At 33.2% G+C, this 144,179-nt stretch overlaps 13 protein-coding genes, 1 long non-coding RNA gene and 1 pseudogene across 24 annotated transcripts; 5 read left to right on the forward strand and 10 right to left on the reverse strand.

Annotated features, from left to right (window-relative positions):
• Positions 1–28,543: 28,543 nt before the first annotated feature.
• Positions 28,544–33,039, reverse strand: LOC108477099 (probable prolyl 4-hydroxylase 12). 2 transcript variants are annotated; one of them, XM_017779552.2, is made up of 7 exons: positions 32,771–33,039; positions 32,145–32,246; positions 31,861–31,918; positions 31,673–31,774; positions 29,575–29,632; positions 29,305–29,477; positions 28,544–29,216 (listed from the first exon to the last, which is right to left on the reverse strand). In XM_017779552.2, the coding sequence occupies exons 1-7, from the start codon at positions 32,836–32,838 to the stop codon at positions 28,863–28,865; spliced, it is 915 nt and encodes a 304-aa protein (XP_017635041.1). In that variant the 5' UTR covers positions 32,839–33,039; the 3' UTR covers positions 28,544–28,862. The 2 variants fall into 2 exon arrangements, with proteins under 2 accessions (XP_017635041.1, XP_017635042.1); XM_017779553.2 differs by having other exon boundaries at positions 32,140–32,246.
• An 8,716-nt stretch (positions 33,040–41,755) lies between these two features.
• On the forward strand, positions 41,756–45,884 carry LOC108479492 (uncharacterized). The gene is made up of 4 exons (XM_017782132.2): positions 41,756–42,459; positions 43,499–43,760; positions 44,337–44,404; positions 45,189–45,884. The coding sequence occupies exons 1-4, from the start codon at positions 42,316–42,318 to the stop codon at positions 45,564–45,566; spliced, it is 852 nt and encodes a 283-aa protein (XP_017637621.1). The 5' UTR covers positions 41,756–42,315; the 3' UTR covers positions 45,567–45,884.
• Positions 45,885–46,290: 406 nt separating this feature from the next.
• Positions 46,291–48,787, reverse strand: LOC108479493 (uncharacterized). 7 transcript variants are annotated; one of them, XM_053019339.1, is made up of 3 exons: positions 48,556–48,787; positions 48,214–48,314; positions 46,291–47,609 (listed from the first exon to the last, which is right to left on the reverse strand). In XM_053019339.1, the coding sequence occupies exon 3, from the start codon at positions 47,181–47,183 to the stop codon at positions 46,542–46,544; it is 642 nt and encodes a 213-aa protein (XP_052875299.1). In that variant the 5' UTR covers positions 47,184–47,609; positions 48,214–48,314; positions 48,556–48,787; the 3' UTR covers positions 46,291–46,541. The 7 variants fall into 7 exon arrangements, with proteins under 7 accessions (XP_052875299.1, XP_052875297.1, XP_052875298.1 ...); XM_053019337.1 differs by having other exon boundaries at positions 46,291–47,612; XM_053019338.1 differs by having other exon boundaries at positions 48,214–48,349.
• A 2,460-nt stretch (positions 48,788–51,247) lies between these two features.
• Positions 51,248–53,418, reverse strand: LOC108476837 (beta-carotene hydroxylase 2, chloroplastic-like). Of its 2 annotated transcripts, XM_017779193.2 has the most exons (7): positions 52,789–53,418; positions 52,656–52,715; positions 52,487–52,558; positions 52,206–52,340; positions 51,976–52,101; positions 51,724–51,780; positions 51,248–51,643 (listed from the first exon to the last, which is right to left on the reverse strand). In XM_017779193.2, the coding sequence occupies exons 1-7, from the start codon at positions 53,161–53,163 to the stop codon at positions 51,566–51,568; spliced, it is 903 nt and encodes a 300-aa protein (XP_017634682.1). In that variant the 5' UTR covers positions 53,164–53,418; the 3' UTR covers positions 51,248–51,565. The 2 variants fall into 2 exon arrangements, with proteins under 2 accessions (XP_017634682.1, XP_052875249.1); XM_053019289.1 differs by lacking the exon at positions 52,656–52,715.
• A 1,273-nt stretch (positions 53,419–54,691) lies between these two features.
• Positions 54,692–56,600, reverse strand: LOC108478365 (40S ribosomal protein S10-1-like). Its single transcript, XM_017780818.2, has 5 exons — positions 56,492–56,600; positions 56,368–56,416; positions 55,803–56,079; positions 55,559–55,676; positions 54,692–55,037 (listed from the first exon to the last, which is right to left on the reverse strand). The coding sequence occupies exons 1-5, from the start codon at positions 56,492–56,494 to the stop codon at positions 54,957–54,959; spliced, it is 528 nt and encodes a 175-aa protein (XP_017636307.1). The 5' UTR covers positions 56,495–56,600; the 3' UTR covers positions 54,692–54,956.
• A 1,582-nt stretch (positions 56,601–58,182) lies between these two features.
• LOC108479807 (uncharacterized) lies at positions 58,183–62,059 on the forward strand. The gene is made up of 9 exons (XM_017782608.2): positions 58,183–58,727; positions 58,947–59,041; positions 59,125–59,204; positions 59,483–59,524; positions 59,618–59,745; positions 59,896–60,076; positions 60,540–60,715; positions 61,265–61,471; positions 61,561–62,059. The coding sequence occupies exons 1-9, from the start codon at positions 58,360–58,362 to the stop codon at positions 61,853–61,855; spliced, it is 1,572 nt and encodes a 523-aa protein (XP_017638097.1). The 5' UTR covers positions 58,183–58,359; the 3' UTR covers positions 61,856–62,059.
• On the reverse strand, positions 61,579–64,828 carry LOC108477992 (UDP-glycosyltransferase 88B1-like; annotated as a pseudogene).
• On the forward strand, positions 64,131–65,574 carry LOC108476677 (late embryogenesis abundant protein At1g64065-like). The gene has a single exon (XM_017778947.2). The coding sequence runs from the start codon at positions 64,644–64,646 to the stop codon at positions 65,367–65,369; it is 726 nt and encodes a 241-aa protein (XP_017634436.2). The 5' UTR covers positions 64,131–64,643; the 3' UTR covers positions 65,370–65,574.
• LOC108476676 (putative pentatricopeptide repeat-containing protein At3g49142) lies at positions 65,513–67,945 on the reverse strand. The gene has a single exon (XM_017778946.2). It carries the CDS (start codon positions 67,928–67,930, stop codon positions 65,903–65,905), a length of 2,028 nt encoding a protein of 675 aa, XP_017634435.1. The 5' UTR covers positions 67,931–67,945; the 3' UTR covers positions 65,513–65,902.
• Positions 67,946–68,069: 124 nt separating this feature from the next.
• Positions 68,070–71,944, reverse strand: LOC108476675 (uncharacterized). Its single transcript, XM_017778945.2, has 3 exons — positions 69,493–71,944; positions 69,135–69,326; positions 68,070–68,917 (listed from the first exon to the last, which is right to left on the reverse strand). The coding sequence occupies exons 1-3, from the start codon at positions 71,709–71,711 to the stop codon at positions 68,344–68,346; spliced, it is 2,985 nt and encodes a 994-aa protein (XP_017634434.1). The 5' UTR covers positions 71,712–71,944; the 3' UTR covers positions 68,070–68,343.
• A 1,212-nt stretch (positions 71,945–73,156) lies between these two features.
• Positions 73,157–75,409, reverse strand: LOC108478334 (uncharacterized). Its single transcript, XM_017780786.2, has 5 exons — positions 75,065–75,409; positions 74,928–74,980; positions 74,679–74,843; positions 74,412–74,513; positions 73,157–73,632 (listed from the first exon to the last, which is right to left on the reverse strand). The coding sequence occupies exons 1-5, from the start codon at positions 75,204–75,206 to the stop codon at positions 73,492–73,494; spliced, it is 603 nt and encodes a 200-aa protein (XP_017636275.1). The 5' UTR covers positions 75,207–75,409; the 3' UTR covers positions 73,157–73,491.
• Positions 75,410–75,932: 523 nt separating this feature from the next.
• LOC108479948 (uncharacterized) lies at positions 75,933–79,270 on the reverse strand. 3 transcript variants are annotated; one of them, XM_017782820.2, is made up of 4 exons: positions 79,100–79,270; positions 78,574–78,614; positions 76,798–78,429; positions 75,933–76,605 (listed from the first exon to the last, which is right to left on the reverse strand). In XM_017782820.2, coding segments are annotated over exons 2-4 (2,037 nt in total). In that variant the 5' UTR covers positions 78,575–78,614; positions 79,100–79,270; the 3' UTR covers positions 75,933–76,201. The 3 variants fall into 3 exon arrangements, with proteins under 3 accessions (XP_017638309.1, XP_017638311.1, XP_017638308.1); XM_017782822.2 differs by lacking the exon at positions 79,100–79,270 and adding an exon at positions 78,893–79,078; XM_017782819.2 differs by lacking the exons at positions 78,574–78,614; positions 79,100–79,270 and having other exon boundaries at positions 76,798–78,475.
• A 5,018-nt stretch (positions 79,271–84,288) lies between these two features.
• LOC108478664 (uncharacterized) lies at positions 84,289–86,329 on the reverse strand. Its single transcript, XM_017781136.2, has 4 exons — positions 85,909–86,329; positions 85,438–85,756; positions 84,691–84,749; positions 84,289–84,616 (listed from the first exon to the last, which is right to left on the reverse strand). The coding sequence occupies exons 1-4, from the start codon at positions 86,096–86,098 to the stop codon at positions 84,582–84,584; spliced, it is 603 nt and encodes a 200-aa protein (XP_017636625.1). The 5' UTR covers positions 86,099–86,329; the 3' UTR covers positions 84,289–84,581.
• Positions 86,330–101,616: 15,287 nt separating this feature from the next.
• On the forward strand, positions 101,617–105,366 carry LOC108480013 (ubiquitin-conjugating enzyme E2 10-like). Its single transcript, XM_017782908.2, has 5 exons — positions 101,617–101,784; positions 101,902–101,979; positions 104,006–104,133; positions 104,351–104,455; positions 104,929–105,366. Exons 2-5 carry the CDS (start codon positions 101,910–101,912, stop codon positions 105,070–105,072), a joined length of 447 nt encoding a protein of 148 aa, XP_017638397.1. The 5' UTR covers positions 101,617–101,784; positions 101,902–101,909; the 3' UTR covers positions 105,073–105,366.
• A 19,446-nt stretch (positions 105,367–124,812) lies between these two features.
• On the forward strand, positions 124,813–125,600 carry LOC128280497 (uncharacterized). Its single transcript, XR_008270586.1, has 2 exons — positions 124,813–125,004; positions 125,294–125,600. It is a non-coding gene; the product is annotated as an uncharacterized LOC128280497 (long non-coding RNA).
• The last annotated feature ends 18,579 nt before the right edge of the window (positions 125,601–144,179 follow it).

Genomic DNA, 144,179 nt, shown 5'->3' on the forward strand with positions numbered 1-144,179 from the left:
TAGTTAATCTTGATGTTTTAGAAGCTTTGAAACAAGATTTTGATGAAATTAAGTTGATAGTTCAAGAGTTCATATGTTTCCAAATATGGTTCATGTTGGACAAATTATGGAATTAGGGATTTAATTGAATGAATTCTAAGTTAAAATTGATTAATGGATTAAATTGTAAACTAGGCTATAAGTTTTACGTTGTAGGGACTAAATTGAAGAAATTTCGAAATTAGGGAAATATGCAGGAAGTTTTATAGTTAAATATAAGTTTAGACAAAATTTGAATAGAAAAAGAGAGTGAATTGGATTAAGAAAATAATTAAGTTTGGTTAGGATTAAATTGGGAATAAGGTAGGAATTGTTTAGAAATTTAATTATTTATTATAATTAATGCTGTAAATAATAATGTAAATTACTATTATTTTCGTAGCCAACAAAGAACCTGAAGCATCAGCATCAAAAGGAAAGGAGAAAGTTATCGAGGACTAAAACGGGAGAATTACGGTGTGTATTACTATAATTCGAATTTTAATTATTATTGATTGCCGAATTTTTAATTGTTATGTATGGTAAGTAAGACTTGAGGTAAGTATGTGAAATTGATATGAATATTGAGTGAAAATGAAAGTGATGCAAATTGAATTAAATTGAATAGAATAAGTGAATTATGGAATATGTGATTATTTGAAAAGTGTATTGATTGAAAAATGAATGGTGATTTGAATTGTGAATTGAAAGTGATAGAATTGAGAAAGTGAATTGAATACCCTATTAACTAGTCGGGCTGAGTCGGATATAGTTGGCATGCCATAGGATTAGAAGTGTTCAGGGATGCTTCGACCTCGAGTCGATGAGACACTGGGTGTCACTAAATTTCTTCGGATAGATTCGATGAGGTACTGGGTACCAACTTTACTTCGGCTAAGCCGATGAGACACTGGGTGTCAACTATTACTTCGAACTATTCGATGAGGCACTGGGTGCCATATTGGTGTGTTTGATTGGATCCGTGTATCCGCCAAAGTCCGAGTTACGTTAATAGGGTGAAAAATTGAAATGTGAATTTAAGGCATTGAAAAAAAAAAGAAATTGAATTATGAATAGAAATTGGAATTGTGATAGAAAGAGAAAAGTATGAGCTAAATGTTCATAAGTGGTTTAAATTCAAGTTTGTGAAAAATACATTAATTGACGAATAATTAAATTGAATTGTTATTATGAAATGATGAAAATAAAATAAAAATAAAGTATGAATTAGTATTTAAGAAATTAATTGTTATGTATTTTAATATTTATATTTTTATTATTGATGATATTTTTGAATTATGGTAATACCACTGAGTATATCCATACTCAGCGTACGGTTGTTTCCGTGCGCAGGTTAGTAGAAGTCAAGTGTCCCGGCTCAGCATCCAGAACTATCCCGACTCCAACACAAATTTGGTGATGTATATTTTTCTTTTGGGTAAAGATCGCATGTACATAGGTGTTGTTTAGTCACTTGAATATGTATATTACTTTGGGTAGTGAAGGATGAATTATAAGATTTAGATGGTTAAATGAATGAAGTTTTTAATCAATTTAGAATGATGCTATGATAGTTATTAAGTTAAAAATTATGTTAATGATATAAATATTAGTTATATGAATGTGAAACATTGGTGTTGGTTGTTTTGGTTTGAATTTGCAGGGGGTTTTAGGTAAAAATAAGCAGAAATGCTGCCGAAATTTTTTTTATAAAAAAAAAATTCTCGGAATACTCGAACAAGTCCCGTTCTACTTTTAATACGTATTTGAACTTCGAGAGTCCAATATAGGGACTTAATTTTTATATTATACTATGAAAGTTATATTAATTGTAAATTAATTCGTAAGTTCTCTAATATGTCCGGTAATGCCTCATAACCTCGTTCCGGCGACGGTTTGGGGTTAGGGGGTGTTACAGGTAAATTATAGTTTATCGGTTTTGTAAATGTCAGATAGTGAAGTCAAAATGTCATTTCAACTTAATGAGTCAGTAGTTCACAGAAATAGCGTGAGCCAATTCAGAGGCTCTACAATTTCTACCTCTTTTCGAGCATCCCGTGGTAACTTTGAGTCTTCAACTGACTAAAATAGTTCGAAGACTCTTGTGTAAATAATTAAATAGTATAGTGATGAAGACTTCAAAAGTAAAACAGATGAAGATTCTATTAACCAACAAATTGGAGAGATTAATTAAAACTGAAATTAACTAAATTAATTAACTAAAGAACACGACAAAGAATGAATTAGGAAAACAAATGATTAACAACCAAGAAAGAAAATAATACCTAGGAAAGAATCCTCCTAGATTTCATCTATCATTATCAATCTGAATTAAACAATTTCTTCACTTTCTATCTTGTTCTGTAGAAATCCCTAAATTATGCTAATATCTCTTTCGAGAGTAAGAGCAACTGACTTTAGGTTGATTAATTGAAATTTCTTTCCAATTAAAACCCATATTATCACATTAACTCGATCTATGGATCCCCCTATTAGATTTAACTCTAATGTGGTAGATTTATGTCATCCTATTTCTAGGATTGCATGCAATTCCACTCAATAATGCTAGATCTACTCTTAAACAGAAACTTTTCCTCCTCTGATTTAGAAATATCAAACCAATAATTAAGCACAAATAATTGAGAACAAGATCTAAGTATTTATTGTGTAGAATAGAAGTCAAACAACATAATTCATCATATGGTTTATTTCCCCTAGGTATTTAGAAAATTAGTTCATAATCGCAAATAAAAGCATCCAGAAGACAGTATAACCACAGGAAATAAGAAAACCCATAATAAACTTCAAAGGAATCAAGAGGAGATCTTCAATATTGATGGAAATTTGCTTTAGAGTCGGCTTCAATGGTGTTTTTTAAGTTGTTTTCTTGAGTATTCTATGATGGCTCACTCCCTTCTTTTTATATTAGGTATAAATAGGTTTTAAAATACCCAAAAAACCTAAAAATTAAGTTTTTTTTTTACATTTCTAGAGTGCATTTTGCAATTTCCACACTGTTTGGCACACGTCCATATGGCTCACACGGCCGTGTGTCCAGTTCGTGTGGAATGGCTCAGCCATTATGGCTCCTGAAACTTGCTCTTATTTTCTGATTTGCTCTCGTTGTTTAGTCATTTTCCTCCCAAATACTCTCCTAAGTATAGAAACATGAATTTAAAGGATTATGAGCATAAAATTCACCATTTTAAATAGAATAATCATCCAAAAACGCATTAAGAATGAGGCAAAAACATGTTACTTTTGGCATTTGTCAAATATCCCCACATTTAAGCATTTGCTTGTCCTCAAGCAAAATCCTCAACCCACATTCAAATTAACTGTTCTCAAGTTGTCATTTTCATCAATAATGTTTCAAGATAATTCGCAAACAATCATGCATTGGAAATTCAACCAAAAGGACACTAAAGATTCAAGCAGTCCAAACCATAACCATAAAGTTATCTCGCCTTATCTAAATAATTATCTTAAGGTTCAAATATTGTGCACTCAATATTCGAAAGAGAAATGCCATTACCATAAAATTGCTTAAAAATCAAATCTCCACCACTATAGAATGAGATGACACACCAATCAAGAGGTCTTTTCAAGGTTGTAATGGGGCTTAGGTTAAGGGTATGGAAAAGGTCAGAAAAGTCGGTTATAATCAAGATCGAGTTGATAAATTATCAAACTAGAAAAACAATCAATTGCTGAATTAAAAGAACTTACATCAAAAAGAATAAGCACAAATAGAAACAAGCTTTTCGACAGAATATGAAACTAATTATTCAAGCTCAATATAAAATTTATGTTTTTTCTTTTTTTTCTTTTCGATTTTTTTGAGAAATAAGAAATAAAATTCAACAATTTCAAAAAAAAAATGAAATATTGTTCTCGAAAAAAAGGGAGTCAATAAAAAGAATACATTTACAACATAAATTTGGGTTAAGGTTTAACATTAATAGGTTAATAAAAAAAATTTAGGATCAATGAGGTTTACTAGGGGTTAACACAACAATTAAGGTGGTTAAATGAGTTAAATCCTAAGTATCTCTATCATCTCAATATATTAAATCAATAATATGGTCTAAACATGTATAATATAAGAAAGTTCTAGAGTAACAAATGAAGTTGACATACTTTCAACCAAAAATAAAATGAGCACGAATAAATATAAGCTCTATAGGCTCAAAGGCTCACAAAAAATTAAGGTTTTGATGTCAAACTTGCAATTTCAGAGTTTCAAGATAATAATTCAATTCAAGAAAGCAACCTAAAATATTTATTTATGAAAAATTAACTTATCATGCTTGACTCTCTCGTGCCTTAAAGTATAAATTACACAATGCATATAAATCCACAAATTAATCCAAAACAACATCAATAAAAATTTCAAATAAAACAATTCACTCTAATAGACAACCTTCTCAGACTTAAGATGTACATTATCCTTAATGTACAAATAGATATAAGCACAGAATAAGACAATATCAAAAAAGAGGGAGAACTAAAACTGGCCTGAATATGGATGAATTTGCCATAATAGTGAAAAGCAGAATCGTAAGCGAGTCTAAATGCAGTGCATGTTTCCAAGTAAACTAATAAGAAAATTAACAAAAATAAATAAGAAGGTAAAGAGATTACAAACTTGAACAAAACAACCATCAAAATAATAAAAATAACAGCATAGTTCAAAATATAAATAAAATAAATTAGTCTCACAAAAAATACAACAATTAAAAATAAAAGTACAATTGAAAATAAAATAAATAAAGCAAAAAAAATGAAAACAAATCAGTGATCATCATCGTGAGAGGCATCAGGATCACGCGAAACATAAACAGAATGGGAGATATGCAGGTGTTGGTGAATCAATGCAAAGCCGCGTCAATGTTGTCGAACCATGCTGACTGTTACTCGACGTGCTTATAATGTAACCGTTCGAGGCGATTTAGCTGATGTGAAATATTGTCAAGTGTGACTGAATGTGCAGGTGCAATAGTAGAAGGGCTCGGAGGATTGGGAATGGGTCGCAATGCTGGGGGGAGATCATCATCAAGGTGCTCATTATCCTCGTGCTATTAAGTTGCTCGTAGCAACACATACTGATCACCGAAAGGCCCAGGCTGATGAGCAATCATCCTCATGTGTTTCATAATATTTAAACCTCGTGGTGTCATGTCCCCAACCAAAGTAAGAGTACCAATCTGCTTGGGAGTCTCGAGGAGACCAAAGTGACAAGTCAAGAGTGTGATATCTGGACAATACAAAGAGGTCCTCTCCGTGACCGCTCACTCTGATTATGAAAACACTGGGCTACAAAGTGGGCTAGATCAATCAGATGTTGTCCGTGCATACTCTATAAGAAATATGCGTCTAAAATGCCCATGACGCTTTTAACGGCCTGTTTTCAGTGGTGTTGAAAATAATGGTCTTGTGACCATAATTCTGACTAGTGAATTATTAATTTGTTATTTATTTAATGTCTATGGGATTATATTAAGGTCTTATTAAATTTTTTTTAAGAAATTTTGATGTTTAAATGGTTAATTAGGTGAAAATGATTAAATCGTGAAAAGTGTAAAAGTTGAGTTCTATTAGTTAAAGTGGTCTAATGGCTATGAAATCATAAACTAAAGGACTTGATTGGTAAATATACCATTTAAGTGTTAGTGGATGTGCATGGACAAGGTTTTAATGAAATTTTGATAGTTTTTAAAGGTTAAAATGGCAATTGAATAATTAACTTTAAAACAAAAGAAACTAAAAATGGTATCATCATCATCCTTGGCTATCTCCACCAAAATTTGAAGAGGAAAACACCATTAGAATAGGGTTGAGCATTCGATCAAGTTTCTACTTGTATGTAAGTGAATTCAAGCTCCTTTTTTTTAATGATTTTTATGTTTTCGAGTTCATTTTAGCTTAATCTAGCTAGCTCGGAGGTTAATTTGCAAAACTGTTAAAGGTTGAAGGACTTTTCATGGATGTTTTTTAATGTGTTTTGACGTTTTTTGATGTATTATTTATCTTTATTGTAAAATAGACATGTTTTGTTAAGTGATTTTTGTTGAATTTTGGAAATATGGATTAAATTATTAAAAGTATAAATTCGTGGGTTTTGTTGTGAAATTTTGGTAATAATGGGTTGTTTCAAGGTCCTTTTGAACATTGGTTAAGTTTTTTTTAGGTTAAAATGGTTAGATTTTAAGTTATGAGCTTGAGGACTAAATTGTAAAAAGTCAAAGTATTAGGGACAACTTTGTTATTTTTTTATAAATATGAATTATGGATTAAATTTAATTCTACTTGATTGAATGAAATTATTTATTTAGATCAAGATAAACCATAATCAGACTTAAATCGTGGAAAAGCTAAAGTTTCGGATTAGTGTTTGATTCTACTTTTACGCCCTAGTTATTAAGGTAAGTTCGCATGAACTATGATCGTTTTAATGTTAGTTAAATTGACTATTTGTTGTGTTGTTTTAATATAAATGAATCTATGTATAAATGTATCTAAGCTATGATGAATTAACGGATAACGAGTCCCATTTGAACCTTAAGAATTCTTAGGATACAAATGACATGTCATTAGGGATTTCATGTTTCGGGTGTTGGTCTTAAATGTCCTACCGATGGTTGAGGTCCTGCATTTGTTGCAAATTCTCCATAGCTCATGTGAGCAATATCATGTAGCTAACATTCCGACCCACAACTCATGTGAGCAGGTGTGAGCATTGATGTAAAGGAAATGTTACTATTATATGGGAAGGCACACTACGTGTGAACATTCCCGAGTAGCTAATGTAATTCTAGATGGTTCAATGGGTAAGAAAAGGAAATGAAATGGTAAGTATGCAAATGGAATGAATCTTGATCTTATAAGGACATTGATGAGTTAAATGATATGTTTATATATGGTAAACTACATATCTTATGGTTGATTTCATTTGTATCATGAACAAGTGTACTAACTTGTTAGTTTGATGATGTTGTATAGGCTTTTACTAAGCTTATGGCATTGGTAATGATTTATGCTTAATCTATGAATTGTATAAATAAAATGGTAAGTTATGTTAAGTTTTTACAATCTTACTAAGCACTCATTGCTTACGTAGTTACTTTCCTTTGTTTTATAGATTATAGGAAGCTCGATCAATTAGAAGTTCGTCGAAGACCTATCACATTATACAACAATCATTTTAGTATTTTTTTTTTGTATATTTTGGCCAAGGTTAATAATGGCATGTATAGGATTTTTGTAATGTAAGTTTTGGTATGTTTAAGCTTTTGCAGTTATGCTGGTTTGGTGCACTTTTGATGTCTTACCAAGTTATGTCATATTAGTTACTTTTAAGTGCTTGTAAATAAGGTTCTTTTGGTATTTTTTGATGGCTTGCAAATGGTCATATGTGGTAGTTAATTAAACTAGGTTATTATGGCTGGGAATATACAATATTGACTTATTTTGGTAAGTGATATTTTGCTATATTTGTGGTGCATTTGAATGGCATATTGGGTTAGATGAATTAGGGTGTTTGAAAAGGCATGTTATTGTGTATTTGAATGAAGTTTAAATTCCTTGAATGTATGCCTAAATGGTCTGAATGGTTAGGTATGAATTGGACTTGAAATGGCTTGATTTTAGGTTAAATTTTGGTTTCACATGGCTTGGGACACAAGCTGTCACATGGTCGTGTGACACACAACCTGGTAACATGGACGTGTGTCATTTGAAATTTCTTAGTGATTCAAGTCAGTGAGTTACACGACCTGACACACAGGCGCGTGTGGCAACTCAGAGAGTTATACGGCTGTGTAACACTTCTCAGTGAGTTACACGGGTAAGGACACGTGCTGGGACACGGTCGTGTTCCCCTTGTTCGAATGTTACATGACCTGGCCATACGACCGTGTGGCCCCTGTTTTCACATTTTTGCATCGTTTTCTTAAAATTTCTATTTTGTTTTGATTTAGTCCTGAATTGCTTCTAAGCTATTTTTAAAGCCTCGAAGGCTAGATTTAGGGACAAAATGCATATGAATGATTGGTTTACAATAAATTTAATTTATTTTATGTTATAATGTTAAATGATTTCTGGTTGAAAGATAATGCTCTGTAACCCTAATCTAGAGACGGAGACGAGTTAAGGGTGTTACAACGCTTGTACTCTTCTTTCGTCTAGTTAAAGTATGAACTAGAATGGCATGAATATATTACAATGTTGGAGGGAGGTACTGAGCCTTAGACTGGCTCGGGTTGCACGAAATGGCAACCTCAGAGATTTTCGACCAACATAGAGAGACCGAATAATGGATGTGTTGTGGGAAGGATGAGAGCTCGGTCACTGCTAAGAAATTATTAGAATATAGGTTGAGAGTGACACCAAAGCCTGCATTACTAAAGTGTTGAGCGATACCCCCAAGACGGAATGATATAGCTCGTGGGTTATCCCCCAACGATAGTACAGTTGGTAGGAAAAATGTGGAGAAAAACTCAAATGTAAGCTCAACATATGTAGACTCAACGATCGTGAAGAATAACTCCCATGGGGTTGCGATTAAAAGAGAACGAATCAGTGCGAATAAGCTCATAATTTGGAGGGTGTCCCAATCTACATGCCGGCCCATGCCCAATGCTCTATCCTTAATATTCTAGTACCTCTCCTCATGGGGTGGATGGTCAAAAGTGAGGTATTTGTAACAAGTGGTTGTGATCGGAAAGGATGAAGATGAGGTCTAAGTGGCTTTTCTTTTCTTAGAATGAGTGTGGACCCTATTTTTTCCTTGTAGTTTTTGCATTTTGTACCTAAAATAAAATATAATAACCAAATATCAGAGAACCAAAAATCAAAACCACAAAAAATGAATCTAGCAAATAGACAAATCGACATATGAAATAAAACACATTGGCAAGCGAACCACCTCACGATGAAAGTCGAATCACAACGAGTCTAACCAAAATCTACTTCGAATACAAAACTAGAGCTAATACTAATACTATTGAGGCAAAAATAAATAAATTAAACTAACCAACTAAAACTAATAATATTAGAATAATAAAATAATAAAATAATGACAAGAATACTAATACTAAACAAAATAAACATATTAATAATAAGAGTAATAATAATTAAAATAATAAGAAAATAAATAAAAACAAAAATAATAAAAAATAAAATAAAATGAAAGAATAGGGTTGAGCCAAACGGTGGTAACGGTGGTTGTTGGCGGCGATGGTGAATGGAGGCGCAAGTGAGGATGTGTGAGAGGACTGATGGTGGTGGTGCGCAGGTGAAAAAGGTTAGAACGGAAGGAAAAAAATAGACGGTGGTGGAAATGGCATGATGGACAGTAGGGGAAGGAAAGGGAAAGGGAAAAGCGCGGGGAAGGAATGGAAACGACACGATCGACGGTAGAGGACATGTGTCCAGCCAATATGGAATGGCCCGGCTTGTGTGGCTCTTAAAGATTCCTCCAATTTTTCGATTTTCGCTCTTTTTTCTTCCAAATGTTCTCCTAAATATAGAAACATGAATTTAAAGGATTAGGGGCATAAAATTCACCATTTTAAATCGAATAATCATCCAAAAATGCTTTAAGAATGAGGCTAAAACATTTACTTTTGGCATTTATCAATAAGAAATGGGTTGGTTTGAAAATAAATGGATTGCTTGTCGTAGAATATTATTCTCGACAGAACTCAAAATATAAAATTTTAAAAATTATATTTAATACAATAAAACATTTATTATATTTATTGTAGTATTTTTTAATGTGGTATGGAACTCTTAGTTGATGAAACTTGTTTAGTGGTAGATTAAATAGACTATTAGATTATTAATTCTGAAGCCATTAGGCATATTTGTGTTTATTGCAGGGGTTCAAGTAAATGAGAAGCCTTCGTTAGAAGGATCTCTCATTGCGAACTAGAGATGCGTGAAGAAATGTAGCGGCAAAAGTTGTGGGAGAAGTACATTTGTATTTTGATAATTTTAGGAAAATCATTTTAAAAAACATATTTTATGTACCTAGTTTTAGGAGAAATTTAATTTCTATTGCATGTTTATTTCAAGACAATTTTTTTGTGACTTTTAATAAAGGGAATGCAATTCATAAAAATTATGTTCTTATATGTAATGGATGGATGCAAAATAATATTTATTTTATTAAACTAAAGAGCTACTCACTGTTTGAAACCAAACTCTTGAATAAGAAACTTAAAACTTCTCACTCTAATACTTATGATATTTACGACTTAGTCACGTTAAACAAGAAAGAATGAATAAACTTTTTAAATATGGGACTTTAAGCTCACTTAAAGAGGTACATCTTCCACAATGTAAATCTTGCCTTGAAAGGTAAAATGACAAAGCAATCTCCTCATGCAAAAGGTACAAGGGCTGTTCAATCATTAAAACTTGTGAATACTGACGTATGTGATCCCATGAACGTTAGTGTGAGATTTGGTTACAATTATTATGTAAACTTTATAAACATTTATTCCAGATACTAGTCTGTGTACCTAATGCACCACAAGAGTGAAACTTTTAAAAAGTTTCAAGAGTTTAGTGTGAAAGTAGAGAAACAATTAGGTTTACCTATTAAGAAACTTCAGTTTGACCAACGCGGGGAATACTTATTGGACGAGTTTATAGGATACCTCAAAGAGAATGAGATACAATTCTAATAAATTGTGCGAGGTACTCCACAATAGAATGGCGTGGCAGAAAGATGGAACAAAACCTTACTTGATATGGTTTATTCAATGTTAAGTTATTCACAACTATCAGTATCATTCTAGGGGTAAGAATTACTAATGACTTGCTACATTCTAAATTACATACAAACTAAGGCAGCACCTAAGAATCCATACGAAATGTGCCACGACATGAAGCCAAGCCGAAATCATTTTAAGAATTAGGGTGCCCAACTTACGTGTTGGCTAAAAATGCAAAAAAGAGTTTGAAGCACAGATAGAATTGTGCATGTTTGTTGGTTGTCCAAAACGAACTAAGGGTGGATTATTTTATAACCCAAAAGACCAAACAGTTAAAGTTTAGACTTATGCTACTTTCCTTCGGGAAATCTATATTAAAAATTTTAAACCTTGAAGTAGATTGTAACTTCATAAAATTTCAAGAAAATGAGCTTATTTTTTGATAACTTGTAAGTCATTTTACGTGAAACAAACGCATCTGAAGGAAAATGAATAAGAGGATAATAATTTTATAAACAATGATCTAAAAATTTTACTCATACCATGATTTTGATTTATTTTATTAGTGATTTTCATTTTCTATTTTACTTTTTTAGCGAACTCTTTAGATAATTGAGACCATTAAAATAAACCATAATAACTAAAATTAAAATTTAATATTCTAAAAAACCCATATATTTTAGTTTAAATTTTAAAATTAAATTGTTCACCGATTAAGCTATTTTCTCCGCTTAGTAGGCACGTTTTAAATTTTTTTACCACAAATTATCTCTCTCAAAAATAGTAAACCTAACAACATCATTTTACCAAATTTACACATTTACACGTTTTGTTCAACACTCTCGGCAATTACCAATCTAACTGTTATAAATTAGGCCAAAGTTCATTGGAAAAAACACATCATCACAAATTACCAGTATTAGCCGCCTAGCTAGCTAACTTTTTATTTTAAAAAAACATGAAGAGGTTTTCCCTTATTGTTTTGTGCGTGGTGACTCTAGTGATGGTATTGTTTTCAGGTGCAGAGGCAGCGCCAATGCCGAAATGTGATAACCCCTTAGAGTATAGCTCATGCTTGAATGCGTACAAGAAGCCACCTCCATCAGCCAGTTGTTGCCAGAAGATGAAGGAACAAGCACCATGCTATTGCAAGTACATGAAGATAGAAGATGTCAAACGTGTTTTTGACAGAGTTGAGATTGCGAAAATGGCTAAATTGTGTGGAGTTTCATATTCTTCCACCTGCTAGAATCCCGTTTGGTTTCATTTGACTATCTCTAGATGGGAAAACCTGACATCTCAATAAATGAAAATTTTATTTGAAAACTATTTTTTTACTCATAATTTCGTTTATAATGTACTCGTGTCCTTTTTTTTTTGGAATAATACTGGTGGTTTGCTATTATTTACCTTTATTGTCTTGATTCATGTTATATATGTGCAAAAAGAACTACACAATGATCTAGATTTTGTTTGAACTATACTGGATTGGTTAGATTAGAAACTGATCTGGATAGTAGTATAATCAGAGGGGTTAGATTGGTTGACCCACGAACTGATAGGCAGTAGTTGAATCGGTTTTCTCTAATAAAATATTTTTATATTTATTTTAATCTTTAAGTAATTTATTTAATCAAACTAGATGAATAGTTCGAAATAAAAAATAGTTATTTAACTGATTTAATCGTCGTCCAGTTCTGAAAACATTGTTATAGTTAAAAAAAACAAGAGAAATGAGTTGTGTAGATCAAATTATTATATTATAAAAATATATGTTATTTGAATATTTATTTAGGTAAAATACACTAGTAGTCACTCAACTTTTAGTAAATTTCTTTATTTCTTATCGAATTATGAAAAGTTACAAAATGATCACCTAACTATTCAATTTTTTCTTTTTTGAGCTTCAGTCAGCTAATGGTGACAACCAGACTTGTTAATTGGTCGAGTTACCTGCCCAAGCCCGATGGTCTGCTTGAAAAATGGAAGGGTTTGGACAAATATATGGTGCCGAAAAATGGGCTAGGGTAAAATTTAAGGCCTATTTTCTATATGATTGGGATCTGTGCAAATTTTTTTTTACCCGAGCACAATCTGATTATATTAATTATATATGTTAAATAATAATTCTATATTTATATATATTGAATTACTAACCCAATAACAACTAAACCCATTATTCAAAACCTAAAAAAAAAACTTAGCCAACTTAATAATTGGCTTCAGCTTTTCCTCAAGCCCGTCAATTAGTTAACCATAGACATATTTTAGTTAATGGCTTACAGTAGATATACCAAGTTATCATTGTAAGCCCCGAGATATTATTTCAATGAGGGATGAACAAAATTCTAGAACTCTTATTCAAAATCATCTTGATTTATCCGCCAATGAGGAATTACCAAAACATTTAACCATTCACACATTACAATATAAATGATTAGTCAATCAAATAATATATGAGAAATAGGTTGGTTTGAAATAAATGGATTGCTTGTAGTAGAATATTATTCTCGTCGAACTAAAAATATAAAATATAAAATTTTTATTTAATACAATAAAACATTTATTATATTTATGGTTGTGTTTTTTAATGAATTTTTAATGTGGTATGAAACTCTCATTGATGAAACTTATTTAGTGGTAGATTCAATAGACTATTGGGTCATTAATTCTGAAGTCATTAATAATATTTGTGTTTATTGTTGGGGTTTAAGTAAATGAGAAGCCTCCGTGATAAGGATCTCTCGTTGCTTGCTAGAGATGGGAGAAATGTAGCAGCAAAAGAAGTGGGAGAAGTACATTTGTATTTTGATAATTTTAGGAAATTTATTTTAAATGATATTTTTTATGTACCTAGTTTTAGGAGAAATTTAATTTCTATTACATGTTTATTTAAAGCAAGTTTTTCTGTGACTTTTAATAAAGGGATTGCAATTCATAAAAATCATGTTCTTATCCGTAATGGATGGGTGCAAAATAATATTTATTTTCTTACACAAAAGAGCTATTCACTGCTTGAAACCAAACTTGTGAATGAGAAACTTAAAACTTCTCACTCTGATTCTTATGATATTTAATACTTAATCACGTTAAACAAGAAAGAATGAATAAACTTTTTAAAGATGAGACTTTAAGTTTACTTAAAGTGATACATCTTCCACATTGTAAATCTTGCTTGAAACGTAAAATAACCAAGCAATCTTCTAATGCAAAAGGTACAAGGGTTGTTCAATCATTCAAACTTGTGCATACCGACGTATGTGGTCCCATGAACGTTAGTGTAAGATTTGATTACAATTATTTTGTAAACTTTTTAGATATCTAGATACTAGCTAGTATGTGTACGTAATGCATCACAAGAGTGAAACTTTAAAAAAAATTCAAGATTTTAGTGTGAAAGTGCAGAAACAATTAGGTTACCTATTAAGGCACTTCAGTTTGACCGACGTGGGGAATACATGTCAGACGAGTTCATAAGATACCTCATAGAGAATGAGATACTATCCCAATTAACTGTGTAGGGTACTCCACAATAGAATGGCATAGCAATGAGGTGGAACAAAACCTAGCTTGATATGATTTATTCAATGCTAAGTTATTCAAAACTTCCAATATCATTCTCGGGGTAAGCATACCGACTTGCGATATTTTAAATTACATAAAAACTAAGGAAGCACTTCAGGATCCATATGAAATATGGCATGACATGAAGCCAAGCCTAAATCATTTTAGGAATTGGGGATGCCCAACTTACGTGTTGGCTAAAGATACAAAAAATTTGGAAGCACGGATAGAATTTTGCATGCTTGTTGGTTGTCCAAAACGGAGTAAGGGTGGATAAATTTATAATCCAAAAGACCAAACAGTTAATGTTTCGACTTTTGCTACTTTCCTTGAGGATATCTAAATTAAAGATTTTAAACCTCAAAGTAGATTGTTACTTCAAAAAATTTTAGGAAAATAAGCTTCTTTTTCGATGACTTGTAAGTCATTTTCCGTGAAATAAACCTAGTTGAAGGAAAATGAATAAGAGGATAATAATTTTATAAACAATGATATAAAATATTTTACTCATACCATCATTTTGATTGATTTTATTAGTGATTTTAATTTTCTATTTTACTTTTTTAGTGACTCTTTAAATAATTGAGACCAATAAAAAACTATAACAACTAAAATTAAAAATTTAATATTCTAAAAATATATTTTAATTTTAATTTAAAATTTAAATTGTTCAAAGATTAAGCTATTTTCTCGGCTTTGTAAGCACGTTTCAATTTTTTTACCACAAATTATCTCCCTTACAAAAATAGTAAACCTAACAATATCCTTTTACAAAATTTACACATTTACACGTATTGTCCAAAACTCTCGGCAACTAATAATCCAACTGCTATAAACTGTGTAAAAGTTCATTGGAAAAAAAACACCAACACAAATTACCATTATTAGTCACCTAACAAGCTAACTTTTTATTTAAAAAAACATGAAGAGGTTTTCCCTTATTGTTTTGTGTGTGGTGACTTTATTGGTGGTGTTGTTTTCGGGTGTAGAGGCAGCGCCAGTGCCGAAATGTGATAACCCTTTGGAGTATAGCTCATGCTTGAATGCGTATAAGAAGCCACCTCCATCAGCCGGTTGTTGCCAGAAGATGAAGGAACAAGCACCATGCTATTGCGAGTACATGAAGATAGAAGATGTCAAACGTGTTTTTGACAGAGTTGAGATTGCGAAAATGGCTAAATTGTGTGGAGTTTCATATTCTTTCACCTGCTAGAATCCCGTTTGGTTTCATTTGACTTTCTCTGGCTAAGATAACTTGGCATCTCAATAAATGACAATTTTATTTGAAAACTATTTTTTTACTCATAATTTCGACTATAATGTACTTGTGTTCCTTTTTTTTTTGGAATGATACTAGTGGTTTGCTATCATTTACCTTTATTGTCTTGATTCATATTACATATGTGCTAAAAGAACTACACAATGATCTAGATCTTGTTTGAATCATATTGGATTGGTTAGATTGGAAATTGATCTAGATACCAATATAATTAGATGGGTTAGATTGATTGACCCACGAACCAATGGAGACTGGTTGAAACGGTTTTCACTATTTCTTTAAAAATATTTTATATTTATTTAAATTATTAAATAATTTATTTAATCAAACTAGACGAACAAGTTGAAATGAAAAATAGTTATTTGACTGATTTGACCATCAGTCCAGTTCTAAAAACATTGTTATAGTTTAAAAAAAAAAAAGAGAAATGGGTAGGGTAAATCAAATTATTATATTATAAAAAAAATGTTATTCGAATATTTATTTGGGTAAATTTCTTTATTTCTCATCGAATTATGATCTCCAATTAGCTAATGGTGGTAGCTAGACTTGTTAATTGGCTGGGTTACCTGCCCAAGTCCAACGGCCCGCTTGAAAAAAGGAAGGGTTTGGACAAATACACGATGCTGAAAAATGGGCTTGGATAAAATTTAAGGCCTATTTTCTATATGAGTCGGGATCTGTGCAAATTTTTTTGACCTGAGCACAATCAAACCTGCATATATTATGTTTTAAAAATAATTATATTAATTATATATGTTAAATAATAATTATATATTTATATATATTGAATTACTAACCCAATAACAACTAAACCCATTACTCAAAACCTTAAAAAAAACTTAGCCAACTAAATAATTGGCTTTAGTTATTCTTAAAGCCCGTCAATTAGTTACCCATAGACATCTTTTAGTTAATGGCTTACAGTAGATATACCAAGTTATCATTGTAATCCCCTGAGATATTATTTCAACGAGGGATAAACAAAATTTTAGAACTCTTATTCAAAATCATCTTGATTCATCCAGCAATGAGGAATTACCAAAACATTTGACCCTTCACACATTACTATATAAAGGATTAGTTAATCAAATAATATATGAGAAATGGGTTGGTTTGAAAATAAATGGATTGCTTGTCGTAGAATATTATTCTCGTCAGAACTAAAAATATAAAATATAAAAAATTTTATTTAATACAATAAAACATTTATTATATTTATGGTAGTGTTTTTTAATGAATTTTTAATGTGGTATGAAACTCTTAGTTGATGAAACTTATTTAGTGGTAGATTTAATAGACTATTGGGTCATTAATTTTGAAGTCACTAATAATATTTGTGTTTATTGCTGAGGTTCAAATAAACGAGAAGCCTTCGTGATAAGGATCTCTCGTTGCGAGCTGGAGATGGGAGAAATGTAGCGGCAAAAGAAGTGGGAGAAGTACATTTGTATTTTGATAATTTTAGGAAATTTATTTTAAATGATATTTTTCATGTACCTAGTTTTAAGAGAAATTTAATTTCTATTGCATTTTTATTAAAAAAGTTTTTCTATGACTTATAATAAAAGGATTGCAATTCATAAAAATCATGTTCTTATCCGTAATGGATGAGTGCAAAATAATATTTATTTTATTACACAAAAGTGCAACTCACTGCTTGAAGCCAAACTCGTGAATAAGAAACTTAAAACACCTCACGCTAATACTTATGATATTTAAGACTTAGTTGCGTTAAACAAGAAAGAATGAATAAACTTTTTAAAGATTTAAGCGCCCTTAAAGAGATACATTTTCCACAATGTGAATCTTGCTGCAAAGGTAAAATGACCAAGCAATCTTCTAATGTAAAAGGTACAATGGTTGTTCAATCATTAAAACTTGTGTATACTAACATATGTGGTCCCATGATCGTTAGTGTGAGATTTGGTTACAATTATTATGTAAACTTTTTAGATATTTATTCCAAATATTGGTATATGTACCTAATGCACCACAAGAGTGAAACTTTTAAAAAAATTCAAGAGTTTAGCGTGAAAGTTGTAACACCCCTTACCCGTGTCCGACACTGAGACAGGGTAAGAGGCGTTATTGGACTTAAACATAACAAATCATACAAAACCGGGCCAAAAAATTTTGCTCAAATTAAAACCATCCATTAACATATATATATCGTCCCTTATAAACATACATTGGGTGTGGTTCGGGACTAAACCGAGAACTTGCGAAACTTTTAGAACACTTAGAAAAATTTTCTTATTTTGGAGAGCCACACGCCCGTGTGGTCACACACGCTTGTGTCCTCATCCCGTGTAACTCTCTGTTTATGATGTTTTCAACATAATTAGGGTCACTCAGCCAAGTCAAACGTCCTTGTGCTTAGGCCGTGTGGTGAATTAAATTCCAAATTCAGGTGCAAACTTCACACAGCCTGGGCACACGCCCATGTCCTAAGGCTGTGTCCTTCACACGGCAGAGACACATGCCCGTGTCTCTGTCCTTGTGTTTACTACTGGCCATTTTGATTTGCATTTATTAGGGTACAGGGGACACACGGTCTAGACACACGCCTATGTGTCTACCCGTGTAGACAACTTTGAGGCTATCTTCCAAGCCTTTTGTCACCCGTAATAACACATACACACTTATACATCTGAATCACAACTTACATAGCATAAATGAGAACTTACGCATTCACAACCATGGCTCATGCACATCAACTTCTTATTAATTGGTACTTGTTAAGACTCCATATTTTATTTAAGCTAAGCTTACCAAATCACATGCAATATACAACATCATATTTACTTCCATTTTACACATTTATGCCTTAGTTGTTATTATGCCATTTACTCACAATTCCATCATCAAACATCCATGATCATATCCATAATTCATCTATGCCAAAATGAATTAAACACATCATGAATGACCTCAGCACAAGCATGCATATATGAATAGGATTACATCCTCATAATTAACATGAGCCATATCTCATGGCCATATACTAAATGAATCATCAAATCATTATAAGCCAACACATTTGGCTAACCCAATATGACATATAACAAAAAGACCAAGTCCCTATACATGCCATACTCAAAATACTTAAATTCATTATACCTAAAAGATTAGTTTGATAGTGTGAATCGAGCTCCGATGTCCTTCGATCCCCGAGCTAGCTTGGCGATACTATAAAAGATGGAAAGGAAGGGGGGTAAGCATTAAGGCTTAGTAAGTTCACATGCAAATAAATAGCAACATAATCATGAATATATATATAAATACCATTGACATAACCTAGTTTACATATATGTCATCATAGATTCATAAGCATAACTTACACATCTTCAATCTTACCAACAGGTCATCACATACTGAGTTCATTCATAAGATTTTTTCGTACATACCTATACCAACTCATAATACATTCTCGTATTTCCTCATCAATGACTTACTTGTTGAATAACTCACTGATTTACCTGTTGAACACTTGAAATACTATCGATACACGGAAAGCTTGCACGTGGTGCTTCAAACGTAGCCACATGCTACCTCATATTACAATTACACATTACTCGCTCTCTAGCTAATCACGGGTCTGTTCACACAAACTGACAGTCAGGACATAACTACTCGGGCTGCTCATACAAGCTGACAAGTACCCGCAACACTTGCCGGGCTACCCAGCCACTGGTAAAACATACAAGACTAGCATCCGGATTCACATAAACACATATCGCATATCTTATGAGCTCAACACATATAGTTCCTATTTACATGTCACATCGTATCCTAAATTATTCCTATGGTTCAAACGGGATTTTCTCGATATCACATATTCGTCGAACTCGTTCACAATGTCGTACTCATAGACAATAGCGTCATTCATACACTCGTCATAATAATTAAACGAGGAGACTCATTCATAAATAAAATATTAAAACATGATATATCCTTGCATTATTTACACATGAACTTACCTTGGTACAAAATATGGACAATTAATTTGATTTAGTCTAAAATCTTGTTCTTTCCCCGGTCTAGGTCCGGACTCCGTTTTTCTTGATCTATAATAGCAAATTCAGCCTATTAATTCATTACATTATTCAAATCAGTCCAAAAAACTATATTTTGGAAAAATTATGATTTTTCCCCTAAACTTTCACATATTTTCAAATTAGTCCCTAGGCTCGTAAAATGAAATGTGTTCATTTTCTTTGTTACCCAAGCCTAGCCGAACTTATAACATGCTCATAGAAGCCCACATTTCTCATTAAATCATACATCTTACTACCCATTTTACAAACTTTACAAATAAGTCCTTTTTAACCATTTTCAATAGAAATCACTTGGTAAAAGATGTTTATCACACATCAAATATTCATATTCCTCCATTAAACATCAAAACACATGCGATTCATACATGGGTCAAATTTCAAATATGAATCCTACTTAAAATATGGCTAGAAATAGGTAAATCGGGTTACGAGGGTTTTAAAAATGTAAAGAGCATTAAAAACGGGGCTAAGATGTTCTTACTATTGAGCTTGAGTGGGAGAAGATGGACACAATTTTTGACTTATTTTCCTTTTTTATTCTTTTATTAACCAAATGACAAAAACGCCCTTAAGGCTTTTCTTTCAAATTTTTCCTATCCATGCCCATTTTTGTCCACAGAAATAGAAAATGGGAAATTTTCTATTTAAAGACATCTAATTAACAATCCATTGCAATTTCATGCTCAAAGCTTCTAGAACTCACATTTTGCAAGTTTTGCAATTTAGTCCTAAGTGTCAAATTGGACATTTTATCAATAAAATTTTTTCATGAAATTTTCACACAAGCATGCAATCATATCATAGGCCTCATAATAATCATAAAATAATTATTTATATTTTGAATTTGTGGTTTTGAAACCACTGTTTCGACTAGACCCTAATTCAAGATGTTACAAAAGTGGAGAAACAATTAGATTTACCCATTAAGACACTTCGGTTTGACCGACGTGAGGAATACTTATCGGACAAGTTCATAGGATACCTCATAGAGAATGAGATATTATCCCAATTAACTGCGTAGGGTACTCCACAACAGAATAGCGTGGCACAGAGATGGAATAAAACCTTGCTTGATATGATTTATTCAACGTTAAGTTATTCAAAACTGTCGATATCATTTTGGGGGTAAGCATTACTAATGACTTCCTATATTCTAAGTTACATACAAACTAAGGTAGCACCTTAGGATCCATATGAAATGTGGCACAACATGAAGCCAAACTTAAATCATTTTAGGAATTGGGGATGTCCAACCTATGTGTTGGCTAAAGATACAAAAAAGTTGGAAGCACGAATAGAATTGTGCATGTTTGTTGGCTGTCCAAAACGGAGTAAGGGTGGATAATTTTATAACCTAAAATACCTAATAGTTAAGGTTTCAACTTATGCTAATTTTCTTGAGAAAATCTACATTAACAATTTTAAACTTCGAAGTAGATTGTTACTTCAGAAAATTTCAGGAAAATGAGCTTATTTTTCGATGACTAGTAAGTCATTTTTTGTGAGACAAATGCACCCGAAGGAAAATGAATAAGAGGATAATAATTTATAAACAGTGATCTAAAACATTTTACTCATACCATCATTTTAATTGATTTTATTGGTGGATTTAATTTTCTATTTTACTTTTTTTAGTGACTCTTTAAATAATTGAGACCATTAAAAATAAACCATAACAACTAAAATTTAAATTTTAATATTCTAGAAAAACCATATATTTTAATTTCAATTTTAAATTTAAATTGTTCAAAGATTAAGCTATTTTCTTGGCTTTGTAATCTCGTTTCAGTTTTTTTTACCACAAATTATCTTTCTCTCAAAAATGGTAAACCTAACAACATCCTTTTACCAAATTTACACATGTACACGTATTGTCCAAAACTCTTGGCAACTAATAATCCAACTGCTATAAATTGTGCCAAAGTTCATTGGAAAAAACACACCAACACAAATTACCATTATTAGTCGCCCAGCTAGCTAACTTTTTTATTTAAAAAAACATGAAGAGATTTTCTCTTATTGTTTTGTGCGCGGTGACTCTAGTGGTGGTGTTGTTTTCGGGTGCAGAGGCAGCAGCGCCAGCGCCAAAATGTGATAACCCCTTAGAGTATAGCTCATGCTTGAACGCGTATAAGAAGCCACCTCCATCAGCCGGTTGTTGCCAAAAGATGAAGGAACAAGCACCATGCTATTGCGAGTACATGAAGATAGAAGATATCAAACGTGTTTTTGACAGAGTTGAGATTGCGAAAATGGCTAAATTGTGTGGAGTTTCATATTCTTTCACCTGCTAGAATCCCGTTTGGTTTCATTTGACTATCTCTGGTTGGGATAACCTGGCATCTCAATAAAAGAAAATTTTATTAGAAAACTATTTTTTTACTCATAATTTCGACTAAAATGTACTTGTGTCCTTTTTTTTTTTGGAATGATACTGGTCATTTGCTATTATTTACCTTTATTGTCTTGATCATGTTACATATGTGCTAAAAGAGCTACACAATGATCTAGATTTTGTTTGAACCGTATTGGATTGGTTGGATTTGGAAATTGATCTAGATACCAATATAATTTGAGGGGTTAGATTGGTTGACCCACGAACCAATGGAGACTAGTTGAAATGGTTTTCTCTATTTCTTAAAAAATATTTTTATATTTATTTAAATTATTAAATAATTTATTTAATCAAACTAGACGAACAGGTCAGAAATGAAAAATAGTTATTTGACTGATTCGACCATTGGTCCAATTTTGAAAACATTGTTATAGTTAAAAAAACAAGAGAAAGGGATAGGGTAGATCAAATTATTATATTATAAAAATAAATGTTATTCGAATATTTATTTGGGTAAAGTACACTAGTAGTCACTCAACTTTTAGTAAATTTCTTTTTTTCTCATCGAATTATGAAAAATTACAAAATAATCACCCAACTATTCAATTTTTTTTTTTTAAGCTCCAGTTAGCTAATGGTGGTAGTTAGACTTGTTAATTGGTCGGGTTACCTGCCCAAGTCCAGCGGCCTGCTTGAAAAATGGAAGAGTTTGGACAAATACACGATGCCGAAAAATAGGCTTGGGTAAAAGTTAAGGCCTATTTTCTATATGGGTCGGGATTTGTGCAAATTATTTTGACCCGTTCCCAGTCCGACCCGAATATATTATGTTATAAAAATAATTATATTAATTATATATGTTAAATAATTATTATATATTTTTTATATTTATATTAAATTATTAACCCAATAACAACTAAACCCATTACCCAAACCTTAAAAAAATCCTTACCCAACTAAATAATTGGCTTCGACTATTCTTAAAGCCTGTCAATTAGTTAACCATAGACATATTTTAGTTAATGGCGTACAATAGATATACCAAGTCATCATTGCAATCTTCGAGATATTATTTTAGCGACGGATGAGCAAAATTCTAGAACTCTGATTCAAAATTATTTTGATTCATCCACCAATGAGGAGTTACCAAAACATTTGACCCTTCACACATTACTATATAAAGGATTAGTCAATCAGATAATAGATAGGAAATGGGTTGGTTTGAAAATAAATGGATTGATTGCCTTAGAATATTATTCTCATCAAAACTCAACATATTTTTAAAAATTTTATTTAATAATGTGGTATGAAACTCTTAGTTGATGTAACTTATTTAGTGCTAGATTCAATGTACTATTAGGTCATTAATTCTAAAGCCATTAATCATATTTATTTTTATTGTAGGGGTTCAAGTAGAACAGAAGCCTTCGTGATAAGGATCTCTTGTTGCGAACTAGAGATGAGAGAAATGTAGCGGCAAAAGTAGTGGGAGAAATACATTTGTATTTTGATAATTTTAAAAAAATTATTTTAAATGACATTTTTATGTACCTAGTTTTTATGTGACTTCTAATAAAGGAACTACAATTCATAAAAATCATGTTCTTATCCGTAATGGATGGATGCAAAATAATATTTATTTTATTAAACAAAAGAGCTACTCACTACTTGAAACTGAACTTGTGAATAAGAAACTTAAAACTTCTCACTCTAATACTTATTATATTTAAGACTTAGTCGTGTTAAACAAGAAAGAATGAATAAACTTTTTAAAGATGAGACTTTAAGCTCACTTAAAAAGACATATCTTCTACAATGTGAATCTCGCTTGAAAGGTAAAATGATCAAGAAATCTTCTAATGCAAAAGGTACAAGAGTTATTCAATCATTAAAAATTGTGCACACTGACTTATGTGATCCCATGAACATTAGTGTGAGATTGGTTACAATTATTATGTAAACTTTTTAAATATTTATTCTAGATATTTTATGTGTATCTAATGCACCACAAGAGTGAAATTTTTAAAAATTTTCAAGAGTTTAATGTGAAAGTGGAAAAACAATTAGGTTTAACTATTAAGACACTTCGATTTGACTGACGTGGGGAATCCTTATGGGACGAGTTAATAGGATACCTCATAGAGAATGAGATACTATCCCAACTAACTATGCAGGGTAATCCACAACAGAATAGCGCAGTAGAGAGATGGAACAAAACCTTACTTGATATGGTTTATTCAATGTTAAGTTATTCACAACTGTCGATATCATTCTGGGGTTAAGCATTACTAACGACTTGCTACATTCTAAATTATATTCAAACTAAGGCAATGCCTCAGGATCCATACGAAATGTGGCACGACATGAAGCCAGGCTTAAATCATTTTAGGAATTGGGAATGTCAAACCTACGTGTTGGCTAAAGATGCAAAAAAGTTGGAAGCACGGATAGAATTGTGCATGTTTTTTGGCTGTCCAAAACGGAGTAACGGTGGATAATATTATAACCCAAAAGACCAAACGGTTAAGGTTTTGACTTATGCTACTTTCCTTGAGGAAATATACATTAACAATTTTAAACTTCGAAGTAGATTGTTACTTCAAAAAATTTCAGGAAAATGAACTTATTTTTGATGACTTGTAAGTCATTTTCGTGAAACAAATGCACTGGAGGAAAATGAAGAAGAGGATAATAATTTTATAAATAGTGATCTAAAAAATTTACTCATACCATAATTTTAATTTATTTTATTAGTGATTTTCATTTTCTATTTTACTTTTTTAGTGACTCTTTAAATAATTGAGACCATAAAAATAAACCATAACAACTAAAATTAAAAATTTAATATTCTAAAAACCCATATATTTTAATTTCAATTTTAAATTTAAATTGTTCAAAGATTAAGCTATTTTTCTTGGCTTTGTAGGCACATTTCAAATTTTTTTTACCACAATTTATCTCTCTCAAAAATAGTAAATCTAACAACATCCTTTTACCAAATTTATACATTTACACGTATTGTCCAAAACTCTCGGCAACTAATAATCCAACTGCTATAAATTGTGCCAATTTTATTGGAAAAAACACGCCAACACAAATTACCATTATTAGTCGCCTAGCTAGCAAACTTTTTATTTAAAGAAACATGAAGAGGTTTTCCCTTATTGTTTTGTGCGTGGTGACTCTAGTGGTGGTGTTGTTTTCGGATGCAGAGGCAGCGCCAGCGCCGAAATGTGATAACCCCTTGGAGTATAGCTCATGCTTGAACGCGTATAAGAAGCCACCTCCATCAGCTGGTTGTTGCCAGAAGATGAAGGAACAAGCACCATGCTATTGCGAGTACATGAAGATAGAAGATGTCAAACGTGTTTTTGACAGAGTTGAGATTGCGAAAATGGCTAAATTGTGTGGAGTTTCATATTCTTCCACCTGCTAGAATCCCGTTTGGTTTCATTTGACTATCTTTGGCTGGGATAACTTGGCATCTCAATAAATGAATTTTTATTTGAAAACTATTTTTTTTACTCATAATTTTGACTATAATGTACTTGTGTTCTTTTTTTTTTTTTTGGAATGATACTAGTCATTTGCTATTATTTACCTTTATCGTCTTGATTCTTGTTACATACGTGCTAAAAGAACTACACAATGATCTAGATTTTGTTTGAACCGTACTAGATTGGTTGGATTGAAAATTGATCTGGATACCGATATAATTAGAGGGGTTAGATTGGTTGACCCACGAATCAATGGAGACTAGTTGAAACAATTTTCTCTATTTCTAAAAAAAATATTTTTTTATATTTATTTAAATTTTGAAATAATCTATTTAATCAAACTAGACGAATAGGTCGAAATGAAAAATAGTTATTTGGCTGATTCGACTATCGATCCAGTTTTAAAAATATTTTTATAGTTAAAAAAACAAGAGAAATGGGTAGTGTAGATCAAATTATTATATTATAAAAAAATATATGTTTTTCGAATATTTATTTGAGTAAAGCACACTAGTAGTCACTCAACTATTAATAAATTTCTTTTTTGCTCATCGAATTATGAAAAATTATAAAATGCTCACTTGATGGCCCCCTGGAAGAATAGAAGGGTTTGGACAAATATACGATGCCGAAAAATGGGCTTGGGTAAAATTTAAGGCCTATTTTCTATATGGGTTGGGATTTGTGCAAAAAATTTTGACTCAAGTCTAATCCGACCCAAATATATTATTTTATAAAAAATAATATATTAATTATATATGTCAAATAATAATTATATATTTTTTTTATATTTATGTTAAATTATTAACTCAATAACAACTAAACACATTATTCAAAACCTTAAAAAAAAAAAAAAACCTTAGTCGACTAAATAATCGGCTTCAACTTTTCCTAAAGCTTGTCAATTAGTTAACCATAGACATATTTTAATTAATGGGTGTATGGTAGATATACCAAGTTATCGCTGCAAACAGCGAGATATTATTTTAACGAGGGATAAATAAAATTTTAGAACTTTGATTCAAAATTATCTTGATTCATCCACCAATGAAGAATTACCAAAACATTTGAAAATAATTGGATTGCTTGTCGTAGAATATTATTCTCGTCAAAACTTAAAATATAAAATTTTAAAAATTATATTTAATACAATAAAACATTTGTTATATTTATGTGTTTCTAATATAATAAAACATTTATTATATTTATGGTAGTGTTTTTTTTATCATAAATATTTTTAATTTATTTTTAATGTGTTAGAAAACTTTTGTTGGTCTAGATACCTTGAATGAACTCGACCGGACCTAGCTCATGAGCACCTCTAGTGGTAGCTTTTAAAATTGGCATAATAGCAATTTTAACCCTCAATATTTATATATTGTATAAATTTAGTATTGATTCTAAAAATCTAACCCTCAATTGTTACAGATTGTATAATTTGGTCTCTTTTTTTTATAGTTTTGCTTTCTTCTCCTTTTTTATGACATAAAAACTGAAAAAAAAACATCTAAATTTGATGGAAATATACAAAATATGAAACACTCCAAAATTCAAGATAATAATTTTCATCTTTTCTCATTCTTGTAAAATTAGCCCTCAATGTCACCAAAAAAAAAACTACAAAAAAAGGATTAAATTACCCACTTTGTAATTGTTGAGGGTTAATTTTTTCTAGAATCAAGACTAAATTGACATAATTTATAAATGTTTAGGATTAAAGTTGATATTATGCAAGTTTTAAACGTTGTCACAGTTAGCAACCTGATACCAAAAAATAAAGTCAAAATTGAATAATTGGGCAACTATTTTATAACTTTTCGTAGTTGAGTGATCAAAAAAGAAATTTACTAATAGTTGGTTGATTACTAGTGTAATTTATCCTGTTTATTTTAAAACTTTTTTATTTATATCTACATATCTACTTTTATATGTTTAAAATATTTCTTTAGAACATGAAAAAAAGTAAAAATATATTTAATCATGTTGAATACATATCTGTATATAATAGTGCATATCTCCTCTAAATCCTAATAACATAGAGGTAAAACCCACATTTTCATTAATACTATTAAATTAAGAAAATGGAATACTAATTTACGGTTTGTAATTATTATGTCATTTTAATAAATTTAAAATCAATTCATTAGTTATATTTTAATCAATGTTTTTTTCAAGGGCTAAGCCGAAAATTTTTTAGGGCGGATGAAATTTTAATTTTTATAGTTTATATTTTTATAATTTGTAAAGGATTAAATTGAATTTTTATAATTTTAGGGGCAAAAGTACAATTTTACCTTTACTAATTTAAAATTTTAAAAATTTCAAGGGCCTAAAATGAAATTTTCCATTTTAGGGCAGGGCCCATGCTAACAGCTCACTACGCCCTGATTTTTTCTTTATTTTATGAGTTGATATGATTTTAAAAACTTATTAAACGTGTTATAGCAGGTCCAAATAAAATGTTTTAAATACAAAGACATGGTTTTATTTGAAAATAACCTTTTAATATCTACATCTATACTAATATATTTGAATTTGTATTTGTATAAAATATTTTATCCAGTTTATGTCATGACTCAATTTAATACTAACTCAATTAAAAATTATTTAAAATAAAGAATTAGATATTAATATAATCTTTTCATATTTTACTATTTTTATTTGAAATGTTTAAAATAAGTAACCATAAACACTTCACTATTTCACCTCTAACTCAATTATTAATTATTTTTATAAATATAATTTTAATATTATGTTTTGCTTCCACTCACGTCGTGAGTGTGACAATGTCTAATTATATATAATGTGTCTAATGTCATGACTCACAAGTCAATTCGACAAAATAATGAATATTATTAAGATGGTGTTCTGATCTTTTACTATTTTTATACAAAATTTTTAAATAAAATATCTAAGGATTAAACCTAAATTTAGCATTATACCAAAATAAAATTAAAAAAATGATTTTTTTGTCAAATTCTATAAATAGTCATTATACTTTTATTTTTTTAATAAGAGAGAATTGAATCAAACATTGTTTGGATGACACTTCCAAGCTTTGCAGCAAATAATAGCAAATTAGGCTTCCCATTCCATATTACGTAACTCTAAGCTTGAGAGAAAAGACATCCCCTTGCCACACCTTTCAACATGTGTTACCGAGATGTCCCTTACTGCAATACATTTTCTAAATTATACAAATAAAAGAAAGGATGAACACCCTTTTTTCGATGTTAAATAAGTTCCTTAAAATTGATCAACTATCTGTTCTGAAACAATCGAAAATGCCCTGGAAACAGAGTACATGAAATTACAAAGAAGAAACTACTTTATACTGGGTATTACTAGAACAATGGAAACAAACCATATGGGAGTGTTATTCCTTGTTCAGCAAGCATTACAACTCTTCCTACATGTACCATAGTAATCAGGAGAACCAACCATAAAAACAGGGTTCCTCTGGCATTCCCCAACAGCAGCCCATTCAGGACAACTGGGATCTTCATCTGAACATTCATTTCTGCTGGAGTCAAACGATATCGTTTCTCCCGTCACAGCCCTTAGGTAGAAGAATTTCGTAGCGCACCACATTTCTCCTTCAAGAACAGGGCATCTTGCGTGCGAGCTACTACTGTCAGGAGATCCATTGAGGTGAGTCGTGAAGAACAAAACCGCATTTCCCTTTACAGGTTTTTGGATATTGCTGGTCTTTGTACAATCTGACCATGACTCACTCTTTGACTGCAGCAGTAGGGATCCATTTATTGAGTAGGGGTAAATTTTTTATCTCCAAATGGTTAATGAAGGTTTGAGGTAGATTCATTCTCACCTCTGAGTCAGGGAAAAGAATCTCACCACCTTTGGTAACGTTTGAAAGGTACAAAATCACAGTTGCCATCAAAGGCTCACTTAAAGCCCATGTGGATTTATTGCCAAAATAATCCAAGTTTTGTTCAGTCTCCTCAAGTCCATAGTGTTGAACATATAGAGGTTTACTATTCTCTAAAGCATAATGAACATCAAGTTATAGTGAAATGAAAATGTCTCTCATGAGAAAAGACAGTGATAGTAGGAAGATGAAAAAGATGGTTAACAATACCTTTAGGAAGGAAAGTCCAAGCTGAAATTCTTTCCTCAATCATTGCAAGAACTTTATCCTAGAAGGCACAAACATATTTCAAAGTTATAGAATCATTCATGAATCATGCTGCCGGATGTTAATGCACATTATTGATTATTTCTCTTTTAGTGACATTCATCAAGTGTATAGAGGCTTCAAGAAACAGAAGGTTTCCACTATTATAAAGCTAGTTTATAAAAGATTTTTAAAGTTCACTGATATTTATAATTTAAACACAACAGCAATGGGGCAATATGCATGGGAAAGGAATACAAGGAAGAAAGTTATCAATCTGCCCGCCATTACATATGCAAATCAAGATGAAAATGGATTTATTAGTGTTATGTTAAAGGGATTTAATAATGTTAAGTTATCCCGTATATCAGTTATTGGTACTACTGTATGTTTTAACATAAATACATAGGAGACTACCACATTGGTAGACTCTAAGTTTTTTCCCTCAATAATATGGTTATATTACTCAGACTTGGGAATGAATATAATATACGAGTACGTATCTAACATGGCTATCTTCAAATTTTTCTTAAGTTCTTTTCCATGTATTTGGAGGTTGGAGGATCAACCCACATACTCGTGTCCAAATGCTTGTTGAACACATGTTGGACACAAGTATTTCAAGAAAAATAAAGAGTCTAAGCGACATAGTAATATTGTATCAGAGCCACACATTCTTGATAAAAAAATTCTGATTTTCAAACCAACCCCTTGGTATTGATAAAACAAACTGAAGATTGGGTACAAGTACAAGCTCAGATATTATCTTTTTCTTAAATTCAATGTAACCCAAATATTTGCAAATTGCAGCCACCTTTGATAGACAAAAAGATGTATGGTAATATTTTAAGTTGCTTTATACTAGTCATCTAACCCATATTTACATCTCTCCCCAGAGTTTCTTGGGTTGAAAGAATCATAGATCAATGACAGAATATCTTGCTCACTTGAAGATATGAGGAGCTAAATACTCTCGAACTTTATTTTTGCTGGTCTTTGGGAAATGCATAAACAACAATAGCAAATGCTTGTTCAATATTTTGTCTACTTTACTTCTAATGTTTGAGTCACCAAAATAAAATATTCTAGGAAAGCTGATCTTTCCACTCTTTGCCCAAGCTCATTTTCGGGTTTTTCAATGTTCCTTATCCAAGGAAGGGCTTACTAGTGATACCAAATCTGGTGCTGAAAAATCTGCTTTTATTTCAAGTAGTTTAGGTATTGAACAGCTTGCAACAGCTACATAGCCTAACCATGAAGGTATAGGGGGTACATTTAATGGCGGTAGCTCTGCTGGTCATCGAGGAGCTCAGGGTGGCCAAAGGGATCATAATGAAGGTACAGGTACCCGTAAATGCACACATTCATTCTTACAAGGTGAGGAGTAGACAAATTTGTCTTTTAGCAACAAAAATAGAAGGTAACTTTTTATTGATTGTCTATGTGGATGATATTGTTATTAGCGGTGACGATAGTGAAGGGATACAAGCATTGGAAACATATATACGATCTAAATTTTAGGCGACTGATTTAGGGGATCTGTTATATTTCTTAGGTGTAGATGTTGCAAGATCTTTTGAAAGGATTTCACTATCCCAAAGGATGTACTTGACTTCTGAAACTTGATTGTTAGGATAGCAGACCTATTGATGTTCCTATGGGAACTAAAATAATTGGTAGAGGTTTTATGTCGAGTTTTCTTTCTTTCTGGTAGCAATATATTATGTAGTATATATGGCAACAGAACGGTAGTAGTAAAGGAGGATATCAGTTGTAACATTCGCAACACACAAAAAGTCAGACTGAGGACAGATTTCCTGGCAAAAGCCAAAGCAAGGAAGAGATCCTAAGATTGGCTCGAGAACGGCTTAAAATTATCAAAGAGATATTTACTAGCAAACCACTTTAAATTTGCCCAAGTGTCAACTTCAGAAGCAAGAAAACAAAAATAGAGTATGAAATCAAGTTCTTGAGTGTATCAAACAGTTGCATCAATAGGTTGTGAGTAAGCAAAGCAACAGAGCATGCAGAAATTGTTGGCTTGGAAGACAACAGAACTCACATTTGTATTCAGCAAAGTTTCTGAACTTGCAAGCTGCCTGCGTGTCTCAAGAATAGCTCGATCATCATTGATCCCCAAAATTCCTTCTTTTGCTCCATGGCCCTAAGTCCATAACAATTTAATAACTACTTTAAACCAGTTTAGGCTTATTGAATTGAAGTAGTCAAATCAGTGGGGCAGAACTATACCAAAGAAATAAGGAGGTCGCACTCCTCGTCCATTAGAAAGCCACTATATTGAAAGACCCTATTGCAAGCAAAATAATGCCAGATTTTTAGAAGATAAATGCGCCAATGAAAGTACAAAGATCAACATATTTGCAAAAGCTAAAGGAGCAACTGAGAATTTCATAAAAGCTCATACAAAACTATAATGCAATACCATTCAAGAAACTGCCTATTTGACTCGCAAAAAGATAATCTGTGAAAAAAACACAGCAATAAGGCAAACAATAAGTCCATCACTACCTGACCTTGGCCGCCATGAAAGTTGCATCACTCGTGAAGGGTCAATTACATTGGATTGAACCAAATGTCTCAAATGAATATCCTCCTTGTCCTTCAACTCCTTCCGGCTACTCGTGCAAAACAACACCAGATGGAAAAAAGGTTATAAAAAGGACCTCCATTGGGTGAAGAAACTGAACATTTTCTTAGAAACATAACTAAAGAACATGAAGAATAATTCATCATCCAAAGAAAGCAGAATCCATGGAAGGAACCAGAAATTCTTTATATTAGATATAAATAAAATGCTCAATGAAATCTCATCCACGCAAATTTGACTTTTTCCTAAGGATAATCAATCAACGAAAGGTACTAACAACTAAAATAGTGATATCCACAAAAAAAAAAATTTAATTAATTAAAATTAATCCGGGTTAAATGTCCACCATGTATAATTGTTATGCATGAAAATACGAGATTTTAACAAAAACCCAGATGACGAATAAAGGGTAATTCATTAATCCTGTGTACGAAATGGATTGATTGCCTGATTCATTCAAAATCAAGACAAGCAACTTTAATATGGATAATTTCCACTGCCCATTTCCAAAATAAATGAATAAAAAAAAGTGAGATCGGGTTTTTCCTTTACCTTTCGGCTGAGAAATTGGAGAACGAACAGGTAAAAAGCAGAACAAAAATTGAAACAAGAGAAGCCATGAAAGGACGCTGTAGCGATAGTTAGAGTTCAACGGGTAATTGAAAGCTCAATTGAAGTCCAAATGGATTTCCCAGGAAAAAAAACAGAAAGCTAAACCTCCCATGCGATTTTGGAGCTCTGTTTTAGCTTCGGATTTACACGTTGATGTGAAAAGGTACTACGAGGCGAAGACAGGACAAGAAAGATTTTAGTATTTATTTATGTATCCTATGTGGTAAATTCACTCTTTATTATTATAATCTTTTGGTTAAACTGCTAAAATAGTCACTTTTTTACCTCATGTTACATTTTAGTCACTTATGTTTGAAATGTTACGTTTTAGCCACTTACATTATCACGTTATAACATTTTAGTCACTAAGTCGTTAATTGTCATTAATATTGTAATGATAAGCTAATGTGACATGTTAAATCATCATTTTAAACAAAAATTTTAGGTTAATTTATACAATCGATCTCCATATTTTTTTTGTTTTAATCAATTTAATTTATTTCTTTTATGTTCTTTTAACTTTCCATTTTTTTCTTTATTTTTCATTCTCTTCTGTTTCTCTCTCTGTTTTCCTCCCTTCTCCATTTCTTTTAACATAGTTTGTCTATGTTTGTCCTTTGTTAAAACTAGTCCCCATACTTTTATGTTTCTGAACAATTTAATTTTTTTCAAGTGAGGTAAGCTTGTGGACTAGTTTTAACAAATGGAAAACATAGAAAAATTAGGTTAAAAGAAATGGAGAAGGGAGGAAAACAAAGGGAGAAGCAGAAGAGAACGAAAAATAAAGTTAAAAGAACATAAAAGAAAAAAATAAATTGCTTAAAATGAAAAAAATATAAGGACCAATTGTAGAATTTAACCTAAATTTTTTGTTTGAAATGATGATTTAATGTGTCACGTCAGCTCACCGTTACACCGTTAACTGTAATTAATGGCTCAATGATTAAAATGTTACAACACGAAAACGTAAGTGACTAAAACTTAACATATCAAACATAAGTGGCTAAAATATAATCTAAGACAAATAAAATTGACTATTTTAATAGTTTATCCTCATCTTTTATAATTAAGAGTAATATATGAATTTATAAATAAATTCTTTTATCACGTCATATATATTTATACTATTATTTAAACAATAACTAAATTGGTGTCATAGCTTAAACAGTAACAACTAAATTAAAAAACATTAATATACCATTTCTATTAAATTATTACTATTTTTATTTTGGATAAAATAAAAATGGTCATTAAAATTTTGCATGCATTTAGTTTTGGTCACCAAACTCTTAATTTTTTTTCTTTTGGTTACTAAACTATTTAAAATCAATTTTTTATCACGTTAACAACCGTTTAAAATTTGATGGAAATATTCTATCCCTTTTGTAATGGCCTAAATTCAAGGTTATCGGAACAGTGGTTTCGTAACCGCAAATCCAATTTAAAGAGAAATTTATTTTAATATTTTTGCATGAATATTGATATGATAGGAAAATCATATGAAAATATTGATAGAAAAATTTTACTGATGTAGTGGTTAGTTAAAAAAAGAAATTATTGAATAAATTGAGTAAAAACAAGGTATCGAGACCTCGACCTCGTAAAACCGAGACTGAAATATTTTTATAAATATTTATGAAATATTAGTAATATGGTATTAAAATTTTGTTAGAAATTTTTTACATTTGGGTAGTTAATTAAGTGAAAAGGACTAAATTGAAAAGGTTGAAAAAATTACTAGAAGGATTAAATAGCTCAATTGTTAAATGAGGAGGGACATAAATTGAAAATAATCCCAAAATAAGATACTTTGGGCGGCATAAGCTGAGAAAAATCAAGAGAATTGGCTAAATAAGGGCAAAATGAGAAAATAACAAAATTTACTAAAATAAAAATGAGACCAAATTGAAATATCTAGAATTCTCTTCATATTTCTTCATTATTATCAGCCAAAAATGTCCTAAGGGTTTATTCAAGCTGGTATTTCATAATTTTTGCACCAAGTGAGTTAATCCTTGCCTTTTTCTTATAATTTTTGTGTTTTTAAGACTTTTACAAGTAGGTCCTACTATTAAATTCATTAGTTTTTGATTTCATGGATGAAATTGAAAGGCATCATGGTTGAGTGCTGTAATTTTATGATTAAATATCATGAAATCGAAGCTTTAATTTTTTTATGAGATGATTTTATTAGGTAATTTCAATAGAAATTGATTTTTAGGACCTAATTGTGAAAATGTTTGGAATTAAAGTCTAGTGCTCAAATTCTAATTCCCAAAGGTTATAAAGTAGCTTAAAGTGATAGAATTAAGTGTTAATTGAGAAAAAATAATCTCAATTGAGAGGCTAATTGAGTAGGGATGAAATTATCATTTATTAAAAGCTTAGGGGGAAAATGGTAATAAACATCTTGCACTAAACAGTTTTGGACAACAGCAGTATTCTAACTTTGAAAAATCACCATAAATTGTGAAAATCGAATTAGAAGATGAACAAAATATGAAATTAAAGCTTATTGAGTCTAGTTTCTCATAGAAGAAACAATGTAAGTAATGGAATTATGAATCATGAGATATAATAATTTTTGTGAGATAAGGTCAGAATGAATTCGGGTTCTCCTGTTCTGAATTTAGAAAATTATCAAAAATTGGAGAAAAATAATTAGGGGTTAAAATTTACATGCTTGAATTATTAATGAGCCTATTTTCAATAGAAATAAATGGAAACATCATCCAAATTTTGTACTAAGAGATAATTAATTTTTAGCAAAGAAATCTAGAAGTTGTTAGAGAGTAGAACAAGGGTAAGTTTGAAGATTTTACTTTACTTATTGGCTGAACCAAAAATTCTGAAAATTTTATGGTAGAAAAGTATTTGAGTCTAGTTTCAGAAACATCAAGCAGTTTTTAATTTGGAATTCTGTAGCTTGAGATATAAATAATTTAGTGACTACGACTCAAGTAGATAGCTTTGAATGAACAATAAATAATAGTGGAATTATAGAGAATGTTACATATGAACATGAAATGTATTAAATTGATGATTAAATTTATTTATTTAGATCCAGAAAATTCAAATACGAAGCTAGATCGAGGAAAGAAAAAATTTCGGGATTAGTAAATTTTTGTATACGAACAAGTATCGAGGTAAGTTCGTGTAACTTGAATTATATTCTTAAATGCTTGAAATGTATGTTATTGATGTGAATATGATTTGAATGTTCATTGTATGAAAATTTGTAACGCCCCAATTTTCGGGAATTCTGTGAATGTTGACAAAATTTCATGCTTTGATTTTGTCATTTGTGAGTGAAATTATGAAATAGGACCTATGTGAAAATATTTGAAAATGCTATAGGCTAAATTGAAGTGACCAAATAAATAGGAGTGCAAAATAGGAGGATTTGCATGATAAACCTCCCATTTTACATGAAGTGGCCAGCCATCATGTTGTTGTAGACAAAATGTACACTTGATATCCATAATTTATGGTACAAATTGATACAAATTGATAATGAGTTAGGTAAATGTTTCATGACAATGGATTAGGTAAATATTCCATGATAATGGGTTAGGTAAATGTTTCATGATAATGGGTTAGGTAAATGTTTCATGATAATGGGTTAGGTAAATGTTTCATGATAAGAATTTCATGTCTTTTGTATTAAAGAATTAAATGGATGAAATATGAAGTTTTATTAAAAGAAAAAGGGGTGAAAAGAACAAAGTTTTGTCCATCTTTGTTCATCATAGCTGAAAGTTAGAGAAGAGAAAGGAGAGGAGAAAGCTCTTGAGTATTCGGTCATTAGGAGGAGGAAAATTGAAGGTAAGTTCTTGGTACCTTGCTTCTATTTTGAGGTTCATGAGTTCTTCTTGATTCTACTTTAACTCTTGAAGTATATTTTGATTTTTAGTTGTGTTGTGACCATTTAGTCATGAATTAAAATGAAGGAAATGGTTGTTGTTTCATGTTCTTTTGATGAAAAATGGAAGATAGGTGAAGTTGAGCCAAACAAATGAGCATGCATGTGCCTTAGATGTTAAAGGGAAAAATCAGCTAACATGTTGTGCTTTAAAATGATGAAATGGAGATTATACTTAAGTAAAATCATAGATATGTGATGATTGATTGGTGATATACATGTTTAAATAACAAGCATGCAAGTTAGGTGTGAAAGAGTGATTTGGTAATAAATCTGCTTGGGACAGCAGCAGTAACGTGACTTTGGAAAATCACCATAAATTGTGGGAGATGAGTTAGAAGCTACATAAATTATGTAATTAAAGATTAATGAGTCTAGTTTCAAATGGAATAAACGAGAACATATTTTAAATTCTGTACAATGAGAAATTTGATTCGTAATGAAGAGTGGTCAGATTAGTCAAACAGTGAAACATGGGAAACTTTAAGAAAAATCTGGTATTGATTGGCCATACCAAAAATTCTGAAAACTTTATGGATAAAAGATATATGAGTCTATTTTCAGGGAAAATTAACGGCACTTGATTTGGAGTTTCGTAGCTCCAGTTATAAATAATTTAGTGACTGTTGCTCAGGAAGACAGCTTGCAGTGAAATTATGATTATGTGGTAAACATTGACAAAAATTTGTTAATGAGTTGCTTATTGATTTCTTATAAGCTTACTATGATCTGTAGGTGTGGTTGACTGAATATTGTAAGGGGTTAATCGTAGTTCGTATTTGAATAGTTAGATTAACGTGTTAGTAATCCAATTGTAGGCGTTCGTGTGTGGATCTCACAAGATATCGTCGCAAAAGTGTGTAACTAACACCCTCTTTCTTAGTCTAGATCGGTAAAAGCCGAAAAGCCGAAATGCCAAAAATCGGTATTTTGTAGATTTGCGAGTGTGCGAATGCTCGTGAGGTAAATCGATTAATGTTTTTGGTAAGCTGCAATGTTTGGACAGCAAAGTGCATGATTTTTGTGCCCTCGATATTTTTTGGGCTTAATGGGCCAAAATTGGAATGATGGGCCAACGGGCCCAATTCGGTAAGAACCCTCGATGCGTGATTCATTAGTACGTGAAAGGTAGGAATATGCATGAAAACCCTAAAATAGATAAATTACTGAAATACCTTTAAAAGTGGAAAATTTACGCTTTACCCTAGTAGATAAATTACCAAATACCCCTAGGTTAAATTAACCTAAATGCATGTTTGATCGTTGTTATTTACTGCATGCCATGTTGTTATTATCTGATGCATGGACCGGGATATTGACGGAGGAAGTACTGAAAGTGGCTTGTCCACGATCTTGGAGGCTTTGCCTCAATTTATCGATAATCGAAGCAAGAATGTCAAGAATCGTGGAGTGTTGGGTTGGGTGGATTGAGCTATCCCCACATGGAGTGTATGGCTGGTACGGTGGAGTGTAGTGGTTGGTGGGTTGAGTAGTCTCCCAAATGGGTTTGCATATGTTATTGATGTTGCATGTATTTTGAAATGGGCCTATGGGCCATACCGTTATCTGAATAAGGGACTAAGGCCCAGCTTTATTGTAATCAAAAGGGCTCGCCCAAGACCATCTATTACCCAAATGGGCTTGCATATGTTATTGATGTTATGTATTTTGAAATGGGCCTATGGGCCATACATTATCTGAATAAGGGCTAAGGCCCGCTTTATTGTAATCAAAAGGGCTCGCCCAAGACCATCATCACACTGAATGGGCTTAGGCCCAATGGGCTTGAGTGACTTGGACTTTGAATGGGTTTTCCTTACACATCGAGTTTCCCAAACTCACCCTTTTATTTTCATCCACTCAGAAATCCCCAACCATAGTGGGCTTGGAGCTATAAGGGAATTGGAGTGGCCACCCGCTCAAAGTTTGATTTTCTTCCGTGAACTGGACATCCTTTTATTTATATTTGAAGTTTTTGGGCTTTTAAATGTAATAAGGCCGCTTAATTATTTTTATGATTTTAATATGTATTACTAAGATAGGTAATACTTATATTTAACTGTTGAAACTGGATAGCTTTAGGGCGCGTTTTCAAAAACAACAGTTGATTTCAAAATAACACGACAACAAGCAAAGCTTCCGCAATGAAAGTATTTTTCCAAAATTAATCACTTTTCCTAAAAATGACTTAATCAAATCGGTTTTCTAGAAATATCCATGACGTTAAGGTGTGGCAATGGCGGTATGCATGTCTAGGATTGGATCCGAAGGGAGCTTGGTACTTAAGCAGTCCGATGGACTCACCACCTCTTTTCCGGTTTCCTACCTGGTGCATAGCTTCCATTCACTTTAACCCTTAATGAATTAATCTTTTGAACATCAAGTACGATTTTCTGGACTTAGAAAGGAAATTTTTTTTTTTACGTTTTTTATGTGGCATGCCGGATCCGGCCATAACTTCTGGGCCGGGTTTGGGGTGCTACAAAATTGATGAAACATTGATATATTTAATAAAAAAGGGAAAAAAATCCCGGTTGAATGAAAGGAAAATTTGATAAATCTCTGAAAAGAAATTAACGGTAAAAAGGATCTAACCCGGACGGGTGATCCAATCCTGATATAGCCCTCCCGAAGAATATGTGTAAAATGGATTTAGCCTGGACAGGTAATCCGAATTAGAGTATGAATTTAGCCTGGACTGGTAATTTAGATCCAAGCTCATTAGAGTAATTGTCATTGCAAGGGATTTAGTCTGGACTGGTAACCCCGCTGTAAGAATGAGGTTTACAGGAGTGTGCTCTCTAAAATGGAAATGTGTGCACATGAATATGAATTGACGAAACCGGAATTATACACTAAAAGTGTACCTCTGAAAATCCATCAAAATTCTGAGAAATTCAATGGAATAAATATGAAAAAATAACAAGGGAATGGAAGTCATGGTATTGATGAGCTCATCAATCATGGTATATATTATTGATACATAGAAATTATTTGACTAACTTGAATGTTGAGTTTGTGCATGTTAGGGTAATAATGCATTGAATGGATGTATGAATATTTATTGCATTGTATTGAAAATATTAGGTAAGTATAATTCTTGTTACATGAGCTTACTAAGTACAAAGTGCTTACCCTATTTCCTTTTCCCCTATTTTGTGGTGTTAAGAGCTCCGAGGTCGGATTCGGTCGGAGACACATCACACTATCAACCTCAAGATTTCGGTATATAAAGAAACTTTATTTTGGAAATCAATGGCATGTATAAGTAATATAGTAAATGTTAATGTGAAATGAATGGAAGGTTAGCCATTGATATGGCTAACAAATCTTGGTTTTGGCATGTGATGAGGTTATCTTATGGATATGCTTGAATCTATCTTGAAAATATGTTGAAATGGATTGGTTGATTTGGATTGGTCTAGATTTAAAATTGCAGGGAAAGTTAGATATTTATAAAGGGGTTATATTGAGTTCATGAAAAAAAAACTTTGGGATTTTACGAAAAATTTCTTATGGTTTCGATTTAATCCCAGTTTGGTCCCGATATATGTTTTAGGCTTCGGAGGCCCATCTAAGGGATGTCATGACATGTTTCGATAAACGGATAGTATTTAGCTCGTAATAACAGAAAATTAATTTGATAAATCCGGTAATACCTCGTACCCTATTTCGACGATAAATACGGGTAGGGAGTATTACACCTTTAACACAACTTCATCATATGTAGTGCTTGCTTATGGATGATTATTAACCTAGACTAGACAAGAGTGATGATACTAACCGATCATATCAAATTTGTTTTTTGGGTAGGATAAATTGTATCTTTTTATCTTTAATTTTTGCAGGAGCCTACAACTAAATTGACTGAGAGATTTAATCGTAAGCAACTGTATGTGTCATGATTCGTCCGTGAGCAATCGTAGAATTAAATTGCTCAAAATTTAACCTAAAAGAAAGGAAGGTTAAAATAATATAAAATGAAAAAAAAATTACTTAAAATGAAAAAAAATATAGGGATTAATTGTAGAATTTAACCTTTTTTTTAAATGATGATTTAACGTACTACGTCAGCTTACCATTACACCATTGACGACAATTAGCGGCTCAATGACTAAAATATTACAACACGATAACGTAAGTGACTAAAACATAGCATTTCAAATATAAGTAACTAAAATGTAACTTGAGACAAACAAAAGTGACTATTTTGATAGTTTACCCTAAATTTTATAAGTACCGGTAAATATGAGTACCAAATATAATTATATTTTTTGATAAAAGTATATATTGATTTTTATATTTTTACAATTTTAATTTTAATAATATAATATTTAATATTATTTTAGATAATTTTGAATGAAAGATATATGATAATTTGAATATATATTTTAAAAAGATAATTTTTTAATTTTTTTAATAAAACAAAACAGACTTAATGTTTTCTACATTAAATGTCAAATAACTATCTACTTAGTTATCATATTTAACATTCTTTTACTAAAAATTTAGATATTAAATAAAAATTTCATTTAGAATATTGACACAATTAATTATAAGCATTTAACAATTCATCCTGTACTTTAACAATCTCATCGTGTATAAATTGTGAGTGGATTCTTTTTATTTATTTTGATTAATTATCATCCAAAACCCTATTTTAAATTTAACTGCAAAATTATTTATCATATTTTATTTATATCCACACTAATATTCAATTAATGAAAAATTAAATAAATTATGTCATAAGAGTTTTAGTTAAAGTTTAATTTGTTTTATATTTTTTATAAAATATAAAAAATAAACACATTTTATTTATTATTTTATAAAAAATAATTTTTAATTAAGTTAATATCCACTTGACTTACAACATCAATCTAATATTAAATTTAATATATTTTAACAAAGAAATTCAATTAGTTATAAATTTGCAAAAGAAATATTCAAAAAAATTTAGGTTTGTACATCAATTGTATTAAATATTATTTTCCAAGAAACAGGGGAGAAGGTAAGGAAATACATAATACGAGGGCAAAAAGATGATTTCAGGGGGAAAAAAACCAAAAGAGTGGGGTGTCGGGGGTTAATAAAATAATTGCCTACCATGAAACGTGGGGATACCTTATCCAACCCAACAGTGCCCTTTTCGTAATTTCTATAAACTTCCAAGGGCAATATGCAAATGCCCGTCATTTTCCTCCCTAAGCAATCACCGTTGTTCTTGAATTTTAACCGAAACTCTCGACGATAACAGTTTTCCGGCCCAATTTTAAAAGAACTCTCTCTCTTTAAATATAAAATCTTTTGAGAATTATAATTATAAATAGATTCCGTGAGGTCGAAACACAATTACTCCTCACTGTTATTATGAAAGAAATTTGTAGGTCAAATTACGGAATTAAGGGCAAAAGGAAGTGTGAAAGAGCGACGAAGTTGTTTTGAATCGCTGGTTTTTGAAGCTTAAAGAGGGCGGGAGGGAGATAACGAAGAGTAGGGATTAGGGTTTTCCGGGGTGTGTGTGAAAGATTTGAGTCGAGAGAGAAAGAGAGGGGTTAGGGTTTTGATGTTGAAGATGATGGAGGTGATCTTACATGTATACGATGTGACGAACAGTGAGTCCGATAAAACCAACAGCACCATTGTTCAAATCAACAAGATCTTCAAAGATGGAATCGGCCTCGGCGGCATCTTCCACAGTGCCGTTCAGGTCTCTTCTTTCTCACTCCTTTTTTTTTTTTTTAATTTCTTTCATGTTGTGATAAATGGATTTAGGGTTTCTGGTTTAAAAATTTAGGCTTTGTGTTGAATTTCTAGAGTTTTACTTGTTTACTTATTGCAAATGTTTAACAAATAATGTCTGTTTTTTTGATTGGTGCTTTCTGTAGTATCTTCAAATAAGTGGGTTATTTTGCTGTAAAGGAGTATTTTCAACTTTCAAGGTATCTTTGAAAGGAAAAGATAATACTACAATGATAGGATTGATGATTACCTTAGTCTGCATCGTAAAGGCTTATAGTTTCACTGTTTCTTTTTTAGCCTCAGAATCATATCATTGCTTTTGAGTAACCCGAGATTGATTAGCTATACTTTTTAATGTATTTCTTTTCGTTATTTAATTTATCCAAATTTAGCTAAATATTTCTGAGTGTTTTTGGAGTGTCTCGTCGGCACCTGAGTGGCCAAAGTATTGCGGAGCTGAGGTTTATTTTAGTCAAATTATACAAAGTTTCAACTGAAACGTCTGCTACTTTTTAATTATGTAACTAGATTTTAGGGTTCCTGGATTGTTTATATCAATTTCTAGTTCTACTTTTGGAAAAGAAGTGTAGAAAGTTTGCCACTCAATCACTCTATCTTGGAGAATCTTGCAACTAAATCATGTTTCTGGGAACGAAAAGAGTACGGTTTCTTTTTCAATTTCTTGTAATTATGGGTACTGGCAAGGCTTGTCTTCTCTTTGACCACACTTTAGATTTGTTTTGTCATTAATCTTGTTGCTGACACTTTACATGTTCATTGATGTTTTTATATTCTAATTTTATTGATATCATGCCCATAACACATCAGATTAAAATACCTGTCTTATATCTAAGGTCCCCCTCCCCCAACCCCCCCCCCCCAAAAAAAAAAAATAAAGATTTCATATGACGTGTTAATTCTCCGAAGTTTTCATGTTGGTTGCCAACTTCTCATGACTCTTTTGTTACTGATGCCATTCTTTTCAACTTTATTTCCCAAACTGACAGGTATATGGAGAAGATGAATGGTCTTTTGGCTTCTGTGAGCAAGGATCTGGAGTTTTTAGTTGTCCATCTGGAAAAAATCCAATGTATACATATCGTGAGTCCATGGTCCTTGGAAGAACTAACTTTTCAATATTCAAGGTTAACCAGATATTGCGGGAACTTAGTAGAGAGTGGCCTGGAAGTTCCTATGACTTGTTATCCAAAAATTGCAACCACTTCTGCGATGACTTCTGTGAAAGGCTTGGTGTCCAAAAGCTTCCAGGTAAACTTAAGTGTCATATTGTTGGGTTAAACAGCTTTAGATATATCTACTGATTACTTCTTTTTCTATCCCTTCAACTTTGTAGCCTAGCTTTTTAGTTGAACTAAAAAAAAACCTCTTTTCATTCCTGAATTTTCTTTTACTAATGGCATTATTCCATTATTGGATGCAATTGTTCAGTGAATATTAAGTATGATCTAAATAGAACTATATGCCTCATCTCTTGAAACTTAGTCTGTTGCCACCCAATATCAAGTAGTGGAACATTGTGGTCCTTGTTCATGCCAATTATTAGCTTGTCAGTGCTAATATGATCCGAGTGTTTTGCTGCTTTTGTGATAAACATGAATCTTTGAAAGAACTATTTTAGGTTTGTCTTGGCTACTGGCCTTATTCCTAATGTTGGGATGTGAAGGCTAAAGGCAATCATGTCACTTGAATTTCACTCTGTATGCAGGCCAATGTGGCTGTATCTTGAGGAGAGAAAATTTGGTCAGGAAGAATGAATAGTGCATTTTTTTGTCTGTGTCATTTCAGTTTACAGTGGCTTTCTCATTCTAACAATTTTTGAAACAGGTTGGGTTAATCGTTTTGCCAATGCTGGTGACACTGCAATACAAATAGCAGAAAACACTGCCTTTCGGGTGAGATTTTGTTCCTTAGTTCATGGACTTCATAATCTGCTAAAAAAATCCTTTTTAGGATTATTAAGCAAGCAACACTGCCAAATATATTCTATCTGAACATTACAGAAATAGTTTTATTCTGTACTCTGCATGTAGATGCATGCATTTGTGCAGTTAGGCATGCATTATTAACCTTTATTCGAGATTCATTTGGTCTTCTTTCTATATATTGCTTGACTAGAAGCTGTTAGGACTGTTGTCTGTTTCAAAGGCTTCTTGTTGTGGTGTTTGCCTTGATATTTAGAAGAATAGGGGAAAAAGTTAGCATAGGAGTATTATTTTTTACACATGTTTTAGTATATAGGTTAGCAATAAACTAAATCAATTGGTAAATTTTAGCCACTCCCTTGAGTGTCATTTAGCAAAGACAGAAATTTTCGTTTATTTTTTACACATGTTCTAGTATATAGGAAAATTTTTCATTTTAGTATATAGGTTAGCAATAAACTAATTCAATTGGTAAAATTTTCATTTATTTTTTACATATGTTTTAGTATAGGCTTTTTCTCATATTATTACACTAATAATCTATCAAGGCATTTTGTCATAATATTCCGAGATAGAAAACACTTATAAATCAAAATTTGCGTTAATGTTCTTTTCTGCTTGTTTGTCACCTTTCCGGCTATCTATTCTTTTGTTTTTATTTGTTAAAATTTGCATTACAAATTGCCCTGAGATTGAAACTATAAGTTCAACCCTGGATAAAGCTAGTTCTTAAAATGATTGTGTTGATTTGCAGTTGAGACAAGCCAAGACTGAGATAGTATCAGCGAGCAAAGTGGCATATCGTTTCCTTTTGGGTGTTACCCCTGGATCTAGTGGCGCTGACGATTCCACTGGAAATTCAAACAGCGGAAGCCCCAGTTTTCAATCTGCTTGGTTTAAAGATATCGTCAATGCGGGTGCTAAACCATCAACCCGTTCTGAAATCGAGACATTGGACAACAATGTTCTTCAAAAGCATCATCCACAGAATTCTACGCAAACAATGCAACAAAATTTTCGAGATCCAGAAAGACCACAGAGATGGAGTTCGCAAGATTTTGAACAACCAATATTGCAGAATTCACACGATTCAGAACAATCACTGCGACAGAATTCATTGCTGGATATTTGACTGAAATGTTTCCCAGAAGCATTCACTTCTTTGTGGATAAATGTAAAATTGTTAATTTTAAGCTCCAAACGGATATTTTGAAATCTTTATGCCCCATGGACTTAGTGTTTTCTTCTCTATCATTCTCTCAAAATTCTCATGTGGTGCTTGGGGCAGTGTTTGATTGTTAGGTGATACTGAAATTTTACTACGGTGCAAGCTTTTTCAATTTTCATGAAGTGATTTTTTTATTCTATTTTCTGTATATATTAGATTGTTAGGGGTTTGATCTTCGATAATTATATTTATATATTTGGATTTAGATTCCAAATTACTTTATATGTCAGGTTAAGGGTTGGAAAATAAATAACATACATGCTAATATCAAGATATTTTTAAGAGACATTTGTTATGGAAAATGTTATTTTAACTATGATGTACAAATTATCGAAGTACTGAATTATCTAATGAATTGATCAAATAATCAAACCGGTATTAATACTTAAAAAGAAGGAAAACAAACAATCATAACAGAATCAATAAATAATAAAAGCACCATGATTGAAATCCAGGAGAAAATATTGAAACGTAATACTCGTGGGGAAAAGATAAAAACGTGATACTGAATAGCAAGATGAAACATTGGAAATATGATAACAATGTCACCTTCATTTACTAAATTCGGTTCCTTCATTTCTGTTTGTTTGATTGATATTTCTAAACTGACACACGAAACAAACCAACATTTCATTAAAAATTATCCAAATTTGTTAAGATTTATTCAATTTCTTAGAATTTGTGAATCAAAACTGATAGCTGACCTGTTCGATAACCACAATAAAATGATGCTGCATGAAGTCGTAACCATGCACTAATGAATATGGATTACAAGTGCAGCATTTAAAACTGATGAAGAAACAACCAAATTCAACTAACAGTCAAATGATACACATATATGAGCAAATACTTGAAGCAGCATAACAATTATACGCTCGTTTACCCTCCCAACATACCGTTGAGGACAATTGTGTCTACTGCTGCATCCTCAGTAATCTGGAGTGCTGAAACGGCCTGTGCTGCAATAAGATCAGCTGAAGCTCCTGTATTGCCCCAGCTTCCATCCTCTAAGTATGAATACGATGCTTGAAGATCACCTCCATAAGCTCCATATGGTAAGGACCAATTACTGTTTTCCAACATCGCCCACTCCCATCCATCTTTATATGAATCAGAGACCTGCCCTCCCCAGTTTGCTTGACCTTGCTGAAGAAAGCAACCTCTACCTCTACCTCCATCCATAAATAGATTGAGATTGTTGGCATAATCCCAAGGGTTAAACCCCTCTTCTTTGTTTAGCATGACCGTATACGAATCATCAGAGTCTTCGCCAACTAGGACATGTAAAGCAACAGCCTCGGCCATTGCAGCGCCTTCCTCATCAAGCCTCTGCTGCTCTTCTTTCTTTTTCTGCTTCTTTTGTTCTAGTTCCGAACGGATAGCAGCAGAAGTAGCAAGGGCTTTCTCCAACCGCCTCTTTTTCTTCTCAGCTTGTTTAATTCGATCCAATTCATCCTTCACTTGCTTCTTTTTCCCTTTTCTCCCTACTGGTTGCACTTTATTGCATGCCTTGTTATCCATGAAAACTGAAAAGCTTTAGACCTAGAGTTTTATTAGCTTGTTTTTATCTTTCTTTGAAACAGCTCCTCTAAATAGTATACATTTCCCTGTAAATCTATATTTTTTCCTCTTTTACTTTATTTTTCTTTATGCTACTTAACCCTAGTAATTAATTCTTTTAACTAATACAACACCAAGACTACACCCACTCAGGCCTGTACAAATATCTCATCTTACGGACAATGCAATCCCAAACAGAAACAACAGGGGAACACAAAAGAACAGAATGGTAAGCATTCACAGGTCCATCCCTTGGCATCATCCTACCTAATTTCCCACAACCCTTGCATTTACCCATCTTGTGCACACTAAGAGACCCGATAAGCTTATCCTCGTCGCAGAAATCAGTAACTGTAGTGCAAGCTCAAACAACTCACATTGCCTTCCCTACTGCAGCAAACAAGGAACAACATTTGAGTCATGTAAACATAAAAAAACAAACTCCATTGCAAAATTACACACAAGCACAGGCAAGGTGCCAGATAATATGGAAAAGAATCTCTTCCACAATTAGAAGCTCAACCATCAAACTTCATAAAAGAACCAACAGATGAACTAGGCCAAGTAGATCATCGACTCATGTTGAGTTAAATTGTAAAAAGCTCTGGGAACTGCATGATAAGCAACACGCCACCTTGTGCCTTCCCGATGCAGTTAACACACCAATCCTCATAGTGTAACTATATGGTAAACTATCAGAGCATACAAAAAAATCAATGGCGAGTTTGAAATTGGAAGAGTAAGACCATCATCAATGGAAATGTATGGTATAATCAAGTGAGACGAACTCAATTCCATAAACCTAACTGATCCCATAGTTTAGTAAAACTTTACAAATGGGCTAAATTGACCAAAAGGAATAAGAACAAATACTCCTAGCACTATCTGATTACTTAATTCTTCAAGTAGGTAAATATGTATTTAACTCAACGCCAAAAAGGGCTGGAAAAGATTGGAGACAGCTTTATTTAATTAATATGAAGTTTCTTACCTCTACCATGTTATATTCAATCTCAATCTCATTTTCCAATTTCCAATTTCCTTCATTTTTCCTCGAATATCTCGCTAGCCAAACAGATGCTGCAACTGGATCTGTCCTATCGGTTGTAATAAACCCTAAATTCAGACTGATGTACAGTACCGTTATTGAAATTACCTGATCAGCTCTACCAAGATGTGAATTATAAAATTTAATCAAAACAGATCACTTTAAAACATGGATCCGATTCAGACCCAAATACCATCTAATTAAAACCACAAAAAATCTAGAAGAGAAAGAAAATTAAAACAAAAATTCACCAAGAAAACGAAGAGAAAGTTGCATGAAGCAAACCTTATCAAGAATGTTAACAGAGAAAAAGGAAAGAAAAGGTTTCCCCCACTTCTAATAGTAGTAACAAAAATGGGAAGGCAAAAAAGAAGAGTCGTAAACTAAGGGATGTCTTTGGATGTCGAGAAAATCAGATAGAAAGTTGAAAAAAGGAGGGAAACAGGGTGACAAAATAACTAATCGGACATCGGAAAGTAGCGAATTAGGGAAAGCGTAGTGATTGTATCTTCCCAATGAATATAGAACACGTGTGCAGATATGACTTTTGTATTTTTGGGATATAATTTAGGTAGGTTAAAGTATGCGGTAAGTAGTGATTTTCAATGTTTCAAATTTAATTTTTATACTTTTATTTTTAATAATTTTAAAATTCAAGTTTAATTATTAATAATATTATTTTATTATATTTTTATTAAATGAGTTTTTATATTTTAAATATTATATTAATAAATTAAGTAAAAAATTTAATAGTATTAATAGTTAGACCTCTTTAAAAATTTAAAAGTATAGAAATTAAATTTATAAAACTAAAATTACAATAAATAAATTTCAAATTTTTAAAAAGTATAAAAGCTTATGGTATATTTTAACCTTCAAGGTATCTTACTTTTTCACATACTATGTACATAAATTTTAGTCTCTTAAATTTATAATTTTTCTCAACTTAATTCTTAAACTTTCTTTTGATTTACATTAGTTTCTAAACTTGATAACTTTTTTTAATTTTGATCCATAAAATGACACTACATCCTAAAATTGTACCATATTACCACCTAACAAATCCATTAGGCCACTCATTGCTAAGTGATAACTTGTGCTAGGAATCTTTAAATTGAAATTATTTTCAATTGAAATAACTCATCTTCTGCCTACATTTATTCATGAAGCCATACAACATGTTGAATGGAAAGAAGTAGCGTATTCTGACCTAATTGCTTTGGCTAAAATTAACATTTAAAGTCTTGCGCTCTTTCCCTCCGATTTCCCCTTATTGAACGCAAATGGCTGAAAAGGATTAAGGGTGTGTTTAGTTTAATAGGTGAGAATGAAAAAATAAAAAGAAAATAAATTTTGAATGTGTTATCATTCTTAATATATAAAATTAATATTTTTAAATTAGAATGATTAGAGAATAGAAAATGAAAGAGGTGCATGTTAGTTAAAAATTATGCATTGTTTTCAAATATTTTATTTTTCTTTATTTTTATTTTTCAACTCTACCAAGTAATAGAAGAAATTTTTTCTTTTTTTTTTTCTATCTTTCATATCAAGCACACTTATAAAAAGAAAAATTATATTTTCTATTTTTAGTTTCGACCACTTAATTTTACATCCTTCCAATTTTCTTTTCACCCTACCAAATAAAATATAAGAGAAATTTTGATAATTATGTGGCACGCTATAGGGCCCGCGTGATGGCCAATGACCACTGTCAACAATCTAGTTTTGATTACCAGGAAACTTATAGCCTTGTGTTTAAGCCTGTGACCGTGAGAACTTCACTCACTCTTGCCTTCTCCAATAGCTAACATCTCCGTCAAATTAACGTTAAAAATGCGTTTAGTTAATGAGGTCTAAATGGACCAACGTCTAGGGTTCAAGCAAACAGGTGCGGATGGTGCCGTCTTCACAAATCTCCCTGCGGGTTAAAACAAGCCTCTAGGGCCCGGTTTGATAGGTTGATGCACTATCTTTTAAGAAAGCTTGATTTTACAGCATTACGAGCAGACCCCTCATTGTTTATCAAGCAAGGAACCAAGGTTTTCTTGATGGTGTATATTGACGACATAGATCACGGGTGTAAATTCTCAGGCAATAGACTTGGTCATTGCTACCAATAGGCGATAACTTCAAGTTTTCTTTGAAGGATCTATGACATCTCAATTACTTCCTAGGTATGGAAGTGCAACATACTAAGGATGAACATATACTTGGTCAGAAGAAGCACATTCTTGAGTTGCTTCAAAAGTCAGACACGCTTAATGCTGAACCTACACCAACCTTGTGATCACATCCCCATTGTTATCAGCTAAGGATGGTGTCCACACTTTAATTCCATATGATATCGTCAAATTATAGGTGCTCTTTAACATATTAGCCATTCATCGCCAAACATCTTTATGCAACATCCCCTTGACTAACATTGGAAGGCTGTCAAGCATATACTTCGTTCCTTGAAAGGTACAATCATCCATCACCGACTCATGTTCAAATCTTCCACTGATTTAAGTTTTGTTGGTTACTCCGATTCGAATTAGGGAAGCAATACCAATACTTGTCGTTATACCTCTGGCCACTGTCATTTTTTCTTATGGAAATCCTATTGCTTGGATCTCCAAGAGGTAAAGTGTTGTCTCTTGTTCTTCAGCTGAAGCTGAGGACAATAGTTTAGCAAATACCATGTGTGATCGTCTTGTGGATTAAGTCCTTGTTGACTGAGTTGGAGTTGAATCCTCACGTATTCTTGTCGTTTGGTGTGATAACACCAGTGGGATTGCATACTTTGTCTTTTATATACAGTAGTGTATACATTTCCTTACTGTCGGTACAAGGATTCATAGCCATTGATGAATTCTTTCACTTATTTTTTACGCAGTTATCAGTGTAATTTATACTCATAAAAAACAAAAACTACACTTGTAAATAAATACCGGTTAAAATCATATAAAACCCCATAGAAATTAGACAGGTCTCATAAGTAAAATATCACGTTCCACATCTATTTGTATAGTCTTGTCTGGTTTAATAAGAGATTTTTCTTACAACAACAACAAAAAAAATTCCCAGAAATCTAATCCATAGCCTATGAGATTCACTACTGCTACTCCCTTAAGCAGTATGCATTAGTATTGAACTTTGAAGGTGTTCTTTAATCTTCTTGTTTTCTTTTTTAAGGGGGAGAAAAAAATCCAGTGATCAACATAGAATCATTTCAGGTTTATGATATTTGACAATATCGTTTCTCAAAAAATGGGGGTTCCTTGAAAACAGTTAAATTAATCTTATTATATATTCAGGAACCTTTGCTTGATTTGATTCTCCTGTTGATTTCTTTCTCCAATTCTTCATGTCCTCCCACATCCTCCACTTCCTACACCCACAAAAACAAATCAGAACCAATAAACTAAATTAATACAAGTTTGGGAATGGATGTTTAAGATGATCGATCACCTTCGGCCCTAGAAACAGCCCATATGGAACACCATTGAATTTTTCTGAATGATGGAGCTGCATTTTAAACAAGAAAAAAAACACCAATCATCAAACAAAACAATTAAAAGACAAATAAGAAATTTATTTTCTATAGCATGTCTCCATGGTGTAAAATAGATCTGGCAATCTGACAAAAATGTGTGAATAAAAAATGAAAAAAAATTTAAAAAGTGTTGTATAAATAAATGTGCAAAAGTGTATAGTATTAACCTGGTGAGCCGCAGCAACCTTCCTGAAGTAAGGCACGTTAGCGATAGGGCCTACGGGGAATCTCTTATGGACGAGACCATCGTGGACGAACATGTATGCCATTCCAAACATCGTTATACCAAGCCCCTGCCCTCTCATTTCATCAATACGGAATTTATTAGAAAAATCAAGCAGACTACATCTTTTTTTTTTTTCTCCATAAGGGAAAATGCAGCAGAAAAGAAACTTACAGCACCGAAACATAGACCAGGTACAAGGCCTTTATTGAAGAAACCATACGAGAGAAGAGCAATTGCTGGGACGGCGTTGGTTATGGCGAACACATCGTTTAGCTCGAACGGTCCTTCTCTGGGTCGATGGTGTGACTGCAATTTTATCATTTATTCATGATAAATTCATTCTTTTTACCCATTTGTAAGTTCAAGAGTTCAATAGTTTATTAAGCCTTAGGCAGTTAAACAGATGAAATAGGGAAATTAAGGAAAATAAGAGAAGATGAAGTATATAATACCTCGTGCATATGCCATAACGATGCGTGCCAGAGAGCTCTGTGAGCCCATCTAGCCCAAAACTCCATGCCCACCTGAAAATAATAAATAACCCAGTTTCCGACACAACACTCAAATCAACTTTCAAATGCAATTATATATGCACACTTTGATGAACAATATACAACTTACAGCGGCACCGACTGCTAAAGTAAATGTACCGAACATTTCAGAAAGAGGCACCTCTCCTCCCTTTAAAGGAAAAAAAAAATTCAGATATTGGACATACTATCAAAAAAAAAAAGGTGAAAAGAGAGGAACAAACCTCCATTTGCCACCAAAACCTGTAATAAACGGCCATAACAGACATGGATGTAATTCCAAAGCTAGACATGACAGCGGCAACGAGGTAAGTAAACCTTTCGGATCTCTTTCTAGCTAATTTCTCCGACAGACGCGCCGGTATTAAGATCTGACGATCTCTAACTTCCTCGAATCCTTGTTCCACGATCTGGGTAGGAGCGCTCTGCTTCTGTTCTTCATCCACCACGAAACAAACAGCAAAGCTTTTCTTTCTTCGAGCCCCGTAGGTTGTTATTTTTGGGAGGTGCAGTAAAGGATGGAAAATTGGCGCAGGCTTCAGCAGCGGAAATGAGCGGAAGGGTTTAGGAGTTACGGCGGCGGATAAGCCTACCGCCATGGAAACAAAAAACAACTATAAGAAGCTAGACTTAATTACCGGATAACTACAAGTCTAGAACCTTAAAACAAGCTGACAAATAAATATAGAGGACAACGAAAAAGAAAAGGATGGGCCTCCAATGTTTCCAAAGACCGATGGGTGGGTCGGTTCAGAGCGGAGGTTAAATGCACTGAGACCACAATTTCTTTTTCTTTCTGTGTGATTTGTCGTGGGAATTTATGGAGCTCAATTATAACACTCAGGTTCATGCTAATAGTAGGCCGGTTAAATAAATTAAAAAACCCATGTTTCTCCTTCAAATTACAAAGATGCCACTTGATCCCTATTCACTTATGGAATAGGGTAAATAACCGTCACTTAAAAAATTTGTAATTTGGTCATTGTTATTAGGAAATTGTCATTTTAATCATTAAAGTGTTAAGTTCATTGTATACCTTCGTTAAAGGAAACTGTTTTGCATTAATTGACAATTTTCAGTTCAAATTTCCTGTTAACAATTGAGATTCTAATTTATCATTTCCATTATTAATTCCAGTTGATGTTACATTAATGGAGATTTGAAATCTTAATTTGTACATTAAAATTCAAATCAATTAATAAAAATGTAATATTAAAAAATATTCCCACATAATTTAACGCAAATTTTACATAAATCGCAAATCAATAAATAAAATGCCGAAACGAGTAACACCGAAATTTTTTCATCACATCATGACCCAGATTTTTACATAGATTGCAAATCAGTTAGGTTCAGAAATAAAACAATAAGAGTTTGGTATTTTGGTAAATTAAGTTAAGAGGAAGTGCAAAATATGAGAAAGTGGAAGGAGTTGACGGGTGGACAGAAGTAAGAGGGAGAAAGGAGTAGTAGGAATTGCCAGCATGTAGGGAAACGGACAGCCAATCGAATCGAGGTCTTCAAAATTATTGACCTCCAGTTCTCGTCCTCTATTTACTATAGTGTCCTGGCCAAATGTTGGGATTTCGGATTTTTAAGACACGCGTCCTCGTCTTAGCTGTTCTGCTTCCCACCTGGACAATGGCTAGTGCAACCACAGATTTCCCTTGGATCACTGTAGGATTACACTATTAGCCCAGTTTTCCTTTTTAGGGTTAAATTATTATTTAACGTCTGAACTTAACAACTCTCATTTTAAAGTGTATATTTTTTAATTTTAAATTAGAGAATTATTCTCATATTAATATTTAAATTAAACATTTATTTTTACGAGATTTAAATTTTTTGTCTAAATTAATTTTTAAACTTTTTATATCAGGTTTAAATGAGACTTCTAAATAAAAATAGTTGTCAAATCTCAAAAAGCGATTTAATATTTTTCAATATTGAAGTTGAAAGTGTAATGTGAAATTTTAGTATTTTACTGTGGATGCATTGTACTGAAATTGCTGTTAGTATTGTCACTGTACACTGTCAGTGAACTCTTAACTTGAACAGCTAATTTTTGCTAATATCTGTATATATAATGAACTAACTTTTCAATTTTCATAAAATACAATAATCAAATTCTAACGAATTAAGTTAAAAATTATTAACTTCCCAATTTTCAAAAAGGTGTGAAATACAAAATTAGACTTAAAAGAAAAACCTTCGGCCATCATAAATTTAATTCTATATTAGGGGTAATAACAGTACTTTGTTGGCCGAGACAAAACTAAACATTGTGATCTCATAACAAGCATAATATTATACAAACCTAAGGCATTAAATCAGAATTCTAAGATTTTGAATACTAAGCTTTAAAACAAGCAACCCAAAAGACACATAGTCTTCAAACAAAACCTGAACCAGATGGAGCTGCACTATAGCCTCCGCCACCACGACCGAAAGAGGGTCTTCCACCAGAAGAACCCTACACAGTTGAGAAAAACAAATATAAACGCATGTAAGTGAAAGGTTGAACTTTATTCAAAACCAAACACTAGAAGTTCGACATAACAACACCAAATAGAGTTGGTCTCTGAGTAAGGAAAACCAGTACGTAAATGTAATGTCTAACTATACGACTCAGCCAACATGTCTTAATGCTTAACCCTTACTGAAAGTAAGAAAAAATGGCCTACATATTAACCTGGGCTACTACCTAGTATGCAAAATCAGTGTAAACCCCTCACCCATATAAAGAAGTCAGATCAAGCAAAGAGTTTCAGCATGTATCAAAATTAACAACATGAATCAAGATGCAGCTTAAAACTACGCAATGATGTCTTATTATCATATAATCATGAATACTTCGATTGCCTGGATTTAAAATTTAACTAAATCTGCAAGTAAACATCAAGCTGATCATATAAATTCTCGATTTCCATAAAATCTACGACTACAGTAAAAAATTGAGTATAATACATTTAGTCAGCATTCGTGTGAAATTACCCTGCAGGATGGCTGGAAATCTGCTGGGGCACCTCCCTTGTCACCACCACGAGGACCTCCGCGGTACCCATCTCTGTCACCAAACCTTGGGCGGTCTCCTTCAAAGCGAGGTGGACCCCTAAAATTCAGACAAGCAAAAAAAAAAAAAAAAAAACACTTATTATCGACACGAACAAAGCAAAAGAACAAAAACAATTGAAATGGAAACAAATCAAGGAATAGCGACGAGTAAAAGATGCATTACCGAGGGCGATCACCAGGTGGGCCGCCTAGCCTACCAGGGGGTTTTGTTGATTTCTTCAAAGTAGCAGGCACAATTTCTGATGGAAGATTGAGGTAAGTTCTTAGAAACTCAATCCCATCATTAGTAAGGTACCAGTAATAGTGCATCCAAGCAAATGTCTCGCGGACATATTCCTTGGACTTGAAGCTTTGCATCAGCTTAATCACTTGCAAATTCGGCAAATCGATCTCCGGGTGTTTTGCAAGATTGTAATCTTTCTTTGCATGGCAAACTCCCTCTACAATAACTCACAAGCAAATTTCATTGAGAAAAACAATAAGTAACCTACTGGGATATCCTTTTTGGTAGTTAAGGTATTATAAAGAAACTTGAACAAAAACCAAAATTATAAATAAATAAAAAAAGTCCCAACTTAAATTTTTTGAAAATAATGGCTGCTTAACAGAATTTAAAAAGCTCACTTCATTTTCTCATCAACAATAATGGAGGATTAATCCCAAGACAAAAAGAACGAAAATTAAGCTCAAATTTGTAACCAATCAAGCAAATGAAAACCGGTACGCACCTTGGAAAAGGTACTTGCAGATTTCTATACGGTTCTTCTCCGGAATAATCTGAGCATATAAACAAATTAGCAAATAACAACTTCAGACGTGTATATACGTATACAAAATGTAAAGAGAACGTACCATGGGTACGAAGTGAAGAGCAAAGGTGAAATAAGTCCTTTTACGGTTTTCTTGCAGGAGCCGGAACAGCGGAGAAACAACGGCCTTTAAAACCTAGAGAATGGTGGTGATTTATACTGAGTTAGTGGGCCACATTCAACCCCATTCAATGTCCACTAATCTATAATTTATTTATTTAGACGAATTTATTTATTTTTATTATAATATATATCCATGTCTACAACACATAATATATAAATATATAAATTACGAGTTTTAAAAACTTTTAAATCCACAAAATATATTTTAATATTCATTATATTGTTAAATTTACAATAAAAATTTTATTTTATCTTTTATATAATAGTTCTGATTTATTTTAACTATATAATTAGATTGAAGTTGAATTTAACCAATAATTAATATTAATTAGTTATGAATAACAAAAAAATTATCAATAATATTTTTATAATAGGGTTCTTAATTAGATTGAAGTTGAATTTAACCAATAATTAATATTAATTAGTTATGAATAACAAAAAAATTATCAATAATATTTTTATAATAGGGTTCTTAATTAGATTGAAGTTGAATTTAACCAATAATTAATATTAATTAGTTATGAATAACAAAAAAATTATCAATAATATTTTTATAATAGGGTTCTTAATTAGATTGAAGTTGAATTTAACCAATAATTAATATTAATTAGTTATGAATAACAAAAAAAATATCAATAATATTTTTATAATAGGGTTCTTATTCTTTTAAATTATACAATTGTGTTGAATTTTGATTAAATGTAATATCAATTAATTATTAATAATATATTTTATTTTAGGTTATTTATCACATCACAATGATATCAATTAAATAAATAAAATTATCTTTTAAAGAAAATGATAAGCTACTTATTATCATTATATAATTTTGTACTTTATTATTTATATTATTATATAATATGATTTAAGTAAAAAACATTATACTTTAATTACTGTAATTAAAATATACTATTTCAAAAAATAACTAAATGATTTTAAAAAAAATATTGAATGCTTAAAATTAGACCTGTTCATGAGTTGGGCAACTCAACTTGGCCCAAAGGTCTTCTCGAAATGTGGGAGGATTTGGGCAAAAATATAGGACCGAAAAATTAGCTCAGACAAAAAATAAGGCCCGTTTAAAAAATGAGTCGAGCCTCGAGTAAGGTGTTTTTGGCCCAGGCTTGACTCGGCTCGACCCAAATTCACAAAAGGATAAAAAAATCTGTACTTTTTGTTATTTTTAAATGTTATTTTCTTGTTATTTTCTCTCCATTTTACTATTATTTTACTATTATATTCTACTTATTTTGTTGTTATTGTTTGGATATTATATAAAATTTATTTTATTGTTAATTTTGTTTTTTAAAGGCATCATTAATTTTGTTATTATTTTAGAGGCATTACATCTATATTAGTGTTATTTAAGTATACATATTTTTAAAATTTATTTTTAATTTGTTGAAAAATATTTATTTTGATATTTTTAATGTATTATACATATTTAAAAACATAAAAAATTAATACTAACTGGTTAGGTTAGGCTCGAATTTTAACATTTTTATTCGGGTTATATTTGAACAAAATTTTAGATCTATTTTTCAAGATAAATCAAGCCCAAACTTAATAAATAAATCTAAATTTTTAGTTGAGTCCAAAGAGCGAACACCTCTAAAATGAGATTAGTAGTTAGTTAAATTGTAGATTACCCATAAATAAATTATAATAATCCTATTTTCCTTTATCAGTTTTCACTCAAGTGTCTCGAACAACAAGAAGGTCGCAAAGGCGCCTTCTTCTGTCGAGCCAATCGACGATCACAAAGCCTGAATTGGAGACCAAAATATCATGGGCTTACCGACGGATCCCCCGCACCACCAACTCCGTCGCAACGTCACCAACTTCTTCCGCACCACCACCACGTCTCTCTTCTCTCACTTCTCCACTCCCCAAACGCCGCCGTGCCTTCCATTCGCAGACTCGCCTTTAGAGTCAGATCTGCCCAACTCCATATCTTCCAAATCCGCAATCAAGGGAGTGTCTTCGGCCGAGTCAAGCTCCGGCTTCCCATCAACGGTCAGGATTTCGGGACTCAATTCCCCTGGCAAGAGTGGTGGCCCCGCCTTTGTTGGCCGAGTTTTTAGCATGTGCGATCTTTCTGGGACGGGTCTTATGGCTATCTCAACTCACTTCAATATTCCCTTTATTTCTAAAAGGTCTCTTCTTCAATTAATCTTAGCTTTGAGATTGATAGAATTTGATAATTTTTCATCATTGGTACATGTATTTTGCTCAACACCATTTCTTGATGAATGATTTGAATCTCAGATGTTATTCTTTTAAATGCAATTCTTTGTCAAGAACTGTAAATTCATATAAGAAATTGCTTCTGTTTTGCTTGAATTTAAGTTCTTTTTATATCCATTGATGTTTAGAACACCGGAGTGGCTTAAGAAGATATTTGCAAGCATTACTACGAGTGAAAGAAATGGCCCTGTTTTTCGCTTCTTTATAGATTTAGGTGATGCAGGTATGGGTCTTTTGCCGCCCAGTTTAGCTTTTGGTTGGAAAGAAATTGCAGTCTTATAAGATGATGTATTGTTTTTCTTTTAGTTAATTATGTCAAGCGACTTAATATTCCGAGTGGGGTGGTGGGTGCTTGTCGTCTTGATTTGGCATATGACCACTTCAAGGTAAAGTTAAATTGATTCAACTTTGTGTCCCTTCATGTCTATTGGATGTTAATTTTCGTTGGTTGACTGCTATTGCTTTAACATCGAGGATCAAACATCTAATCATGTTACAGTTTGTCACTTGTCAATGGTTTGGAAACTTTGGATATGCTTTGGTTTGTTGGAGTAACTTCTATTAGTCCACTAGTAATATATAATGTATGACTTCCAATATTGTGCTGGGTTTTCCAACCAAATATATTTACTGAATTTTAACACATATAATAATCCCTCTACAGGAAAACCCTCACTTATTTCAGTTTGTTCCAAATGAAAAACAGGTACCATCTAATTGTAATCATTTGCTATATAAAAATTGTTCTTATGGTATGTCAAGATTTTCTTTATGAAGAAAACATCTGTTGTATTCACAGGTAAAGGCTGCCAACAAAATTCTTAAGAAAATTCCACAAAGTGATGGAAAGAGAAAGGTTGATGGTGTTCCTGTTTTCGGTGCTCAAAACTTGGATATTGCAATAGTTACTTCCGATGGGATTAAGTGGTCTGTTCTTTGGTTCTCTTTCTATCAAAGTGTTGTATGTTTTGATTGCATAGAGTTTCCGTCAAGTTCTCATATCTAGGAATGCAGATATCTTTAAGTAGCTGAGTTAGGGTTTTTGATGCTTGTCTAGCTCACTATTTTGTCCATCAGGTATACTCCTTACTTCTTTGATAAAAACATGCTGGATGATATTCTGGAAGAGTCTGTTGATCAGCATTTCCGTAGTTTGATTCAAAACCGGCACATAGAACGCCGAAAAGATGTAGTTGATGATAACTTGTCAGCTGAAGTGATTGAAGAAATTGAAGATAGCATGTGGGAGCCTCCAGAGGTTACAGATTTGTTACTCTCGAGTTTTGCATTATATAGAAAGTTAAAAGTGTTAAATGGCAGTGATTGAAGCAAATTGAATGTGGGGATTATCAAATAGTTCAGCTGTTATGGTTTTTGAAACGTTGTCGGATAGTTGGGATAATGATAATTTTTAGGTCTATCTTTTTGCCTTGTGTTCAAAATTTGGAGCCTTGTGAGAAACAGATGCAGTCTTTTTGGGATTTAGTATAGTATTTGCCAAAAAGATGTACAACTTTCTGGTTTCCCTTTTTGTTTGCTAAAGTGTATGCTTGTCAAAAGAGTCTACTGCATGTATTATACCATAAATACAATCAAAATAGACTTCTGAGAGATAGAGGAGGCAATTTAGGATGCACTTTGTTTAATATTTGCATATAACAATAATGTTGGGTTGTTATTTGTGTGACTGCTGACTGCTGTGTTATTATTTTATCTCACAGGTTCAAGAATTTCTGGATGAGGTTCCTCCTGCCATACCTTTGAGTGTCATTTCAAAGACCACCGAGATTCAGCTTCTCTATGCTGTAGATAAGGTACTCCTAGGTAATAGGTGGTTGCGAAAAGCCATGGGCATTCAACCAAAATTTCCTTATATGGTTGATTCATTTGAGAGAAGGTAAACCATATGCCACTTTGACTCTCATTGTCACACAGTGATGTTAAACATTTACAGTACTGATGTATGTTTTCCTTGACTTCTTGAAAAGAAAAAGAATGTCTTTACAGTTTATACTTGCTGAGGCTTGAATGGTTAAATAAAGTTGATTTTTCCTACAAATATTTGTAATATTTGCAGTGAAACTGGTCCTATATTTCTTATTGATTAAATAAGCTTTCCTCTTATGTACATCAGAACTAGACAGTCGATCCTTTTTTTTTCATATTTTAAATGTCGAAATGTCAAAAATATGATGGAGCTAGGTCTTATTGTTTCTGTTTTTATCTATGGTGCTTGGAGTTGGGTACGAGCGTTGGACATGAGATATATCTCCTGATATGAGTATGTTTAATTCTTTCTTTAAGATTTCCATGTACTTGGAGGGTCCAAGGAGGTTCATATCCTCATGTCCAAATATGTGTTAAAATGGGTTTCTGAATCAGGTACTTCAAGAAAAACGGAGAGACAGAGAAAATAGGTTTTGATGCAATGTTTACACTGTTGCAGGACTGCTTCTTCGTTTCTTAGAGCCTCAGAGCCAGCCACTTACCTCTCCAGCCCTGAAACATATAGCAACATGACAGAGCTCAAATTTGTTGATAATGCTAATGCCGATGATGGACAGAGACAAGATTTAAGGTTTCCTCTCGGAGATTGGTTTAGTCTTCCATGGTTGAAACATGAAAGAAAACCTAGAAAGAAATCTGATGCAAGGTGCCACCATATTGATTGTCCATATAAATGTCTTTTTATCATTAATCCTTACTTATTAAACTGATCTTTTGTCCTTTTTGAATGTAAAGCCCATCAAAGGAATGCAAAAGGCAACACTTTCAAGCTAACCCCTTGCTTCCGAAGATCACAATGGTTGGCATCTCAACAGGAGATGGACAAATGAGCGAATCTAGTTTGAATAATACTATGGACGATCTAATAAGAGAGTTGGAGAGCACTGAAGAGGGAAGTAGGGGTGACAGTGAGATTAACAAGTTAAAAGTCGAAAATAGAGATCCGCTATTTGTTGCAAATGTGGGCGATTACCATTCAGGCTTGGCAAAGACAGGTTCGGCACGATGGTTTCAAGTTGGAAAGAACTGAATATGCTCATCCAAACCGAATTTCTTTTCTAACAAGGTAAATAAAAATCGTAAATTAGCAGTGTTTATATTTTGAAGGATATAGTCAAAGTCGATTTCAGAGCTTAGTTGATGCAATTATTCGCAAGTATTCAACGTGGCCTCCATTGTAATAAAATGAATAAATAAATAGTTATAAGCTTAAAGGATGTATGTGGGTAATTAATTCTCTTTGCATGACAAAATAAGCATTATTGGCTTTCCCCTCTAATCCAACATGTTTCGTCTAATAATAATGCTAAATTAGAGTAATCTTTATTAATACATGGACAGGCTTAGCATTTCTCAATGGTGGATCAGCCCCCCGATTTATTTACATTTGCGCCCAACACTTAACTAGTTGGTCCAAAGCGGCACGAGAAGTTCCACCCTGACTCCGTGCCGCCGCTGCCTCACTCCGTTTCCATTAACTCTCTGACTCGCTTCTCCACCTCCTCCGGGCTAACCAACCCATTCTCTGACTCATTAACAGGCAAAGCCAGCTTCAATTCTTCCAATAACAGTATTTTGTTCAACTTTTGTTCCGCATAAAGTAACCATGCAGCCATCGGCACACCAGTGCAAATGGATTCCAGTACCGAGTTCCATCCGCAGTGAGTCACAAACCCGCCCACCGAGTCATGACCAACACCGCCACCTGCGGTGCCCATGCCTTGAGGACGAGCCCTCCGTCACTAGTGCGGTCCAAGAAACCTTCCAAGGATGGGTGAGAACCTTTGGAGAAACCCTGTTTATTGTTATTGGGAGGAGGACTACTCACCACCCACGAGAACCTTTGGCCACTTCTCTCTAATCCAACAGCTATTTCCATCAATTGGTCCTTGGAAAACACTCCATGCTACCAAAACACAAGAACACCACGCTTCTCCTTCAAACACTCTTCTCCTTTATCGCCATTTCCATTATGATGCGTATCAATCAGCGGTCTGACACAGAAAATTAGAGGCGTTTGAGTTTGATTTGGACCATCTGGAATTGAGAAACCTAGAGATAAGGCTTTGACGGCCTTGGGCTCAAGTGTCTCGAATGTGTTGATAATATTACCAGCTGATTTCGCCAAATGGGCGGTGCAGTTAATCAAGAAATCGCATTCTATGGTGTTTTTTAAAAGCGTCGTATCTGGTAAATGGTTTAAAGTGGTTGGAGGCAAGCAAGGGAGGCGAAAAACAGTGTCGACATCCTTGAAGTTCCGTTGTGTTTGGATATGTTATCACCTTGGTCATCGTATCTGCGAGATTATTTGCTGTCGGAATCTTCTGAAGTTGTCCGTTGTGTTTATGTGATTTTTTAGTACAATAATTTCCACGCTTCCGCCCCTATTGAAACAACAGGATAAATATTAGGTAAGTGAAGGTAAAGAGCGAGGCAACTGGTGTTTGAAGTGAAGAAATTGTAAGCTGGGATACCAAGATGGGCGGCGATTTCAAGAGCTGGATAGCAGAAGAGATCGATGATGAGGGAGCGAAGAGTGGAAGTGAGGGCAACTCGGACATGGACGTTGTTGAGGTTGACGAGGTCGCTGGTTAGGGCGTCGGGGGAGTCGTAAGAAGCCGGGTCTAGAGGGATTGGAGGGAGTTGGTGGAAGGAGATGAAAGGGATGGTGGCGAAGAAGGCGGCGATATATGAAGCTGTGGAGCCTACTTTAAATGGCGGGGTGGTTATGAGGATGATGAGGGTGAAGGATGGATGGTGGGTTAGAATAAGCTTTGCCTAGCTCCACGGTGGATATGAGATGCCCCATGCCTGGTGATGGATACAGTACTATGGCCTCCATAGCTCTCCCTCACTCTCACAATCGAAGTTTGGAAATTTTAAGACAAGACGATGTTTTTACCAAAAACCAAAATAAATACTAAATTTCAGCCAATGCCCAAGTTGTCTTTGATATATTCCCAAGTATCAATTTTCTTTTCTAATTTTTACAGTTGAAGGAAATTAAAATGTTTATTTAGTTTTCATTAAAAGAAGTTAGGATTTTTATTTTTGTTATTTTGACATCGAAATTTATTCAAATTTAAGGTAACCCAAATGATCCTATATGATCTGTTTTAAGTTTTACAATCAAATTTGAATGTCGAAAGTACGCTAATTTATTTATTCTTTTTTGACAACAAAAGCTGCAAATTTGTAAATGATTTCACTCAAACTAAAAATGAAAATTTTAATTGAACCCTAGCAAAAAAATTAAGCTTTCAATAACCCATAAAAGAATGAATCAGTAAATGATTGGCGACGGAGATTATAGACATACAGTTTTTCCATGCCCTGCGAGAAAAGAATTGTGTGGCAGATGCCCTAGTCATAGATGTTCTTCTTTGACGTTTTCCTACTGTTGGTGTTGATTGTGCAGTATTCCGTTGAGTTGTTCCTTTTGCAGGCTTGGTTTGTCGGTTATACCAATTCAGATTTTTTTTTTATTTTTTATTGTCACCGAGAAAACATATAATTACAATAAATAATTAACTATATTAATAATTGGAATAAATCTGGATCAACATGATTTAAATAATATGAAATCTCAAATATAAGGACACCTCACTTGTGTAAAATGCACCATATAGAATGTAGTTAGTTTAGACTTTTTCAACATTTTTTTTTTTAATTTTATGTAAATATACATTTGGTCTGACAAAATAGAAGCAATTACTTGCATCGTTACAGCAACTAAAGACTTGGATTCTGGTTTCCAACTTTTCTGTTTCACACAACGCATTCACTAGCAACAGGAACTTGGCTATATATATACACACATGGAGTTCATATTACGAATATCTCAATCTCAGCTAACTCTCTTAGAAATTCAGGAGAACTCCAAGAGTCAACACGAAGAAAGAACAGTACCCTTTTCCTTTGACAATATAGCAATGGCGGGGCAAAGTTACGAACAGCGAAAGACAGGGACTGAGTCAGCTGCAGAGGCATCCAAGGAGCTGAAGCGAAAGAAACGCATGAAATTGGTGGTATACGCAGCAGCTTTCGCCATTTTCCAGACTATTGTCATCTTGGTTTTTTCACTTACAGTGATGCGTATCAAGAACCCCAAGTTCAGGCTCACCTCTGTCACCGTCGAGGATCTCACGGCAGCCCCCACCCCTGTTTCCTTCAACATGAAACTCAGCGCCCAAGTTGCTGTCAAGAACACAAATTTCGGCCACTTCAAATTCGACAACACCACCATTTGGTTCGATTACGGGGGAGTTGGAGTTGGGGAAGCATTTGTTGCAAGAGGAAGAAGTAAGGCAAGATCCACAAAGAAGATGAATGTGACAGTGGAATTGAACTCAAACAATATACCCAATAATTCAAGCTTGGAAAGTGATATTAAAGCAGGGTTTGTGGCACTGATATGCCATTCCAAATTGAGTGGGAAAGTGCAGTTGATGAAATTGATCAAGAAAAAGAAATCTGCAGAATTGAGTTGCGCCATGCTACTCAACATGGAGACCAGAGTTGTCCAAGACATCAACTGCCAATGAAGTCGAGCTTTGCAATATCGTTACTCTACTACAATATTCTCACAGCGTTGACGCTTATCTAGAACTAGGTAACATTACAGGCATAAACAAGTTGTATTGAAATTATTTTTCAAACCAAATCAAAAAAGTAGCGAAGACATGTATTTTGGTTACACGCAAGGCTCCAGCCTTGTTTATTACTAATGAGAAGTGTTGCTTAAAAAAACTGTCCATATCTGATATTTCATACCAGAATATAAGACAAGGAAGTATTGGTGAATAAATTAACTAAGCATAAACACATTCCCAGCTTTTTAAACTAAATGAAGCGTATATTACACCACTCACCAACTACCTCTCAAGATAAACAGATAAACAGATTTTGAACCTGGCCACTTAGAGACTTTTGGGTACAATGACAGCAATGGCAGCCCGTAGTGCCAAGACCAACATACAACTAGGTCGTGCCAGATCCAATCAAATGATGGACAACGGATCTCTGTTGCTTATATTCCCGTATTATGCGAATTCAGCAGCAGTTTTCCAAAATTGATTCACCAGTAATCTCCACATGAGCAAACACCTTTCTGGAAATGATGAAACCTATAAGTATCCCTGACCATGATTTCACGTTCAGTGATCTGTGAAATGAGCTTAGCAGCAATATGGCAATCCCTGCAGATACGGAGATTCTTGGTGATTCGAATAGGTGTCCCCGATTTAGTATTTAAAATGGCAAAAACAATAGCCAACTTCTCACTGTGAACAGCCAGGTGACCTTCCTTATCTTCCTCCTCAACATCATGAAGTGCGGACTGAGTTTCCGGGACATAACCGGCCTCTTTCATCTTCCCCACCAGAAAGTCTAATTTTTCGTAGATGTCCTTTGACTGTGGATGTGACTGATCACCAGCAAGAAAGGTATAAACCTGATTGTTGATCTCAGTATTGCTAGCACCAGCCATTTTCTTGATCCCTTTGCTCTTCATGATTGATCTAACAGTTGTAACATCTTCCCATCTACCAGCCTTCGCATATATGTTCGATAACAAGACATAATAACCAGATGGCTCGTGTGCCAATCGAAAAAGATGATCAGCAGCAAGGAGTCCAATATTCATGTTAGAGTGCATCCAACAGGCACCCAACAAAGTTCCCCATATCCTCTCAGTAGGTTCTATTGGCATCTTTCTGATGAAATTATAGGCTTCCTCTACTTGCCCGGAACGTCCAAGTAAGTCTACCATACAAGAAAAATGTTCTACCCTCGGAACAATCTTATGCTGGTCCGTCATCAAGTTAAAGAAATACCACCCTTGGTCCAGTAACCCCGCATGGCTACAAGCTGAAAGAACTGAGACAAATGCAATAGAATCTGGAGTCAGACCTGAGTTCTGCATTTTAGAGAAAAGGGCCACAGCATTGTAACCTTGGCCACTCATCCCATAAGCTGAGATCATAGAAGTCCATGACACAATATCCCGAAAATTCATCTGATCAAACACCGCCTTTGCTTCTTTTAAGCATCCACATTTTGCATACATGTCGATCAATGCATTCTCCAGTGCCAAATTTGGAAGAAGTTTCTTCCTATCGATATATTCATGAATTAGTCTTCCAAGAAAAATAGCCGAAAGATCACCACAAGCAGGAAGGATACTAGCAATGGTAAAAGAATCTGGTTCGATCCTGTATGCCTCCATAAGTGAATACAAATCGGCAGCTTCACTTGACAATGAATTGTTCACAAAAACCGAAATCATCACATTCCAAGAAACCACACTTTTTTTAGCCAACTTCCAAAACATTTCTTTAACATACAAAATATTATCAGAGGAAGTGTTGGTCACTGCTGGTAATAGGCTGGACATAGTCCCAGCATCGGGTTGTATCCGCAATAACTCCATTTCCCTACAAACATCCAATGCTTTATCAAAACATTCATTTTGGGCGTATCCAGAAACCATTGAATTCCAAGAAACAACATCTCTGATAGGCATTTCATTGAAAGCTCGCCGTGCTTGGACCAAACATTTACACTTCGAATACATAGCAACCAGCCCATTCCCTATAAAAAGATTCAAGTCCAGACCAACTTTAACCACAGAACTATGGATTTGCAAACCGACCCGCAAATTATCAGACCCGGAACATGCCTTTAAGGCACAAGGGTAAGTATAGTGATCAGGGCTAAAACCATGAGTAGATAACTCTTTGAATATAAGAAGAGCATCGTGATAGCAACGGTTGTTTACATAGCTTCTCATCATGACGTTAAAGAAAACGATGTTCTTTTCAGTAATTTCATCGAATATGTGGCGTGTGACTTTTGGTTCCCCGCAAGCTGCATAAGCTCTCATTAATTTGATGGCTATAGATGGGTTGAAGCGAAGATTTTGGTCATTGAATATCTTGGAATGGAGCTTTCTTAACGTTCTGATATCTGGGTATTGGTCCAATATTTTACCGCAAAAATCTTCATTGAGAATAGGTTGAGGTTTCGGGGTTGATGATGATGAAGCAAAGTCTTTTACTTGCTTGGCAGTTGAGAAATGGCGGCAATGAGCAGTAATGGCTCTCATTAGCAAGTGTGGATTTTTGAAATGCTAGCTTTTTGGTCCCAGCGGTTCCTAATTAGGCAGACTTATACGAGAATTGATGTCAGAGGAGGTAAGGTTTGAGAATGTTGGTCAGATCCCCAAAACAAAATACTACTAATAATAAGAAGAAGAAAAAACTCTTATTCCTCAGAAGCGGGAAAAAAGAATGGGCATCTTACTTAACGTTTAAAGTTGTAAGCTTACATCAAATTAACCATATGAACAATGACAACCTAGTTATAACTACTTCACAAACAATCAGAGACTGATTAAGATCAAACCAGTCTGGTTAAATATTTTGCAATGTTAAATGGTGTATTCATGGCACCAAGCAACTTCCTTCTACTTTGTTAAAAGGCATTATGTCAGCTGCTGGTGAGAAACCGTTATTCTTATTACATATCATCTTGGAACAAAGCCTTTGAGACAGGACCATGAGGGTGCGCTCTGCAGTCTCCATAGTCATCTTTGTCATCGGTGGTGGTTCTGCAGGTGCTTGACCGCTTCTTTTCTGTCATTGGGGTCTCACACACCATGTCATAGCTTGCCTTGCTGCGACTCTTCCTTTTTGATAGTTTCCGAAGATTATCTGACTTGGATTTCATTGCCTTCGGCTGCTTTGGAGCCCAAACTCTCTGTAAATCTGGCATCCAACTTGTAAAAGATGAGAAGCGCCGAGCCCTCTCCCTCATCTCCTGAGCCTGAATCAGTTTCAGTTCATGCTCCTCGGTCCTCATTACTTGGAGAATTCTTTTGTTATTGTATTTCTGCAGTTGGGGGGACTCCTCTTCTATTGAAACTGGTTCATGATTTCTGGAGTGTACATCTTCCTCAGGTTTTTCTTTCCAGGAACGGTTACTGTCCTCGCTGTTCAGTAGATGATTTGGCAATTCATCCTCATCATCAAACAGTAACAAGTCCATCTTCCTATAGATTCTATCAACAATATCTCCAAGAGAGAGATAATACCTGAAATTAAATGTTCCAAAATTTACTTTCCAAAAAACAAATAAGTTCCAAAGTTTATTTATCGATGGTTATATGCTTAAAACTTCTCTAGAAAGAGAGAATTTATTTAGCCTTGGTTTTTTTTTACCGATACTCATTATCAAATATGTATAGGACACGAGTGAGAGACACAAGTACTACAATGAAAAATGAAAATTCAGAGTAATATAATGTGTACCTGCTCTTTATGATTTTTTCCACATACTTGTCAAGCCTCCAATCACCAAAAAAGCCACCATCAAGATGGCACTGAATAGACTCCAGTAGCGAGCAAATTTGTTTTACAAATTTCTGCTTCATAGGCTCCTCAATAATTGCACCAACTTCAGACTGAAGAATCTCCATACGAAACAAAATTTGCAATTCGTATCTTCATCATGTTAAGGAAATTTGCTGAGCTTAGAGCCAATTGTTCACTATACAAAAGCAAAAGAAGAACCATTGCAAGCATAGAATCAAGAAAAGAAAACTTATTGTTATAAGTGAAATAAAGATATAGTGCATCTCATGAATATGCAGGGTGACAAAAAGGATACTCTCTAACTACATTAGCTGAAGCAGATTCAGTAGACCTTGAATCTGATGCCTGAGAGGATTGATCCCTCCTTTTATGCACAGCAGCTAAGTCCTTTGGCTCTCTCAATAAAAGTTCGATTAGTTCAACAGCAGCTTTACTAGCACAAGCATCAATAGTTTGCACCAGAGAGGTTTGACTTTCTGAAATGCCTTCAATTTCATGCTTTTGACATAACCAATAAATAGATGAACGCACGAGCCGTTCTGCAAAAGCTCCTAATTCTACTTCTCCGGATTCTAGCCCTTGTTTAATTTTATTAGGAAGACTATCGAAGAAATTTTCTAAAGTTCCTGAACAAAAATCATTACCAGCATCATCTAAAACTCTCGAGCAACCTTCTCCAGCTGATGCAGAATAAGATGCCAGTTGTTCAATATCTTGAGGCAACTCGATTGGTCTACGATTGATTTCTTCTTTAGCATTCTGATCTGGCTTGGCACTCTCTTGTATCTTAAAACTCACATGACCACATTTTTGAACCTGCTTCATCCAGCATTTTAGAAATTTTAACTTCTTCAATTTACAGGCCCTAGAAAAGTAACATGCTTCTAAATCTATCTCTAAATGTTCGACTGCTGCTTGGCAGAAGGCACTCCAGGTGAGGTCATGAGGCAAGGGTGACTTTATTTTGTTCTTCCTTTTTCCAGCAAACTTGTGGGAAGGTGAGGACTGAGATTGAGAATCTGAAAGTACAAGAGCGTGTTTTGAATCAACATGGAGCCTCAAATTTTCATCATCTCTTTTTGCAGCTGCTGAATCAACCTTTCTAGATTCTAAAAGCTTGTTAGGGCAGAACCCATCACTGGTTATACAAATCATAGCTGAAAAAACAGTGAATGGCTTCAGGATTCCTGTATGCAAATCAGAATTTCCATCCGAAAGAGATACCAATGCCCAGTAACCTTCCCTATGAAGAAAACTCAAGAAGATTAGCCAAATCCCAACAGGTTTTCTCGCCAATGGTTCACCCATATCCCTTGCAAGTATTTGAAGAACTCTATCAGCATAAAACTCACCTGAATCATCTTTTTTATCTTCCCCAGATTTTCCCAAGGATTTACAAACAATGATCGGATTCAAGAAGCTTCCCTCAAATTTCTCACACTCATCATACCTCCTCAGCGCCCTAACGCGTACTTTGGTTACTCCACCCAAATACTGATCCAAAAAGGAGCTATTCTTCTGGTTATCAGCTCCCGTTTGTTGATTGCTGGTACACATTTTGAAATTGACAAACTCAAGCTCACAGCACTTACATTCTAATGGTTTCCCAGTGGCATCTAATATCTCAAGACTTAAATGGGCGTTTCTCTTTCTACCAGAATCATCATTAAACTCAAAGGTAGGAGAAGTGTTCGACGAGACTGCAATGTTGGGATAAATCAAACCAAAAGGAACAATGGCAGAACCTAAAACAATAGAATCCGAAGAACAAAATCCCCAACCTAAACTCCTAATCCCATTCCCCAAACACTTAAACCCCAAATTCTCTAAATCACCATTTTCCCAAGGCTGAAACTTTAAATCAACCCAGCAACAATGAATATCCCTACAAACAAGCGCATCATTGACACTCCCGAAAACCCCAGAAAACTGCTTAACAAAAGAACCTAAATCATTCAAACATTTATGATCCACTTCCACGTCAAAGAATTCACGTACCCAATTCAGGTCCCTATGAACCGGAGATAACAAAATTACCAAATTAGACCTAATCAAAACGGAGTTACCAGAGTTGGACATCGTACCGACGACTGGATCGGGGATTAGTGGGTCCCAGGCGTAGTCATGCACGAGCTGGCGCAATGAGGCGGCGAGATTTAAAGCCCGAGAAGGATCCAAAGGGAAGGAGGCTTTGTTAATTATGGTGGGGAGAGAAGTGAGGAAATGAGTGAGGGAGTGGAGGGTGGAATCTGAGTGATTGAAAGAGAGAGAAGAGGAAGGAAATGGGAGTTTGGAGGAGGAAAGGAGAGGGGACAGAGAGGAAAAGAAGGGTTTGAAAGAGAAGAGAGAAGAGGATAAAGGAGGGAAGGAGAGAAGTGTTTTGGAGGAAGAAATGAGGGTTTTGAGATAGGGATTTGGGTCTTGGAGATGGAGAAGTGGATTTAAGTCTATTAGGAGAACAATGCGTTGGGTTTTCCTGTAGTTTGGGAATGGGTCTATGGCTTCAGCCGCCATTGATGAAGAATGAAGAAACTGCAAAGCTTTTATTTAGTTGAAAATAAATAGACACAAATCAAGCCACAGTTTGATTGCACAGACAATGGAGAAAGGTAGAGAAAAGGGTAAGAAAATGTATAAAAATAAAAATAAAAAATTGAAGTTAGAAGAAGAAGAGATCAAAAGCACAAATACACTTTGAACGACTTCGTTTTAGGCTTTACCTTTCGTATTTGTTGGCGGGAAGTGGGAAGTGGCGGCAAAACACAAAAAAAATATAAGTAAAACTACAAAGTTCACTAAGCTATTAGTAAATTTACGGTTTAGTTATTCAACTTCAAAAAGATACAAATGATTATTAAGCTATTTAAAACTTTTTATTTAAGTTATTAAATTATGCGAGAGTTTTTATTTAAATCAATGAGCTGTTAAGTTTATTTTTTTAGAAAAGTCCATTTAACAAGCTCCAAGCAACAATTCAATGATTGGAATAGATAAATAATAATCAACGAGTAAAAGAATATTCCTTAAATTCAAATCAACCTAGTAGTCAGTGTTGGAGATTAAAGAAGAAAATTGTTTAGGTTTTGATTCGTAAATTAGTGATTTTCAAAACTATTTCATAAAAAAAAAATTAAATTGTGGAAAAGAAGAGGAATGAGAGTTTTTAATTGGTGCAAAGATTGAAAATAGAGAAGCCATATACAACAACGATTTTAACAACCTAATGACTTAAATGAAAACTTTTTTAATGGTCATTTAGTAACCTTTTGAAGTAAAGCAATTAAAACGTAAACTTATTAATAATTTAGTAACCTTGAGTGTAGTTTAATTAAAAAATAAAATAAGATAAAAGATAAAGGTTAAAATATAAATTCCTATACTTTTATATATTTAGAATTTAATCTCCGTACTTATATTTCAAGAATTTAGCCCATCTACTTTTCATATTTCAAAATTTAGACCCAATTAATAACATTGTTAAATTTCTTTAGTTAAATTTACTGGTGGAAAATTAAAAAAAAAAAAAACCTACTCTTATTAGCTTAGCCCTATAACAAAAAATAGCATAGTATTGAACATGTATTTAACATGAGAATTTTAATGATATTAACAATTAAACTTACATTTTTAATTCAAAAATAAAGAAATCAAACTCTTTGAAATAAAAGTAGGAAGATTAAATTTCAAATATGTGAAAAGTATAAAGACTTATTATATCACATTTATCTTTCTCAATGAATATAAACAATTTATTATTTCAAATAAACTAATTTATATTAAATAAAAATTAAGGACTAAGATAAATTCAAATTAAAGGTTTTAATATTTAAAAGAAAATGATGAGCATTTTTATTAATTTAATGAAAAATAAAGAATAAAATGGTTAATCTAATAATCTATTAAATATGCTAGGTATTTATATTTTCTATTTTTGAAATTAATTATTCTTACACTGAAAATTATTGACGAGTATATACAAATATATTAAAATTATTTTTGAAACTGATGATGGCCATTTGAGAGACCGGAACATGAAGGCCACTGTCATAACCAATGTAACAACATGACAGAGTTGCTCGGGCTCCAATCCTACAGAACAATGGTATTGAGAAGCACTTAAGTCCATACACACAACATGGTAATACTTTCTTTCGCTACAAGTATCCTAGAATGACCATATGTATAATCTGTTTCAAAGCAGAAAGAAAAAGAAAAAGAAAAATGCAAAATATTGGTATCAAATTATAATTCCCAGTTTTTCTTCATATAAAAACTATACTGTGTCTAGTTTATATCATCCTCGTGATGAGCTGTTCAGGAAATGTGCCAATGCTTTGTCAGTATCATTGTCATACACGAGCAAAGCATCAGCGACGTTGTTTGCTGAGAACCCCATTTCTCGCAGTAGGTTGTAACCATTGACAAATTCCCGAACCTAAAGAACCAAAGACGAAAAATAAATAACCAGCAAAATACATTATTTAATCAACTTACTGTCATGTTCTTAACTAAATAATTGGAAGGAATTCTAGCATGCAATTAAACCAAAATTACTGTAATGTTTGGCGTCTGCTAATCAAGAAAATGCAGGTAGAGAAAAGAGCCTCAATCGTAAGCATAAAAAATTCGGTGCATCATAACATGCTATACTTGTAGACATTAAGGTTGTGGTGGCAATCAAAATCCAAACTACATTTTCATATTATTACATCACAAGAAAGGAGTGCTTAACTAAATAACTGGAAGGAATTCTAGCATGCAATTAAACCAAAATTACTGTAATATTTAGCGTCTACTAATCAAGATAATGCAGGAAGAGAAGAGTCTTGATCTCAAGCACACGGATTATAACATGCTATGCCAGAAGACATTAAGGTGTTTTCATATTATTACATCACAAAAAAGGACTGCTTCACTAAACAACTGGAAGGGATTCTAGCATGCAAATGCAACTAACCAGAATTACTCTCTTGTTCTGCGCCTGCTAATCAAGGAAAAGCGGGTAGACAGGACATAAAACATAAGTAAAACCATAGCATGCTATATTAGAAGAATGAAATCAAATCCTACTTACATTTACAGAAAATTACATCACAAGAAAGAAATGCTTCAACAAAGCTCTATGTTAGGACAATAATTAATCCATACACAATGTTTACAAGTACAATCATCAGGTTCAGGTGTTATAACTCTTCGGATGAATAGTTAACATACCTTGGTTGGACTGTCTCCATAATTTGCAACAGCGATGATGACAGCGTCTTGGCTGAGACCAGAGGCAATGTATTTGTTTAACACAGAATCCGAATTTACACCCTGCACATTCAAATGATTTAAATCCTTTCAAAGATAATATACTGGTTTAGTCAAAACAAAATTCCAGTAGCTCAAAGTAAATAAAGCAAGGAACAAACAAGTTAAAATGTCAATGGAAGATTCAAAGGAAGTCTAAAACTGTATCTGAAATAAGAAGAAACGTACGGAGGAAGGAGTTGATTGGGTAGGTTCCGAACGATGATTTTCCAAGTCAAGTTGGCTCAAATTCATGAATTCCGCATCTGGTTGAGCCAAGATTTTCCTCTCAAACTCGAAATCAAACTGGAAATTGCTTCGACGAATATCCCCAACTTGCGGCGAAAACTGAGGCTGCAAAAGAGAACAGTAATAATTAACCGGATAGCTCTGACAGCTTAACTTATTCCTCTAATTAAAACCGGAAAAAGGAAGTACCGGAGGAGTAATTCGATAATCTGGTTTCAAAACAACTCTAATGCCCAATCCGGCTGCCATAAATAAAAATCAAAACAAACAAATATAAAAATGAATAATAAAAGTTTTTTTTTTTTTTTTGAGGTAAGAGAATTTACCGGAAGAGGAAGGAGAAGAGGAGGTCCGGGGTGCGGGAGGGACTACGGTGTGACCAGGTTGACCAACGTTCGGGTATATCGAAGGTCTGTACATCGGACGGCTAGAAGACGACGGCGTTGAAGTCAGTTGTTGCCGATACATCGGGAAATTGCGACTTCTTACGGTGAACCTGTTCTGTTCCTGAAATCGTAATTCGCAAGGGAAGTAGAGTTTTAAGACTTGAGAAGAAAGATGAAGGAATTAGGCAAAATCCAACTATTGTTTGGCGGAATAATACGGATTGATTGATAGATTGTTAAATTTTAAAAAAATAAATATACTCCTCTTTGGGGATGTATTACGTAAGCTAATATCTAATACAAGAAGTTTTATACATGTGAAAGTCATTTATTTAAAATATCATGTGTACGTTTTAAACAAATAATAATAACTCATATCCAATATTATAAAATTAAAATAAAATATTAATTTAAATCGTGAGTAACATTAAACGGCAAAATCCAAAAATATTAATTTCCATGGATCTTAATAAAAAAATTATAAAAAACCCAAAAGTTATTTAAATATATGTTTGTGGAGACCTGTTTGGAGTGTTTAAATCCAACCTTCACCCTCTCTTTTACTTGTAATGATCAAGATTATATACAAGATGCCCGAATTTAAGTCATTGTAGAACCAAATTCAAGTTTTATAAACTAAACTCGAAAACACGTATGCCTAACAGTATCACCCAAAATGACACTTGCTTACAAGAATAAAAAAGTGCTAATAATACTAGTATGAATTTAGAGACCAAGTTGTGACATTCGAAATTATAAAAACCAAAAAGCATGGACTCAAAATCCAAAAAATTCTCTCTCTAAAAGATTTACTCTAAAAATGAAATATTACTTTGATCTAATCACCTTATTAGCAGCGAGCCTGCCCAAGGCAGGGCTCTTCTAAGCAATCAAAACCTGCTGAATTTGAGACATTTGAATCAGATTTCATCCATACATTAACACCGTTAAATTATACAGCGCCATTGATACAAGGCCGCTATAGATTTCAACAATTTAAACTGAACTAACTATGAACATGAATGCTAATATCATTCTATCACAACATAAGGCCTTACAGTGACTTGCCTAGACAAGTCACAAGCCAAAGATATGGTCATTTCCGAACATGGCAGCGCTGAACTGTCGTGTGTTCAAGTCGCCCCCATCCAGAGCAGAACCAAACCGATCAAGCCACTGTGTTGGGCTTGGATTTTCGCTTTCCTCTACCCATTCAGAGGTCATATCAATGTCATCAAACTGAATGGGGTCGGAGTCCGTCGGCATTGTTTTCATCTCTCTTGCTAACTTGAGGTTGTAGTTAATATACACAACATCAGTCAATGTTTCCTTGTCAATCTTATTCCGTTTTTCTGTATGAATCTGTTGGAACGTGCTCCAATGCCTCTCGAACGTAAAAGTGCTGCAAACTTGACTAAGAATTCTAATTGCAACCCGTTGCAACACTGGTGCTGAGTCCCCGAATTGCTCCCACCAGAGTCCTACAACAGATAAACGTAGACATGGTAACCAATCTAAGCTACTATTTCATTCAATAGATGTATTTCAATAAGTGAACTGCTTCAACTTCCTTGGAAAGGAGGAAAATTTGAAGTGCAATGAAATAGCAAAATACTGGGGGCTGCTCACACACACGTTACACCCAAAAAGTGAGTATAAAACTGCATACATACCAGGAGAAACCGTATCTCGTGCCTCCATTGCTAGATTACATGCAAACATCCCCTTTGCCCTTGTAAAAGTAAAAATTTGATTGGTGATGTCACGTCTTAACTCAGGTGTGGGAAGTAGTTTCTCCAGAACTTTAAAGAAGTCTTCTTTTATAGATCCTAGAAATTTTACTTCCGGATTATACTGGATGCTAGGATTTAAAAAGGCCCCAGCTGAATGTAAAGGCGAATGAAGTTGGTCCCTCCATTGTCTGTCAACTATGTCCAAAAATGTCTTGCACTTACTCTCATCCATGATATAGTATGTCCTTATCGATTCCTTGGCTCTAGTCATTAGTTCATATATAGAACCGACAGCAGGTTTCCCTCCAGATACTTCCCTCAACACCTTCAAAAAGGGCTCAGATATTGCCACGCATTCTTCTACTGCTCTCCAAAAGTCATTATCCTCAACAATGGCAATACAAGAAATGCTCTGCGGTTTATTTGCATACGAGGAGTTAGTTGAATATTCAGGACTATTGAACATATGCTTCAATCTCGACCTCTGTTTCAACGTTGATTGCAACGATAGAAAGCATGATACAGACTTTGTTATTCCGGTTCTTATGAGCTCCTGTCCCCCAGTGAACTTCTTCATTAAGTCAAGCATTGATGCATTGTTGTATAGAAACTTGGATACTGTTTGTGCTTGTAAGATACATCTGTTCACCCAATCTACCCTAGAAAATTCTTCCAAGATTAGATTCAAACATTGAGATGCACAAGGAGATAAAAAAATGGTTCCATAATTCTGCAAGATATGGCTTGAAATACCAGTGTAGTTGAAACTACTATCCATGATAATTTGCACAACATTTTCCTGGCCAAAATCTTGAATAACGGAATCAAATAAATCAGCAAGGCACTTTGTGTTCTTAAAATATGAGGATGCATCTACAGACTTGTGGAAAAAGGTCCTCGAAGGGGATGAAACTAAGAAGTTGATTAAAGCTTTAGATTTATTGTCAGTCCATGTGTCTGCAATGATGGTACATCCAGTCGTGGCCCATTCTTTCTCCGCATCTTTCAAATGTAAAGTCACTTCAGACTTGATCCTTTTCAACCATGTTGTCTTCAAGGTTTCCACAGATGGAGCTATCAATCCAGGACCAAACTTTCCAACCGCATCAATCATTGCTTGATATGACGAAGAACGAGCCACGCTAAAATCCAACTTATTCTCAAAAAAGAACAAAGCAATGCTTCTCTCCACAGTTTCCTGGTCACTCAATGTCGAAGCAGCAATGGATAGGACGGTAGGGAAAACTTTTGCAGCAGGAGAGAGTGTCTCTAAAGGACTAATTTTACTACCAGTAGACATATTCCCAGGAGCCCTCACTTCAGCTATCTTCTGCTTCTTAACACTAGGTATTTCTTTAATATCCTCTTTGGACGATATTATAGCTCGAACCCTATCAGTAACATCATCTCGAACTTTATTACAAGGGTTTACACCTTTACTTGGAAGACGAGATAGATGATGCTTTAACCTACTGATTCCACCATTCAAAACCCTAAGACAAAATTTGCACCTAACTTTATTTCCATCTAATTTCTCAGCATATTCCCAACACACATCTCTTTCCCGAACCACTGCCAGAAAAATTGAACAGTACATAATCATCGTAAATTACTGACTTTTATAACTATAATTTATAAATGAAGCAAATTATTTCATTCCAACAAGTTCATACAAATGTAGAAGTCCAAAAAAAAAAAACGAAAAGTTGAACTTACTGATAATGGTGGGAAACGACTTTTAAGTTCTTCAATTTGACCTACAAAAGAAAGCAAATTCAAAAGAAAATTCATGTTAAGTACTAGCTCATCAAACATTAGATGATCAAAATTTTCTTTCAAATAAAGCAAATTTGAATTGCTGATGACATGTTGATTTCCTTTGAAGAATTATTGTTGTATCATCAGCTCTGAAGAGTGAATCCCCAAAAAAAAAAAAAAGGAGCTTCAAAAATCTTTTTTTGTTCCACCAAAACAGAGAAGACCTCAGCTGGAAAGCTCTAAATTCTGAAATTCGAAATTTCCTCCTCTCATTTACCTCCATTTTCTCAGCAACCAAATGCAGCACTTCAAAACCAAAATCCACTAAAATCGATTTCGAAATATCGAAGGAAAAAAAAGAGGCGAGAAAATGTTGTAGTTATTTTAAAGATGCAAAAAGAAAAAGTAAAATTAAACTAAATCGGAACTCGGAAGTGAGCATAGAAAAGGAAAGAGAAATTATCGAGAGATTTAAGGATCTTACACAGAGAGAGATTGGTCTTTTCGACGGAGAGATAAACGGAGATGGCAGATCTGGAAGTTTAATTATTTATATCGCGATATTTTGGAGTTTAGGGTTTTTGTCACTCCAATCTTTCTCTCGATGTTTCTTTTGGACTTTTGGTGGTTTTATCTTTAATCTTGTCTCTCTAATATTTTAATTTCTTCTCGTTTTCCCTTTCTTAAAACTTTTTTCTTTTTGGGCGAGATATCGCGGATTCTTTTTTAAATTTGGACCAATCAAATTGCCCGCACGACGTCGTTTCTTCTCTTATTTTCTAAGGGAGGGCTTAATATTTTATCAGTTGAATTTATTAAAATTATTGTATCTATTATGCATGAAAATCATCTAATATTTCTATTAAATCAATCTAAAATATTGTCTTTTATTGACATATATTTAATGATAGAATCATATAACAAGTTACATAAGCTCATATTGTGCCATGTGTCGCAATGTTTTTATTTTCTGTTTGAATTTTTTATTTGTATCTATTAAATAAATTTAAATAATTTAAGTACAATAATTTAAACACGAGTTTATCTTGATGCATTACAAAATTCAATTTTAAATGGAAATTGTTATTTGAAATATATAGATTTTGTTTAAAAATAAGTTTTATTTAAATACATTATACAAATCGTATATAATGCTGATTATATTTTGATATATCTACATATTTATTTAAATATATTACAATAAATAGTGTAGAACTAAATCTATTTAATAGCATATTCATCATAAAATAAAATGAGCATTATAAATGATTATTTCAAATATTTATTTAAATAAAATTATATGAGCATAGTTTGTAACATTCTACATATTTATATGAGCATACATTGGAATATATAATATTTATACGGGTTGTAATATATAAAATCTTTTATTGAGTTGGTGTTATGGGTTAATTGAGTGCTAACTTAGAAAATTACTACTATATTTTTTATTAAATGATTGCAATTATTGTTTTGATGGGTATTTTATCTTTTTATACTTTTATGTGGATTTAAAACAATAAAAAACCTAAAAACTAGTATATTTAGGTATTAAACCCATATTTAATTGAGTTATAAATAAATCATTTACCACTACACCAATAATAATTCTTAAGTAAATTTAAAAAGTTAATTTTAAATTTGTTGATTCCACACGCATGCACGTGTGACAGGATTTATAGTATTAATAATGTTGTTAACTTTTAAATATGTTGTTTCCACAAGCATACACTCAACCAAAACTTCATTTTAATATATTTTAGACAATTTTATTTTAATATGCACAAGTTATTATCTCCATTTATTGTACATCTATACTTACTATTAATAAAACCCTGAATGAGTTAGTGTGATGGTACCAACTCGGTTAGAAAATGATTAATATATTATTTTATTAAATGACTACTATTATTATTTTGATAGCTCTTTTGTTTTCTCATACTTTTATATAGTTTTAAAATTAAAAAATTAAAATTAACATATTTAAGGATTGAACTCGTGTTTAATGGATTTATAAATAAACTATTTATCATTACACCAATAATAATTCTAAAATATTTTAAAAATAACGTTTAATATCAAATATTTTCTCTCACCAAATTCGTGTTTAAAATTTGTGATTTTCACACGTATAAATATGTGGTAAGATTTCTAATATAATTTAAAATATTTTGTGGTTTTAATTGAAATGCGATACCTTTTCAAGCTATCGCACATGTTAATTAATTATTAAATTTTTTAAAATTAAATTTATAATAATTTTTGAAACAACATCTATGAAATAGGGACATAATTAGTTTTTTTTAAAAATCAATTATTTTAATAAAATATCATAAATTAATTTAAGTTGATTTTAAATATTAGTTTTTGTTCTTAATTTTATCTACAACAATATAAACTATCATAATTTTAAAAATTAAAATTTTAGATTATTTATTTTAATTTCTTAAACATAGTTGTACAAGCCCAATTTTTGGGTCCAAAACCCATTACAACCCAAAATAATGTGGCCCAAAGCAAAATAACAAAAGTTTCAAACCCTAGGTGCACCGCACCTAGGGTCTCCTAACTCCAACCATCGCCTCATGCTAGTGGCACTACCACCGCCGCTTTATCCGCCATACAAAGAAGAAAAAAAATGGTAAATAAACATGTAAATGGCTATAAAAGAGGAAAATCAAAACCTTTGTAAGGGGGGACATTCGGATTCTTTTAGAAATAAAAGCAAACAATATTCGATTTCAAAAAAAATAGAGACTTTAGCAACATCAAAAGCAGGGAATACCCTCATATCAAAGATCGGAGAACCAAAAACAGCAAGCCTAAGGTCTATTTTCTTTTTTTCTTTTCGAATTTATTTACATATATTATCCCCATTTTAACAAAACAACACATATATTCAATAAATAAAAATACAAAAAAAGAGAGGGAAAAATCTACCTACGGCGATTTCCGCCACCGTGTCACGGTGGCCGAGGACAGGCTACCCGCAAGGCTTCGGCACAGCACCTCACGGCTTCGGGCCACAGACCGAGAGAGGGGAGAGGATTTGTTTTTTTTAGGAGAAGAGAGAGAAATGAAAAATAAAAAATAAATGTCTTATATCGGTAAGCAAAGCGGTGCGTTTTGCCCGCCATTTTAAACCTGTAACGGCGCGTTTAGGCGCGACCAAGACCCGACCCGTCCCCACCACAGGATCCACGTGTTTTCGTTCGATGGTCTAATTACGCGATCCTTCCGCTTTTCACACGCTTTTGCAATCAAGTTTTCATTTCTTTTAAATTAGCCTCAAGTTTATCGCTTTGCGATTTGGTCCTCCTTCAAGGACGCTGCTTTTAAGGACTTGGAAAAATTTCCTTTTGGCCCTCTGTAGTCGCATACGCGTATTCAAATAGGTCCCCTCTTTTATATTTCCTTTCAATTAAGCCCAAAACTCTATTTTAATTTCGGATTTGATCCTTTTTAGATTTAATCTAATTTTTATATTATTTTTACCTTATTTTCTCTTTCGTAGCATTATTTATTATTATATTAATTGTTATTATTATTATTATTATTATATATATACATGCCTTTTATTATTATTCATATACATATATTTTAAATATTATTACCATTATTATTATTATCACTTACATGGTTATTATTATTCTATTAATATATATACTTTATTGCATGTGTACGAATATACATTTCTTTATGTGTATAGTATTATTTTAATTACTTATTTACTATCATATTATATTTACTTTTTGTATTTTAACATTATTATTATTACATTTTTTTCTTTTGCAATCACTTATATGCTACTATTTTAATTTAGTATATACACATATATGTATATTTTGACGCACCTATTTTGCTTATATATACCATTACTCTTATTATTATTATCATTTCATCACCTATTTATTTGCATCTTTTATAAATTATTTTAAACTTTGAATCATCCATTATTTGTATTATCATTATTATCACTAACGCATATATATATATACTATATAATTTTATTATGTATACATTTTATATACTACGATACGTATCCTTTAATATTATATCATTATTATTATGTATGTATTTCTTTTATATATTTCTTATTACTTCTATTATTATGTATGTACCTAAATACATATATGTATATACTTTTTATCATTATTATCATTACCATTGTCATTTCATTTTACCATTTTTACATTTGTTTATTTATTTATTCGCTATGTGTTCGATTATTTCATTTTTCCTCACGTATGTGTTTACATTTACATATTTCTAAGCTTCACTATGGTTTCATCTTTTATAATTGTTTTTTTGACGCTATTACACCTAGCATTATGTCGTTATACATATTAATACCATAGCATTTATGTTTTATTATAAATCACATTTTTTACTCAATATATTAAAATAATTCTTTCATAAAAGCGATTTCCGGTATTAGGTAATTCGAGATAATCGTGCTCTAACTTACTGGGTTTCGATTTTTCTCATTTAACCTAAATAACGGAATATTCTTTTAAATTACGATGCGAGTCTGAAAAATGCTTATTCTTGAAGATGCGAAGTGTTGTGCCCTAACTTACTGGGTATGACATTCTGTCACCTCGAAATAAGAATTTGTTTTAAATAAAGGCGATATTCGGCATTTGAGAATTCGAGAAAACATACCCTAACTTACTGGGTTTCGATTTCTCTCGTTTATTCTAAATAATCGAATACTCTTTTAATAAAGTAAAATACGCAAATTTTATATAAAAGGCAAGCTCGCTTTCAAAAATTCAAGATGTCGTGTCCTAACTTACTAGATGTGACATTTCATATCTTGAGACGAGAAGGTCTTTAACACTTGAGCTTTTTTTTTAAAAGAAGGATCGTATTTCAAAATTGTTTCAAGTTTTTAAATTTTCGACACTAAGACACTAATTAATCAACTAGGTACCAATTTTGGGCGTATCGAGGGTGCTAATCCTTCCTCGTGCGTAACCGACTCCCGAACTCATTTTTTGGATTTTCGCAGACCAAAAATCATCGTTTTAGTAAATCTTAAACTTTATTAAAATGATTAATCAAAGGTGACCCGATCACACCTCATCAAAAAAAATCGGTGGCGACTCCAGTTTTTTTTGTTTTCATTCTCAAGATCCAAGTCGATTCCCGTTTTCCAACAAATGGTTACGACAAGTATTATTAAAATGTTACAAATTTTATAATAATTTTTTACTAAAACATATAAAATATTAAAATTGATACATATGCACCTGGATAAAAAAAACTAAATAAAATATATGTGAAACTTGAAAAGTCTGATTCACTTGTATTTCTTTTTCATTTTAATGAAATGGATTAAATCATTAAAATGAGTAACATCATCACAAATTTCAAATCACCAAAAAAATGTAAAATACCTAAAAAAAATTTCCCTATATTACTAAATATTAACTCTGATACCAAAAGGGAATGTTTGTTGAAACAAATGTTCTTTACATTTCATGATCCAAAAGGATCCTTTATATTGTCAATGTTTAAAACATGAGAAATCAAATGTAGTAATCTAATGACATAATCTTTAGATTCCTGCTGGTACCATGAGATTCAAACGCCCCCCTTTAAACACACTTTGCCAATATGATAACAAAGTAAATCTAACAGAGTAGTAGTACTAGAAGACTCATCGGCTTCTAATGGAAAAAAAAACTTGATTTACTGTCATTAACCATACTAAAAACCCTCATCTTCTTAAGCTCAAACTTTGGGGCGTCCCTCTTGAGCAAAAAGAGGAGGAAAAAAAGAGAGGAGGAAATCAACTCCAAAGCTTCAGTGCTAAATAGTATATTAATGTGTAAAAGAATAAGGTTACATATTTTCGGGGTTAGTCTCCAAGGCAAGCAGAACCACGCAGAAAACACCGAAAAAAAGTTGCAATTCCCCGCAAGGTCTCTCAGTCGAGAAAAATACAAGTTGCCAACTCACTATTTTTTCATCAGAATTCTAGTTCTAACACCCCCTGCAGTTTACATAATTAATCATGTTTTGGCTAACACATAAGACTCAAATAACACAGGTGTTAAAAGTGCATACCTTCAACTTCCTCGAACTGAATTTCCTTTACGAGATCGGCAGTAGCATTATATTCAAAGCTAATAAATGACAGAAAAGATCAATCATTACAAAGTTTACATAAACAGAAGCAGATCGGACGCAAGACTAATGATGCAATTATCAGCCTTCTAGCAACTAAACTAACATTGATTATCATTGAGATTTGATGGCAAACACTATCTACAAGCAAAACTATAGCAGATATATAATGATTCTTTCAAAGTTTTTAGACCAGAACCTTGTCAAGTGGATACCCGTATCCAATACTCACCTCTGAGTTCAGGGAACAAAGCTTCTTGGTCAATATACATGAAACATTTGCATACAAATTCACATTTTAAATGTTGGTAATTTCAACCACATTGTTAAGAATGCATGTCTCTACTTTTCTCAGAGCCATACGAGTGTTGCGTACCGGTATGTGTCCTACATGGGGTATGCTCAAATTTTCTAAGCTTTTTCTAAGCCATAGATAAGATGTGTTTGAGTTATTTAAACAAGCTTAGAAAATTTGAGCATACCCCATGTAGGATACATACCGGTATGCAATACTCGCGTGACTCTGAGAAAAGCAGAGACAAACATTGTTAACAATGTGGTTGGAATTACTAACATTTAAAAATCTAATTGAAGAAAAGCCTACACAGTGTTCAAATCAAAATTAACAATTTAATCAAAGCAACGGAACAGATATGAAAACCAATGTGAGTTGAAAACATATATTACCTACTGGAAAAAGAGACCTCAAGTTCATATTGAGCACTAGTTTTGATAGCTTCAAATAAGCAAGTAGCAATTTCAGTTTTGCGAGTACTAGCCATTAGTAAATCATACTCGGTTGGAATGATAATGGAGAAGAAGTTATCGTTTAAATCGCTCAGACACATCTTATCTACGGCTGCTAAAGCTATCCGGCGTTTAAGCCCATCGGTTTCAGGATCAACAATATAAACGGCGAAATCAGTGATTATAAGATTCCGTCGTTTCATTTTCCCTGATGCAGTGAACTTCAACACTTTATCCGCAAACAAAACTTTACTGTCACCTACACGTAAAATTCGCAATTATAAGGCGATCTTTTCATTCTTTGCAAGTAAACTGCATATAATATTGCAAAGAAAGACCACTTTTTTTAATATATATATATATATGAAATCGTTTCGATGGAAATTAACAAAAGGGTGAGGAATGGGTAACCTTGTTTTTGCAAGATCTTCATTAAGAAGGGGCGGGAAGCGACATTCAAGTAGTCTCCTTTGGGTTCTGATGGTTGCGAATCCTTATCGTTTTCATCTTGCTGTTCGTCGTCAGGTACATGGTCTTCGCCCTGGGGGTTGGGCTCCGGTTCGTCGACAGAGGCTTGCTGTTGTGCCCTGTATCGACTCATCGTTGGAACCGACGGACGCTGTTAGGCTTTGGCTTTTGCGGGAAAGCAAAAAAAATACAGAGAAAAGAGAGCCAAATAGCGCTCGATGCACGTTAACTTGTAATCATCATTCTAATTCAAGTTACTCTATTAAAAGTATTAAATTGATTGATTATCTAAAAAAATTAAATAAATTTTCTTATCAAATTCAAGAGAGATTGACCTAAAGATCGTATCATTATTTAAAATAATATTCTGTTCATATTTATATATTTATAAATTAAATAAAATTATTTATTAAATAAACATTAATTCGGATCAAGAAATCAAAATATTTTAATGCGAAACGCTGCTGAACCGGATAAATGAACCCATTCACAACTGTATTTGAAAGTTGGGACTAAATTATGAAGGATTCAATATTTATTAAAAATAAATCTAAGACATATCCGAATTAACATCATGTTTAAATTAGGGTAAACTAAAGAGTTAGTCATCCAATTTTTATAAGTTTTCATTTTGAACATTGAAAATAAAAGAAATTTATAAGTTGGGCATTATTGTTAACAATCATTTTCATTTTAGTCACCTAATTTTAATAAGTTTCATTTTGATCATCCTATTAATTTAATATTATTGTACACTTATTTTAGTCACTCAATTTTTAAAAAATTATTTTGGTCCCTATTTACTTTTAAAAATTAATTCTTTTAAAAAACCACTTTTTACAAAAAAATTGAGTTATGTGAAGATGAAACCCAAAATAAAATAGTTTTTCTCAATAAAACCCAAGCAATATTCTAGAAAAGGCAAGATAAAGGAAATTAGAAAGACATATTGGTTTTTCCTATAAAAATCTAGATAATTCTCTGTAAAATCTCATTTTTTAAAATTAATTAAAATAAGTAAAGCGAATAAAAATATCAAATAGTTTTTTATATAAAAACCTAGGTGATTCGCTATAAAACACTACATTTTCCTTGAAAAATTTAAAATTAATTATAAAAATAAAAGAAAAGAAAAGAAAATTAATTTTTAAAAGATAAAAATAGTGATTAAAATGAAAACTTATTAAAGTTTAGTGACTAAAATGATTGTACAATAATATTAGATTAAGGATTAGTGATCAAAATGAAAACTTATGAAAATTGGATGACCAACTATGAAATTTACCCTTTAAATTACATAACTCTTAATTATAAAAGGAATATAATTTATTGCAACAGTAATGAAGTGAATCAATTAAATTTTAATTAGCAACATTTTAATACAGGTTCTTGATTAATTACTAAATTAATACATTTTTAAAAAATTAATTTTTCCAAATTGATTTACACAATTTTAAATATCAATTGATTTGTCGTAATTTGATATGTCAAATTAGACTCTCTATTACATTTAATGAGCTTGTTCTCGAATAATTGGAATGTCTTTTTTGTGTTTTTACTCAATTTTATTTTTTCATTTTAATAAGTAAATTAACACATTTTATGCTATTTCTGAGATTTGAAATGACCAATTGGCACCTGGAATCTAATGAAGTTTGTAAGTGATACAATGAGTCCATGATGGCTCGATCAACATGAAATCATCACCTAGAAAGAAAGTATTACAAATTAAAAATCGTCTTGCTAGATTGGCGTCTCTGTGTAAGATTCTTGAATTCCATATTACTAAAACATTGGTGATGAAATGTATTTAAAGGGAGTTTGGATGAACTGGAACTTAGCAACCGCATTCCCCTATTCAACATCACCTAACTCCACATATAACTTCGCCGCATTATTTTTCTGGTTCTGCAGTGAATTGCTATTCATTATCTGGACATCTTCATCATCAACATGTTGGGATCTAATTTCCCTAGTATAGTTTTTCGTCATATGTAATTTTATTTTTTTGAACATTTATTAAAATTTCACCATTTTTATTATTTATTTGCATTTGTTCTCAATAGTTTTTGCACTCAAAATAAAATGTATAAGTAAATATTGGCTCACTGATTATTTATTATTTAACTAATATTAAGTTGCTTATGTGATCCGTTTATAATGCAAGAAGATAACTTATTTATTAGGTAGATAAAATAATTTAATTGTGTAGATTAACTAAACTTATATTAATTAATTAAATAAAAATATTTATTGGGTTTGATCTATTATATAAGTTGGTTAAATATAAAATAACACCTATAATTATACCTAATACATGAAAAGGTCTAATGAGACCTAAGTCACATGGAATTATCAGATGGTTGGCACAAAAGGTTCTAGAGGGAGTGTGCCGCCGCCCACCCCTATCAATTATTGTAGGGCTTGTGTTTTCTATTAAAATATTATTATTTAGTTTTTTATTGTTGAAACAAAACTCTTGTGAAATTATTTATAAATAAAGATAATGGGCTAGGTAAATAAATTCTAATTTTGAGAAAGTTTGCTTTCAGTTTCTAGTATTTTGAGAGTTACTGATATTCCTATTGAGTATCAATACATAGTTTTCATTGAGTTTTTCAATATATAAATTAGAGTCAACACTCTAAGCAAATTGAGATTCATAAACAATGAAGAATACCATGTTGGTCAAAAGTTAGGAAACAACATAGATCGTCTATTCCATTACAAAACTATTTTCTAAATAAAATTTTTTTTAACACAATAAACTTAAACTGATTATATGATATCAGATTTAATCACGTAAAAATCTATAAATGATTGTGGACATTATCCTTCCACAACAATTTTTACACTAATTTTCAATTTCAACTCATCAGATTTAATATTCATTTTAAACCTTACACTAATCTGACATCTCAATTCAAATACAACACTAATTTTGGTGTAACGAATTTATCCATAATAATAAACCAAGACAACAAAATGGTTACTCATCTTGTATAATTAACTTACAAAATATTATATTAAACCAAATTATTAGTGTGCTTTTTTTTAATATATCACAAGCATATTTCAAAAATTGTAACATGTATCTTTTAATATTTTACCATGTTTTTATAAAACACTTATCAACTCAAAGACTCTACTTGTAGAGTACTTGACTGCCAATGTACTAAATATTTTTTCATAAAAAATAATATTATATCATTATAAACTCAAATATTTACTTCTACAAATAATTGAAAAAAACTTAAGATAATAATATTTAAATATAACTTCACATTAATCTCCGAGTTTAAATCACAAAATAAATTTAAAATATTAAATAAAAAATCATAACATTAATCACAATATTTTTATTGCATACTTTAATTTTCCCGATAGTATCAAACGTTTGTTGGGGCTTTAAACGTGGAAGGAGATGAAGTTTGTTATTAGAGTTTGGATTCCTTTGATTTAGGTGTCGTAACCATTTTTTTGAAAAAAAACGAGTATCGACTTGGAGAAAAAAAAATGAAAACAGGAGTCGCCACCAATCTTTTTAGGTGTGATCGGATCACCTTAAGTTAATCATTTTAATAAAAGTTAAGATTTACTAAAACGATAATTTTTGGTCTACGAAAATCAGAAAATGAGTTCGGGAGTTGGTTACGCACGAGGAAGGATTAGCACCCTCGATACGCCCAAAATTGGTACCTAGTTGATTAATTAGTGTCTTAGTGTCGAAAATTTGAAAACTTGAAAGAATTTAAAATACGATCCCTCTTTGTAAAGAAAACGCCCAAATGTTAAGGACCTTCTCATCTCACAATATAAAATGTCACATCCAGTAAGTTAGGACACGACATCTTGAATTTTTGAGAACGAGCTTGCTTTTTATATAAAAATTCGTGTATTTCAAAAGGTTATTCAGTTAGTTAAGGTGAACGAGGAAAATCGAAACCCAGTAAGTTAGGCACGCTTCTCGAATTCCCAAACACCGAATATTGCCTTTACTTGCAAAAATCTTATTTCGAGGTAACAAAATGCCATACCCAGAAGTTAGGCACAACACCTCGTATCTCCGAGAATAAGCATTTTTCAAAACTCATGTCGCGATGTAAAAGAGTATTCCGTTATTTAGGTTAAAGGAGAAAATCGAAACCCAATAAGTTAGGGCACGATTGTCTCAATTACCAAATACGGAATATTACTTTATGAAAGAATTATTATTGGGTTGGATATAATGATAATAAGAATAATATTAAAGTAAAGTAAACAATAATACTATATATAAATATATATATATGTATATAATAGAAATACACACTACTATATAATAATAATAATAAATATAGAAATACAAAAGCAAATATAATAAAAATATTAAATTAAAGTAATAAAAACAATACTATATATAAATATATATATATATATACATAAAAATATACACTAATATATAATAGTAATAGTGATAGCAAAAATAATGAAAATATGAGTAATATTAATAATATATTAGAATACAAAAGTAAAGTAATAACAATAGGGTGATAATAATAATAATAATACAAACAATAATACATATATATATATAATAATAGTAGCTAGAAATAAAAATAATAAAAGTAACAATAATGATAGTAATAATATAAATAAATATGGAGAGGAATATATAATATAATAATATAAATAATAATATATACATGAGAAATAATAATAATAATATAAATAATAGTAAAAATAATAAAATAATAAAACAAAGCTCTCAACTCTCTTTCTCCTCTTTTCTAAATCCGTCATTGGTCCCTTTGCTTCATCATGGACCCCACTAAGTCACATCATCACACAATCAGACATCGGCGTCGGACCTCAAAAAACCTTTTTCGTAATGAAAATATGGGTAAGCTTCTTACTTTTATTTTTACTTTCATATAAAAAAAAACAAAATAAAATTGAAAGGAAAACAATAAACAAACAAAGAACTAAAGATAAGAATAGACAAAAGAAACCTCTTTTGCTTTGATCTTTGATTAATCTCCAAAAACTAGCCTTTCCAATAAACAAAAATAACCTTCTTTCCAAAAAAACACCTCCAAAAAACAAAAAAACCTCCTCCAAAACAAAGAACAATCCTTCTCCAAAAAACCAAAAACCCACCCCGTAAAAACAAAGTCTTGAATGGCTTTTACAGCCAAATTTTACAAGTGGAGTGGTTGGGGTGGTTTAGGTGGCCAAGGGTGGTAGAGTTGGTGGCCAAGGTGGGTGGCCAACAAAGGTGGTGGAGTAGGTGGCCAAGGTTTTTATTTATTTATTTTTTTTTTTGTGTTTGGGTTGGGATTAGGTTGGGCCAAAATTGGGTTTAGGCTTGTAACTGGATAATAGGCTAGGTTTAATTCGGGTTTGGTTTTATTGGGTCCCGGCAAAATTTGGGTCTTATAGTGCTTCTTTGCTCATTATCGTAACGAGAATGGAGCAAAGACTACAAAAGACCAAATTTGCTGTGGCTCGCCGAGTCTTGAGTTCTTGATCTTCTTTAAAATGGCCTCTTGACGGCTTCAATCGCTTCACTGCAACTCAAGAAGGCGATATCCGCTATCTTTGATCCGCTTCATCAGAAGCACGTGAATGTCGATTTGCTATCTTCGATCCGTTCCTATAAGCACAGGGATACCAAATCATTGTTTTCAACTTATTCCCTATAAGCACAGGGATGTCATGCTGAAATCTTCGATTTACTTCACTGTAAGCACAGGAATGTCAGATCTGCTATCTTCGATCCGTTCCCTATAAGCACAGGGATGCCAAATCTGTTGTTTTCAACTTGTTTCCTATAAGCAGTGGATGCCAACCGATGTTTTCAACTTGTTCCCTATAAGCACAGTGGATGCCATGTTGAAATCTTTGATCCGCTTCACCGTAAGCATGTGAATGTCGATCGCTATCTTCGATTTGTTCCCTATAAGCACAGTGGATGCCAACTCGATGTTTTCAACTTATTCCCTATAAGCACAGGATGTCATGTTGAAATCTTTGATCCGCTTCACCGTAAGCACAGAATGTCGATCCGCTATCTTCGATTTGTTCCTATAAGCACGTGGATGCCAACGATGTTTTCAACTTGTTCCCTATAAGCACTGTGGATGCCATACTGAAATCTTCGATTTGCTTCACCGTAAGCACGTGAATGTCGATCTGCTATTTTCGATTTGTTCCCTATAAGCATGTGGATGCCAAATCATTGCTTTTCAACTTGTTCCCTATAAGCAGGGATGCCATGTGAAATCTTCGATCCGCTTCATCGTAAGCACAGGAATGTCGATCCGCTATCTTCGATCCGTTCCTATAAGCACAGGGATGCCAAATCATTGTTTTCAACTTGCTCCCTATAAGCACAGGGATGCCATGCTGAAATCTTGGATCTGCTTCAGTGTAAGCACAGGAATGACAGATCTGCTATCTTCGGTCTGCTCCTCTGCAACTTCAGAGAGATAAGACTTGTTTTGATCTTCTTCCACTGAAACTTCAAGGAGATCTGTTGTGGCTTTTAGCCTCTCCAATGCCATTTCTGGAAGAAGAGGTTTGCTGAAACTTCAAGGAGATCAGTTGTGGCTTTTAGCTACTCCAACGCCATTTCAGGAAGAAAATATCCTCTGAAACTTCAAGGAGATCTGCTGTGGCTTTTAGCCGCTCCAATGCCATTTCAGGGAAAAAGAAATTTGTAATTTCCAGCCTATTACCCTACTACTTAGGGGTTTAAGGCCCATCATCTTCGATCTATTTCCCAACTGCTTAAGGGGTTAAGATCTGTAAATTCAACCTGTTACCCTACTGGTTAGGGGGTTAAGATTTGTAAATCTTCAGCCTGTTACCCTACTGCTTAGAGGTTTAAGGTTTGTAAATTCGGCTTGTTACCCTATTGCTTAGGGGGTTAAAGCCCATCATTTTTATCTGTTTCCCATCGCTTAAGGGGTTAAGATCTCAGAATCTTCACCGGTTACCCTACTGCTTAGAGGTTTAAGGCTTGTAAATTCGGCTTGTTACCCTACTGCTTAGGGGGTTAAAGCCCATTATCTTTGATCTGTTTCCCTCTCGCTAGGGGTTAAGATCAGAAATCTTCAACTGTTACCCTACCGCTTAGGGGTTTAAGGTTTGTAAATTCGACTTGTTACCCTACCGCTAGGGGTTAAAGCCCATCATCTTTGATCTGCTTTCTCTGCTAGGGGTTAAGATCTTCATCTTCGATCTGCTTCCCTACCGCTTAGGAGATAAGATCTGCAATTCATCTGTTACCCTACCGATTAGGGGTTTAAGACCCTTCGTCTTCGATCTGCTTCCCTACCGCTAGGGGTTAAGATCAGAAATCTTCAAATTGTTACCCTATTGCTTAGGGCTTAAGGCTTGTGAATTCACTGATTCTAGGGACATCATCTTTAGAATCAGTTCCATATATCTATGTTTATGTCAAATGATTAGGATACTATGATCGAAATGAATCAAATGCTCCTAACTAGATGTGTTATGAATGTGTCAAATAATTAGGATGCTATGATTGAAATGAATCAAATGCTCCTAACTAGATGTGTTATTATATGAATGTAGAAATGTCATGAGCCCTTTTTAAAAAGGCTTAAGGTATCATCGTCGTTGTTCATTAGAACATTATCACGACGATACGCGGCATCTTGTTCTACCGGTATTCTTGATAGAAAAGTCAAAGAAACAATCACATTTTGCTCGGAAAGCTTGCCCCACTGTAATTTTAGAGTCCCTTCCACTGTACCTTTTAGGACATAAAGTTTGTGCCTCCTACTGCAATTTCAAAGGAATGACATTTGGTTTCTTCCATCCATTCCGCTGCAACTCAAAGGCATAGTATTTGTATCATCTTCAATCAGTTTGATCTGTTACACTATTCCCTGGGTGTAATGACCAGATGTTCATGAATGCAAAGTATCATTTCTTTTCTCGAGAATGACCCTCTTTTACACTTAGGTTGACATCACTCGTCATTTGTTGAGGTTGTATCACTGATGAAATGTCTTGTCTTTTAGTTCAACCAATAAAGAGTCCAAAGAGATAATATTTCCAACCCTTAAGCTTGGTGAGTTCTAAACCATAGTCCTGTTTCAGGTTTTTGTATTATTTAGAAACTTCCAGAGTAATATGCAAAACTTCTTTTGTGAAAGTGTTATTAGTCCATTAATCATTATTTCAATGCAAAATGCTTGAAAAAGATCAAAACAATGAACAAGAAGGAAATTGATTATGAGCATAGCTCGAAATGGATAAATTAATCAAAGATTACAAATGCAATAAGAATGAAATCAACTCAAAACGAATGATTTAATCAAAGATAGAAATGCAATAAGAAGAAAATTTATTTGGACATATCTTGAGAAGAATCAAAGATAACAAATTCAAAATGGGCAAAATGGAAGCTAGATGCCCCAGATATCGCAGCCTGAGCTTTTCTGTACCAACTTCTTGAGGACCTTTCTGAGTTTAATATGTGTTTAGGGGATCCGGAGTACTTTTTCGATGCCCTAAGACGTAGCATACTTTTTCATTGTTAATTCAGGCATAGCAAGACTAATGTATGCCCCACTTCGATTCAAATTTGAGCTGTCATTTTCAGGTTTTCAACTCGAATCCCTTTTAGTTTCAAGGCTCCATTTGCGGGGTTTCGCCCTGGCCTCTCTTTTTTCCGCTTCTTTTTTTTTTTTAGAATTTTTTTGTTTTTTTGTGTTTTTGTGTTGTTGTGTTTTTTTTTTTTTTTGCCTTTGCCTTTGCCATATAACTCCTATTCTTTAAACTGACTGTGACCTTTTGACATTGTACAGCTGTGTTAGACATGATTTTCTGGCACTCTTTATTGGCACCCTTTTTTTTAAAATTTGATGACTGTCGACCTAGTGGCATTGGCATACGAAACAACTTTTATCCTTTTCTCGGGATAAACGATGACCCCAAAGGCGAATTGGTATTGGTTAGAAGCTTTCAAAGAGATCGGCCCATAACCTCCATGCCCCACATGAAGGGCACATGAATTTTCTCTCTATAAATTTGGCATTTACAAGATATCTTGATGCAATCCTTTCTATGGTGGGCCAATGAACCCAAATCTCATGATTAGCCCGGCCATCGTAAAACCATTAGCATATGTCATTCAAAACCCTGCAACATCCTCTTATCTTAGTAGCCAGGCGTATCTTGATATGATCATGCAAAAAATCTTTAAATTCTAGGAAGTGACTCAATGACGTCTCGCTTTGCCTTTGTGGTAATGCAGACTCCGATGTTTGCATATTTCTCTTGTCATAGGCCTACTGTCTACTGTCTTTTTGTAAGAGAGGATCTGTTTTCATCTTACTCTACCATCCTTAACAAATTAGAGAGTAGTCTACATCTCTATCATCTTCAGAGTGTTGAGATCCCTTTAGGCCCATATTTCGCTCAAAATGAGACTCGAGTCAATGACAATACATTCACATCATTGATATCTGGGACCCAACAAGGCGATTCCAAAGAAATAAATGATTCTAAGGATGATTATTTGTATGGTATGATCATGAATGAAGAATAAATGAATATTTGAAATAAATTCCAAAGAACAAAAGAATCTAAGAACAATTATTTGTACCGTATGAGATGAAATCAAAGAATATTTGCTCAAAAAGATGCATTTTATTGAAATAAAGACTTAGGATACAAGCCTATTTCACAAAAGGGGTTTAATTGCTTCTAGGCTTAAAACAACAAGCGTGTTTTGAATATTACTCTAGATTAGCTCTAAAAACTACAAGAGGTTCCTCTACAGACTAATCATTCAAAACATTTCCAGGTTTGTAAGGACGAATGTCTCACAAGTTTCTCTACTCAGGATCCGATGCTACTAATCCTCTTCTTATTTTTCCATCTTTGACAGAGTCCTTTAATCATTTGCTCTTATCATCGTGATTTGGTAATGGACTCTAGGGTGTCATCAAACTTCACAATCCCCATCTCGAGGAGTCTTTCAACCGTCTTCTTGAAAGCAGTACAATTTTCTATTGAATGCCCCGATACTCCCGCATGATAATCACATTGAGCGTTTGAATCATACCATTTGGGGTATGGGGGTTGCAACGGCTTTATATAATATGGGGACACCACGTGTGAATCAAATAAACTTTGATATAACTCCTTATATGACATTGGGATTGGCGTAAATTGGAGCTTTTCAAAATTTTGCCTTACACTTGATTCCTGCTTTGTCGAACCTTGTTGCCCCCTCGTAGTCACCTTTGGTTGATTAACAGTTATTGACCTTGAGTGATCTCTATTGTATGAGCTCATACTGCTCACTTCATTCTCCTTTTCTTTGAACCGACCTCTTGGTAGTTTCTCCAACTTCAATCTTGCCACCTCTTATGGCATTCTCAATCATCTCACCGCCATTACCATATCGTAAAAACTTTTGGTAGTATTCCCAATCATATGGGTGATGAATGGGGCCTTCAAAGTATTAATGAAGAGCATGGTCGTTTCCTTCTCCAAAAGAGGTGGCTGGACTTGCATCGCTATTTCCCTCCACCGTTGTACATACTGCCTGAAACTCTCACTCGACTTCTTTTCTATGTTTTGTAGTGTGATCCTATCTGGTGTTATATCAGTCACATGGTTATACTGTTGCATGAAAGCCTGTGCAAGATCTCTCCATGAACCGATCTTTGCACGGCTCAACTGATTGTACCACCTAGCCATTGCTCCCATTAGGTCATCCCGAAAACAATAGATCAATAGTTGATCGTTGTTCACATAGCCAGTCATCCTTCTACAAAACATTGTTATGTGCGCCTCTGGGCAAGTAGTCCCGTTGTACTTTTCAAACTCTGGCATCTTAAATTTATGAGGAAGCACCAAATCTGGAACCAAACTTAAGTCTTTGGCATCGATCCCTTGATGATTGCCAGCGCCTTATAAAACCCTAAACTTCTCCTCTAACTACCTGTAACGATCTTCCAATTGTTTCGAGGATTCAGCGGCCATTCTTTCCTTCTCCATTAAATCCAGATCAGGAGTAATAGGGTTGACCGAGCTATCACCCAAATTATTTCCCAACCCAGATGGGAAATTTATGGGGATTCCAGCATCCACTGGCCCATGTTGAGGCCTCACTGTGACAGATGGCCTTCTAGGAGGTGCATCGGTTTGCAGGGGCACATGAGGTGGGGTAAAACCCGGAGGGTAGGTAGGATCTTCATTATCTTCTCCCGCATTGATCAAAGGGCTTTTCCCATTTTCTAATCCGCCAGCCAATAGACGAGTTAATTGATCCATCATGATTTTCTGGGACCCCAACATATAGTCCCTCATATCTTGCTGTATCTTAGCCAGTTGCTCTTGCATCTGCTCTTGTAATTGTTCTTGCATCTCCCTTTGCATTTGTTCTATCCTTTCTAATCTCTGGTCCATTGCTTTGGTTTTACGGCGGGTATAGTGGCTGTGTTTGGTTGCTTGATTCTCGTTGGTTTCCAGATTAACTGAAATAATTTTGTTTAATCAGGGTTCTTTAGTGAAAGTTTAATGCAAATGTTGCAATGTAATGCAAATGTATGGAATGAATGCAAAAGAAAAGAAGATGTTGATCTTGAATTCAATTCCATTAGAATAACTTTTCTAGAAAACATATTTCTTTACATGAAAATAGATTACATATGCGGTATTGCCCTTCATATCCCAAGTAAACGCCGATCTTTTCTTCATGGTCGAATCTAAATTCTCTAAAAGATGCCTTTACTAGTTCCTTCTTCGCTTAATCTGAGCCTCGATCTCTTGCTCACTTATCTCCATGATACTCATCAAAAGTGCCGGCTCTTGAATAATCTTCGTTGGCAATTAAATCAAGTCATGTATTCCTTCATGGACTTCCGGCTTTCTCTCGTCATGCCTTTGTTGGCTTGAATCTCTGGCAATTACATCATGTATTCCTCCGTGAACTACCAGCTTTCTCTCATCGTGTTTACTTGGACTATATTCAGGCGATCGCACTATAATCTACTTTATCGAGAAATTCATTTCCTTATGACAAACTATTCTATTTAGGAATTGAATTTCGAATCAACACATTCTTTTCTTTGATGTAATGTAATGCAAATGCATGAACGCAAAAAAAAAAAAAGGAAGGCATTGATTCTAAATTTAATTTCATTAGAACAACTTTTCTAGAAAGCAAATTCTTTTACATAAAACGGACTACATATACGGCTTTTCTCTTGTATTCCAAGTGAAGACACCTATCTTACTCTTCATATCCGGATCTTGTGGTCGAGTCTGACGAATTCTCCAAGAAATGTCTATATTAACTCCTTTTTTGCTCGATCCAGGCTGCGACTCTTTGATCACTTATTACTGTGATACTTGTCAGTTCCTTTAAGAAGGTCAAGATGTGACGGCTCTCGAATAATCTTTGTCAGTTTCTGTCTTCAGGCAATGAAGCAAAGTCTTGTATTTTTTCACGGGCTATCAGTCTTCTTTCATGTGTTCACTTGGATCATATTTAGACAATCATATTATAATCCACTTTATCAAAAAATTTGTTTTCTTATGACAAACTGTTCTATTTAGCAATCAAATATGAATCAATACCTTCTTCCTAGGATGATGTAATATAATGCAATTATAAACAAAACAAAAATAAAACACGTTAGTGCAGGATAAATAAATAACAAATAAAGCAATTCGGGTGACCACTAAGGGTTCGGAGTGGCTCTACTTAGGGTGGGCTCCTATGTCTCTCTATATGTGGTTTGGTTCTAGAGTAAGGGTACCTGAACCAACAGATTCCTCGATCCTCACCCATTATAGGCTCATTTGAATCAAGTTCAATTCAGGAGAATACATTTCCCTATGGCTACACGGAGATGAAAATCTCACGAAACCATAGGTACGGATGTATTCCGAAAGTGATCCACTATCCTGCACGGAGGTGAAAACCTCACGAAGGCGTAGTTTCTCACTCCCACTTAAGGGTGTGACCAAAACGGTCATGCAATGCAATGCGAGAAGATATATGCATAAAAACTTGAAACGATTAAAGAAAATAGGAATAAAATGATGAAAACAGTACGAAAAACGGGTGAAACGCAATGAAGTGATCGATATCAAAACCAAATTCTCAATTTTCAAAAAGACAAAAGTTAATCAACTTGTGGCTTGACTCTCTTATAAAACTCCCCAATGAAGTCGCTAAGTCGTCAGAACCATTTTTTGAAAAAACGGATATCGACTTGGAGAAAAAAAAATGAAAACAGGAGTCGCCACCAATCTTTTTAGGTGTGATCGGATCACCTTAAGTTAATCATTTTAATAAAAGTTAAGATTTACTAAAACGATAATTTTGGTCTACGAAAATCGAAAATGAGTTCGGAGTCGGTTCGCATACGAGGAAGGATTAACACCCTCGATACGCCCAAAATTGGTACCTAGTTGATTAATTAGTGTGTTAGTGTCGAAAATTTGAAAACTTGAAAGAATTTAAAATATGATCCCTCTTTGTAAAGAAAACGCCCAAATGTTAAGGACCTTCTCGTCTCACAATATAAAATGTCACATCCAGTAAGTTAGGACACGACATCTTGAATTTTCGAGAACGAGCTTGCCTTTTATATAAAAATTCATGTATTTCAAAAGGTTATTCAGTTAGTTAAGGTGAACGAGGAAAATCGAAACCCAGTAAGTTAGGGCACGTTTCCTCGAATTCCCAAACACCGAATATTGCCTTTACTTGCAAAAATCTTATTTCGAGGTAACAAAATGCCATACCCAGTAAGTTAGGGCACAACACCTCGTATCTCCGAGAATAAGCATTTTCAAAACTCATGTCGCGATGTAAAAGAGTATTCCGTTATTTAGGTTAAAGGAGAAAATCAAACCCAATAAGTTAGGCACGATTGTCTCGAATTACCAAATACGGAATATTACTTTATGAAAGAATTATTATTGGGTTGGATATAATGATAATAAGAATAATATTAAAGTAAAGTAAACAATAATACTATATATAAATATATATATATATATATATATATAATAGAAATACACACTACTATATAATAATAATAATAAATATAGAAATACAAAAGCAAATATAATAAAAATATTAAATTAAAGTAATAAAAACAATACTATATATAAATATATATATATATATATACATAAAATATACACTAATATATAATAGTAATAGTGATAGCAAAAATAATGAAAATATGAGTAATATTAATAATATATTAGAATACAAAAGTAAAGTAATAACAATAGGGTGATAATAATAATAATAATACAAACAATAATACATATATATATAATAATAGTAGCTAGAAATAAAAATAATAAAAGTAACAATAATGATAGTAATAATATAAATAAATATGGAGAGGCATATATAATATAATAATAATATAAATAATAATATATACATGAGAAATAATAATAATAATATAAATAATAGTAAAAATAATAAAATAATAAAACAAAGCTCTCAACTCTCTTTCTCCTCTTTTCTAAATCCGTTGGTGGTCCCATTTTGTTCATCATGGACCCTACACGGTCACATCATAGTACCACCAGACATCAATGGACCTCAAAAAACCTTTTTCGGTAATGAAAATATGGGTAAGCTTCTTACTTTTATTTTTACTTTCGTATAAAAAAACAAAATAAAATTGAAAGGAAAACAATAAACAAACAAAGAACTAAAGATAAGAATAGACAAAAGAAACCTCTTTTGCTTTGATTTTTGATTAATCTCCAAAAACTAGTCTTTCCAATAAACAAAAATAACATTCTTTCCAAAAAAACAAAAAAATACCTCCAAAAAACAAAAAAACCTCCTCCAAAACAAAGAACAATCCTTCTCCAAAAAACCAAAAACCCACCCCGTAAAAATAAAGTCTTGAATGGCTTTTATAGCCAAATTTTACAAGTGGAGTGGTTGGGGTGGTTTAGGTGGCCAAGGGTGGTGGAGTTGGTAGCCAAGGTGGGTGGCCAACAAAGGTGGTGGAGTAGGTGGCCAAGATTTTTATTTATTTATTTATTTATTTATTTTTTGTGTTTGGGTTGGGATTAGGTTGGGCCAAAATTGGGTTTGGGCTTGTAACTGGATAATAGGTTAGATTTAATTCGGGTTTGATTTTATTAGGTCCCGGGTAAAATTTGGGTCTTACATTAAGTTAACATTTTAATTTTGGATCCGAGAGAGTCTTGTAGAAAAAATAAATTTATGAATATCGATTTATTTGAATCAATTTTTTGGCCATCACTTCACACACATACACATCAATCGATATTCAAAATGAGAAAAAAAGATAAAAAAAATCAAGTTGCTTAAAATCGCAGTTAATTTTGAATGAATGTTTGAAATGAAGCAAATAATATAAGTAACTCAAAAAGTTTTAAGTTGGAAATTGATGACCCACTAAAACAACGTCGGACAATAGAAGGTTCTATGCAGATTTTCCTTCCCCTTCACTTTGGATAAAATTTAATTATCTCCAAATAAAATAATAATTAATAAACGCACAAGATCAGAATAATAGTTTACCTGGCGGGCGGGATCTGGTGGTTTTCGTATAGCGAACGCCAAAGAATGACATTTACCCTATCAGGGAAGCCGGTCCACCTGTCTATAAAAGACCGCCACCACATCCAATCATAAATCCCCTTCTCATTTGTTTTTTCGTTTTCTCTCTCCTCTCATTTTCGTCTTCTTTCTTCGATCCGAGCTTTCCTCTCCTGCCGATCCAAAGTTCCTTCAGGCATCAAAAAGGACCCCCCCGATCAAATTTATCTTTTCTGGTTCCATCTCTCACTTTTGATTGTTGTATTTATATGCTTCTTTTTTCTATTGTTTTATTTGTGTTGTTTTGACTTCTTTTTTTTTTTGTTATTTTTTCTACTGCGGATGGATCGTAGGTTTCGCTATGGCATCGAAGCGAATCTTGAAGGAATTGAAGGATTTACAAAAGGATCCTCCAACATCTTGCAGTGCTGGTAATGCATACTCCCTTTTTCGTTCTATATAAAAGCTCTCCCTTTTTTGCTGTTGATTTAAAAAAAAAAATTCAAATATTGATTTGTTGTTTGTTTTAAACTTTCTTTGAAGCTATGTATTTATAGGTATAGATGTTTTTGAATTTGCGTTGAGGAATAAAAAGATCTTGATATGTTATGGGTGATTTTGCAAGGGACTGTCTTTTTTTGTTAATAATAATTGAAAGTTTTATTCCAAAATCCTAGATCAGATAATTCATGATTCTCTATTGTGTTCGTGTATTTTGTTCAGTCAAACTTATTTAAAATAAAATTTGATTCGTTAATGATTTTCATTATCTTGATTTTGAGACATTTTAATTCCTGTCAGGTTCGTGTTACCTTTTTTCTTTCTCGTTCACAGCAACCTATTGATAAACCTTTTACCGGTATTCTTCCTAAAATTTCCTTTCCTCTAGATATAATAAACAGTGGTTGTTTGTACAAATCTCTGTAAAAGGACAGTAAAAGACTAACAAAACTTTGTTCCAAACTTGCTTAGTGAATCCCTACATTCTTCTTCAATATCACCCAAGAGACAGCTTGTCCATTGTAAATTAATGTCATGTAATATTGCTAACCAAGCAATGAAGTAGAATTTAGGCGTATATTGAAAACCTTAGCAGCTTTTGCCATTGAAGTTCGCTTATTTTCCAAAGTAGTCCCATGTATCGGCAATTGTGAAGTGTTCCTTTGAATTCATCCGAATATCCTCATCTCTGTTAGATTACTGGTAATGTTAAAACTTATTGTTTGGTTCAGTTGGTTAGAATATAAAATTCTTTTGTTTGGTTGACCATATGAAATAACCTAATATCACTTTTTAAACTAAAGTGGCCTTAATCACAAATAAGACTGAAAATCCAAGAAAAAGAAGTAAGACAACGATAATTTAGTAATGTTAAGTTGCCTCCCTTAAAATAATAACAAATTCAATAATAGAAAAGTTCACTTATAATAATATTAATTAATTGAAAATAACTCAATAGACAAAATGTTAAATTTCTTGAACTTATAATAATAACAATTATTATTATTAGACAAGTCAGTTCTATAATAATTGACTAATTAAAAGATTAAGATAATATTAAATTAAAATTAAACCAAAAAGCAATAAAGTAAACCAATAGACAAAGTTCACATTAGTTTTGTTCAAAGAATGGGAGAGTTTTATTCATTAGTTACTATTATTATTATGGTATAGGGGTAAAGTTATCACAAACCTCACATTATCAAGATAATGTAAGATTATCTAAGAAACATGTTGTATTAAGATTACCCCTTATATTACCAAATTTACACTGTTGCTAATACGATGATGGGATCATACATTCCTGGCAGTAATGTGAAACTACCTGTAGAATTTTCCTCAAACTCTAGCTACATACACTTGGCATTGGTTACCTTGCTTTTGAAAAACAAAAATCATTCTTGATGGATAAGAATGAATCCAATTGATCCATATGGAGCTTGAATCTGAAAAATGTGTTCAAATATGCATGAGAATACATGAAATATCCAAACATTTATAACTAATGACCCATGCTTCTTCAACTATATGATTGGTAAATGAAATTTGTCCTCCTAAGCTTCAAGCCATTACATGTGAGTGATGGCACTGATTCATTTGAAATAGAAAGCAACCCAAACACAAATAGGAAGGCATTACTTGATATTGATGAAAGCCACATTTGACAGAGTGACTCTACAATCAGACACCACTGCGCGAGGCATCTCCTGCTATTCTCCTTATCAGATACCCTTAACCCTTATTCTTGCTCTTGTATTCACTCCACTGACTACCAAAAATCTAAGCACCAACTAAATTACTTTATAAACTCAAGTTTTCATTCAGATGGTTTATATGAAAAACATGATTGTTACAATGTTTGCACTCATCTTTTCACAATTGTGCAATGTGCTCGAGGTTTATCATTGAACTTCAATGCTTGCGTATTGCTTATTGTTTTTTCTGGCAATGTTGCAGGTCCTGTTGCTGAAGACATGTTTCATTGGCAGGCAACTATCATGGGTCCACCAGACAGTCCGTATGCTGGGGGTGTTTTCCAAGTGACCATTCATTTTCCTCCAGACTATCCTTTTAAGCCACCCAAGGTATTTTTCCCTTTTTATGTAATTCTGGTTTCTATATATAGGCAGGTTATTTACTCTGACGTTTGCTAGAGCTTGCAAAATTTCCATGTTCATTTAGCACTCTCATTTTGGGTTACTTGTTTTGTACTCCATTGTGTATTGATGTAGACAATAATATATTCCTTTGAAGAGTGATAGATAATCGAAGTCTTATTTATATGATAAATGGGTTTTGCAGGTGGCATTTAGAACAAAGGTATTCCACCCTAATATTAACAGCAATGGAAGCATTTGCCTAGACATCTTGAAAGAGCAGTGGAGTCCTGCACTAACTATTTCCAAGGTGGTTGTCTTTTCAATATTTGATTTCCCTGTTAGAAACTCCTCTCATTTGTTTGGATATTCAATGTTGGCACAAATGGATCCAATCTGAATTAGCCACCCATATCTGATGCTCATGTCGGAGACATATCCAGACATGGGTAGTGGGACATAATGCTTCAACGGTCTTCCTAATGCATAAAGATCTTTCTGGGGTTTTTTTTCTTTTGGGGGGGGGGGGGGGACTTGAACATGAATAGGATATCTACAAGCGTCCTGAACTCACATTCTGAGTCTATTCATACAAATCAAAATGAGAAGCCAAGAACCTGAATAGAAACCCGATCAATCTGAAATTTGAATCCCCATTCCAAACCTTGATGTCCATTTTAAGCAAAGTAAATTGTAGTTAAGCCTTTTGAGATCCTACGATTTTTATTCACAACTTGTCTGTTTCAATGGTTAAGATGGTTTAACGACTTTTTGTTCTATTAGGTATTGCTATCAATATGTTCATTGCTGACCGATCCAAATCCGGATGATCCATTGGTGCCGGAGATTGCACACATGTACAAGACAGACAGGAACAAGTACGAGACAACTGCAAGGAGCTGGACCCAGAAGTATGCCATGGGATAGGGAGGCTCAATGTTTCTTTCTTTTTTGTTATGTTTTTGGGTTTTTTTTTTTTTTTTAATTTAGTTTTATGTATGAAAGTTTTGTTCTGTCTCTTCAATGCCAAAAATGGGGGAGTTTGACGATGCCATCAACATTCCCTTTTTTAAAAGAAGAGACATCAAATGTTGCTTCCTTTTGTTGTATGGAAATGTAACTTTTGGAACAAGAAAGTAGACGCTTTTGATATTTTTTTAAATATTCTTTATTTGTAATTCAAGTATGCGAAAGTAATGGCAGAATGCCAGATTTGGTGAAGGGTCTTGTTATACAATTATAAATTAAAAATAAACTATAAAATTATTGAAAGAGAATAACTTGTGATGTTGTATAGAAAGTAGTACAGATATGAAATTAAAAGAAATTAAATTCAAGTAATTTTTATAATTAGTGAATTGAGTTCATTGGCTGGTCTTGACCCAGGTTGCATTAGCATCACCCAAAAGCATACCAGCCAGTGTAAAAGGAGCTTCATTACTGACATTAAGAAACTATGCCAGCCATAGCATTGGTATACCTATTTCCTTTTTTAAAAACATGGTTATGGATCCTTTGCCCGAATCATCAATAAGAGAGTACACAAAATGGGATTAGAAAGCGAGTAACTAGTAATTAAGCTCATTACCGCTGCTGCATCCACTTTAATCACAAGTTTAGTCATATTCAAACTCAAAGCAAATTGCAAGCCATCCTTCTGCCACCTTACACATGGCTCATGGAATATGATGAAAAGATCCAACAACTCTGCCAAGGTGATTTTGAATTACAATTCCGCCTCCTACTCTTCTCGGGTTTCCAATTGAAGATCCATCCGTATTAAGCTTGAACCAACATAATAGAGTTTTTTTTTTTTCCCTATGAAAAACAATGAAGGATGGTAGAAGGCACAATCTGATATTAACAACAACAACAGAGAATTCCCCAACCTTTTCAAGAGCTCATTTAGGGATGTCACTAAGGATACATGTTTTCCGAAGGAAAACACATTTCGAGCTAGCTAGATTTCCAACGTAATAGAAGAAAAAAAATCAAAGTCCAAGGAAATTTTGGTTTATGGTACCACACTTTAGACTTCAAGTTGCTGCAGGATCGAGCTTTCTTATTAGTAACCCTTAAAGACTTTCTAGATAGCTATGGCAAAACGAGAAATGTTCTTGCATAGGCATACCCCTTGAGGCGAGAAGTGTTGTCTAAAGCTCTTCATTTTCTAGTGTGTGAAAAATAAAATAGAATAAAATAAATAAAAATAAAGAACACATAAATTTTACGTGGAAACCCTTTCGGGAAAAAAACCACGGGCAGAGGAGAAGAAAATTCACTATGTCGAAAAATTTTTACTCAAATACAAGAGGAATAGACTATGTCTATTTATAAGCTTGCAAAGCCATATTCTAGTAGGATTGAAACACCTTATCCTAATCAATATAAAATAGATGGAGTTTAATAAGGTTTAAAACCTTATTCTAAAATAAAATAAAAGAAGTCTAGTTCTATATGGATTTTACTTTTATTTTATTTTCCATCGTATTTTATTTAAATAAGAATTTGGGTCACTTAATTCTAACAATCTCCACCTTGACACAAATTCTCAATGAACAAGTTCTTCATCGCGAACTTTCAATAAACAAGTTCTTCACCTCTTCCAAAAACCCCTTAAGGGTTTAACTTCAACAATGAACACCAACCAAGTCTAAGCAATGCTCAAACTTGGTTATAGGAAGTGACTTAGTCATCATATCTGCAGGATTTTCATGAGTGCTAATTTTGCTCACAACAATATCACCACGAGCAATAATATCACGAACAAAATGATACCGAATATCAATGTGTTTTGTTCTCTCATGAAACATTTGATCTTTTGTAAGAAAGATGGCACTCTGACTGTCACAAAATACTGTGCTGATTTGAAGGTCTTCATTGAGTTCACTAAATAGTCCCTTCAACCAAATAGCTTCTTTACAAGCCTCAGAATCGCCATGTACTCAGCTTCAGTGGTAGACAAAGCGACTGTAGTTTGCAAAGTGGCTTTCCAACTAATTGCACAACCTCCGATTGTAAAGACGTAACTCGTGAGAGATCTTCTTCTATCAAGGTCTCCAAAAAATCAGCATCAACATACCCTATAACTCCATCTTTAGTTCTTCCAAACTGTAAGCAAACATTAGTAGTGCCTCGTAAGTATCTTAAAATCCATCGAATCGCTTTCCGGTGTTCTTTACCGTGATTCGCCATGTATCCGCTAACCTGACCGATCGCATATGATAAATCTGGACGTGAACAAACCATAGCATACATGAGAGATCCTATCGCACTAGAGTATGGAACATGTGACATGTACTCAATCTCATTATCGATTGAGGAGATAAGGCCGATGAAAGTCCGAAATGGTCGCTAAAGGAGTACTAACAGCTTAGCACTCTGCATATTGAACTCGCAAAGAACTTTCTCAATGTACCCCTTCCGACTTAGGTACAATTTACTTGCTTTTCTATCTCCGAGAATCTCCATACCAAGTATCTTCTTTGCTGGTCCTAAATCTTTCATCTCAAATTCTTCACTTAGTTGGGCTTTAACCTTTCTTATCTCTCTTTATCTTTTCTCGCTATCAACATGTCATCAACATAAAGAAGTAGATACACAAAAGAACCATCACTGCTTTTTCTTAAAGTAGACACAACTGTCAAAACTACTTCTTTTGAAATCATGAGAAGTCATAAAGGAATCAAACCTCTTGTACCACTGTCTTGGTGATCTGTTTCAAACCGTAAAGGGACTTTTTCAAAAAGCAAACATAGTCCTCTTTTTCGAGACTATAAAACCCTCCGTTGTTGCATGTAAATATCTTCCTCAAGTTCTCCATGCAAAATGCGCTTTTACATCTAACCGCTCAAGCTCCAAATCATGCATGGCCACAATACCAAGCAAAGCTCGAATCGAACTATGCTTAACAACCGGAGAGAACACATCTGTGAAGTCCACTCGAATTTGATCAGAACCCTTTGCAACAAGCCTTGCTTTATATCCGGGTTCTTCAACTCCTGAGTCCCTTCTTTCTTTTAAACACCCATTTACAACGAATGCCTTTTTACCTTTAGGAAGTTTTACAAGATCCCATGTTCGCTTTTTGTGGAGTGATTCCATCTCCTCTTGCATAGCAAACATCCACTTTTCTCGAGTCTTCACAACTAATCGCCTCGTAATAATTAAATGGCTCTTGATTCGCATCTATATCTTCAGCCACATTTAAAGCATAAGCAACTAGATCAACCTCGGCATACTTCTTTGGAGGTTTAATTTCTCTTCTTGTCCTGTTTTTGGCGATAGAGTATTGCGGTGAAGAAGCAACTCTATTCTCAATTTTTGTACTGGCTTGAGGAGTTGATTCTGTATTAATCTGATGCTCCACCTGCTTTTGGTTTTCTTTATTGGAAGAGTCTTTAAGAGATAAGTTAGGTAGCATAGCGCTTCATCAAAACAACATCTCTGCTAATCACAACTTTTCTATTTTCAGGACACCATAACTTATAGCCTTTTACACCAGCTTTATAACCAAGAAAAACGCATTTAATGGATCTTGGTTCCAATTTTCCATTATCAACATGAGCATACGCAGGACACCCAAAAATCTTTAAATCAGAATAATTAGCAGGATTACCAGACCATACCTCTTGTGGCGTCTTTTTCTCAATGGCAACGGATGGAGATCGGTTGATCAAAAAACATGCAGTAGAGGCTGCTTCTGCCCAAAATGACTTCGGTAAGTTGGCATTTGACAACATATATCGAACCTTCTCCATGATCGTTCGTTCATTCGCTCGCAACGCCGCTTTTGTCATGGAGTATGACGAATCGTCAAGTGTCTCATGATCCTTCTTCGACTTGCACAATCTATTAAACTCATCGTAATGTAACTCTAAGCCATTGTCTGCATGACGGAGGTATTTTATCTGCTTTCCGTCTGTTTTTCAATCATAATTTTCCAAGACTTAAATGTGGAAAACACATCGCTTTTCGCTTCGGAAGAACGCCCAAACTTTTCTCGAAAAATCATCAATAAAGGTTAGCATATAATTAGCTCCACCTCTCGAAGGCACTCGGACGGCCCCCACGATCGAATGGATATACTCCAACGCTTCCTTCGTGTTATGGATTCCTCTAGTGAATAGAACTCTCTTTGCTTCCCAAAACACAAGGTTCACAGAATTCAGTTTGCAAGTTCCTTGCCCATTAAGAAGTCCTCTTTGCTTAATTCGCCATGCCATTCTCACTCATATGCCCTAGGCGATATGCCAAAGTTTAGTAATATCATCATCGACAAGGAAGAGGAAGCGACAATGCATCACCAAGAATATAGAACCTCAGAAACATATAACTTGGCAATCTTTCTTTGCCCTTTCATCACAACAAGGGACCCTTTGAAATCTTTAAAACCCCACTTTCACCGTGTATCTGCATTTTTGAATCAAGAGTACTCAACGAAATTAAATTTCTTTTCAATTCGAACATGCCGCACGTCACTAAGTGTTCGACAACTCCATCAAACATCTTAACTTTAATTGTTCCAACACCGTGATTTTACATGAAGCATTATTTCCCATCAAAACAACACCTTCAGATCATCGTTTATAAGTTGTAAACCAATCCCGATTGGGACTCATGTGGAAGGTGCAACTGAATCAAGTATCCACTCCTCACTTACTTTAGAATCATTGATGAAGCAACTAGAAGTTCACCATCGCCGTAGTCTTCTACAACATCGCCTTCACCGGAATTTTCCGTTGTTTTCCTTTTGATTCGCAGCCTCCTTTTAATCTTATTTTGTAGCTTATAGCACTCGATTTAATGTGCCCTTTCTTCTTGCGAAGTTGCAAGTTTTACCTCTGCTTGAAGATTTCGATCTACCCTTAGATTTACCACGAGGATTCCGCTCTCGTGTTCTACCACGATCATCATCAACATTCCGGTCTTGTCTCCCACTACAATGAGACCCTCTCCCTGAGAGTTGGGTTTAACCACAAGATGCTTCATCTTATCATACGAGGTTAAAGAATCATAAACCTCATCAACTGTGAGAGACTCGCGGCTATATAAAATCGTGTCTCTAAAGGTTGAATAAGACGGGGGCAACGAACAAAGTAGAATCAACCCTAGATCTTCCTTATCATACTGAACCTCCATGGCCTCCAAGTTTGAGAGAATTTCTTTAAACACTGTTAAGTGTTCGTGTACAGACGCACCTTCCTCCAAACGATGAGCATAAAGACGCTGCTTCATATGCAACTTGCTTGTTAGAGTTTTCGACATACATATTTCTAGCCTCTTCCATAATGCAGCGGCAGTTTTCTCTTTCATCACATCCTGCAAAATTTCGTTGGACAAATGCAGATGTAATTGTGTTAATGCCTTTCGATCCTTACGCTTCTTCTCTTCATCATTAATGTCAAGGCATCTTATCTATCCTAGCAGGGCATCCTCTAGATCCATTTGTGCAAGAACGCTTGCATCTTAATTTGCCACAACGCAAATCTGTGTTGCGATCCAACAATGAATTTCATACTTCAAAGACGCCATTACCGTGATCGAGATGAATAACCCTAAGCTCGATACCAATTTGTGAAAAATAAAATAGAATAAAATAAATAAAAATAAAGAACACATAAATTTTACGTGGAAACCCTTTCGGAAAAAAACCACGGCAGAGGAGAAGAAAATTCACTATGTCGAAAAATTTTACTCAAATACAAGAGGAATAGACTATGTCTATTTATAAGCTTGCAAAGCCATATTCTAGTAGGATTGAAACACCTTATCCTAATCAATATAAAATAGATGGAGTTTAATAAGGTTTAAAAACCTTATTCTAAAATAAAATAAAAGAAGTCTAGTTCTATATGGATTTTACTTTTATTTTATTTTCCATCGTATTTTATTTAAATAAGAATTTGGGTCACTTAATTCTAACATAGTGCTTAGGATACGATTCCACCATTCATATGCACTAGCAAGCAAGAAAGTCCTGAATTCAGAGGGCTCCAATACAATGAATCATGTATATCCTCCTTAATTGAGCTAGGGGGTCCTAAGAAAGCTTGTAGAAAATTATCTGGCATTATAATGGACACCGCATTTGTGTTGGAAAAATTCGGTTTAGAATTTGATTTTGCTACACAACAGAAAATTAAAAATGTTTTAAAACTGAGGGATCGTATTATTTCTACCAATAAACTCTTTATCAAATTCGTACCTATATCTTGGAGTAGACAATCTAAGTCATTTCTCGAATTTCTATAAACAGGATCTTCTTCACTATTCTTGAACCTCGACTTGCTTAGAGTGTGGATTCTAACGTAGCGATGAATATAATGAAAACTTTTATTGATGTGAGTGAGAAAAATATCTCCTTTGTGGGTGAGAAACAAAAAACAAACTCTTTTAAAGTTAGAATTTATTTGAAAAATAAATCTCACTAAAAATTGACAAAGTGTCGATGCTTAGTATTTTGTTGTGTTTTGACTTAGCTCATGATCTCTATTAATATAGAAAATCACAAAGTCTTAGTTGAACAAAAAGAAGAAAATTAATAATATTTCAATAAAAAATACACATAATTACCTACTAGGAATATGTATAGGCGACTGCACCTCTTCTTTGGGAGCTAGAGTTGTCTCTCATCCTATTTTAGATGGTGGCTTATCGATTCAAATGCAAATCGTCAAGGTTGTAACGAACTAGAGGAAATATCGATTGGACATATATAATTAAGGTTCAAACAATTTGTAATTAAGTTCCGATTCTTCGTTTATTAATTACGACATTATTCAATCATAAAGCCATATCAACTAAAGTACTATGACTGAACTCCCTATTATATACCATTATGAAAGCAACTAATCAAATGTTCGTCCAACGACTTTATCATATTTGTGTTATCTTAATAGTATATCTTTAATCTCTTTAAGTTAAATTCATTCACCTAATATGATCCCATTTGATCTAATAGTAATCATTACATCTTCTTTTATGAAAAAAGTCAATTACTAACAGTTAGTAATTAAATCATTCATCCCAGAAAAATGACTCATGGCCATGTGACTTTTTTTATCTATCATGTAATGTCAATGAGATTATATCATTTGCCTTTTATCGGGTTATGAATTCTACTATTGTATGTGAAGCTATGTCATGCAAAAGTCATATGCTCAATGTACAAACTTTTGACTCTTTTACCAATTGAACTGAGCATTTAATACATCAAAATATCTGATTCACGCACACATAGTCCATCACTTTCTCAGGATTGAGGTAAATCACACTATGAATATCACAAGTGAATAAATCTATGAGCGAATCTAGCTTGGATCCTATTCGATGTATTGTCAGTCCAAACAATCACATCTATGTCATTATCTTCTTGAAATCATTTGTTCCGACACCCAAGATAAGGTATCTCCCTAATTAGACTTGATAGACGACATAATAGCCTTTTAATTGATTTGCTAAATTTCGATTAGACTATGGACCATTTAGATTACCAACTAATATAAATTGTCTTCTCACATTATGATCTGACCACATAATTGAATTTAATAGTAGTTAAATGTTAGGTAATGAATGAGTCAATATTTGCTTACACATTTTGCTTTGTGTGCAAAAACTGTTGAGGAAAAATAGAAATGATATTAATGTGAATAATGAAATTTTAGTAAACCATTTTATTCAAAAATTTATAAATGCATATGATAAAAAAACTACATTAAAGAGTACTAAATCCCAATAATCTTCCACTTGCCCTAGTGAAATAGGTCATATTTTGCTTACTCATACTCTTTACATGTTTTTCAAAATTAATAGCCACTACAGTCTTGGTAAAGGGATCCGTAAGATTACATCCACTACTCCGTCTACTACTGCCATTTCCAATCAATTTATTTTGTTCATTTATGATTTCTGGTTTCTTTGGCTTTACCTATTGCCACAGTGTTAACATAATATAATGTAATAGCTTTTTCTATATAAAAAATGACTTTGAGATCCGTGTGAAACTTTCAAATCCATAATATTTTTTTTTATTTCCTCAAAAGTAACTACATATTTAGCTTTCATAGCAGAATTAGCAATACAATTCTACTTAACACTTTTTCACATTATGACTCTGTTGCCTAAGATAAAAGCACAGCTCGATATTGACTTCCTCAAATCTCAATACATTTAGAAATCAGAATCAGTATATCCAATGAAAATTAAGTCCGTTCAGAATATATTAGCATATAATTCCTCGTTGTAAGTCAGACCCATTTTTTCCAAATAAGGCCACAAGTCTATCAACAAAGGTAAGAAGGGTTAACACATGTCTTTCGACTGTTACTTTTGCATGGATAGATCCATGCAGTTAATGTTATCAAGGGACGATAGATATTTGGCAGGGTTTAAATTTACATCATCATAGATATTTTTAGCCTTATAAGCTAGATTAGTGTTACTCGCACTCTGTAAAGGCCAACACTTTTGGCTTTATCCTTTGAGTTAACCTTAACACCTTTATCAATTTTTCTGATATTGAGTATTCTATTTGCTTGGAACGCAGAGGGTTTTAGATTACTTTTTGGTGTATCTTTGCTTGAGGCCTGCACCAAAATTGGAGCTTGCATGGACTCGGCAACCTTTTGTCTTGGTCCATATCGATGTACCACCATCCAAGGGCCATAATTAGAAGTTCTTCCATCATCCTCTTTCTTGGTTATCACCACTAGCCTCGCTCATTGAATTATTTGAAAATACTTCTCCACTATTGCTCTAATGTATTGTTTTATTAGATGGTGGTTTCCCATCTTCAACAGCTACCATCTTGCTCTTTATAGTGATTATGGTTGGGATACTATTAGGGAAAATTTCTTGCTTATGGCCCATCCTTCCACATTCGAAACAAAGTTTTTCTATACCGTCATAGATGATAAGTTGTTTCTTACGGCCTTCAACAGAAATGTGCTTTTGAAGGGTATCTTCTAATGACTTGATTACAAAAATGAGCCAAATCGCCTTGTCTTTTCGATATTATAGCATTACCAACACTCAACAGGTTGCTGTGCTAGCTCTTCCCAAACTGCGATTGAGTTGTACGAAGCTTTGGAAGCTTAAAAATTGGTGTGTCATTTTCTTATGGTTAAAAAGTTTTCATTGATGAATCAAGGTCCCCTTTTAATAACCATGTCATAGTCTTCTTCAGATATGAACATTACTAGGAAATAATCTTGTCCCAAATCGATTCGTTGCATGCAACATTAGCATTTTTATAGTTGGTTTAGCTTGAAAGAAAGGTTTTGGAAATCTACCATTTTCCCATAAACTTTAACTGTGATTGACCTAACCTTACCTTCCTGATTCCATTTTTTTCCTCATTGGTTAAGGTGACCATAGTGTCATCCATGTCCATCCTAAAAGTTGGTTAATCTGATCCTTTTCCATAATTGAATTAATATCCATGTCAACCTCTACTTCACCTTGGAAACTTTTCTCATAGTTAAACACTAGCTAGGTTATTTGTTTGATTCAAATAAATTTATATTAGAGGTTTAGGGTTAAATTAAACTTAAATATCAACAAGATTGTTGACGGACACATTCAACTCAGCCTAGGGATTCTTTTAAGAGCAAGACCGTAACTTGAAATCAGGATATCCATAATTCCTTTTCTTTATGCATCATTTTATTAAGATACAGTATCATAGCATCAAAATATAAAATTTCAGACCCAAACCTTTATATATTCTTCTTCTTCTTCCTTGAGCTAAAAAAGAAAAATAAACATTGTTTGTTTGATGAATGAAAGAGGTGAAAAGATGTGGATTTCCATCATCTTTATGGACAGCAAGAGAGGGGTCGCATATGATGCATGGCGTATTTGATAGATATCAAAAAGCAGTGTTACTAAAACCAAGTATTTATTTATTAATTAATTAATGGGCATCTGATTACTGCACAGCAAAATTGTTTAATTAATGCCCACTACTCCACCATTTCTCAAAGTTGAGCTCATATGTTTCAGTTAAACAAATATATGAAAGCTGCTACAATCAATCCTGCAACTTCAGTTTCATCCATAATATAAAATTGATTGGACAACGGTTTGTTAATTACATATGGTCGTACTTGCTATCCTTTTTTTATTCTGTGATCCCCAATCACTTTGCCACAATTAATTTATTATAAAACTCTTCAATACAATAATTCTTCTTTTAACTAAACTAGTTTTTAACCACCATGAATATATATATATATATGTTTATTAAGAAAATTTAAGTAATTTTATTTTCGATAATGCATGTTAAATTTTAAGTAAAAAAAAGTCTATATATATATATATATATATGTTTTACCTTAAAACTTTCAATTGTTAAATATATATTATCAAATCGATTTATGATAAATACATTGATTTATATGTTAAAAAGTCCTTAAAATGCCCCGAAAAAAATCAAGTCAATTAAGACTTTATATTAAATTGCACTTAATTAAGTCTCTATCGTTAATTAAAATAATCAATTAAATCTCTCCATTAACAGTTTGTCATTAACTATGTTGACTATTAAAATAAATTGACGGACCAATCAAATGGTGATACGTCGAACTTTTAGTTTAATATAATATTTTACTATAAAAATAATTAAAAATAAAAAATTATAAAAATAGAAAAATAAAAATATTAAATATTAAATTTTATTAAAATTATAAAACTTGTCAATATTATAAAAATATAAAATTATAATAAATTATAAAATTTATAAAACTTATTTAAAATATTTTAGATTAAAATTTTTTAGAATTCTTTAAAATTTTTAAAAATTGTACAAATTATTAAAATTATTAAAATTGATATAAACTTATAATAAATTATAATAAAAATTCATAAGAACTTGAACTGAACCAATTAACATGAAATCAACAAGGGTACCAATCCAAGGACAACCATTAGACTAGTTGTCCAGGGAACTGGGCGGTTAAACTGATTTTTTATTTTTTAATATTTTTATCAAACCAAAATTTTATTATTCAACTATTAACATAGATCAAAATGAAATAATTTAACCAAGGTTTTCAAAATTGGACTGGTGGTCGAATCAACTAGGCTGCCGGTTTGTCAGTTCAACTGATTCATCAAGTTCAATTAAATAAAAATTAAAAATAAAAAAAAATCAACCGTCCGATTTTCAGGTCAATTGATCTAATGACTTTCTTTGGACCGATACCCTTATTGATTTCAATCTAATTAGTCCAATCAACTGACCCATTCCAATTTAAGTTTTTATTATTTTTATAAGTTTATATCAATTTTAATGCTTTTATAATTTTTATAGAATTTTAATACGCTTTTATAAAATTTTAAATATTTCTATTAATTTATTAGAATTTATTATGTTTTATATTCTTTTATATTATATAAATTAATTTTTATAGAATATATTTTCTTGTATTTATATAATTTTGTAAATTAATAATTTATATTATATAAATGATTAATGTACTTTTGGGTCTAAAATTGATAATTTTTCTCATATTGAGATCTGAATTTTTTTTTTTCAAGTTAACCCTTGAGCTTTACAATTATTCTCAATTCGGACATAAACTAGGCAATTGTTCTCGCATTAGAGTTTGAACTTTTTTTGTTCAAATTAGCCTATGAGCTTGACAATTGTTCCGATATTGGGACGTAAACCTTTTCTTTGACCAACTTTTTTTTTTATGAAAATATTAGAGATTAATTTAGACTAAAAAAAGTTTAAGACTCAATGTGAAAGCACTTGCCAAATTCAGAGGCTAACTTGAACAAACAAAAAAAGTTAAACCTAATTCAAAAATATTGTTAAATTCAAGGACTAATTAAAAACAAAGTTAAAAACCCCAAATGAAAATATTTACTAAGTACAGGCCCGAAATATTGCATTAACCCTTATATAAACTTTATATGGCGGTATATTTATATTGGTGTTTTCGGTATTTCCAATCACATGTTGGGTAGGTTTTATATTACCTCTTCCATGCAATGGTATCCCCAAAAAGAGCCAAACATATCTGGGAAAAGTAGAGTAAGAACATGAGCAACGATATGCCTCGGAATGCAGGATAAAAAAAGGAAGATTTTATTAGTAAAATAAAGGAGAAAAAAAAAAACACCCATTCATTGAACCTTTTCATATATCTCTACGTAATCACAGTTTTAAAGGCCTAACCATTGAGTAAAAGCCTGTGAGGTTTAACATTAAGATCTCATATATGTATTCTTCATATTGATCATGGTTTAAGTATAAATATGTTTTAATTATTTGACTTTTATTGTAATAATACTTATAATTAAAAGGAAAATAGAATGACCCATGTCGTGTTTTGGGTCAGATATGATTATTTAAGTAAAAATATTAAAGCATTAAAAGAACCCTAAAACGCTATATTAAATTAAAATTAGTAGCAGGTCTTCACCGAAAAAAGAAAAGAGTAGCAGTAGCGCAAATGGGTCGTGCGCACGAGTGGAAGGAGCAAGGTCCCTCAAAATCCGGTCCAATTAAAGCTTAAAAAAAAACACCTAATCCCAGTTTTTGAATGAAACAGAAAAAAAGGCTGTCCATGAGAAAGACAAAATATCATTAACTGGCAACTTCATCAAACAAACAAGACAGTTCAGTTCCACTTCCACTTCCCATATATAAAATTTTAAGTTTTTTTTTTTTTTTGTTTTCAGGGGAAAAATAAAGCGAATTACGTGTCCAAAAGTAAACCTAAAAGCTAAACCATACAAAACTATAATTTAATTTTAATCCATTTCTTAATCATAGCTTAAATCATTGTTCAAATATATATATTCTTTCTAATTCACTTTGCAGGTACCATGTTTTAAGACTAATAGTTTAATTAGCTTTTATATATTATATTATCTTTTAAAACTTTGATTTTCCTTAAATTATGAAATTGGATCTCATGGGAGCCATTAACGTTCTACCCATCGCTTCCTTTCTGCCACATTCTAAGCATATTTAAAAAAAAAAAAAAAAAGTGAGTTATGGATTATTGGTTTAATGGTTAAACTAGATCACTTAATTAACATATATGTTAAATATGTAAATTTTTACTTTAATTATGGTTTGGTTGTATGATATTTAATAGCTATTAAATCATAATAAATAAATATATTCTAATATATAAAACATTACAATAAATATTAACTTTAATTTGTTTAAACTAAACAACACTAAAATCGAAGTACTTGAGAGAAACTTCTTCTTTTTAGTCAAAATTTAAAATTGGTTTATGAACGTACAATCCAACCATGCAAAGTAGAAGGGAATGGAAAATTACGAATTACATCGTTTTTTGGTAGCTAATAATAATAAAGGACAGAATCATCATTTGATAATTTCCATATTTGTGTTTCCCCAGCTAGCCTGGTCAATATTCTTCCCCTTTTAATGGCATTTCCTTTTTCCTTTATTATTATTATTTTTGAAATTATAAAACCAATCATTTAACCAAACCCATTTCTTCTCCCACATCATAACATCAAGTGGTGGAAATAATTATTTATAATAATAACAATAAAACCAACAGCAGAGAATAACAATCCCTCGAACCTCAACTTGTTCTTTTTCTTTCTTTTTATGAAAATATAAATATGTAAAAAAATAAAAATAAAGGTATTTAGTCGTTCTTAATTATTTAGGTATATATAAAGATGTAATTAATGAAACCCTGTTTTCTTAAATTTTATAAAAATAATTTATCAAATACATTCTTTTAATTGTAAATTAAAAAAATCTTAATATAAGCAAACCTTTTTTCTTTCTAATTTTATGAGTATAAGATTATTTATTTATCATTTTCCGAAAACATTTTTTTATATTTATTTCATTACATTTTTCTTTTCATATTGATTAACATTTGTCATATTTTGTATAATTGAAAATAATAAAATATTGTGGCTTAATTATTTCTATCACTTTGATGGCAAGTTGGAAATCCAAACCAAAAGATGTTTAGCATTATTAGTCAATACAACTCGATTAGCAACCAATCTCTCTCTATGTATGTTTTCGAAAATATAATAATCATCTTAATATTAATAAATTCTTCGTTCCTAGCAAAGAAAGCTGTTCGTTCGTCGAACCGATGGCGTAAATGGCGCCGGTCGCCGGACTATTAAAACCCTGGTGGCAGTGGCAGTGTGGGACCCTCTGGGCTACACCCTGTCGTCCAATCTCCGGACATAATGCATGCATGCCCATAAGGACGTTTTCTGCTTCCAGTAGGCCTTTTTTATTAGTTATGATAAATGCTTGTATTTACATTAATCAGAAAAAAACCCTCCAAGTCATAATAAAATAGTAAAGGTTTCCCTCACCCCCCGGTTTTTAATCAAAATCATAACATATTTTAGATATTTTCTGATTTATCATATATAATAAAATTGTAAAGGTTTCCCTCTCCTTTTTTATTTGTTATTGTAACTTAAAAGATATTTAATAGGAGCATTTAATTCAGATTATTTTTAGTAATAGATATTCAGAAGGTAATTAAAGATTACTTAATAAATTTTCAGGTAAATCATATTTTTTATTTCGTTTATTGTATAAAATATAAGATTTTATTACTTAATTAATGAAATTTAATATTACTTAAAAACACTTCGTATTGAATTATCTTGTTACATAAGAATTGTTTTTTTTAACATTTATGGATAATAAAATTGAAACAATTTTAAACATTTAAATTATTTCTTTGATCATAGGTAACTTTTAGATTTTATAATAAAATTGTAAATGCTATATATATATATCAGAAAATATATATTCTCTCTCAAATATTCTCAACTTTCTATAATCTCCCCTCTTCCTTCATTTCAAGCACCACTGGTGGTTTTCCATCTTTCGAGTAAATTGTCACATAAAATTTTTTCAGCTTTTATTCATTAACAATCAGTGCGATGAGTATAAACAACATGATTCACTTCAATTTACGTTTTCTGACTTTTATATCATTGATAGACATTAATGTCTCAAATAATGAAAAATCAGTCAAAAAAAAAAAACTTAATGGTGAAACCAATAAAAATCAAGATTTAATTAAAGTGTATCTATATAGATTTTAGCATCTATAGATTAAAAAAAGTCTTGAAGTCTTAATTTTATAATTTTAAGAATCCACGTGAATAGATTTTCTATTAATGATTTTATCAATTTGCATCAAGTTTAAAAATATAAAAAAATTAAATTACTCAGTTGTGGAAAATATATTACATGCCTAAATAATTTGGGTTGCCCCTTGGACAACTTGACTCATCATTTCAACATCAGTGGGATAAAACACCCACTTCCTTTTTCATTATACATAAAAATTAATATAAGATATTTGTGGATGAGGAATTCTCATACGTGGTTTCTTTGGATTTTATATTATAATTAATTAAACATATATTTGTAATAGCAATAGTGGTGTTTTAAAAACATAGAGATATTTACAAAAATAAAGTACAAATATGCAAATGACATGATGAAAGACATGAGGTGAGAGCACGTAGGATCCATGATGAAACAAGATTTTCATTGCTATGTAATATTAATTTATTTTTATAAGTCTAACATTTGCACCCCAAACGTATTGAAAAGAAGCATAATGCCCCCAGCTATATACATATAACCACCAAAGCTAAAAGAAAATCATGTGATGAGGGACCAGAATATGGGATGGGAATTTAGGACGTACATTTTGGTAGAGTTTTCCCAAGGAATGATTTTGGTTTTGAGAATGGTTGGGACATTGACAATATCTTAAGGTTTCTATCTTTGCATCATGCAATAACTGACTATAGGGTTACCAATGGCACATGACATGGGACCCTGTCATTTCTTCTTCTTCTTCTTCTTTTTTTTTTAAAATAAACATGATAATAAAATGTCATAATTTGTGTTCCAAGAATTTCACGTGGCAAGCAAAAGCAATTTTAAGTTTTAACACCGTTCCGGTATGTGCAAGAGAAAATACAAATACATATATAACCCTATCGCCAAGATATTGAAATATTGAACGGAGAAAATGTTTTAGAAATTGATTATAAATTCACAGAATTTAATATTACTAGGTTGGAATTTTATGTGGATTTAATTTTAATCTAAATTTAAATATATTCTAGTTTTTAATTATAATTATAACCACTTTTTTTATTTAAAAAAAGTAATACAAATTATTACATAGCAATTATTTTAAGAGTAAATAAACAGTTAAGGTCTTCATGCAGTGCATTCAAAGCAAAATCAGGAGGTTAGGATCAACAATGAATGTCAATGCCCATTCCTTGTACAACCTTTGCTAAGTAATTAGTCAACCTATTATATTCTTGATACACATATTTTAAATTGATATCTCAATTACGACTTAATAAATCTAGAATCGCATTAATAACATAAGATTCTGACTAATTTGTCATCATATTCCTTAAATATTTATTATAATGTGTAAAATTAGTTGTATGAAAGAGCAAGTAGATGGCATATAAACCAAAAATGTGTAAAAAAATTGGATTTTGGATTTCTTTTGAGAAATGAGAAAGATTGTGACCATACGTTTGCCTAACTGTGATGTTGAGTTCTTAACAACCAATCGGGTGTAAGGACCATTTATTTATTTTTCTTCTTAATTGATTGTGTTTTTTGTTGGTAAACTAAAAATATGGAAATGAGAAAGTAGAGGTCATGCGACAATAAAGCATATAGTGCATGGGATGTTTGATTATTGCTTCATTTTCAAGCTATAGTTCGTTTCACTTTTATCAATGGTAAAACTTATCACTGTCTTCCTTCTTGTTTAATATGTTGAATATTATTGGGATAGATCTGAATTAATGACCAACAAAAATGTATAGAGAAAATTTGATATAAATATTGTGGAAAAACTTCTTCAATGAATAGGATAAAAAATTATGGATAAAATAAGGCTTCACTAATGACCAATTAAAATTAGAGTAATGAAGAAATTCTAAAACAAATCTTAACTTCGAAAAAATCAAAGCTCTCTTGCTAAATCACAAAATTCCCTCGAAACTCTCTCAAAACTTTCTCTTAACGTTGTTTTTTTTCTATGATTATTAAGGCTCTTTTATAGGTTAAGATTAGAGGTCTAATCATGTTAACATATTTTTGGTATAATCAAAGTTTAAATGAGTAAATATAGCAGAGTTTAACTAAGAGAAGAAACTCATTTATGTGGGGAGCACGTTGCGACATCGTATGTCTCCTCGTCATGATGCCGTCCATTGTCGTGACGTCCCGTGTTGCGTCGTCGGGATGTCATATTTGTTTTATCTCTGCTTTAAACGTCGTCGTATCGTTGTGTCTGTCGAAACTATTTTTAAATTTAAAAAAACGGGGATCGACTTTTTAAAAATAAAATATGGAGTCGCCACCAATCCTTTTTGTTTAGGTGTGATTGGATCACCTAATAAAGCATTTTATTCCATTTAAATCAATTTTGGCCTATGTAAATATAAGAAAACGGGTTCGGGGGTCGATTACGTATGAGGAAGGATTAGCATCCTCACTACGCCCCAAAATTGGTACCAAATCGATTAAATACTGTCCTTATGTCTAAGATTTAAAAATATTTTTGAAATGTGGTTCCTTTTATAAACATTTGAATAGCCCAAGTTGGTCATCAAAATTCTCTTGTTTCAAAGGAATACAACATCACATCCAGCACGATAAGACACGATCCTTTATACCCTTGAAAACACGATAAATTTTGACTTTCAAAAGTTTATATGTTGAAAATCACAAAAGGATGCCCAATTATTTAGTCCAACGAAAAAACCGAAACCCAGCACAGTAGGGCACGATTCCTCAAATTTCTAAACATCGAGCATTGCCTCATTTTAGAATTTAGAAAACATTAGTGAAATTCTAGAGGGATATTCGATTATTTTGAATAAAAGGGAAATTGCAAACCAGCACGATAGGGCACGATTCCCCGAATTGCCAAACATCGAACATTACCTTCGTTTTGAAGAATTTTTAAAGACATGAGTGAAATTCCAAAGGAATATTCGATTGTTTTGAAAAAAGGGGAAATCGCAACCCAGCATGATGGGGCACGATTCTCTGAATTGCCAAACATCGAACATTGCCTTTGTTTTTAAGAATTTTTAAATGAATAATTATAAAACTTGCTTAAAACGCGTTAATTCGTCTTGAAATAAAACGAAATTAATCTTAAAGATTTGGACCTTATAAAACCACATTTCGTAAACCAAGTGAAAAACAATGATATGGGATAATATACACACATAAGATACAATACTTGATGAATGAGTATAATGTGTCTTATTTAATCAACTAACGAAATAAACAATTAAGTATAACTAACCTATAAAATATAACCCGATTTCAATCATGCATGGAAATAATTGATATAATAATACAATAACAAAAATAACATGCCACTATAACATACATAGCCTAATACATTACAATCAATACAAAATATCCGAAACAAAATAATAATTAAAAAAACTATGTTATGAGACAAATTTAAGATAATAATGAACTTGATATATGCATTGACGAATTGATCAATTAGAAACCATTTGTAAAGACAAACTAAATATATACATGCAATTATTAGAAAACGTATTATAGAATGAATATTTTTTGAATTACGAAATGTTAAAAACATTTATTAAAATATGTTCAATAGAGTAAAATTTGAACAATATATATATAAAAGAATAGCAAGAAGACGTAGTAAAATATAATCTTAGTAAATATACATAATAGGTTTACAAAGCATATATACATATAAATTGATTTAAGAATAATTATTTGTGAAAATGGCATAAAATTAATAATGCATTTAAGATTAAATTAATTTTATTATAAAATAGACTTAAAAACATACTTTTATGTACAAAGAGAGCTATAGGTATAAAATACATGGATTTAGTAATGTATGTAGATCAAATATATGTACCAATATATATATAAGTATAAAATAATTTAAACAATATGTAAAACGTGTATACAAAACATATTAAAAAACAAAAATATATGTTAAAATACATGGATAGAGTCAAAACCATTATATGTATGAAATAACATTAACTTTATTATAAAGTATGTATATATATATATGTATGATAGTGTAAAAAAACAAACATTTATATAAAATATACAAAATGTGATGATGATATTACAAAAACAAATTTACAATAATAAAGAAACAATTGCCAAGGTAGTTTAAAATGTACAAAAAGTAATTAAGAATAAAAGGGCTATAAAATAAAATGACTTAAATTAGAATTAAACTAAAACAAAAGGGACAATTTGAAAATAAAACAATAATAATAAAAAGGACCAATAGGTAATGCGCGCAAATGCGTAGGGACTTAAACTGGAAATAATCCAGGCCCCAAAATGCATCATTAAAACGCAGGCCAAATCGCAAACACGCGCAAATTATAGGGCGAATTTAACAGAATAAAGAAATCCAGACTAAGCCTAATCAAACACCAGCACAAAGGAGAGGGACTAAACATGCAAATTACCCTTCACCGCAAAGACATGCGGGTCCTGAGGGTTAGGAATCGGATCGGGACAGGCCTTGTCCACACGGCACCGTTTTGGAGCCATTAAAGTAGGCTCAAACGGCACCGTTTTTGATTCTTTAAAAAGGGCTCATTTAAGCCTATTCAGCCGAACCCTAGCCTCATTTCCTCTCTTCAGCCGCACTAAGCCAAATCCCTTGGCCTTGACCTCATCGCAGCCGACAACGGGCGCCTTCATCCCTCGCCAATGATTTACAGCCCCGTGATTCCTCCCCCACCTTCGATTTCAACGAAGTCAAGAGGAATCAATGGCGGATTCGAAGGGTAAGGTCTCGTTTTCCCTTTTTCTTTTGTTTTTAAATGCAAAAAAATTAGAAAGAAAATCGAAAGAAGCAGATAGAGAAAAAAAAACGCAATAGATCTAGAGACTCAAAACGGAAATCACGTTTCTTTGCTTTTTTCTATTTGATTGTTTCGTATGCATAGTGTGTGTCTAAAAAAGATACAATGGCATTGTTCTTGGCTTTATAGCCGAAACAGAGTAAGAAAAATCAAAATAAAAATACAAATTTTTTTGTATTTGCTGCTATGTGGTTTTTGTATTTGCTCGCAGGTAAGGGGTGTGCGTTGGCGTACGGGGACTGTGCTGGCGTACGGAGGCTTGGGCGTGGCTGCTGAAATGCTGAAGGGTACAGAGGCATGGTGGCTTGGCTGCGGCGCGAGGGGGAGAAACCTTAGGCTTCTAGTGTTTTAGTTTTTCGGGCCTGTTGGGCCGTGAATTCTTGGGCTGTGTAGTTGGACTGACGGACTGTTAATATTTGGATTTTTTTGTTCTTGTTTATTTATTATTTTTATTGTGAATAGGGCCAGGGCATAATTGACTTATTATAGTGTTGACACCAATTTTCTTTTCATAATAACGTATGTAAAATACGAGACTTTGAGTATGTCATCTATAATACTCCATATGAACTTGAATTAGCATCTAAAATAAATATATAAATAAAAGCTAAGGGATAAACATTAAAATTTGAGTACACATTTAGATAATTTTTTACATTTAAGGGGTTTTGTCTAAAGAAAAATTCACACTAAATCAACAAAAATAATACGTGGTGTATGTCTCACTCATTCATCAAATTACTCCCTCACTCCTATACTCAATTTAACTCACTCTTCCTAATAACATTTTCCCTATTTCTCTAAACAACAAGAACAATCGACTTATTGTAGATTAATAAAATAATAACAAGCCTTCATTGAAATAAACGATTAATAATTTAACTAAATGTTGAATAAAGTGAATTTCAATCACATTAAAAATCATGATGGCGTATTTTTCACGTTATGCGTGTAGGAAAAAAAAAACGAAAAAAGAGTGGAATAACATTGTGGAGTAAAAACGTGCTTGAAAAATACGAAATAGAAGTATCATGCACGAGTCTCCCAAGTATATTCCAAGTAAACAAATTTAAAATACCGTCAAATTAGTGGTCAGCAGTCAACACCCATTAAAAAAAGATCAAACCACTTGATTAGACTCATACTAAAGCCACAATATAATTCCATACTTGGCTTTAAGTTCGAATACAAGCTAAAATTCTTGTTCTAATCTAATATATGATCATCATTGAACTAAATTCGGTTTTCTTAATTTGCACCTAAAATGGTGACTTCAAATATATATGAAAATAAATTAAAATAAAAATTTGAAGGATCCACGAATATAATTATTAATTTAAAATATATCAAAGTAATATTTAATAAATCATTCTTATCAATCTTAAGTCATTGAGGATTTGAAAAGTTAGCTCGTAATTTCGTATGGGAAATGTGACAGCCCTAATTTGACCCTAGTCGAAAAGTGGTTTCGGGACCACAAAACTGAGTCACAAAAATAATTAACCGATATATTCTATGTTTATTATATGTGTAAGTGTATGTGTGAAAGTTTCATGCTTTAATTTTGTCATTTGCATGTGAAATTTATTAAATAAGGCTTATATAAGACATTTTGAAATATGATAGGTTATTTTTGTAGTGGCCAAATAATTGATAGTGTAAATAAATGGGTTTGCATGTCTAATACCCCACTTTAGTAGTAGTGGCCGGCCATGATAATGATGGTAAGCAAAATATGTGTTGTATAATAATATTATATGATAATGGTTTAATTTATGAAATAAAATAAGAAAGAGTAATACAAAAAGCAAAAGAAAAACAAAATATTGGTTTTCATCTTCTTCCTTAGGAGCCGAATGTTAAAGAAGAAAAGGGGATTTAGCATTCGGTCATCTTAAGCTCAAAACAAGCTCAAGAGCATAGAGGGGAAAATTCGGATAAGGGAAAAGAGAAAGTAGTAGAATAGCCGATCCGAGACTGTTCGAAAATATTCGAGGTAAGTTTTAAGTACTTATATATATAATATTATTCGAAAATGACATGACTGATTATGAGAATTTAGTGCTACTTGTTAATTATGTACATGGCCGAACGGAAATTTGTATTGGAAGTAAAAAAAAAAAAAGTGATATGATTTCATGATCAAATGGTAGTGTTAGATGAAAATGAGAAAGATTTTACGTGTAAACTATTTTGTATTTAATCGTGAGTGATGAAATGTGATAAAAGTGAATGAGATATAGAATGATTTATTTAAATGATAATTGTACCTAAATAGGTGTGATGGTGTTGTGTAAAACTTGTTGATTTGAATGTTGTACAGTATTATTCGGGCCTTGGAGCCTAGCAGGCTATAATGCTGGTGAGACATTATTCGGGCCTTTGAGCCTAGCAGGCTATAATGCCAGTGAGATATTTTTCGGGCCTCGAGCCTAGCAGGCAAAATACCGGTGAATAAATTCGGGTTTTTAAAACCTAGCAGGCTGAATGCCGGTGAATTAATAAAAGTCTAAAACTAAAATACCTCATGTTAGAACGACGAATGGATTTATTCAATACGTTAAGTTGGCAAGGTACGTATTATGTATTTATATGAGAGTACGATTAAATTGAACCATAAGAGTATGGTTTGATACATATGTGAATACATATTATGTTTATATCTATGATTATGATATATTCGGTCACAGTGTGAAGGTACGTGGAAATGTTCGATTTATTTATGCTATATGAATTCGGTTTGAGTGAAATTAGAATGCTACGTATGCATTATATGCTTGTGAATATTCAGTCAATGATAATAAGTATATAAGAAATGACCTTTTGAGAAATTGAATAATTGATGTATAATTAAGTTTATCTGTAGTATTACTTAAAACTTACTAAGCTTATGAAAGCTTACTCCGTTTACTATATTTCTCTGTTTATAGATTGTTGATTCCAGCTATCTGCTCGGGGAGAGGATTGTCAGCAACTCGTCACACTATCTATTTTTTTGGTACTGCTATATTTTGGTGTTGGTATGGCATGTATAGAATAGACTTAGGTGAATGCTATTTTGAGATGTTTTGTATATATTTGCCGTGTGAATATGGCAACTTTTGAATATCGTTATAAGTTGAATTTTCTATCTTTGATGGTGTTGGCTATAAGTATAATTGCTAATTGAATTAGGCAAAGGTGTGTGTACTACTGTTGAAATTCGGATTAATAATTCTTCATAACCCATTTCGGCGACGAACACGGGTCATAGGGGTGTTACATTTTATTGGTATCAGAGCTACGGTTTAGTCAATTCTAGGACTAACGTAGCGAGTGTGAGTCTAGCTATACATGCCATAGAGTGTTAATTCGATAGTGTGATGATTTCTGACAGTTGAAACGTATTTTTCGTATAGTAATGGATTCTGATCCTGATCGAGCAGTAGCTGACGATATTGAGAGTGTAGCGCCTGCTCCCGCGTACGGGACAGCGCCGTTTGACTCTCAATTAAATGCAAGTAATCAAAATGATGAGGCAAAGCAAGCCTTCTATGCTATGATGAACGACTGGTTTACCCAATATGTTCGAACTAATCCGGCTGTTGCACAACCCTCACCCCCGACTAATACAAACCCTGCACCTGTAGTATCTCCTGTAGTTGACCCGTTGAGGTTGAACAAGCTCCCGGTTGATAGGATTCGAAAGCATGGGGCTACTAAGTTCAAGGCTACTGACAGTGATGATGCCGAGCAGGCTGAGTTTTGGCTTGATAATACCGTTCGTGTGTTCGATGAATTATCGTGCACACCTGATGAATGTTTAAAATGTGCTATATCTCTGTTACGTGATTCCGCCTACTATTGGTGGAATACTTTGGTTTCCGTCGTGCCGAGAGAACGGGTTACTTGGGAATTCTTTCAAACTGAGTTCCACAAGAAATATATCAGTCAAAGATTCATCGATCAGAAACGGAAAGAATTTCTTGAGCTTAAGCAATGTTCTATGTCAGTTACTGAGTATAAGTGAAAGTTTGTCAAACTTAGTAGATACGCTCGGGAATGTGTTTCGTCCGAGGCTATCATGTGTAAACGCTTCGAGGACGGGTTGAATGAAGATATCAAACTATTGGTGGGTATTCTAGAAATCAAAGAGTTTGTAGTGCTTGTCGAGCGAGCTTGTAAAGCTGAATAGCTCGGTAAAGAGAAAAGAAAAGCTGATGATAGAGCTAGAGAGTTCCGTAAAAGATCTTTGGAAAAATCTTTTCATCAGTCATCGAAGAAATTTAGAGATGACTCAGGCCGATCTAAGAATACTTCGGGTTTTTCTGGACGAGATCGTGATCGACCCCCTGTGAGTACATGTAACATTCCGAAATAGGGCCTAAACGGAACAGTGGTTGCGAAACCACAAATTCAGGGTAAAAAAAAATAAAATAAAAAATATTTTATTATTATTTTGAGGTTCATGGTATGATTACATGATTGTGTGAAAATTTCGTGATAAAATTCTATGCATAAAGTGCTTAAATTGAGGTTAGGGACTAAATCAAATAATTTGCAAAACTTGCATTCTAGAAGTTTTAGTATGAAATTATTTTGGAATATTAATTAGGAGATCTTAAATGGTAATTTGACCAATTTTAAGTTCATGGACAAAATTAGGACATGGAAGGAATTTTTGAAAGTTTAGTAAGGAGGGCATTTTGGTCATTTGGTTATTAACATTAATAAAAGGTAAAAAGATGATAAAATTGTATCATCTTCTTCAAGTTACCAGCAGAACCTTACCTCTCTCCATAGCTGGGGTTTCTTCAACTTTCAAGCTTCATAATCAAGAAGAGCGAAATTCGAGAGTAGATCGGGAAAAGAAAAGTAAAGGACTAAATTGTAAAGTTTAGTCACATTTTGTATCGAGGTAAGTTTACAGTAAATAAATGCAATATTCTTTTATTTTACATTATTATTGTCAATTTCAGCATTTATATATTATGTTATGAAAATATTTAAAGTCGAATTTAAGGTGAAGTGACAGAGGAAAAGTGTTAGAAAGCCCGGTTGAACCCTAGGAATGTTAGGATATTAGGGTTGACAGACGAGAATGAAATGAGCCATGTAAGTCCATATTAGAAATATGGCTTTGGAGACAGATTGAGCCATGTAAGTCCATATTATATATGGCATTGGAGACAGGAAGAATTCATGTAAGTCCATGTCAAAGACATGGCATTGGCGAGATATTGATAGACAGAACGACCCTAGTATCCTTAGTATTCCGAGTGGTTCAACGGGTCAGGATACTGAGTTAAATTACAGTGAATTAACAGCAAAGGAAAAGTAGATTATACTTATGAAAAGGAAAGGTCGGTAAGAAAGAAGGTAAAGGAATAAAGAAGAAGATAGAAATTGAGAAGTAAAGAAATTTATGATGTTAGATGATATTATGCATAATTATCCATTATGTTGAATGTTGTGATTTATTTGCTTGTAAGCTTACTAAGCCTAGTGCTTAATCTCTTTATTTTCTTCTTCTTATAGTACTTATCTAGTCACTCGGGGATCGAAGGAAATGTCAGAGGCCGATCACACTATCAAAGAAATAACTCGGTATAATTAGACGTTTTGTTTTGTGTATGGCATGTATAGAAACTTAGCCACTTTTGTTATAATATGAACAATGAATGATGTGTAAATACTTGCTAGTGATTAGCTAATAAAAATGGCCGATGATATGCATGTTTATTAATATGTATGATTGAATGGTGATTATCACATGAAAATTATGAAAATGTGAAAGTAACCTAAAAACAGATTCAAGTAACAGCAATGACGTAACTTTGAAAAATCACTAAAAATTGTATAAACATAGTTTTAAGATGAATAATATATGAAATTAAAGCTTATTATGTCTATTTTCTTATGGAATAAGAAAAATAGGTAAAGGTATTATATTTCATGATATATCTGAGTTTTAGTGAAACAAGGTCAGAGCGATTTCTAGAACCCTGTTTCAACTTTGGAAATTCACCATAAATTGTAAAAACTAATTAGAAGGTATACTTTATATGGTTATAATCCTTGTTGAGTCTAGTTTTAAGAGAAACAAACGGCTTAGTGATATGAATTTTGTACAGGAAGAAACATGGTTCGTAGTAACAAGAGGTTAGTGCAGTCGAGTTTTGAAACAGGGGAAACTTTAACTAATAAACTGTACTAATTGGCTAAGTAAAAAATTCTAGAAAAAAATTAGTAGATATATATACGAGTCTAGTTTCATGAAAAATTTACGGATCTTAATTTCGAGTTTTTAAACTCAAGAAATGAATTTTTAAGTAACCATGACGCAGAAAAACAGTTTATTCTGAAAATTAAAATAAGTGATTTAGAGTTGTTTAAAAGGTAAGATAAGTTTAGTAACACCTCAAGCTTGACTCCGGTGATGGTTTCGGGCGTGGGGGCGTTACATTTATTGGTATCAGAGCAGGTTTAGTCGGTTCTCGGAATAGTTAGTGTGAGAAAAAGTCTAGCTATACATGCCATACTTGTATTTTGATAGTGTGACGACTCCTGACGATTTTTAAATATTTTGTTTTATTGTAATGGATCCCGAGTGAGCTGGTGATGATGATGTAGAAAGTAATGCGCTTGCTCCGTAGAAGGGCAGCGCCATCGAGAATAGGCCAATGTGTTAATCGGGGAGGAGTGACTCGAAGCTCTCTTCCAAGCTTTTAATGATTTGTTTGCCGAGTTCGTTCAATGCGAATCCGGCGTTAGACCTCCACCCCTCATGATTCTCGGGCTACCCATGTAGCTCAAGCTCCCCAATCACGAGTGCAAGGATAAGAGAAAAGCCACCAGTTGATAGAATCAGAAACAAGGGGCGAAAGAGTTCGAGCAACAAAAGATGATGATGCGAAAAGAGCGAATTTTGGTTAGAAAATACTATCGAGTCTTTGATGAGTTATCTTGTACACCCGAGGAATGTATGGAATGTGTAGTATCACTTCTTAGAGACTCAGCCTACTACTGGTGGAAGACACTTGTATCAGTTGTACCAAAGGAGAGGGTCACTTGGGATTTCTTTCAGGAGGAATTTCGTAAAAAGTACATCAGTCAGAGGTTTATTGACCAGAAGAGAAAGGAATTCCTGGAATTGAAACAAGGTAATATGACGGATCGATGAGATTGTGCTTAAATTATCGGCAACTTAACAAGGTAACAGTAAAGAACAAGTATCCATTGCCTAGAATTGATGATCTGTTTGATCAATTGAAGGGAGCTACTGTGTTTTTCAAGATAGATTTGAGATCCGGATATTATCAGTTGTGAGTTAAAGAGTCAGATGTCTTGAAGACTGCTTTCCGGACTAGGTATGGTCATTATGAGTTCCTTGTGATGCCATTTGACTTGACTAATGCTCCTGCCATTTTCATGGACTTAATGAACCGAATTTTCAGACCGTACTTGGATAAGTTTGTAGTTTTGTTTATTGATGATATCTTGATTTATTCTCATGATGAGACTGAGCATGCAGAGCATTTGAGAACAGTTTTACAGATTCTGAAAGATAATCAGTTGTATGTCAAGTTCAGCAAAAGTGAGTACTAGTTACGAGAAGTTGGTTTTCTTGGACATATTGTTTCAGGTGAAGGTATTAAGGTTGATCCGAGCAAGATTTCAGCCATTGTTGATTGGAAGCCTCCTAGAAATGTATCAAAAGTTAGAAGTTTTCTTGGTCTTGCCGGATATTATAGGCGATTTGTAGAGGGATTTTCCATGATAGCTACCCACCGACAAGATTGCTGCGAAAGGATGTCAAGTTTGAATGGACTGAGAAGTGTCAATAGAGTTTTGACAAGTTAAAAGCATTGTTGACTAAAGCTCCTGTTTTAGTACAACTAGAACCAGGTAAGGAGTTTGTGATTTACAGTGATGCGTCCATGAATGGACTTGGTTTTGTACTTATGCAGGAAGGGAAGGTAATTGCTTATGCCTCTAGACAACTAAAGCCACATGAGAAGAACTATCCGACACATGATTTAGAGCTAGCGCCATTGTTTTTGCTTTGAAGATTTGGAGACATCATTTGTATGCGGTGAGAAGTGCCACATATTCACTGATCACAAAAGTTTGAAATATTTGATGACTCAAAAAGATTTGAATTTGAGGCAAAGAAGATGGTTAGAGTTGATTAAAGATTATGAGCTAGTGATCGATTATCACCCAGGTAAGGCAAACGTTGTTGCTGATGCTTTGAGTAAGAAATCTTTATTTGCATTAAGAGCTTTGAACACTAGTCTAGCCTTATCAGATGATGGTTTTATCTTAGCTGAGTTGAGAGCTAAACCGATGTTTCTTGAAGAAATTTGTGAAGCTTAAAAAAAAAATGACAGTGAGTTGCTAACCAAAAGAGATCAGTGCGAGTGGGATGTAGAGTCAGATTTTCAGATCAATTCGACGGTTGTTTGATGTTCCGAGCAGGTATGCATACCAAGAATGATGAGCTTATTCGAAAGATTTTACAGAAGCACATAGTAGTTCTTTGTCTATTCATCCGTAGTATAAAGATGTATAATGATTTAAAAAAATGTCTTGGTGGGTAGGAATGAAAAGGACATTTCGAGTTTGTTTTAGATGTTTGATCTCGTCGGTAAAGGTCGAACATCGGTACCTTCAGTTTATTGCACTGTGCTAGTCCACGAGTGGAAATGGGATCGAGTTACTATGGATTTTGTGACAGGATTGCCGTTTACACCGAGAAAGAAAGATGCAGATAGGTTGTGATTGATAAGTTAACGAAGTCGGCTCATTTTATCCCGATTCAGTATGGATTATTCACTTGACAAGTTGGCTGAGTTGTATATGTCGAGATAGTCAAACTACACAAGGTACCATTATCGATCATTTTAGATAGAGATCCAAGATTTACTTCACGGTTTTGGAAGAAATTACGAAGGCTTTGGGCACAAAGTTGAGTTTTAGTACGACTTTCCACCCTCAAACCGACGGTCGATCGAGAGAGTTATTCAGTACTTGAAGATATGCTTAGATGTTGTGTCTTTGGAATTTCAAGGCGCTTGGGAAAAATATTTACCATTAGTAGAGTTTGCCTACAATAATAGTTATCGATCGAGTTTGAAGATGGCACCTTATGAAGCTTTGTATGGACGTAAATGCCGCACACCTTTATATTGACAGAGCTTAAAGAAAGCCGATTTACGGGGTTGATCTAGTTAAAGAAACGGAAGAAAAGTGAAAGTTATCGAAATTGTTTAAAAGCGACTTGACATGCATGTAAGTAGTATGCGATTTAAAAGAAAAGAGATCGAATATCAAGTTGGTGACAAAGTTTTTTTGAAAGTATCCCCGTGGAAGAAAGTTCTCAGATTTGGCAAGAAAGGAAAACTAAGTCCACGTTTTATTGGACCGTTTGAAGTGATTGAGAGAGTCGGACCATTAGCATATCGGTTAGCTTTACCGATTAAGTTAGAGAAGATTCATAATGTATTTCATGTGTCTATGCTACGTCGTTATCGTTCAGATCCGTCACATGTGATTTCTCAAACAGAGGTTGAGATTCAGCCAGACATGACTTACGGTGAAGAACCGGTAAAGATTCTAACTCGAGAGGTAAAGCAATTAAGGAACAAAAGTATTGTACTTGTGAAAGTACTATGGAATAGACATGGGGTAGACGAGGCTACATGGGAACCCGAAGAGGCTATGCGAAAACAGTACCCATATCTCTTCACAGGTAAGATTTTCGGGACGAAAATCCCTAAAGGGGGGGAGAAATGTAACATTCCGAAATAGGGCCTAAACGGAACAGTGGTTGCGAAACCACAAATTCAGGGTAAAAAAAAATAAAATAAAAAATATTTTATTATTATTTTGAGGTTCATGGTATGATTACATGATTGTGTGAAAATTTCGTGATAAAATTTTATGCATAAAGTGCTTAAATTGAGGTTAGGGACTAAATTGAATAATTTGCAAAACTTGCATTCTAGAAGTTTTTAGTATGAAATTATTTTGGAATATTAATTAGGAGATCTTAAATGGTAATTTGACCAATTTTAAGTTCATGGACAAAATTAGGACATGGAAGGAATTTTTGAAAGTTTAGTAAGGAGGGGCATTTTGGTCATTTGGTTATTAACATTAATAAAAGGTAAAAATATGATAAAATTGTATCATCTTCTTCAAGTTACCAGCAGAACCTTACCTCTCTCCATAGCTGGGGTTTCTTCAACTTTCAAGCTTCATAATCAAGAAGAGCGAAATTCGAGAGTAGATCGGGAAAAGAAAAGTAAAGGACTAAATTGTAAAGTTTAGTCACATTTTGTATCGAGGTAAGTTTACAGTAAATAAATGCAATATTCTTTTATTTTACATTATTATTGTCAATTTCAGCATTTATATATTATGTTATGAAAATATTTAAAGTCGAATTTAAGGTGAAGTGACAGAGGAAAAGTGTTAGAAAGCCCGGTTGAACCCTACGAATGTTAGGATATTAGGGTTGACAGGACAGAATAGAAATGAGCCATGTAAGTCCATATTAGAAATATGGCTTTGGAGACAGGATTGAGCCATGTAAGTCCATATTATATATGGCATTGGAGACAGGAAGAATTCATGTAAGTCCATGTCAAAGACATGGCATTGGCAGGATATTGATAGACAGGAACGACCCTAGTATCCTTAGTATTCCGAGTGGTTCAACGGGTCAGGATACGAGTTAGTGAATTAACAGCAAAGGAAAAGTAGATTATACTTATGAAAAAGGAAAGGTCAGGTAAGAAAGAAGGTAAAGGAATAAAGAAGAAGATAGAAATTGAGAAGTAAAGAAATTTATAATGTTAGATGATATTATGCATAATTATCCATTATGTTGAATGTTGTGATTTATTTGCTTGTAAGCTTACTAAGCCTAGTGCTTAATCTCTTTATTTTCTTCTTCTTATATTACTTATCTAGTCACTCGGGATCGAAGGAAATGTCGAGGCCGATCACACTATCAAAGAAATAACTCGGTATAATTAGGCGTTTTGTTTTGTGTATGGCATGTATAGAAACTTAGCCACTTTTGGTATAATATGAACAATGAATGATGTGTAAATACTTGCTAGTGATTAGCTAATAAAATGGCCGATGATATGCATGTTTATTAATATGTATGATTGAATGGTGATTATCACATGAAAATTATGAAAATGTGAAAGTAACCTAAAAACAGATTCAAGTAACAGCAATGACGTAACTTTGAAAAATCACTAAAAATTGTATAAACATAGTTTTAAGATGAATAATATATGAAATTAAAGCTTATTATGTCTATTTTCTTATGGAATAAGAAAAATAGGTAAAGGTATTATATTTCATGATATATCTGAGTTTTAGTGAAACAAGGTCAGAGCGATTTCTAGAACCCTGTTTCAACTTTGGAAATTCACCATAAATTGTAAAAACTAATTAGAAGGTATACTTTATATGGTTATAATCCTTGTTGAGTCTAGTTTTAAGAGAAACAAACGGCTTAGTGATATGAATTTTGTACAGGAAGAAACATGGTTCGTAGTAACAAGAGGTTAGTGCAGTCAAGTTTTGAAACAGGGGAAACTTTAACTAATAAACTGTACTAATTGGCTAAGTAAAAAATTATAGAAAAAAATTAGTAGATATATATACGAGTCTAGTTTCATGAAAAATTTACGGATCTTAATTTCGAGTTTTTAAACTCAAGAAATGAATTTTTAAGTAACCATGACGCAGAAAAACAGTTTATTCTGAAAATTAAAATAAGTGATTTAGAGTTGTTTAAAAGGTAAGATAAGTTTAGTAACACCTCAAGCTTGACTCCGGTGATGGTTTCGGGCGTGGGGGCGTTACAGTACACGAGCTACCTCTATTGCCAGTGTTGGCAATGATCGTCAGGACAGATCTGAGTGCAAGCATTGTGGCAAATGGCATTCGGGAAGCTGTAGATTTCGGGACCGCTCCTGTTTCAAATGTGGATCGACTGATCATTTTATCCGAGATTGTTCGAAATTAGCTGAACAGAATACTGATCCGAGTGGGAGACCTAGTAACACTGTAACGCGAGGCAGACCACCTAGACCTACGGCTAATACTAGTGGAAATCAAAGAGGGACTAAAAATACTACTGTACGTTCTGAGGCTCGTGCTCCTGCCAGAGCCTATGCTATACGAGCGCGTGAGGATGCTTCTTCGCCAGATGTTATTACCGGTATTTTCACTCTTTTTGATATTGATATTATTGCTTTAATTGACCCCGGTTCTTCTCATTCATATGTGTGTGAAACTTTGGCATCCAGTAAGACTCTACCTGTTGAGTCTACTGAGTTTGTGATTCGGGTGTCAAATCTTTTGGGCCGTTATGTGTTAGTTGACAAAGTGTGTAAGAAATGTCCCCTGATGATTCGAGGTTCTTGCTTTCTGGCTGATTTAATGTTATTACCGTTTGACGAATTTGATGTCATTCTCGGTATGGACTGGTTAACTGTGTATGATGCAGTGGTGAATTGTAAGCGAAAGACAATTGACTTGAGATGTTCAAATGATGAGATAATACGAGTTGAGTCTACTGATTTAAATGGATTATCGGCAATGATATCTTCGATGTTAGCTCAGAAATATATGAATAGAGGTGTGAAGCTTATCTTGCGTATGTTCTGGATAATAAAGAATCAGAAAAGAAACTCGAGACTGTGCCCGTGGTTTGTGAATATCCGGATGTGTTTCCCGAGGAATTACCTAGATTACCACCTGTTCGGGAGGTAGAGTTTGGTATTGAACTAGTACCAGGGACTACACCTATTTCGATAGCTCCGTACCGCGTGGCACCGACCGAATTAAAAGAATTGAAAACTCAGTTGCAAGAGTTGACAGATAGAGGTTTTGCTCGACCGAGTTTTTCTCCCTGGGGTGCACCAGTGCTGTTTGTGAAAAAGAAAGACGGAACTATGAGAATGTGTATTGATTATCGTCAGCTGAATAAGGTAACGATAAAGAATAAATATCCGTTACCACGAATCGACGATTTGTTTAATCAACTGAAAGGAGCCTCAGTATTTTCGAAGATAGACTTGAGATTGGGTTATTATCAGTTGCAAGTTAGAGACTCTGATGTGCCTAAAACTGCTTTCAGAACGAGGTATAGACACTATGAGTTCCTAGTGATGCCGTTTGGGCTCACTAATGCCCCTGCTATTTTTATGGATTTAATGAATCGAATTTTCAGACAGTATTTGGATCAATTTGTAGTCGTGTTTTGTAACACCCCGTACCCGAGACCGTTTTCGGAGTCGAACACGAGGTGTTAACGAACTTAATTCATTAATTAAACAGCTCATACAATTCATTTTAAAATTTCCAGACAAGCTGGCTAACTGCATCACAGTCGCTTTAAAAATCATATCTCGAGTTACGAAACTCAAAATCCAATTCCGTAAATTTTTCCTGAAACTAGACTCATATATATATCTACTAATTTTTTTCTAGAATTTTTAGTTGGGCCAATTAGTACAGTTTATTAGTTAAAGTCTCCCCTGTTTCAGGGTTCAACTACTCTGACTTCTGTGTATTACGAATCAGATATCTCCCTGTACAGAGCTTCAATGACTATGCCGTTTATCTCTAATAAAACTAGACTCAATAAGGAATCTGTACATATAAAGCATGACTTCTAATTATCTTTGTAAAATTTATGGTGAAATTCCAAATTCAGAACAGGGGATCCAGAAATTGCTCTGGCCCTGTTTCACAAAAATTTAAACATCTCATAAAATATAACTCATATACCTGTTTCGCTTACTCCATATGAAAATAGACTCATCAAACTTCGATTCCATAACTTATTCATTATTTAATTCCATTTCTACTATTTTTAGTGATTTTTTAAACTCACATCACTGCTGCTGTCTGAATCTATTTTATGGTAAATTTTACCTATTTCATGGTTTCCATGGATTAGCTAGCAATTTGACATACATAATACCAAATATGATCATGATTAGCCATTCCAATGGCTAATCATTACCAAGCATTTCTATTTTCATACCACTCAATAACCATATCATAAGACCATACATATAAAATGATTATAATGCTATACATGCCATACTCAAAATATACAAGCCATTATGCCAAGATGGTATACGGATAGTGTGGCGTGCCTCCGACCGCTTCCGATTTCGAGCTGGCTTGTCAACACTACAAGGAATGAAAAGGAGGAGTAAGCATAAATGCTTAGTAAGCTCACATGCAAATAGCAAGTAACATAACCATATAAGCAAACATAAAACATCATTTGCATAATCATCACCAAGACATTCATATCACCTTTTCATTTATCATCTTACCATATTGTTGTTATATCGAGTTTTCAACCCGAGGGTTAAGTACATACCTGTTCAAAGTATCCATTTCACAACACTTACCAATACGTCCCTTTCATCTTGAGTATTCCTCCATTTGAGTAGAACTTTACCCGTTGAACACATCGAATATAATTCGGATACATGGATAACTTGAACATAAGTGCCACATATGTAGCCAAGCTACCATGTAACCCGCCCATAAGTGAACTCGGACTCAACTCAACGAGCTCGGGCGTTCGCATCCATAAGTGAACTCGGACTCAACTCAACGAGTTCGGATGCCTAGTTACATCTCACGAACTCGGACTCAACTCAACGAGTTCGGACGCCGCATCCATAAGTGAACTCGGACTCAACTCAACGAGTTCGGATGCCCAAATATCCCAAAGACATGTCACTTGTATCCTAATCCATTCCTGAGGTTCAACGGACCTTTTCCCAATCATGTGTCTCAACCATCTTCTACGGAATGCCGATATCGATACTCGGTAGTATTTCACATTTTCCAAGTATATCACATAATTTGACATATTATCAAACAATTATCACAAGTATAATATTTCATAATAATTATCATATCATTTAAAAACATTAAAACATTTAAAATAATAACTATGTTACCAACATTTACATATGAACTTACCTCGTATGCGAAAATGGCTATTTTACTATTTCGTCCACAACTTGGTATTTTCCCATTTTAGCCCGAATTTCAGTTTTCCTTGCTCTATCATTTAAAATATAGTCTAATTAGGACTCACATTATTCAAATTGACCCAAAATCATATTTTGGAAAAATTACAATTTTGCCCCTAAACTTTTGCATATTTACACTTTTGCCCCAAAGCTCGTAAATTAAAATTCAGCCTATTTTCTTATGTTTTATGACATGCTGATCATTTTTCCCTTCTATGGAAACATCAAATTCTCACTCTAACATGTACTTATGACTATTAGGTATTTTTACCGATTAAGCCCTTTTGCTCGTTTTCACTTAAAACCGAGTAGCACAAGTTGTCTAACATAATTTAAAACCTCATATTCTATCATAAAACACCAAAATACACAAATTTTACCTATGGGTATTTTTCCAAATATAAACCCTAGGTTAAATTATTGCTAGCATAAGCTAAATCGAGCTACCGGGACTCCAAAAACGTAAAAATCATTAAAAACGAGGCTAGAACGGACTTACAATTGAGCTTGGAAGCTTGAAAAACCCTAGCCATGGTTTCTCCTTGCTATATTCGGCCATGGGGTTGAAGATGAGCAAAATTGGCTTTTAATTTTGTATTTTAATTCATTTTACCCCTAAATGACCAAAATACCCTTACTACTAAACTTTCCAAAAATTCCATCCATGTCCAATTTTTGTCCATAGACTTAGAAATTGGTAAAATTACTCTTTAAGGACCTCTAATTAATAATCTAATTCAATTTTATGCAAAATACTTCTAGAACACAAGTTTTGCAATTTATTCAATTTAGTCCCAAATTTCAAATTAAGCACTTTATGCATAAAATTTATTCACGGAATTTTCACACAATCATGCAATCATATCATAGACCTTAAAATATTCATAAAATAATTATTTCTATATCGGATTTTGTGGTCACGAAACCACTATTCCGACTAGGCCCAAAATCAGGATATTACATGTTTATAGATGACATTTTGATCTATTCACACAACAAAACCGAGCATGCCGAACACTTGAAGTTAGTATTGCAGATTTTGCGAGACAAGCAATTATATGCGAAGTTCAGTAAATGTGAGTTTTGGTTGAGGGAAGTCAGCTCTTTGGGGCATGTTGTATCTGTATCGGGTATTCGAGTTGATCCTAGTAAAATTTTAGCTATACTCGATTGGAAGCCTCCGAGAAATGTTTCGGAAGTTCGAAGTTTTCTGGGACTTGCCGGGTACTACAGACAATTTGTGAAAGGTTTCGCAATGATAGCAACACCGATGACAAAGTTGCTTCAGAAATATATCAAATTCGAGTGGTCAGAAAAGTGCCAGAAAAGTTTTGATCAATTGAAAACTCTTTTGACCGAAGCTCCAGTGTTAGTTCAGCCAGAATCCGGTCAAGAATTTGTGATTTACAGTGATGCGTCTTTGAATGGTTTGGGCTGTGTATTGATGCAAGAGGGTAGAGTAGTAGCGTACGCTTCGAGACAATTGAAGCCACATGAGAAAAATTATCCGACTCATGATCTTGAGTTAGCTGCTATTGTTTTTACTTTAAAAATTTGACGCCATTACTTGTTCGGGGAAAAATGTCATGTGTATTCCGATCACAAAAGTCTCAAGTACTTGATGACTCAGAGAGATTTGAATTTGAGACAAAGACGTTGGCTAGAATTATTGAAAGATTACGAGTTTGTCATTGATTACCATCCGGGAAAAGCTAACATAGTTGCTGATGCATTAAGCCGTAAATCGCTGTTTGTTTTGCGAGCAATGAATGTGCACCTGTCTGTGTCCGTTGATGATGTATTAGTAGCGGAGTTAAAAGCAAAACCGTTATTGATGCAACAAATCCGTGAAGCTCAAAAAGTTGATGATGAATTAGTTGCAAAACGAGCATTATGTATTTTGAAAGAGGATGCAGAGTTTTTGATTGATAGCAATGATTGTTTGAGGTTTAGAAATCGATTATGTGTTCCGAGAAATTCAAAGCTTATTCCGATGATTTTGAACGAGGCTCATACCAGCCGAATGTCAATTCACCCAGGTAGTACGAAAATGTACAATGATCTGAAATGTCAGTATTGGTGGCATGGTATGAAACGAGACATTTCTGACTTTGTTTCGAAATGTTTGATATGTCAACAAGTGAAAGCGGAACATCAAGTGCCTTCTGGATTACTTCAACTGATCATGATACCAGAGTGGAAATGGGATTGAATCACGATGGATTTTGTATCTGGGTTGCCATTGTCTCCGAGCAAGAAAGATGCGATCTGGGTGATGGTTGATAGATTGACAAAGTCGGCTCATTTTATTCCCGTACGTACAGATTATTCACTTGATAAGTTAGCCGAACTGTATGTTTCTCAGATTGTAAGATTACATGGGGTACTTACTTCTATTGTGTCGGATAGAGATCCGAGATTCACATCGCGGTTCTGGAAGAAATTGCAAGAAGCATTTAGCACTAAGTTACATTTTAGCACCGCTTTTCATCCCCAGACCGATGGTCAATCCGAGCGAATTATTCAAATACTCGAGGATATGTTGAGATGTTGCATTCTTGAGTTTAGTACTTCGTGGGAACGATATTTGCTTTTGATTGAATTTGCATATAACAATAGTTTTCAATCGAGCATCAAGATGGCACCTTATGAGGCTTTGTACGGTCGTAAATGTCGTACACCCTTGTTTTGGACCGAACTCACTGAGAATAAGATTTATGGAGTTGATTTGATTAAAGAAGCCGAACAGAAAGTAAAAGTGATCCGTGAAAATATAAAAGCAGCATCAGACCGTCAGAAATCGTATGTAGATTTGAAACGGAAGGATATAGAGTATCAGGTCGGAGACAAAGTGTTTCTTAAAGTTTCACCGTGGAAAAAGATACTCAGATTTGGCCGTAAAGGCAAATTGAGCCCGAGATTTATCGGACCATACGAAATTTCAGAGCGGATTGGACTGGTTGCCTATAGACTACTTTTGCCACCTGAACTTGAAAAGATTCACAACGTTTTTCATGTTTCGATGCTTCGTCAGTACAGATCCGATCCTTGTCATGTGATTAATCCAGCAGAGATTGAAATTCAGTCTGATTTAAGTTATGAAGAGGAACCGGTTCGTATTTTGGCTCACGAAGTAAAAGAATTACGGAATAAGACAATTTCATTAGTAAAAGTGTTGTGGGTCAAACACGGGGTTGAAGAAGCTACTTGGGAGCTTGAAGACTCCATGAAAGAACGATATCCTAATTTATTCGCTGGTAAGATTTTCGGGGACGAAAATTTCTAAGGGGGAGAGAGTTGTGACAGCCCTAATTTGACCCTAGTCGAAAAGTGATTTCGGGACCACAAAACTGAGTCACAAAAATAATTAACCGATATATTCTATGTTTATTATATGTGTAAGTGTATGTGTGAAAGTTTCTTGCTTTAATTTTGTCATTTGCATGTGAAATTTATTAAATAGGGCTTATATAAGACATTTTGAAATATGATAGGTTATTTTTGTAGTGGCCAAATAATTGATAGTGTAAATAAATGGGTTTGCATGTCTAATACCCCACTTTAGTAGTAGTGGCCGGCCATGATAATGATGGTAAGCAAAATATGTGTTGTATAATAATATTATATGATAATGGTTTAATTTATGAAATAAAATAAGAAAGAGTAATAGAAAAAGCAAAAGAAAAACAAAATATTGGTTTTCATCTTCTTCCTTAGGAGCCGAATGTTAAAGAAGAAAGGGGGATATAGCATTCGGTCATCTTAAGCTCAAAACAAGCTCAAGAGCATAGAGGGGCAAATTCGGATAAGGGAAAAGAGAAAGTAGTAGAATAGCCGATCCGAGACTGTTCGAAAATATTCGAGGTAAGTTTTAAGTACTTATATATATAATATTATTCGAAAATGACATGACTGATTATGAGAATTTAGTGCTACTTGTTAATTATGTACATGGCCGAACGAAAATTTGTATTGGAAGTAAAAAAAAAAAAAAGTGATATGATTTCATGATCAAATGGT

Source organism: Gossypium arboreum, chromosome 9 (genome assembly GCF_025698485.1).
Source record: "Gossypium arboreum isolate Shixiya-1 chromosome 9, ASM2569848v2, whole genome shotgun sequence".
Classification (NCBI taxonomy): Eukaryota; Viridiplantae; Streptophyta; class Magnoliopsida; order Malvales; family Malvaceae; genus Gossypium; species Gossypium arboreum.

Bases quoted from the DNA above. Each gene is read 5' to 3' on its own strand.
- LOC108477099 (XM_017779552.2), bottom strand. From the start codon at position 32,838: ATGGCTTCTCTTGTTTCAATTTTTGTTCTGCTTTTTACCTGTTCGTTC. The intron at 29,478-29,574 runs GTATTGTTAACC...ATTATGCTTTAG, and splicing joins TTGGACTTTCCTTCCTAAAG to AGAATAGTAAACCTCTATAT. The intron at 29,217-29,304 runs GTGAGAATGAAT...CTACTGCTGCAG, and splicing joins TTCTTTTCCCTGACTCAGAG to TCAAAGAGTGAGTCATGGTC.
- LOC108479492 (XM_017782132.2), top strand. From the start codon at position 42,316: ATGTTGAAGATGATGGAGGTGATCTTACATGTATACGATGTGACGAAC. The intron at 42,460-43,498 runs GTCTCTTCTTTC...CCAAACTGACAG, and splicing joins TCTTCCACAGTGCCGTTCAG to GTATATGGAGAAGATGAATG. The intron at 44,405-45,188 runs GTGAGATTTTGT...GTTGATTTGCAG, and splicing joins CAGAAAACACTGCCTTTCGG to TTGAGACAAGCCAAGACTGA.
- LOC108479493 (XM_017782135.2), bottom strand. From the start codon at position 47,183: ATGGATAACAAGGCATGCAATAAAGTGCAACCAGTAGGGAGAAAAGGG.
- LOC108476837 (XM_017779193.2), bottom strand. From the start codon at position 53,163: ATGGCGGTAGGCTTATCCGCCGCCGTAACTCCTAAACCCTTCCGCTCA. The intron at 52,559-52,655 runs GTAAGTTGTATA...TATTATTTTCAG, and splicing joins CTTTAGCAGTCGGTGCCGCT to GTGGGCATGGAGTTTTGGGC. The intron at 51,644-51,723 runs GTGATCGATCAT...TTGTGGGTGTAG, and splicing joins GGCTGTTTCTAGGGCCGAAG to GAAGTGGAGGATGTGGGAGG.
- LOC108478365 (XM_017780818.2), bottom strand. The intron at 56,080-56,367 runs GTGCGTACCGGT...GAGTTATTGTAG, and splicing joins CTGCAAGTACCTTTTCCAAG to AGGGAGTTTGCCATGCAAAG. The intron at 55,677-55,802 runs GTAATGCATCTT...TCTGAATTTTAG, and splicing joins CCACCTGGTGATCGCCCTCG to GGGTCCACCTCGCTTTGAAG.
- LOC108479807 (XM_017782608.2), top strand. From the start codon at position 58,360: ATGGGCTTACCGACGGATCCCCCGCACCACCAACTCCGTCGCAACGTC. The intron at 59,525-59,617 runs GTACCATCTAAT...TTGTATTCACAG, and splicing joins TTGTTCCAAATGAAAAACAG to GTAAAGGCTGCCAACAAAAT. The intron at 59,746-59,895 runs GTCTGTTCTTTG...TTTGTCCATCAG, and splicing joins ACTTCCGATGGGATTAAGTG to GTATACTCCTTACTTCTTTG.
- LOC108476677 (XM_017778947.2), top strand. From the start codon at position 64,644: ATGGAGTTCATATTACGAATATCTCAATCTCAGCTAACTCTCTTAGAA.
- LOC108476676 (XM_017778946.2), bottom strand. From the start codon at position 67,930: ATGAGAGCCATTACTGCTCATTGCCGCCATTTCTCAACTGCCAAGCAA.
- LOC108476675 (XM_017778945.2), bottom strand. From the start codon at position 71,711: ATGGCGGCTGAAGCCATAGACCCATTCCCAAACTACAGGAAAACCCAA. The intron at 69,327-69,492 runs GTATCCTTTTTG...AACATGATGAAG, and splicing joins TCAGCTAATGTAGTTAGAGA to ATACGAATTGCAAATTTTGT. The intron at 68,918-69,134 runs GTACACATTATA...ATTTAATTTCAG, and splicing joins GAAAAAATCATAAAGAGCAG to GTATTATCTCTCTCTTGGAG.
- LOC108478334 (XM_017780786.2), bottom strand. From the start codon at position 75,206: ATGTATCGGCAACAACTGACTTCAACGCCGTCGTCTTCTAGCCGTCCG. The intron at 74,981-75,064 runs GTAAATTCTCTT...TATTTATGGCAG, and splicing joins CTCTTCTCCTTCCTCTTCCG to CCGGATTGGGCATTAGAGTT. The intron at 74,514-74,678 runs GTACGTTTCTTC...TTGAATGTGCAG, and splicing joins CCCAATCAACTCCTTCCTCC to GGTGTAAATTCGGATTCTGT.
- LOC108479948 (XM_017782819.2), bottom strand. From the start codon at position 78,460: ATGATTATGTACTGTTCAATTTTTCTGGCAGTGGTTCGGGAAAGAGAT. The intron at 76,606-76,797 runs GTATGTATGCAG...TATCTGTTGTAG, and splicing joins ACGAGATACGGTTTCTCCTG to GACTCTGGTGGGAGCAATTC.
- LOC108478664 (XM_017781136.2), bottom strand. From the start codon at position 86,098: ATGAGTCGATACAGGGCACAACAGCAAGCCTCTGTCGACGAACCGGAG. The intron at 85,757-85,908 runs GTTACCCATTCC...TTTTACGTGTAG, and splicing joins GAAGATCTTGCAAAAACAAG to GTGACAGTAAAGTTTTGTTT. The intron at 84,750-85,437 runs GTAATATATGTT...GTCATTTATTAG, and splicing joins GAGGTCTCTTTTTCCAGTAG to CTTTGAATATAATGCTACTG.
- LOC108480013 (XM_017782908.2), top strand. From the start codon at position 101,910: ATGGCATCGAAGCGAATCTTGAAGGAATTGAAGGATTTACAAAAGGAT. The intron at 101,980-104,005 runs GTAATGCATACT...GCAATGTTGCAG, and splicing joins TCCAACATCTTGCAGTGCTG to GTCCTGTTGCTGAAGACATG. The intron at 104,134-104,350 runs GTATTTTTCCCT...TGGGTTTTGCAG, and splicing joins ATCCTTTTAAGCCACCCAAG to GTGGCATTTAGAACAAAGGT.